The sequence below is a fragment of the Neovison vison genome, chromosome 2, assembly GCF_020171115.1.
Source record: "Neovison vison isolate M4711 chromosome 2, ASM_NN_V1, whole genome shotgun sequence".
In the NCBI taxonomy this organism is placed as follows: Eukaryota; Metazoa; Chordata; class Mammalia; order Carnivora; family Mustelidae; genus Neogale; species Neogale vison.
This window is the reverse complement of record NC_058092.1, coordinates 42,809,332-42,930,946: the sequence shown is the minus strand read 5'-3', so window position 1 is coordinate 42,930,946 and position 121,615 is coordinate 42,809,332. Positions and strand designations below refer to the sequence as shown.

The 121,615-nt window shown below is 39.6% G+C and overlaps 1 protein-coding gene and 1 non-coding gene across 2 annotated transcripts; one reads left to right on the top strand and one right to left on the bottom strand.

Annotated features, from left to right (window-relative positions):
* Positions 1 to 7,485: 7,485 nt before the first annotated feature.
* Positions 7,486 to 117,346, bottom strand: SCP2 (sterol carrier protein 2). The gene is made up of 16 exons (XM_044238257.1): positions 117,188 to 117,346; positions 109,032 to 109,089; positions 108,329 to 108,400; positions 107,539 to 107,670; positions 104,784 to 104,848; positions 79,501 to 79,627; positions 65,868 to 65,931; positions 59,014 to 59,100; positions 57,446 to 57,596; positions 55,681 to 55,828; positions 51,959 to 52,066; positions 36,090 to 36,243; positions 27,088 to 27,190; positions 17,875 to 18,004; positions 11,642 to 11,721; positions 7,486 to 8,479 (listed from the first exon to the last, which is right to left on the bottom strand). The coding sequence occupies exons 1-16, from the start codon at positions 117,254 to 117,256 to the stop codon at positions 8,384 to 8,386; spliced, it is 1,644 nt and encodes a 547-aa protein (XP_044094192.1). The 5' UTR covers positions 117,257 to 117,346; the 3' UTR covers positions 7,486 to 8,383.
* LOC122901600 lies at positions 73,710 to 73,841 on the top strand. Its single transcript, XR_006383594.1, has one exon. It is a non-coding gene; the product is annotated as a small nucleolar RNA SNORA63 (small nucleolar RNA).
* Positions 117,347 to 121,615: the final 4,269 nt, after the last annotated feature.

The window sequence follows — 121,615 nt, the reverse complement described above, 5'->3', positions numbered from 1 at the left end:
AGCAAAAGGGACTTTGCAGATATAATTAAGGTTGTGGACTTTAAAATGGGAGAGATTATCAGATTATCCGGGGAGCCTAACCTAATCACATAGCTCTTGAAAACACAGAATATTCTCTGACTGGAGGTAAAAGAGAGGAGGCAGAAGGGGAGATCAGAGAGATGTAAAATATGAGGACTCGACTAGCGTTAATGATGAGGGAAAGGCAGGCAGTCTCTACAAGTTGAGAACCCCGGGCTGCCAGAAAGCATATGGGGACTTCACTCCTACAGCAGCAAGTCACAGAATTCTGCCAATGTCCTGTGGGAGCAGGCAAGCAGATTCTCCCCTCGAGCTTCCAGATAAGAGCTCAGGGCAACCAATGCCTTGATTTCAGCCCCATGAGACCTGGAGCAGAGAAACCAGCCAACCCTCAGCCCCCTCCCCCAGACTTCCGAGCTGCCCAATGGTCAGAAAAGTCGAGGTAAGCCACTACACTTACGGTAATCTGTTACAGCAGCAAGAGAAAACCAATACAAACATCAATAACTAAAACCAGTACATGGTACAACAGCATTTTCCCATACATCATTTCACTTAATCTTCAACAAGCATAATTGTATTATTGCCGCCCCATTTTAGGAAACTGATGCTCAGGGAGGATAAGTAACTTGCTCAGGTGACCAGCTAATGAGTGCTTGCGTCAGAATTCACGCTCAGGTTCCAGCGTTAGGGAACACGGTCACCTACACTGCAGCTGTTATTCTGTGGTTCTACTGTTTTCAGCTAAGTAAAAACAGACCTCAGAAAAGACAAAGACACAAACAGACTCGGGATCCTTTCCCACAATGAAAACTGAAAAGCTTTCAATACTCATTTCTCTGTTTCTGTCAAAGATATCTAGTAAGTCATGGAGCAAGTCAAGTTAAAAGTATAATCAAGGGTGCCTGGGTGGCTCAATGGGTTAAGCCTCTGCCTTCAGTCCAGGTCATGATCTCAGGGTCCTGGGATCGAGCCCCACATCAGGCTCTCTGCTTGGTGGGGAGCCTGCTTCCCCCTCTCTCTCTGCCTGCCTCTCTGCCTACTTTGATCTCTCTCTCTCTGTATCAAATAAATAAATAAAATTTTTAAAAAATACTAAGTCTTTCTGACACAGAGAAGAAAGAAGATTTTGATAAATGGCAAAAGGAGAAATCCTCGAGTGGCTGTCAGTGAAGTGTTTTCTGCCATTCAGATGCTCCACTAGCCACTGCTAAAGCCCATCTGCCACAGGTGCCCTGTGTTGCCAGCCTGGTTCAGGAGCATCTCTGTGTTGGAGCTCAGTTCACTCTTGACCAGTTTTTATTGTCGGGAAGTTCAACCGATTTTTAGTCTGAAATTCCCCTTTTATAGTTCTTCCCATTAGTTCTAGTAACTAAGCAAAATAACCCCTCCCTTTCATTGGTCTTTCCATTTCTCAAACATCTGTGAACTGTTATCACACCCTGTCCTTGGGCATCACTTTGCCAAGCTGAAGGCTCTTGTCTGTTTGCCTTGTCAGTCTTTCCCTTATACTGTTGTAGCTTCACATCTGAACTTTTCCATGTATTTCTGTTCAAACAAAGGGTCTAATCTTGAACAGTGTACTGCACACTCAGAAGGTGCTGTATTCTTAAAAGGTGAATTACATAATATTTTACGAAGAAAAAGGAAACGTACTGGTGTTTGGTAGTTGGTTAGAAAACTGTAGCACTTACACTTCTCAGCCTGCAATTTAAAAGAACAGTGGACTACAATGAATTTTCCCCAGTTTAAGGCCGCAAATTCGGTAAATAAAAGGTCTAATGCTTACTACATGCTGTTGAAAACAGCGCTGTGAATATTTACAAAGTATTTAAATAACTATTAATAGAATAGGTTAAATGGACATCACTCTTTGCAATAAATTTTGGATATGATACATTAAAAGAAATATTTCTTCAAGAAGTCTGGCTAAAATTCCATGCCAGATTAAACTTCCTGCCAAACAGAATCAGACGCCACATTTCTTAAGGGCCAGAAATCTGGCTCCATATTCTTTGTTCTAACCAAGAACTAAAGAGCTGTTTGTTTGCAACAGTCTCCAGATAGATATTAATACTGGACGTTTCCAGTAGATTTTGTAACTCTCTATTGAGAAAAACTCTTAACGTTTGGCCAGATGCAGCTGTGGTTCCTGATAGCACATAATTCTTTCAGGGACCTTATTAGCTGTTTAGTACCATACCCCCAGCTCCTAATTCATATCAGTGTGGTCTCTAAACAAACCCAGTCCCACAGAGTAATTTGCCCAGTAATTTACAATCTGACTGATGACTGTTTTTTTCTGGTCAATAACATCCGGCAAAGTCTTTGTGTTCAGAAAGCAGCTATGCCATGGGCAGCTAGAACTGTAATCTTGGCTGAAATGCAAATCCGTAAGTCAAGCTCAACAATTCTATATCCATTCACTAAGTTACAGAGACTATTACATTTTCATGAAAATGTAAGGATGTGGACAGTCCATAAAAATATGCAAACTGTCCCCAATCCTGAAGCTAGCATATTATCTGAACTCAAAAGATTGTCACAAAATGTCCCAATGAATAAATTCCTTCCTGTTAAAAAAAATTTCTCAAATAACACTAGGAACCATCTACTGAGTACCTACTGTGTGGCTTGACATTTTAAAGCTATAATTGCTAATCCTCACAGCCAGCAAGGGAGAATTATTATTCCATTCTTACAAAGGGAGAAGGAAGCTCAGAGTCCTCACTTATTATTAGTTCAATGTCCCACAACTGTTTAAGTGCCGGAGCTAGGACCAAAACTCACATCTGATGGGTCCCAAGTTTCCTATACCAGGCTGCACTAAAGTGTTATTTTCTGAAACTGCTAGAGTTTCAGAAGATTAAGCTATTAATTATAGGATTTAATTTCATATTTCTTTTCATTAGGGTGACACGTATGGGGGAAAAAAGAACGGGTTTATATTTGTATGTGATTGAAACTTTCAAAGGGATTTTCCATTTAAAAAGAACTTTAATGGGATGCCTGGGTGGCTCAGTCTGTTAAGCATCTGCCTCCAGCTCAGGTCATGATTTCAGGGTCCTAGAAATGAGTCCCACATTGGGCTCCTTCCTAGTAGGGGAGCCCGCTTCTCCCTCTGCCTCTGCCCCTCCCCCCTGCTCATTCTCTCTCTTGCTCTGTGTGTGTGTCTTAAATGAATACAATCTTTAATTTTCTTAAAAGATTTTATTTATTTATTTGACAGAGATAGAGATCACAAGTAGGCAGAGAGGCAGGCAGAGGGAGAGGAGGAAGCAGGTTCCCGATGAGCAGAGAGCCCGATGTGGGGCTCGATCCCAGGACCCGGAGATCATGACCTGAGCCGATGGCAGAGGCTTAACCCACTGAGCCACCCAGGTGCCCCGAATAAAATCTTTTAATAAATAAATAAATAAATAAAAAGAACTTTGATGATCACTGTCTAAAACTCTAGAAACTTGACTGATGCTCACTCTGGTGGACACTGTATTAAACCAAGACACAGAGATGAATAACATAGTTTCTACCTTCAAGGAGTTCACAGTCTAATGAGACAATTAAAAAAGAATTAACAGTGTCCCCCTTTTGCAAGAAACTAAAGACTGGTGAGGTCTAAGTGCCTTGCTCTGACTTAGCTTTCCAGAGGCAGACGGACCTGATCCGGTTCTTCTGATCACACCTCAGTGACTCTTCCACACCCTGCCCTCCACATTCACTTCCTAGTCATACTCTCCATTATTGTTTCTCTATAAATTCAACAAGGACTGCAGAAATTGGAGAGTCCGAATTCACTGTACAAGCACAGCAACAAGGCTGATGATTTCAATGCTCACAGAACCCACTGGGCCACTTTCTTTTTAAAACCGTAATAAACCCACAAACTGACTTTTATTATTTGGGCTGCTTCAATCTTAAATGGAAAGACTGCTCTGAGAAGCTGTGAGTATTTCAAAGAAAGAGCAGGCTAAGTCAGGCTAAAAGGAGAACTCTTCATGTCCTCTTTCATCATTAGGACAACTGAAGGTCATTGTAATAGAGAATGCATTTCTGTGACAGGATTCCTATACTCAGAAATGCCCTCTGTGAATTGTTTTTAAATTGTTTTTAAATTGTTAACTTCTTTCATTCATTTACTTAATGACAGCAAGCCAAGACTTTGTGCTGGGGGGATCAAAATGGACACATGAGACACAGTCTCTGTTCAGGGGAAACAGAAACAAATTACTACAAAGGAATGATTAACTCCACTTATGGCAAACAGGGATAGCTTCCTGAAAGCTAAGTCAGGAAAAGGATGAAAAGGAATTTGCCAAGTGGATTGGGGTGGGAGTAGGGAGAGAATGGTGAGGGTAAGCACAGAGAACAGCAAGATGTTGTTGTTGCAAAATGCATGATATGCAAAATGACCTAATTTAGGACTGAAAGTATTAGCTAATGTGCCTGCTCTGTGTTAATCATTTGGACACTGAGCGTATCACTACCAAATGGAACTCTTCTGTTCTTATTATTCATAGCTCGTTATGAAACCAACTGCAATCTATGATTTATCTCTACTACTCCACTGAAATTGATTTTTTAAGTGATCACCAGTGACTTCCTTGTTGCCAAATTTAATCCAGTACACACTTTCAGACATCATCCTACTTGACCTTATAGAGCAAAGGACACAGATGACAACTCCCACCTTTCGACTATATATACGCTTTTCTTGAGAAATGTCTCTCAACCTCTCTAGTCCTTCCTCATCCCCATTGCCAGATCCTCCTCCTCTACCTGCTCTCTCAAGCGTAAGTTCCTCAAGGCTTACTCCACTCCACTTTGCCTCCCCAGATGACAGGAGCTATCCCTATAGTTTTAAATACCACCCAGATGCCCATGACCTCCAAATGTGTATCTCTAAACTGACCTCACCTCTGAGCTTCAGTCTTTTTTTTTTTTTTTTAAGTTTTTAAAAGATTTTTTATTTACCTATTTGACAGACAGAGATCACAAGCAGGCAGAGAGACAGGCGGTGGCGGGGGGGGGGGTGGTGAGTGGGGAAGCAGGCTCCCTGCTGAGCAGAGAGCGTGATGCGGGGCTCAATCCCAGGACACCACGACCTGAGACAAAGGCAGAGGCTTTAACCCACTGAGCCACACTGGCGCCCCTGAGCTCCAGTCTCGTAAATCCAACTGTCTCTCTGCTATCTCCTCGTGCCAATCTCTCAGGCATCTCCAAGTTAACAAGTTCAAAAGTAGACCTTATTATTTCTCTCCCTAAAATCCACTTGTCATACCAGTCATGACACGTGGAAGTCGTTCTCACCCCTACTTCCAGTAATCAAATTCTGTCAGCTCTCCCTCTGCCGACTTTTCCACGTCCATATCTCTGCCACCAACACCCTAGTCCAGGACACCATCTTGTTGCACCTGGACAACCACTGTCCAGCCCCCTTCCCCGAGTAAAGGGGTACATTCCCCACACAGCCGCCACAGTGACAGTTTAAGTCATTTCACCTCCCTGCTTACAGCTGCTTCTGTAATGGTCATAGTTCTTTCACAAATATTTTAACTCTATCCTCTCCTTCTGATAAGATTCTGAAGTTGGGTGAGGCACGTGACTTTCTTTGGATGGTGAAATGGGAGCAAAGGTGGTATGTATCATTTTGGGGTGGAAACTCTAAGAGCCAGAGAGAGGGTACGTCACCTTTTTCTCTTCCTCTGCCTTGACGATCACAATGCTCCAGGTAATAGCTGCTCCGTGAGCCTGGGTCCTAGACTTAGGATATTGTGGCAAAGTGGATATGCAGCACGAGTGAGACATGAACGGATATAAAGCTGCATCTTCGGCAGATCCCAAGTGCCTTACCACAATGAACGAATTCCAATACAGCTGGTTCCTCCATGCCTGCCTAGGCAACCTCATCTTGGACTGCCCTTCCAGCTCACTAGATTCCACTCACATTGGCCCCCTTCCCACCCTCTCACACTGTTCTTTGCATGGTTCACGCCTCAACCTTCACACCTCACTTCTCAAAGGGGTCTCCCTTGATCACTTTCCCAAAGAAGACCCCTCACTGTGATTCTGCATCCCAGCACCCTGACCATTTCCTTCATGGTACATCGGTCTGTAGGAATTACCCACCTCTTTGGTGTGAACCGTCTCTCCCGCTAGGCTATAAGCACCATGAGAGGAAGAGCTCATCACCACCTCCAGTGCCTAACACTGACCCTTAAACATATTACCCTGTATCAGGTAGGCGCTCAAGAACTACCTGTTAAGTAAGTGAACAAAGGAAAAAAGATTCAAAAAGTGGGACCTAAGAAAACAACATAGATGTATCACTTATCCCAAAGGTGAGAGGTGGCAGTTGTGGAACAGTAAGGAAACTCACATTTACTGAGTGACTATGTCGTACGTAACACTAATAGGTGCTTTACTTATGCTCTCTCTCGAGATTCTCAATAATCCTAGGTGGTCAATATTAATATCTTCTGTTTATAGATCAGGACTGAGACTCAACCTGCTCAAGCAGCAAAACCAGTAGCAGCAGCACGTTTTAGCCCAGACCTGTTAACCTTTCCTTCAAACCTGGATGCTCCCTTCCCTAGAAATTAAACTGCTACTAACTAGATTTCATCATTAAGTTTCTAGTATATGTATAAACTGCACATACACAAATACATTTCTACCCCAAGAACCAGTTTTTTTCTGTTTATCTTTTTTTTTTTTTTTAAGATTTTATTTATTTATTTGACAGAGATCACAAGTAGGCAGAGAGGCAGGCAGAGAGAGAGAAAGAGGAGGAAGCGGGCTCCCTGGTGAGCAGAAAGGCTGACTCGGGGGCTCCATCCCAAAACCCTGGGATCATAATCTGAGCAAAGGCAGAGGCTTTAACCCACTGAGCCACCCAGGCACCCCTGTTTATCTTTTTTTTTTTTTTTTTTTTTTAGATTTGTCCTAAAGCCTATTTCACATGTCTCTTGTTATCTGGGACAAGTATAACAGGATGATAAAATAAAACCAAACTAAAGCTAAATCAGATATTCTTTTGGAACTTTTTTCTCAAATCTTTTTCTTCTCAGAGTAAAGAAACAACTACAGTTGAGAAGGAGATCTGAATTCTATTCTGAGTTCATTTTATAGAATTTGAGATTGGGACACCTGGGTGGCTCAGTCGTTAAGTGTCTGCCTTCAGCTCAGGTCATGATTCCAGGGTCCTGGGATTGAGCCCTGAATCGAGCTCCCTGCTCAGGAGGAAGCTTGCTTCTCCCTCTCCTACTCCCCCTGCTTGTGTTCCCTCTCTTGCTGTCTCTCGGTCAAAACAAAACAAAACAACTTAGTGATTCTATCAGAGTAACCAGTAGATACCAGTAGATATACCTAGATAACACGGACTGTAAATCCCCCAATGTTTCTTTTACTCTCTATCAGTGAGAAGACCCTGAACAAAAAGGACATACACAATAAACACAAAGGAGATCAGGAAGAGCTATTTTAATTTTCTATTAAACATTCTTCCAAAAGCATTATTTTACCCCGTATCTTACTAAGTTATAAGAAATAACATTAGCATTAGAAAAAGCAGGAAGATAAATTAAATGTGGGTAATTAATTAAACTAAATTTATATGAAATAGGAAAATGAGAACAAAGGACTGAGCACTTTGGATAGTTTAAAAGCTGTGCATCTCAAAGCGAGCTTTATTTGTTCAATTATTTTTAACAACAGCCTTTTATGACCAATACACTGATTTTTTTTTTCAAGGAGGAAAGTCATTTGAAAAATGTTTTTATTTTAAAAATAGGCCTGCATTCAGTTGTAGATTTTTTCCCCCAAACTCTGATCAGATTTATTTTGATTTGGGAAAAAATACCATTCGGTGGCATGAAATGCAAAATTTCAGTCTTTTTTAAAATATCTCAGAACAGAGTTTTAAAAACTATTAATGGAAAATAGATTAAGTGCACAACACTAATTACTGGCTAGCTCCTGGCATTCAGTTTCTTCCCTAGTTCTCCAGAGGAAAACTTAAGTTGAATCTTCAGTAGAATGATCTTTAAATATACTTTATAAGCAAAATGAGAGCTTTTGTTTACATAGTTTTTAGATTTTACTGTTCCTAATTTTATTCCGAAACTCAATGTTACCCCAAACCATAATTACCGTATTAACTTTGTAATGCACAGTTGTATGCAATTCAGCTAGCAGTAGTACATCATCAGGCTCTGTCCACCCAGAGCTTCGGAAAACAGGACTGGTCACACCCATTTAAAAACAAACCTCACACTATTTGCCAATGTGCAGTTTCCGTCTAAGTTCTGACAATGAAGTATATAGACAGGTATCTATATTTCTCATCTTAATTTGCAAAAGTTCTTCACAGCTTAGCTTTGCCCGGCTGAAGCTGAAGATTTTGTAACTTCATAGCCAGACCCATGTTGCCATTGATTTTCAATTTGCCTTGAAAGAAGGCCTGTAAGAAGAAAGAAAATTTATTACTTGGTGTTTGTTTTGTGATTGCTGATATTTCTAGACAATCCAGCCCTGAGATCATTTGACTTATCCAGGTTTTTTAAACTTTCTTCAAAATATGAAACTTGGCTTTCTGGGATAGATTTAAAACTAGATTCCTCAAAAGGAAGGCTTTGTAAAAAGCATGCTTTACAAAAAGCAGTCAAAAACCACATCTTTCCCACATGTCTTCTCTTAGAAATTAAGGCTACCTTTATCTGCCTTTGTCACCGATGGTACATTCTCCAAATAGGAAATGAAGTGGGTTCATACTAGATGGTTTGTTTAAAAATACTACATGTGTGGGGTGCCTGAGTGGCTCAGTGGGTTAAAGCCTCTGCCTCTGGCTTGGGTCATGATCTCAGGGTCCTGGGATCGAGCCCCGCATTGGGCTCTCTGCTAGGCAGGAAGCTTGCTTCCCGTCCTCTCTCTGTCTGTCTCTCTGCCTACTTGTGATCCCTCTTTGTCAAATAAATAAATAAAATCTTTAAAAAAATAAAAATAAAAATAAAAATACTACATGTGGATCAAGAATATGAACTAAGGGGTACCTAGCTAGCTCAGTCAGTGTAGCATGTGATTCTCTATCTCTGGGTTGTGAACTCGAGCCCCACAGTGGATACAGAGATTACTTAAAAATATAATTTTAACAACAACAAAAATATGAACTGAAATTTTCAGTAATCTGCTGGGAAAAAAAAGCACATGAATAACACACTTAAGATACTCTTGGGATTCAGCACAATGTGGACGAAATGTCACCAATTTTGTTTCCTTTTTTGGTCTACATGATAAAGGACTGATCCTACAGAGGGAGGACAGGCAGCCTGCTCAGACTGAGGGGCTGGTATCAATCTTTGGCTTAAGAAGAAGAATCAAACCAATCCGAAGTGCAGAGCCACAATTTGTTCCATTTAACAAATGCCTAGGATTAAATCACTTGATGCTTGCTAAATTTATCATGTAACGAAATCCTGGGAAAACTTCAGAGAAATAATAGCAAATTTGGGAACAGAGGATGATTTCCCTGCTATGACCTCAGTCTTTTAACTCAACTGTTAAAATAAGGAAAAGCTAAATGAAAAAAGTTTCTAGTAGTCTTGGCTTTTTAAGCACATATATTAAGAAGTTAGGAGCTCTTCTGCCTTATCCACGCAAACACACGGAACTCTGCTTTTTCTACACCTTCTGGTAAGGGTGACTAATTCCTCTTTTTTTTTTCCCCTCCTCTGTCTGGACAAACTAAATATTTCCTTTCTATATGGCACAGAGCCTTCTGTCTGATGACTTAAAGGTCAGGTGTCTCAGAACACAATATATTTAACATATGTCCTTAAAAAAATATGGACCAGCAGTACCTAAAAGAGAAACTCACCATCTTTCCTTTTTTTTTTAAAATTAAAAGAGAAAATGACTTTTTATTTACTAATTATTATAGAGAAAACACAAGTCTTCTCCCTTTAGGGCATGCAAACATAAGGATCATTTTAATCTGGCCCCTAGGTGTTCTTCGTGTGTGCTTACACTGGAGAGACACTGTTTTGTTTCAACTGTAGCCAAACACTGAAAATATAATTTCCAATGCATTTAATGGTTTCCAGTCAAATCATCTAAGCAGAAGGGAAGACCATTAGCATAGTAACAGAAGTATCTGCCGATTTTTATCTTTAATTCCTTTGGGTGCTAACAGGTGTTCAAGAAAAATAAGCTGATTCTTTGCTCCCCCCAAATGGGTGGTAAATAGATAAACTGAGAACGAGGGCAGCTGATGTGTGAAGTCTGATCACCCTGCCAAGGAAGTGCATGGAGTGCACAGTGGAACGAGGAGCAGTGGGTGGGAAGGAGGAATACAGCCAGCTCCTATACTGGTGGCCTCTGTTTTGTCCAGAATTTTGGAGCAGGCTCCGTGGGTGGAGATGTCCATGCCAGTGGTGTCAAGTAAGTTGAAACATCACAGATGCAAGTCTCTCACTTGTCAAAGCATCAACTGAAATAGGCTCAGTTGCTTAGAGAAAATATTTTAAAAAGGAATACTAGTGTGTGTCAGATTTAGTTATTTTATCCAGTCTTTTGGATTACCAGGCGGCTGTAAGAATGAGACCTAAAACAGATCAGGCTGAGGCAACAGAAAAGTCAGTTCACAATGCAAAGCAGCATCTCAATTTCTTTCTGTTTTTTCCTCTGGCTAAAGAAAGCTAAATGTATCAAGTCTGTTCAACACTGGGTGACTAACGAGTAGAAGACCCTCGATGACTGGGGACCAGGAAAACCCATACATCAGTACACTTCAAATACAACTTAATCCCAACTGATTAGTGAAAATCTAAAAATGTCAGGCACTATGCTAAGTTCTGTAGACATGAGGACAAAAAAAAGATGTGGTTTGTTCCTTTGAGACACTCATGATCTAATGTTAAGGAAATACGCGCATCGTGACTAATCTAATGTGACAAGTGCTAAGCTTGCTTCCAGTAGATGGCCCAGAAGAGGGACTGGCCACAGTTCTTCTCAACTGGTAAGGTGGTCTTTGGGGATAACATCTGAGCTAATTTTGAAAGAAAAGGAGTTTGTCAGGGAAGGCCATTCAGACAAAAAGAGCACAGGCAAAGACAGGAAATGTAAAAGGTCACACGTTTGTTCGCATCACTCTCCCCCCGGACTGCTCCTGCTCTCCATCTGTGCACTGCTAACTTCTGGTCATTCTTATGAACTCAGTGTTAAGTGTCACTTCCTCTGTGAGGCTTTCTCTGATGGTTCAGGGAGACACAGTGCCCCCCCCACCCCCCGCCACCACCACCCACAAGCTAGGCACGGCATCCGGGACTGGATATTCAGATACACTCACTCTTTTACAGAATTGCCTCATACCACATCGTGAATGCCCTGTACAGGAGAACTCTTTCTTATTCATCTGGGTACTTCCGGCACACAAGACAGTGCCTGGCACACAGCCTGTGCCACAAATGTTTGTCATTTGTTAAGCGTCATTTGAACGTGTCATTTGAACGTTTTAGGGAACACTGAGTTTTGTGGGTTTGACCACTTTCCACTTTATGGTATGAAGCTGAGGCAGGACATGGACTAAAAGACCCACCGACTAGGAAAGAATCTCCATCGTACTTACCGTCTGAGGATTCATTTTACCAGTCATCAAAGCCAGTAAGTCGGAGTCAGCCATTGTGATTGTGCAGTCAGCCTTCTTATCTAAAACAGAGATATGTAGGACAAGAAAGGAGAAAAGGGGAGTATTCAGTTTCATGTACACACTTCAGTCAAAAGCCACCAACTGCAACAGCTTGCCTCCAGCACCGGAGCAGTGTGGGGAAGAGGGTACTCAAGTACTCTTCAATGGCAGACTGGTAAAATGTGACATAAATTACAAGCATCCTCAATATTTAACAAGAGGGAATCGATTAAGTTAATTACTGGGGGCACCTGGGTGGCACAGTCGGTTAAGTGTCCGACTCTTGGTTTCAGCTCAGGTTGTGATCTCAGGGTCGTGAGATTAAGCCCTGTGTTGGGCTCCCTACTCAGCATGGAGTCTGCTCAAGATTCTCTCTCCCTCTGCCCCTCCCGCTTGTGCTCTGTCTCTAAAATAAATAAATCAATCTTTGAAAGAAATCAGTCATCATATTCACATAATGGGATGCAATGCAATCATTAGATGATGTGGAGCTACATTTACTGACCTGAAAAGAGGTTCATATTATACTGTATCATGCATGATACTGTTATACAAGCCAGTTATAAAACAAACTGTGAGCATGGTCCCACTTTTGCTTAAAAACAGATATTCAAATATATATATGTATATATATATATATATATATGAAAAAACATCTATAAACATAGACACCACTGTATTAATAGTAATTATGGTGGCGCCCAGACTCTAAGGTGACCCCTGTGATGCCTGCCTCCTGTGTTCATGCCTTTGGATGTGCCCTTGAATATGGGAAGGACCTGTGACTTGTGTCCAGCCAAGAGAATCTGGCAAAGGAGATGGGATGTCATGCTTGTGGTTCTGTTATGCTATGTAAGAAGACTCTGTCTTGCTAGCAGACTCACTCTCTCTCCTGCTGGCCTTGAATAAGCCTCACCAAAAGTGACCCAGCTGGCACCCTAATCTTGGACTTAGGTTCCAGAACTGTGAGAAATAAGTTTCTGTTGTTTATAAGCTATTCAGTCTGTGGTATTTAGTTACAGAAGCCCAAATGGACTAAGATAGCAGTAAGTTATTAAAGCACAGCATGCCCATATTATTAAATAGTTAAAACAAGACTGAAAGGTAAAAGTTTTTTTGTTTTTTTGAAGATTTTATTTATTTATTTGACAGAGATCACAAGTAGGCTGAGAGGCAGGCAGAGAGAGGGGGAAGCAGGCTCCCTGTTGAGGAGAGAGCCGGATGCAGGGCTCAATCCTAGGACCCTGAGAACATGATCTGAGCTGAATGCAGAGGCCCAACCCACTGAACCACCCAGGCGCTGCAAAAGGTAAAAGTTTTTATTGTATGTCTTCGAACTTAAGGCTAGACCCTAAAAAGACTGAGATTCAATGGCTATTCCATCTTTGCTTCTAACAAAATTTTCTTATTACTAGGGAAAAAATGTGTGAAGCTTTGAAAATGAAGGGATTTATAGTCCAAAAAATTTAGTTCCCATGTAGATATATATCATTAAAGAGCAGGGTAGAAAAAAAGCTAGCAAACAGAGTGCTGGGCTTGATTTATAGTTGGACTTGATTGTAGTATTTCAAGAAAGGACTCTCAGTCACTGAAAAGTGAGTTTAGGGGCACCTGGGTGGCTCAGTCAGTTAAATGTCTGATTCTCCACTTCGACTCAGTTCATGATCTCAGGGTTGGGAAATCGAGCCTCACGGAGAGCTCCGTGCTGGTCATGGAGCCTGCTTAGGATTGTCTCTCTCTCCCTCTCCCTCTGCCTTCCCCTCATTCCCCCTCTCTTTAAAAAAAAAAAAAAAGTTGTTTAGGAAAGTCTGCTACTTCTGTAATTATCAGTGCTTATTGCTCACTTGTCTTCCATGGACTCATTGGATCTTTGTAACAACTTCTGAGGATGAGAGAGCTCAAAGAACTAGCTTGCAATCACACAGCTGAAGAAGAGGTCGAGCTAGATCTGAAAGCAGATTCTTGCTGCTAAAGCGCATTACTCCCAAGCACTATGGCTTCTGATTTGTTACAGGAAGGATACAAAGACTGAACAGCTCAGTTTGTTGTTGTTAAGAAGGCTCCATGCCCCAAGTGGGGCTTGAACTCACAGCCCTGAGATCAAGACCTGAGGTGAAATCAAGAGGGGGATGTTTAAACAAATGAGCCACCACGTGCCCCAATAGCTCAGTTTTAACTGGGCCTTCACCAGTTCAATAGTATTTGATGAATCTAGATGCTTTCTCTGTTCCCTAAGCCCTTCTGCAGAGTTTCAAGACAAGTCTCACGTGTCAAGCAATATTAATGTTTAATATATGTAATGGGGAGAAATCAATGAGTTACTAAGCACTTACTATGCTAAGGTGCTTTACGTATCTCATTTAATGCCCACGACAGCTCCATGGATAGAAATTATTCTCACCATTTTCTAGATGAGACAAGTGGACTCAGAAAAGGTATATACCTAATAAGTGGCAGGGCTGTGGTCTGAGCCCAGTTTGGGTGTCTCCAAAGGCTATGCTCCTTCTACTGTATCTTGGGGATACAAGATGCTGAGGCCTTCTATATCATGTTGCCCATAAAGGGGCAGGGTTGAGAACTCAAGTCGATGCAGGGCAGAATAAAGAAATGAAAGCTAATGTGTCATGTTAAGATTAATCAAAGTTGGCTTCCTAGAGATATGCTGTATGAGTTGTTTTAAAGGAGAGGTGGGAGGGGCAGAATTCATAGACAAAGACACCTAGGCAGGAGGAAAAGAGTATGAAAAATGCATATTAAATCTAAAAATCTTTAATCATCATTACCAAACTCTTAGAATATAAGCAAATGAAATACTTTTAAGGAAATCTTACTTTGTCAGCAGTAAGTAAACCTCTCAACACTGTGCACATGCCAAAAGAACTAGCAATTCTCTTTAAGATGCTAGTTCAAACTAGGACAGGTTATTAATGCTTTAACATAGCTGATCTCTAACAAATGGGCATTTGTTGGCTGATGTAAACGGAGCTGGCTATTTCCAGGGTGGCTTTTACTGGGTAAGTCCATATTTCAACGCCACTCCCAGCTGCCAACAAGTGTCAGTTTCAGCAGAAATTACCTTGCTCCAGGGTAAAATCCCTTCAGGTCTGGGATAGGGCACCTACTATGGGAAGAGCTCTCGGCTAGAATACATATACAGGGAGTAAGGTTTTTTGAAATTATTTAATAGCTTTCCATAAGCTTATTATCTTTCATAACAAACAGTAATAAAAAATAGGAGAAAATTTTTTTAAATATCACCTTATCATCTGCCTGGGAGTATCAGAATATAATCCTAAAATAACTATTTTCTAAAAGTTCTTTTTATTTTTAAAAGCTTAAATCTAGATTAAGCTTCAGTTTTTCTTGCTACACCACATTAGAGTGGCAACTCATAAAGTGAAAATTTATAGTTATTGTTCTGCCTACTCATTTTGAGGGGAAAAAAGCAACTATATGTACTTCAGGAACTTTCCACCACATTACCATCCTGCCCACACAAGATGCCCTTACTACTGCCTCTTCCTTCCTGAATCTCTAGTTGATTCCGTACTCAGCGCCACTCAACATTTTCTCGTGTCTCCAAGCTCTAAACTCTATTCCAAGAGTTCTGCCAACCTCCCTTCTACCTCAAAATGCCCCTGAATATTTATCTACCCTCTCAGAGAAAGAAGTATCATCCCTCCTTGCTACTTGCTAAAGCTAACCCTCCTTCCCCCTGTGCTCCTGACATCATCCACTCCTCCAGGACCTCCCTCAATAATGTATCAGTAACAAAACTCTCTCATCTTTAAGAGACTTCCTTCTCCTACATAGCTACTAGGTCCCATCAACTTTACCCCGAATACCCTGGTAACTACAATGTAACAGCATCTTTTTACTACTGCCAACATTCAGGTTATCCTTTCTGCTCACTCAGATGGTGGCAACATCCATCCTCCTAACTGCTCCCTCTGCATCTAATTTCTCCCTTTCCAATTCATCAGTTCTAATGCACCAACTTCATCCTCTAAAACACAGTCCTGACTTTCACTTTGCCACTTACAAAGCTTTAATTGGATTGATTATATATCAAATCACTTTCAAAGTTCATAGCATGATATTTTAAGCTTTCCAAAAAGGTGGTCCCAATACATCTTATTTTTTAACTGCCCCAGGCATGCAATCCAACAAGAAAAATGAACATAAAATACAACATACAAATGTAACCTGCTGAATACTTACTAAGCATCATTCATTCATTTTAGTTATTTATTTCACTGAAGGCCTACCATGTATCAGGTGCTACTGTGGGCAAGGGGAATGCAGCAGTGAACCTAACAGGCAAAAAGCTCTGTCTTCATGCAGTTTACAATTCAAGTGGAAGAGAATGACAAAAAGGAAACAAGTAAAATATTATAGAGTAGATCAGATGGCAGGAAGCGCTATAAAGAAAAATAAGGCAGCAAGGGATAATAGGGAATAGTTACCAGGGCTGTGATTTAAAAGCATTAAGGCTGGGGCGCCTGGGTGGCTCAGTCAGTTTAGCATCTCGCCTTTGGCTCAGGCCATGATCCCAGAATCCTGGGATCAAGCCCCACACAGGGCTCCTTGCTCAGCGAGGAGCCTGCTTCTCCCTATCCCTCTGCCTGCTGCCCCTCCACTTGTGCTCTATCAAATAATTAAGTAAAATATTTTTTAAATAAACAAATAAAATAAAAGCATTAAGGTTAAGGAAGGGCTCACTGAGAAGGTGACAGCTGGGCGAAGATCCAAAGGAAATAAGAGAACAAGCCATGAGAACATTAAGGGAAGACAATTCCAGGCAAAGCAAATATAGTAGAAAGCCCCTAAACTGGGAACACCCCATGTTTCAGCTATGGCAAAGAGGCCAGGGTGACTGGAGCAAAGTAAGGGAGAGTAGTAAAACAGAAAAGTGGGGCCAGATCACATAATGCCAATATAAGAACTCTGGCTTTTACTGAGTGAGCTAAAAGCTTTTGGATGGCTTTGAGCAGAGGAGAGTCACAGTCTGACTTAAGTTTCTAGATAGACAGATAGACAGACAGTAACTCCAGCTGGTGCATGGAGAAGAACCTGTAGGGGGCAAGGTCAGAAACAGGGAGACCAGGCAAAAAAATGATGGAGGCTTAGACCAAGGTGGTAGTAGTAGAGGAAAACAGAATTTGCTGATGGATTAGACTGTGAAAAGAGGAGTTGATGAGGACTTCAAGGTTTTTGTACCAAGGAACTAGTAGGACGCAGAACCGATTTATGGAGATGGGGAAGATGATGGGAGGAATATATAATTAAAGGGGAGTAGGAGCAAATCAGGAATTCAGTTTTATACATATTAGCTTCAGGATACCTATCAAGTATCCAAGTAAACTTGTCAATTAAGCAGTTGTTTATACATCTGGAGTTAAGTGGCTGAGTCCATGCTGAAGATACCCAGGAGTCAGCAGTGTAGGGATGGCTTTAAATCGCTAGAGGGATTTAGAGGGGATTCCCAGGGAGTGAATGGAGATGGAACTGAGCCTTGGAGCATGCAACATTAAGAAATTTGGATGAGGAGTAAACAGGAAGGGAGGCCAGGAAGAAACGTCCAGTGGGTAAGAGGAAAGACTAAAAGCCTAATATGAAGGCTGAGAATGAGCCACTGAATTTAGCATCATGGTGGTCACTGGGGATGTTGACAAGACAGTTTTGGAACAGGGATGCAGATCAAAGCTGCCTGGAGAGAGTTCAAGAAAGGCTGGGATGAGAGGAAGTGGAGAATGAGAACAGACAGGACATCTGGGGCCCTGTAACCATGTCCTGGAAGCATGTGCTTTACAGGATCCTTCAGAGAAAATTCTCTTAATCTTGGCATCAACCCTATGAAATAGATACCATTTATTATTCCCATCTACAGTTCAGAAAACTGAGGCTCAGAGAAGTTAAATAATTTGTTCAAAGCCAGAATCGGTGAATGGTAAGGCCAGGACCCCAACCCAAGTTTGTCTAATTCTAAACATTAAAATTGGCAACTCTATCACGGAGCTTCCCAATCTTTGGGAGGAGACAGCTGTGACACTAGTTTCTTTAACAAGGTCCTATACCTCTGAAGCCAGCCCTTTTGGGAAACACCAAAACAGACCCCCATTTCCCCCTGTGTATATCAGGGCTTCTATAAATGAAGGTGTCCCTGCACTGACCTGAGTTAGGAAGCACTGAGCCTTTGCCATTCTTCACATCCACCACCCAGGTGGCTTCTTTACCCTCAGGGCCATCCTTCACCTTGAAGGCAAAAATACCACCGATTTTCTTCACAAACTGTTCCCCTTCCTGGAAAGGAAAAACAGAACAAAACAAAAAACATTGGAATTATATTATGTTTGTTTCTCTGGCTTTTTCTCTAAATTGAATGTGTGAGCAGCAGGGCCAGCAGCAGTCCCTAAGTTCCCTCACAATCTTTTACCCAGAAAAATCTGAACGGCAAGAGGTGACAACTCCCTCGTCTGCCAAATCTTTTGTTTAAATTCAGCTTTCCGGATACAACTGGTGGAAGAAAAGGGAGAATGCGGGTTGCACAGCAGTAGGTTCTGTAAGTAGTTTCCCTTATCTCAGTAATTTCTTAAAGATTCACGTGACTGGCCTGTCTAAATGTGGGAACCCCCCATTCTTTCTTTTTTAAAGCAGGTAAATTCTTTTACATGTGTTTCTGGTTTCCCACAATCAAAACAAAGATAAGGAGTTCTGAGAGCAGTCTTTTATTCTGAGGGGGGTGAGGGAGCTGACAATGTTTTTTCTGGATTAGTATAAAGAATTATACAACTAATACACCAACCACCAATTGCTTTTGAATCTTAAGGGAATGAAACTGAAAAGATAACTTCAGATCCATACCTCTGTAGGCTGGTTTCCTTTCTCCCTCCCTCTTCCCTTCATTCCTACTTTTTCTTTCATCGCTCCTTACAGAAATACTTATTGATCACAACAATGATTGGCACCAGACACTGTTCTAGGTACTGAGAATACAGAAGTAGGAATTAGAAGGGTAAATGATCAATATGATCACTACAATCATTACGACAACACTGGGATAACCAGAAACACAGGGGACTAACTAACGATGACAAGCTCACATATGTTTCCTTTTTTTTTTTTTTTTAAAGATTTTATTTATTTTTTGACAGAGAGAGATCACAAGTAGGCAGAGAGGCAGGCAGAGAGAGAGAGAGAGAGAGAGAAGCAGACTCCCTGCTGAGCAGAGATTTTTTTTTTTCCCCAGGATCCTGAGATAACAACCAGAGCCAAAGGCAGCAGCTGAACCCACTGAGCCACCCAGGCACCCCTCACATTACGTTTCTTAAAAAATAAATTGAAAATGGTAATTCTACTGCAATTTCTTTCTTTTTTTTTTTTTTTAAGATTTTATTTATTTCTTTGACAGACAGAGATCACAAGTAGGCAGAGAGGCAGGCAGAGAGGGAGGGGGAAGCAGGATCCCTGCCGGGCAGAGAGCCCAATGCGGGATTTGATCCCAGGACTCTGGGATCATGACCTGAGCCGAAGGCAGAGGCTTTAACCCACTGAGACACCCAGGCACCCTGCAATTACTTTTCTTTAAAGAAACACATTTTTGGGGTGCCTGGGTGGCTCAGTCAGTTAAGCAGCCAATTCTTGATTTCAGCTCCGGTCATGATCTCAGGATTGTGAGATGGAGCCCCATGTTGGGCTCCGTGCTGGGCATGGAGCCTGCTTAAGATTCTCCCTCCCTCTCCCTCTGCAATAAATAAATAAATCTTTTTTTTTTTTTTTAAAGATTTTATTTATTTATTTGACAGAGAGAAATCACAAGTAGATGGAGAGGCAGGCAGAGAGAGAGAGGGAAGCAGGCTCCCTGCCGAGCAGAGAGCCCGATGCGGGACTCGATCCCAGGACCCTGAGATCATGACCTGAGCCGAAGGCAGCGGCTTAACCCACTGAGCCACCCAGGTGCCCCTAAATAAATAAATCTTAAAAGAAAACACACACACATTTTCTGTGGAAAAAATAGGATATGTTAATAAGCAACAAGAAAATACAAATCATTCATGATTTTACTACTCAGAGAAAATAATATATTGATATAAATCCCCTCCATCTTTTTTCTCTGCATGTTTTCATAAATGGGATATTTATTACATACATGTTTTATAATCCACTTCTATGTTTCATATCACTATCCTAATTTCTGTGTCATTAAATATTCTTCTACATAATTTTAAATAACATACAGTCTTCATTTGTGTAAATGAACTATATTCATCTAACCAATACTCTTGCTTGATATTTATTTATTTTTTTATTTTTTAAGATTTTATTTACTTATTTGACAGAGAGATCCCAAATAGGCAGAGAGGCAGGCAGACAGAGAGGGAAGCAGGCTCTCCGCTGAGCAGAGAACCCGATGCGGGACTCGATCGCAGGACCCTGAGACCATGACCTGAGCCGAAGGCAGAGGCTTAACCCACTGAGCCACCCAGGCACCCCTCTTGCTTCATATTTCGATTCTTACTTCTGGGACTTGTAACAATGCTAAGAATAATATTCTTACATCTAAATATTTTTACATAGCCTCATTAATTGAAGCTTAAATTCCTAGAATTAAACACTACTAATTAATAACACTGCATCTGAAATCAACACTGGTTTGAATTCCTGCTCTGCCATTTCCTTCATAACCCAGAGCAAGTTACTAACCCTCTCTGAACCTCAGTTTTCTTCTTATCTGTGAAACTGAGAAGACAATAGCTATTGTCATAGAATTGTATGGTATTTAAAGACCCAAAAAGCACAGCGTAACTTCTCAATGTTAACATTTTGTTGTTGCTGTTTTTATTTTACTGTATGATCTGTGTGCTATTCCTATGCCAATGTTATAGCTTTATAATGTACTTTATACTTTGGTAAAATAAATCCCCATTATAATTCCTTTCTTCCAAATATTTTTAGACTTGTTTTGGACATTTTTTCATACACATACATTATAATAATTTAGTTAGTTCTTCTCCCCACCAAAATGCTGTTGGATTTACATGGGGTTACATAAAATCTGTTAGATCAGTTTGGGGGAGAACGTATTTACAATATTAAGTCCTCCCATCCATGAGTATGGTTTATCTTCAAGTTTTTTTTGATGTCCGTTGGCAATATTTTGTCAATTTTTTCCCATACAGGCTTTTGTACATTTCTTACCAAGTTTATTCTTAGGTGTTTATATTTTATATGGCTCTTAATATTTTTATTCCATTTCATGAGTGGGTTATTGCAAATATATAAAAAACATATTAATCTTAGAATGTTTATTTTAGAACGGACTACCTTTTATAATTTTTTTTTTTTAAAGATTTTATTTATTTATTTGACAGAGAGAAATCACAAGTAGATGGAGAGGCAGGCAGAGAGAGAGAGAGAGAGGGAAGCAGGCTCCCTGCTGAGCAGAGAGCCCGATGCGGGGCTCGATCCCAGGACCCCAAGATCATGACCTGAGCCGAAGGCAGCGGCTTAACCCACTGAGCCACCCAGGTGCCCCCCTTTTATAATTTCTAATGGTTTTTATTCCCACCTTCTTTATTTCAGCCTTACATTCCTGCAATTAGACACAAGACTTTTGCTTTTAGTATAATATCCATTTATTTTTTTAACTTATTTTATTTAAATTCAATTACTTAACATATCATTAGTTAATAATTAGTTTAGTTAACATATCAATTTCAGATGCAGAGTTCCATTATTCATCCATTAGATATAATACCCAGTGCTTATTATATCACATGCCCTCCCTAATGCCCATCACCCAGTCACGCCACCCACGCCCATCACTCCACCCACCTCCCCTCAAGCAACCCTCAGTTTGTTTCTGAGAGTTAAGAGCTTCCTATGGTTTGTCTAATATTCATTCTTTTTTAAAAAGATTTAACTGTTTGATATGTTTAGGCACTATGTTATAAGTGCCTATGTTATAAGTACCTGAAATACTCAAATAATTTTTATCCTTGAGAAACTTGCATAGACTGATTATCAGATACCAACCTCTGTTTCTATGTGAGGACAGAGCCTGGCCTAAGTTCGTTCTTTCTTTTTGTTGTGTTTTGTATTTTAGTATATTCAAAGTTGTGCAACGACCACCACTATCTAATTTTAGAATGTTCTTATCACCCCTAAAAGAAACTCACAGCCACTGGTAGTCGTCCCCCTTCTCCTCTCCTGCTAGCCTCTGGCAACCACCAATCTACTTTCTATCTCTGTGGATCTGCTTATTCTGGACATATCATATAAGTGGAATCACACAATACAAGGTCTTTTGTGATTTTACTTAGCATCTTTCAATTAACCAAACGTTTTTAAGGTTCACCCAATCCACGCTGAAATATGTATTAGTAATTCATTCCTTTTTCATGACCAAATAACACTCCATTCTGTGGATGTGGCATATTTCATTTAGTCATTCATCAGTTGCTGGTTGCTTTCCTTTTTAGCTATTATGAATAATACTCCTTGGACATTTGTGTACAAGTTTTTTACATGAACACAGGCTCCAATTTTTCTTAGGTATATATTTAGAAGTGAAATTTTCTGGGTCATAAGGTAATGTTTAACTTTATGAGAAACTACCAAACTATTTTCTCAAGTAGCTGCACCATGTTACAGTCCTACCAGCAATGAATGAAGGTTCCAATTTTTCTACACCCCACAGACTTTTGTCTTTGTATTTAATTTTCTATTTAATATTTTTAAATTTATTTAATTCTTTTTTAGTAACCTCTCCACCCAGTATGGGGCTCAAACTAATGACCCTGAGATCAACAGTCACATGCTCTTCTGACTGAACCAGCCAGGCACCCAGGCTTTTGTCTTTTTAATGTTAGTCACCCTAATGGATGTGTCAATCTTTTTCATATACTAGATAACATACCTGAATCTACTCAGAAACAAGAAGCTATTCTAAAGCTATTCTAAAAATATTTACTCTAGGCTTACTTATCTCAACAATCACGGGGGCATTTCTTACATGTGTCTGTCCTGGAATTAACTCTCAATATTTTCCAGTTAAACCTAGAAAGCGAAACTTCTTGTGAGACTTTTTTTTTTTTTAAGATTTTATTTATTCATTACTCAGAGAGGGAGAGAGAATGCACAAAATGGGGGAGAGGCAGGCAGAGGGAGAGCAGGCTCCCTCCTGAGCAAGAAGCCTGATGTGGGACTCAATCCCAGGACCCTGGGATCATAACCCGAGCTGAAGTCAGACACTTAAGGACTGAGCTACCCTCTTGTCAGATTTTTTTTTTTTTTTAAAGATTTTATTTATTTATTTGACAGAGCGAGATCACAAGCAGGCAGAGAGGCAGGCAGAGAGAGAGGAGGAAGCAGGCTCCCTGCCAAGCAGAGAGCCCGATGCGGGCCTCGATCCCAGGACCCTGAGATCATGACCTGAGCCGAAGGCAGCGGCTTAACCCACTGAGCCACCCAGGCGCCCATCTCTTGTCAGATTTTTAAAGAGAAATTCTCTTATTTTGGCTTCCCTTAAAATATCTCACTCAAATTATTTTAAGTTAGCTTTAGGAGAAATTATTAATGACAATAATAATCTTTTTAGGGCCATAAAATTTTCAAATCCTTTTATATACATTATTTCTTTAATCTCCATAAAACCTTGTAAGTAGTTGGACAGGTACTAATATTAGCTCACTGGGCAGAAAAAACAGAGGCTCCTAAAGGTTAAGAACCCCTTGGGCTATTCTTTATCCTGCTTCCAAGTAACCCATCTAATATAACCCATCTAACACTAACATAAGCCATCTAACACTTCCAGGTGTGAATTTCTTAAATGTGGTTCCCAAGAGCCTACAGGAGGGAGGATTTTACATATCATTCAGGAGTCTTCATAATCTGAGGGGTATGTATCTGTTCCTATCCTCCCACTTTTTTCATCCTCCTCAGGCTTTATGTTCCAACAATACCAATCATCTTGAATTCCATAAACATATGTGTCTCCACGCCCTCACTTATGCCCTGTCCCAGCTCACTCACCTCCTCCTATTCACATTCCCACCCCAACTGCATCAAGTCCTCACTCACTTGCTAATTCTCCTGGGAAGGCTTTTCTACCTGTACTGGACAATATTCATAGCCCTTTGCACATGCATCCATGTTTCTTATTAAAACAGTATTTTTATTTCCTGGGGATATCTCTCCCTGTCTATCTTCCCACTGAACTCTGTTCCCTGAAGGGCAGTGACACACAGTTAGTAAATAGTACAACCAGAACTCAGTCCCAGTTTGGTTTAACTTCAAATTCAGTGCTCATGTTGTCTGACCATACCACACTGCAACATAGATTACATCAATACTTCCAACTTAAGCCCATGAAAACAGTGTATTTTCATAAATGAATTTTAAGTTCAAGTGTTCTCCACATTCCTTGAGATCTTTTATTCCTCAAGTTTCTTTGAAGATAATCTAGAAGAGTAGGTTAATAATCCCGGTGTGGTGGGCCATCCAAAAGCCAGGTTCCTTTGAGGCCAGCAGCTCATGAATGACTATTTCTAGGTGTATCCATGCCATCTGCATGCATAATGCCTCAGAGACAGACACCAACAAGTCAGAGCAGGAGAACTCCAGCAAACATTTAGAAATTCTACTTGGCATACTTATGGAGAAATTCCTCCCACCTCCTTAAAACCGATGTAGATTAATTTTACATTTGCTGTTACTTTTAAGATCTGATCCTCTTATAATATTTTTCATCGAAGAAGTGAGACATGGTAAGGAAATGGACAGGGAGAGAGTTAAAAGAGGAAAGAAAATACACATTTGTTCCGAAACTAAAGATCATTAATACTAAGAAAGTTCTAAGTGCCTCCTTGAGTGAAAAAAAAAGTATTTCTTTCTGAGTAGGCAAAAGGTCAAGGAGTAGGTTCTGTCTTAAACTTAACTGGAACAAAAAGTTAAGACAGAATTCAAAGAAGGGCAATGAGTATTGCTAACAGACAAAAGTGGAAATAAAATCTCTGGCCAGTTTTCCTTTGCTAATGTAGAAAATGCATGAATTGACAAAAGATTTCAAGACTTTCACTTTCTAGTCTTCACAGACATTTAGGAACCTTACAGTCGTGGGAAGGAAACAAGCGGACAAGGTCCCCACAAGTGAGGTTACAGAGGGAGGAGAAAATTAAAACAGGAGCTGGAGGAATGAATTGCAAACCTAAAAGGAGACTGTGAAATAAAAACAGCACTGCTTTGTTAATCTGAATAATGAAGTATTCAATGATTGACATATAGCTTACCAGATACGCTCTAATTTTTCTAATTTTTTTTATTTGATTTTTTTTGGACAGAATAAAGTTGGGAAAAAAAAAAAAACGGGACAACTTGGCAGAAGCAATTATCCTATGGGTTGCTCTGCAGGCAAATATTGGTGGCGAGAAAAAAAATCAAGCTGAGCCCTGATAGAGTCCAACTTCAGTTCAGTGGACATATATAATGTAAGTAATTAAACAATAACAAGAGCGGCATCTGACTGGCTCAGTCAAGAGACCATGTGACTCTTCATCTCAGGGACAACTGTTTAAGCCCCATGTTGGGGGTAGAGATTATTTAAAACAAAAACCCAATAATGAGAGGTTTTTCTCCTTTTAGACTGGCAAAGATTTTTACTTTTTAAATTTTTTTAATAGATTTTTATTTATTTGATGGAGAGAGAGAGCACAAGCAGGGGGAGCAGCAGAGGGAAAAGCAGGCTCTCTGCTGAGCAGGGAGTCCGAAGCAGGGCTTGATCTCAGGACCCTGGGATCATGACCAGAGCCTAACACAGATACTTAACCAACTGAGCCACCCTGGCGCCCCAGACATTGGCAAAGATTTTTTTTTAATTTTTTTAAAAATATTTTATTTATTTATTTGACAGAAATCACAAGTAGGCAGAGAGGCAGGCAGAGAGAGTGAGAGGGAAGCAGGCTCCCTGCTGAGCAGAGAGCCCGATGCGGGACTCGATCCCAGGACCCTGAGATCATGACCTGAGCCGAAGGCAGCGGCTTAACCCACTGAGCCACCCAGGTGCCCCTTGGCAAAGATTTTTAAAAAACCAGCCAATACACAGCACCAGAGAAGGTATAAGGAAAAAACAATCACTCCTATGAATTGTTATTAAGTCTGTAAACTAGTACCCTCTTTTGGTGGAAGCATGGCAATACATACCAAAATACAAAAACATGTATCCAACAACTCAATAATTTCCCTTTATTTATGCTATGATGATCATGGCACTAAGTACTTAAAGATGAGTAAAAAAGAACATTTACTATACCACTATTCTACTTGCAAAATTTAAATACAAGCAATGTTCATTGTAGGAGGCTAGTTAAATAGGTGACACATAAATTCAAAGTGTAGTAGGTGGTCATTAAAAGCGATGGTAAAGGGACGCCTGGGTGGCTCAGTCAGTTAAGCTGCTGCCTTCGGCTCAGGTCATGATCCCAGGGTCTTGGGATCAAGTCCCACATCTGGCTCCTTGCTTGCAGGGAGCCTGCTTCTCTCTCCACCTCTGCCTGCCACTCTGCCTGCTTGAGTGTGCTCACTCGCTTTCTCTTTCTCTGACAAATAAATAAATAAAATCTTTTAAATAAAATAAAATAAAAGTGATGGTAAGGATTTATATTTATGTGGATGGAACACTGTCAAGAGAAAAAAGCAGGTTCTAAAACCCCCATGGTATAAGCCCCCATGTAGGTATATCCCCACAAGATGGTGACAGGACAGGTCTGTAGCTCCTGGACCAGTGCCTGCCTGCCCAGAACCAGCAAACCTGTTCCTCTCTACCACAGGAAGGTCACTGATCATGAAAATCCTAGAAATACAGGGTTCTTTGTGAAGACACATCAGTTGCACTGTTTTCCACTCACAATGCAACCAATCACCTTAGATGTTAATAAATTCTTTATGCAACAATGAAGGAGTTAGGTCATATGCACAATGTATGCCTTTCACACTGTAGCACAGATGAAATACACAGCTCGACTGTTCTGAATTCTTTTACTTCAGCCCACTTTGGTCAGCTTAATAGATGTATAATTGGAATTGTGGGACTGTAGCTGTTACACAAACAAGGGAAAAGGACTAGTCTTTCCTCGAGTCAGATTGTCACAGCATTTTACCAAAGTTCTTTTCAGAACTCAAGTGTGGAGATTAGTACATCCCTGAAATGCACTCTTATCAGAATTGCAGAGAAACTATAAAAGACACTCAGAAATCTAAAATAAACTCAATACTTGACAATATCATATAAATTTTTAATTTGTATCATTTCATGACAACACCAGAAATCTATATCCACTTTCTCTAGCCTCAAGGTCCTCTTGGCAGTATTTTGTGTAAATCCCACTTACCTCTTCAAGCTTCTTCTCAATCTCCTTAAAGACAAAATTTGCCTTAAATCCATCAACCGCAGAGCTGGTTGGAACAGCCTCAATTTGATGAGTTCTAAAAGAACTGGGGGAAAGAATCAATTTCAGTACATGGAGTCATACAGATACTAGGTTTTGCAACATTTAAGAGTAGTAATTTCCAAAACACTCTAAGAACAGAGGTGTTGTGTTTCTTACCCAGAGAAAATCATAATTAACTCCACAAAACAATTCAGCTTTTCTTCCCATTTTCTTCAACAAACACTGAATGCTTACTAGGTGCATGGCATTGTCCTTAAAAATACAGCAAACCAAGGACACCTGGGTGGCTCAGTGGGTTAAGCTCCTGCCTTCAGCTCAGGTCATGATCTCAGGGTCCTAAGATCGAGGCCCGCATTGAGCCCCACATCGGGCTCTCTGTTCAGCAGGGGGCCTGCTTCCCCCCCTCTCTCTGCCTACTTGTGATCTCTCTTTGTCAAATAAATACATAAAATCTTTAAAAAAATATATTACCCTCATGAAGCCTATAAACTAGTTGGGGAGAGAGACAATGAACAAGCAAAATAAATAAATAAATAAAGGATATAGGGGCACCTGGGTGGCTCAGTTGGTCAAGTGTCTGACTCTTGGTTTCAACTCAGGTCATGATCTCATGGGTTTTGAGATCCAGCCCCTGTCAGGCTCCCAGCTCAGCGGGGAGTATACTTGAAGATTCTCTCCCTCTGCCCTTCCCCCTACTCCTATAGGCACGCTTACTCTCTCTCTCTCAAATAAATAAATCTTTAAAAAAATAAAGAAAGAATACAGTTACTATGAAAAAATAATGGGGCACCTAGATGCCTCAGTCAACTAAGCGCTCAGCTCTTGATTTTGGCTCAGGTTATGATCTCATGGGTTATGAGATCCAGCCCCCGCATCAGGCTCCACACTCAGAGCACAGCCTGCTTGCTCCCCCTCCCTCTGCTCCCTTCCAGTCAGCACACACCCTCCCCCCCATTCTCTTTCTCTCCTTCTAAAACACCGTGAAGAAAATAAGGTAGGTTAAGAGGATACAAAGAGAGTATACGTGTATGTTGGGTATTCTATTTATTTTATTTAAATTAACATACAGTGTATTATTAATTTCAGAGGCAGAGGTCAGTGATTGATCAGTTGTATGCATCATTACATCAGGTGCCCTCCTTAATGCCTATCATCCAGTTACCCCATCCTTCCACCCACTCTCCTCCAGCAACCCTCATCCTACAGGTAAGAGTCTCCTACGGTTTGTCTCCCTCTGATTTCGTCTTAGTTTATTTTTCCCTCCCTTTCCCTATGGTGTTTGATTTTAGATAGCCTGGTCAGATAGGCTTCTCTGAGGAGCTGATATTTAAATTAGGTCTTCAATCCCATAAATGAGCTAGCCATGTAAAAATTTAGGTGGGGAAGCCAGTCCTAAACTTCTAATATAAAAAACTTGAGGAAAAAACTAGCTTCGCAGTTAAAGGAACTATAAGAAAGGCCAGTATGACTGGTGCAGAGCAGAGACGTAGAAGGATCTAAGGTCACAGAAACATGCAGAACAAAATAATAAGGAGCTTTAGAGATTATGGTTAGGAATCTGCGTTTTAAATATAATGAGAAGAACCGTACAGTATAAGATACAGAATAGCAATTATATGTTTTAAAAAAACAAATCTGGCTGCCAGCTAGAAAACTGAAAGGCTGCAAAAGAGGGTAGCAGGGAGACTGGGGAATGGCTATGGCAGCAGCCCAGGCAAGAGATAACATGATTAGAACAGTTACAAGAAGAGGCTGGACTCAAGATTTACATTTTACCTGTGACACAGAGAGGAATTTAGCAAACATCTGCCTATTGGTTGTCTGATAGTTAGGGAACAACTATAGATAAATAACCTGATATAACAAAAGTGATAAGGGAACAGAAGGCTGGCTGCTGAACCTTCCCCTATCCTCACCCCTACCCTTTACCCCTCACTCCTGGGTGGGAGAGATGTGACATTCTTTAAAACCTTGCTAGAGGGAAAAACCTTGACAATGGCAAGGCCTCAGGGCCTCTGGTATCGTGTAGGTCCTCTTTAGTACATGAAAGTTCTTTTGAAACCTCCCTTTTTCCTTACCTCCTCCAAGCCCTTAGTATAACCTGCCATCCCTCACAACCCCATAGTATATAACCTGCCACCTCTCACAACCTCGGGGAACGGGGAACAACAGCTCTTTCCGCCACGGGTCCTGTCCCCGGGCTTTAATAAACCACCACTTTGCACCAAAGATGTCTCAAGAAATCCTTCTTGGTCATTGACTCCAGACTCCACCCCACTGAACCTTTCACCCATTATTCTAAAACTTCATCAGAAGGAATATAGTCTTTATAGCTACAAAGGCCTGCGTTTGAATCCCAAGCTGCCTCCACTCACTAGCTATGTGATTCTGAATAAAGTACTTCAGCTCTATGCACCTCTGGTGGGGAGGGAGGGAAAAAGGTAGAGAGGGCCAGTGACTTGGCATAATTAATTATACAGAATCCTGGGACAGGGGAGACACCTAGCAGAGCCCCTGGCCCATGGTAAAAAGCGACAGCATGACTGGTATGGGCTCCAAAGCCTCATGTGTTAGATACAGATAGAAACTTGAGGGGTCTGAGGAGGAGGAGGAGGGTGTTAGGTAATTTCTCTGACAAACCACAGGCAGGCTGGTGGTGGCTGGGACCCAGATGGGGACAACACAGGAAGGATATATTTGAAGGAGTCAAGAGTACAGCGGTTTCTCGGCAAGTCTTTCTGTCTCTATCCTTTCTCCTTCCTTCTGTCTCTTTTTCTTATCTCCCCATCTGCCCCATCCATTTCTCCTTTCTCCTTCCTTCTATCATTTCATAAATATCTAATGAGTGCCTGCTACATCCCAAGCATTGTTCAAGGCAGCGGGTATGTAAGAGTAAACACGTCAGACTTAAGCCCTGTTCTGAGTTGATATTCTAGTGAAGGAGAAAAAGAAATAAATAGACAAAATAACTCCAAGTATTAGGAAGCAAACAAAAAGAGGAACCGACTTCAGGGAAAGCAGTCAAGGAATGAAATCTCAGAGCAACTGAATTTAAGCTAAGACCTTATTTAAACAAGGAAAAGAGCTGGCTATTCAGAGGAAACTGCAAAGATCCTGAGAGAGAAAGGAGCTTAATATGTTAAAAGAAAGTAAAGCAAAACCAGTCATTAGAACACAGTAAGTTGGGGGGAGAGTGATAGGAAATGAAATTGGAGAACTGGGCAGGGGCCAGATCATACAGGCTAAAGTAGGGAACTTGGGAAGCTACTGAAACAATTAAGGAAGTGAAATACAGTTGACTCTTGAACAACACAGTTCTGAACTGCATGGATCCACTTAGATGTGGATTTTTCCCATAAATATAGTACAGTACTGTAGGTATATTTTCTCTTCCTTATGATGTTCTTAGTATCACCTTCTTTTCTCTAACTCACCCTAAGAATACAGTATATAACACATATAACATACAATATGTGTTAACCGACTTTTCATGTTATCGGTAGGGCTTCCAACCAACAGCAGGCTCTTAGCAGTTAAATTTGTAGGGAGTCATCTGCTTCAGGGAATTTTCAATTGCAAAATAGCTCAGCGCCCTTAACTCCCACAGTGTTCAAGGGTCAACTGTAGTTTGTTTTGTGGTTCTTAAAACAAGAATGAACTGGCGAGAGGGGATGGGGAGATGTGAGAACAGAGGTGGGAATAATAGTTAGGAGGCTGCTGAAATAGTCCAGATAAGAAGTGAGGGTGGTCTGGACTATAGTGGAGGTAGTCCACTAGTGGAAATGGAGAAAGGAAAGTAGACTCAAGTATATATATTTATATATATATATATATTTTTTTTTTTTTAAAGATTTTATTTATTTATTTGACAGACAGAGATTACAAGTAGCAGAGAGGCAGGCAGAGAGAGAGGGGAAAGCAGGCTCCCTGCAGAGCAGAGAGCCCGATGTGGGGCTCAATCCCAGGACCCTGGGATCATGACCTGAGCTAAAGGCAGAGGCTTTAACCCACTGAGCCACCCAGGCGCCCCATCAAGTATATATATATTTTTAAAGATTTTATTTATTTATTTGACAGAGATCACAAGTAGGCAGAGAGAGAGAGGAGGGGAAGCAGAATGCAGGGCTTGATCCCAGGACCCTGAGATCATGACCTGAACTGAAGGCAGAGGCTTAACCCACTTAACCCAGGTGCCCCTCAAGTATATTTTACAGATAGAATCCATAGCCTTTGTTACTGAGAAATGAGGGGGAGCTAAAGGTGAAGGGAAAGGACAAGGATGATTCCGGTGTTCCTGAATAACTGAGGGAATGGCAGTACCATGCAATGACAAAAGGAAGAATGTAGTGGGAATAGAGGGGATCAAAGTTCCACTTTAGGTACATGGTGTATAAGATGTTTGTGAGACAAGAAGGCAGTTGAATATGAGTCTGGAGCTCAGAGAAGAGGCTGGGGCTGGACTTAAAGGGGGGTAACCATGTATATGATTAAAGTATTTAAACCCGTGGGAACTGATAAGTTTGCCTTGAGGAAATTACAGAGAAAGAAGAGAGCCCAGGACAACACCCTATGGAAGGAGGAAGCAGCAGCCAATGGATTAAAGTATTTAAACTCAAGGGAACTGATAAGTTTGCCTTGAGGAAATTACAGAGAAAGAAGAGAGCCCAGGACAACACCCTATGGAAGGAGGAAGCAGAAGCCAATGGTACAAAAGGAAAAACCAGAAGAGCACGTCGTTGCGGAAGCTGAGAAGGGAGAAAAAATCTGGGAGAGAGGAATAAACTGTATCAGTTGCTGTCAACCGTCAAAGACCCTCCTGGATTTGGCAGCAGGGAGAGTACAGGTGACTTTGACAAAAACAATTTGAAGAAGTGAGGGAAGGTAAAAGTCAAATTATATTGAAAGAGTGAAGACAAGAGAGAAATAGCGACATTTTGAGTTGCCAAAAAGTTGTAGCAGAAAAAAAAATACTGTTCAAAACTGATCTAAATTAAAGTTTACCTCTAAATTAAATGCAATTGGTCACAGCTCTTAAATACGACATCTCCTCATTTTCTCATTTCCTACTACAGCTCTGAACATTTCTTAACCACACTGTTGCAACTGCCTCCTACGGATTCCTGGCCTCTGGTTTCTCCACCATTCAGTGCAAAGTTAATGCCAGACTGATCTGCTTAAAGGGCAATATAACCACATGATTTTTTGATAGAATTCCTTCTGTGGGCTCCGTTCCAAACTCCCCAGTAGAAGATTTGAAGGTTTCAAAACCATAATCCAATCTAGTTACAACTCTATCTCCTGTCACCAACACACTACTGACTCTGCCCGTCTACCAAGGCACACACAAAATAATGTACTCCGTACCCACCCACAGAGTACAAACACCCACCCAACCCTGTACCTCAAATCTCTGTGCCTGAAGTACCCTTCCTCTACCTTTCTGCTGGGCAATCCAAGTCACCTGGTTTAAATTTACCTTCTTTGTAATAACTTTTCCTCTGGGTTTCTTCCTCCCCCCGGGGTTTCAACAGCATTTTGAAGAAACTATGTCTGCTTTCCCCACATACACAGAGGACCATTCTTGAGGGCCTAAGCATGTAGCAGTTGCTCCATCAAAGTTAGTTAATTAAGAAGCTACGTAAATCAGATCATATGCAAAGGTTACTGGCAATATAATGACTTATAAGAAATATTATTTGGTCATTCAGATGAATAAAATGTATTTCTCAGATTTATTTGGTCTTCATTCACAGTTCCTAAAAATGCTCCAAAGCCATAAAGGTGAAATGAGTGTCTTGTTATTACTGAAGGTGACTTATGGACCCCACCACACATCACTACCTCCAGGGAGGGGAGAGGAGCTGGAGACTGACGAACCAGCGGCCAATGGCTTGGTCAATCATAATTATGTACTGAAGCCACAAAAACTAAAAACCCCCAAGAGGACAGATTTTCAGAGAGCTTCCGCACTTAGGAAACCAGAACCCTCCCTCATACCACCAGGCCGGGCCCCAACCTCTCTTGTTTGGGACCTCACCCTATGTATCTCTTCATCTTATTATTGATTTGTACCCTTTATCATGTCCTTTAATAAACTGGCAAAATGTAAGTGTTTTTCTGAGTTCTGTGAGGCACTAGGAGGAGTCACTGGAATCTCCAACCTGTAGCCAGTTGGTCAGAAGCACTGGTAATAGTCTTGAGGTTTGTCACTCATGTGAAGTGGTGGGTGGGGGCCAGTCTTGCGGGACTGAACCCTCAACCTGTGGAACCCGATGCTATCTCTGGGTAGAAGGCGTCAGAACTGGGCTGAATTCAGACCCACAGGTGTCTGAGAATTCCTTGGTGTTTGGGGACAGTTAGTGGGAACTCCCATTCCCCATGATAGAACTGGATCTGGGAACCCTAAAAGAGTACCTTAAATTGACCTTGTGTAAAACAAAACCACAACCTTACTTTAAAATATTTGCACCATTAGATTCAGAATCATCTTCCCAACTTTGACCTTAGTAGTGAGTTATGTTGTATCATTAAGACTCTAAATAACACCTTCAGTATTTTCTTATTAGTCATTTGTACAGGTATCCCTGGCTTTTCAAAAGTTCATGTTACACCACTTTGCTTCTACAAAAGACCTACATTAGTATCTGTTTTTGCTAAACAAAAGAAATCCAAAGAGGATTTTGGTTTTTACCAAAAAAAAAAAAAAGTAAAAGAGGTAATAGGGCTCAATGTTAGTTTTGCAGGAGCCATTTTAGATGCAGTGTGTAGATGGAAAGTGGCACCTCCCCCAAGTTCTCTCCCCAAGAACTACACTCAGTAGGGAGTCACAGCTTTGAACTGTGCCTGTGAGCATCTGTGCTTTATCTCAATTTATTTTGTCCATCCGTTAGCAAAATGTGCTTGAAGTATCAGAAAAGCATAAGAGAGGTTATTCCAGGGGTCTGGGAAACACTCAAGAATTTTTCCATTAAGTTAATGGTAACTGCTTCTTTGCTTTACACCATTTGGGCTTAAGAAAAATTTCATAGGAATGTTCTACTTTTGGATAGCAGGGGAAACCTGTGTATCATCTGGATTTTTTTCATACTTCTGCCTTCCCACAAATATTACTGAAGCTATTTTGAACCAACTGAATCTCCTAATTATTTAGTCTCCTGAAATTAAAAACGATGAGAATTCCATGTTTAAAATAGATGTATTGCCCCCAATTCATAAACTTCTAATCTGGGCAAACTGGATACTATACTAATATGCTGACTCCAGTCGCTCTTTATAGTTTCTGTTTTACTGAGGGTTTTCAACGTCAAATATGAACTGGATGAAATTCTAGAAGACAGTAGAGACTGATGATCACCTTTAGGAGGAAACTTGAAAATTCAACATTTTAGCACCTTTTTATTTGATTCAGTTCAAGGAACATTCACTATGTCAGAGATTTTTGCAGGGGTGGAATGAAGTCACAATAGCCTTAGGCCTCAACGATTTCATATAAGGGGAATAAAAATGTGGATATACTACAACTAAGCCAGGACTGGGTATGGGTCCAGGAGGTACAAAGTGTTGTGGATATTCAGAGGGAGATGGTACCAGAGATGGGCCTTCAATGATAGAACTTTCACAACAGAAATGATATTCCAGGCAGAGAAAGAAAAGTGAAAGGGCAGAAAGAAAAGACTCAAGAGCTTGTAAAACATAGAAATATAATGGATTCTGAAAAGAAGTGTGTCAACATATCCTTTGTGGAACCAAAAGTGTGAAAAAATAAATAAATAAATACCAAGAATTTCAGAAGGAAAAAGGAAGCCAATTAGTGTTGACAGCTACATCAAGGTTAAAGAGAACAAGAACAGAAAACAAAGACAGGAACATTTCATAATCAGATCACTGTTAGCCTTACCTGACCTCTGTGGTGAGGTCAAAAACTAGACCCTAAGATAAATATTTTAGCATGGACCAAAAAAACAGTGGCCCAGTATAAAAGAATCATCATAAAAGAAGATAAGGCAAGAAGAAAAGTAAAATTTTGTCATATGTAAGACCTGACCATATTTGCTAACAGAAGGAAAGGAGTCAACAGAAAAGCAAAATTTAAAAGATTCAAAAGGGAGAGGGTATACTTAATATTTGGAACAAAGTTACAGAACTCGGTTGGAAACAAAAGCAATCCAGGCCTTGGAAAGGAAGAGGGACATTTTGCCTATGGGAAGGATGAATGAGCACTTCTGAGACAAGAGCAAGGAAGTTCAGGGATCCTGAACAAGGCTTGAGCAGAAAGTGCTTGGAAATTTGAGGAGCACAGGCATTTGGTAAGGACAGGAAGAAAATCCCCCAAGAGACAAAAGGGATTCTAGCAGCAGTGAGGGCTTAGGGCCATTCAGAAACATAAACGTGCTGAGAGCCAATTAGCATATTTAATAACTTTCTCCAAACAACCTCAGAAACTTGGGAGGCTATGCAGGGAGACAGCAGTTTTGAGAAAGGAAACCAAAAAGTGAACTTGCCTAACTTAAAATCACTCTGTCTGGCAGGTCTAAGAGAAGTAGTTTTAGGTCAGCAGCACTTTGTTTTGACTCTGCTCTCTCCTTTTTTTTTACGCCCCTTAAGTACACCTCTCAACCAGCACGGAGCCCAGCGCTGGGCTTGAACTTAACACCCTGAAATCAAGACCTAAGCCGAGATCAAGATCAAGAGCTCCTCGCTCAAACCACTGAGACACCCAGGCGCTCCGATAGTACCTCGTTTTTGAACAAAATTTTCCTAAGGCTGGTTAAGTTTAAAAGCTAATTGTCGGTTTAAAGGCTTTAAAGCCAGGCTAACAAAGCAAAGTAATGAGATATTTCCGGAGTACTAAAACAATAAAATCTGGACTATATACTTGTACAACGTCATCAGCTGTGAAAGGTCAGAATTCATCAACAGACAAAACCCAGAATGCCACTCACCTGGCAGCTTCAGGAAAACCCATCCTGTAAATCGTCACAACCACAGCTCCTCCGATGCCTAAATTATGCTGCAGAGCAACCTTTGCACCGGGAACTTGCCTTTTTCCGGCTTCCCCTCTCAGCTGCCAGCAGAGTTCGGCGCACTGAGCCAGACCTAACAAATCGAACACAGAGCACTCAGATTCCGCTGCTAACGAAAGCTGCCCCAACTGGCTTTCTCAAGCCAGACAAGAGCTTACACTGAATCACTGAATCGTGACTTTAATTCAGCCAAAAGAATGTTTGCATTAAAAAAAAAAAAAAGAATGTTTGCATAAATAATAACTTCTCTTAAAAGCCATGAGGGTTTTAAAAAAAAAAAAAAAGCCATGAGGGTTTCTGCAGCCAGTTGTCTTTCTCCCCCGTCCCAACTCTATATTTAGACAATATACAGGCTTAAGAAATTCCCTGCACTCTTTAAAAATCCAACCTGTCATTTTCTTGGTGATGTTAAAAAAAAAGAACACTGAAGAACAGTTCTCTGGCTCAGGCAAAATGGCATAAAATACATTTTTAATGTATCAAAAGAAAATCTAGGATTTGGGAGTTCACTTTCCATAAAAAGTTTAGCTAGCATGGGTAATTTTCCTATGATTTTCCCCAAATGGATCTCAACATGAATGGACTTTCATAAGAACAGCATATGTCCCCCTGGATAATAAAATCAAAGGTTTTTAGAGCTGGAAAGAATTTAATGATGTCAGACTGAGAAAGTGTAAGATTAATTAAATATTAAGTAATAATAATAAAGTAGGCTAGAGTTGTCTCCTGATTTACACTTGTCTTTCTACCAGACCAGCTATTCCAGGATACCTGCGTTAAGAATCTTTTAACAGGATAGACTGGTTTCACCATCGTGAAGTCAGAGCTATGCAAGTCTACCTACAGTATCTGTTCTTCCACCTACATGCCCAATCACAGTTTATGATTCCTGAGTACCTGTAACAATTTCCTACTTATGAACCTGTTAAAAAGAAAAAACACAGGTCCAAAATAGGTCATTTAGACCGAATTTCCAAATCAAGGCTTAGATCCTCACCTAATTGTAGTTTCAACCTCCCCCAGAAATGCAGTCTTAACTGGTCAGGAATTTTTTGGTCAATGCCAAAGACCAATGAGTCTACCACCTGTGCCATCTGCATCCCCCGAAGATAAGGTAGCCGGCAGGATAACACCCCTTGCTTTTCCACCTAAAGGAAATCAGCTTTGCCTGGAACAATTTTTTTCTTTTGTTAACAACTTTTTATTTATTTATTCACTTACTTACTTACTTATTCTTTAAGATTTCATTTATTTATTTGACAGAGATCACAGGTAGGCAGAAAGGCAGGCAGAGAGAGAGGAGAAGCAGGCTCCCTGCTGAGCAGAGAGCCCAATGCGGGACTCGATCCCAAGACCCTGAGATCATGACCTGAGCCGAAGTCAGAGGTTTAACCCACTGAGCCACCCGGAAGCCCCTCTAACAACTTTTTTTTTAAGATTTTATTTATTTATTTCATAGAGAGAGAGAGCACAAGCAGGGGGGCAGGGGGAGAGGAGAGGAGGAAGGAGAAGTAGGCTCCTGCAGAGCAGGGGAAGCCTGATATGGGACTCCATCCCAGGACTCTGGAATCATGACCTGAATTGAAGGCAGTGGCTTAACCCACTGAGCTACCCAGGTGCCCCACCTTCCATTTTGTACAATCCTACAGAGCCTCCCTCCACTTGCTAAATGGGATGCTGCCCAGTTCATGAATCATTTATTAAAGCCAATTAGGTCTTTAAAATAACAAAAGTTGAACTTTTGTTATTTAACAAACCCCAACCTCAAGAAATTTAACTGCCACTTCTTATTTCCAAGCAGTATGTATATATTTACAGAATATGTATCTTAAGCACTGTTTTAAAAATAGGTAATTCCACAACCTATAATTATTTTTTGAATTGTGAACATTCTGAATATTAATGAAGAAGATCAAAGTGAAACTTTGGGGCAGTTAACTTTATTAGAAATCTGCTATATAAAAAGCTCAACCACTTAATGAATATATAAGAGGCAAAAAGTATTCACACCGCTCTTACATACACATGGGCAAGACACTACAGCAATTTTCTTAACAAAACAATAAATAGACATAGTTCAGAATTTTTGAGAAAATACTCAACCTCACCTTGATTAAATAGAAAAAAAATGCCATTTTAAACCAAACTGGTAATGGTGCTTTTTTATTTCTTTTCATTTTGATTTGTTTTGGGTAAGGATGTTTAAAAACAGGACTAATCAATGCTGGGAAGAGTACAAAGACAGTCACCTCCATACAGTACTGGTGAAAGTTCAAATCAGTGCAAGCTTTTTGGAAAGCAGTGTACAAAATTAAGAACCTTGAAAATGCCTGAAAACCACTCTATAGAAAAAAGCATAGGCAAAGTTTTACACAAAAAGCTATCTTCATCACATTGTAACAGTGAAAAACTAGATAATCCAGAAGTGAAATAACTAGAGAATGGTTATATCAATTGTGAATTATTCATATAACAAAGCACTATGTTTCTATTTAAAACATTTATAAAATGTTTAACAATATAGGAAAACTATGACTATGATATATAATCTTAGTAAAACATGCAAGGAACCAATATTGATCTACCCATCCACCCAACAAATAATTTATGGCCTATTATGTTCCAGACACTCTTCAAGGCTCAGAAGATCCATCAATAAACAAGGGAGGCATACTGTTTTCCCTCATGAAGCTGACAGTCTTGCAATATAAAGAAGCAAGCATTTACAGTGCAGTCTGCTGGGGGTGGGTAGCCTTATGATAATGCTACCATGGAGTGGAGGTGGGGATAAGGAGGCAGGCAGAAAGAGGAAGAGAGCAGGAGAAAAAGAAGGTCTTGTCATTTATTTGCTTTTGATAAAAGATGAGTGTCAGTAAGAAAGCATACTGATTATTTAGCTTTCTGGTTGTCTACTTTCAGAATAAACTGGCATTTCTTTCTTGCATTTCTAGAATCTGGATCTGTGAAAGGTGGCAGTCAAAAGTTGGACTCAGAAATCTACCTGCCAAGAAGGCGCAGCAGTTATGACAGCTTTAGCCTAGGATTTCACTACATACAGTCTGGCTGCTACTAAAAATAAACCATTCAAATATGTACCAAGGACTCCACTAAATACTAATATATAAAGAATTGACAGTGTAATGTAAAGTGCTGATAAAGATGAGTACTAAGTGCATTGGAAAACCTCAGAATGGAAAAACTACAGGGAAAAACATCTTAAGATATTACCTGAACCTGCTTCCTTGAACCCATCACTCTTCCTTATACCGTTAAGACAGTCAAGTACAAAGAAGTTGTAATTCTTTTACATTAGACCTCTAAAGGCCTTAGCATAAACAGCATTAAAAAAGCGTGGGTTTTCTATCAAATCCTGAATTTTTTTTTAATTTTTTTTATGATTTTATCTATTTATTTGACAGAGATAGAGAGATCACAAGTACAGAGAGAGACAGGCAGAGAGAGAGGGGAAGCGGGCTCTCTGCTTGATGTGGGACTCGATCCCAGGACCCTGAGACCATGACCTGAGCCGAAGACAGAGGCTTAACCCACTGAGCCACCCAGGCGCCCCAAATCCTGAATTTTTGAGAAAGAAAAGGTCTGCTGAACTTTGAGAGCAAAAAGCTTTAATGGACTCAACATGCACTAAAGGATGCCTATTTATTTTAAGAACAGTTTTCACCTCTAAAGTTATCAATCTGCAATGCTATCAAATACAAAACATATTTCAAAGCCAAAAGTAATATAAAGACATTTTTAGACATACAATGCTGAAAGATTTCATTACCATACTGCAAAACTCACACTGTAGAAATGTTAAAAAAGGAAGTCTGATACACAGAAGGAAAATGACAACAGATGGAAAAAAGTCTACACAAAGGAATGAAAAGCACTGGAAGTAGTAACTACACAGGTAAATGGTAAGGGGTCTTTTAAAAATTATTTATTTATTTGTCAGAGAGCGAGAGAGAGCACAAGTGGAGGGAACAGCAGGCAGAGGGAGAAGCAGGCTCCCCGCTAAGCAGGGAGTCCAATGCGGGGCTCCATCCCAGGATCCTGGGTTCATGACCTGAACCAAAGGCAGAGGATTAACCAACTGAGCCACCCAGGTGCCCTGGACATTAACAATTTAAAAATCTAAGTTTTAATGCGATTTTTCTAATTGAAAAATCTAAAAGGGAGGCGCCTGGGTGATACAGTCAGTTAAGCATCTGACTCTTGGTTTCAGCTCAGGTCATGATCTCAGGGTTGTGAGATCAAGCCCTGCAGGGGATCCACACTGAGTGCAGAACCTGTTTGAGATTCCCTCTTCCTCTCTCTCTGCCCCCACACAACTTTCCCGGTTCTCTCTCTCTCTCTCTCTCTCAAATAAATAATTTTTTAAAAGATTTTATTTATTTATTTATCAGAGAGAGAGAGAGAGTGCACACAAACAGGCAGAGGAGGACAGAGAGGCAGGCTTCCCTGCCGCAGGGAGCCTGATTCGGGACTCGATACCAGGACCCCGGGATCATTACCTGAGCCGAAGGCATCGGCTTAACCGATTGAGTCACCCAGGCGTCCCTCAAATAAATAAATTTTTTAAAAAAGAGAGAAAAATAAAAGGAATTCATGATTTTAAACTAACAATAAAATATTCACTTCAAATGCTTAAATCTATCTTTCTTTCTATTACAGTTACTGTTATGGCAACTAGAAGCTTTTTTTTCATCCAGATCTGGAAAGTTAAAATTGAAAACCATATCATGAAGCTTTAATTTTAAAGCTAATTTTCCAATACTGAGTTCCCACCAAAGCAGCAATATAAACTAACATCATTTGTAGAAGAGAACCTTACACTGTCCCCACTCCATCATAAGTTAGTATGTTTTGGAAGCACTTGACCATTTCTGATTTTCTAGAATCCTACTGTAATTTGTTATCCAAGTAACCAGGGCAAAATATTTAAACTACTCAGGACTGTCACTCTGATATATTTTCCAGGAGTCTGAATTCTTTCTTGGACTACAGCTAAAGGCCATGTGTCAGATTTACTTGAAGTATATCCAAATCCTTAGTATGTAGCAAGTAAACATTTACACTTCAAGAATTCCTCATTCCTATTCAGGCTACTAATCAAATCAGCAAGATCTGTAAGTTTTTCCCTGAAAATGCTACCCCACCACTAGACATTATCCCTAATGACTGATGATAACAGGAAAATATTATCAACAGTGTAGACTAAAATATTCGAAAGGGTGCTGGGTGGCTCAGTTTCTTGAGCATCAAACTCATGATCTCAGCTCAGATCTTGATCTCAGGGTTGTGAGTTCAAGCCCCACATTGGGGTTCATGCTGGACATGTAGCCTACTTAAAAAACAAAAACAAAAATAAATAATAAGTAAAATATTGGAAAGGGTTTTCAAAAGATACTGCAGAAGGTGTGACACTCTTTGAAGTATTTAAAAATTGAGTAAATTCTATCTTCCCAGGGTGTTTTAAAACAGGTTAGCTTTTTAGTGCCAGGGAAAGTAGATGACCTGCCAAGACCGACATAATTATTTACATTTGATAAAAGAATCTAGGGTTGACAAAATTATTAAAAAAGAAGGATTCTGGGTGCCTGGGTGGCTCAGTTAGTTAACTGTCTGCCTTCAGCCCAGATCACAATCTCAGGGTCCTGGGTTCAAGCCCTGCATTAGGTTTCCTGCTCAATGGGGAGTCTGATTCTCCCTCTCTTTCTGCCACTCTCTCTGCTCATGTTCAAGCTCACTCTCTCTCTCTCTCTCAAATATATAAAATCTAAAAACAAAAACAAAAACAAAGCTAAACTTACTAAGTTGACTAATAAAATACTACATTGTTTTTCAAAAAGTACTCTTACACTCTGTTGTTGGGAATATGCATTGTATTATCTTTTTTGAAAAAAATCTGACGCCTACCAATTTTTAAAGATATACTATCCTTTGACATAGTGAGCCCATTGTTTTGAACTCATTCTGAGTATACACACAGAGGTATGCAAAGACACAAGGAGGCTTAGTGCAGCATTGTTTGTAATAGCAAAATTGACACCACATATATGTCAACTAGGTATGGTTAGGTAAATTTCTTATAATGAGAATACTGTGCAGGCATTAAAAAAGAATAAACAATATCTCTAAGTGATAACATAAAAAGATTTTTAAGATGTAAGTAAGGAAATCTGTCTACAAAGTGGTAAATATACATATATGACACATGCAACACATACACATAGAAAGGTTGTATATAGCTAAGATATGGAAGCAACACATGTGTCCATCCACAAATGGAGAAAGAAGATGTGGTACATGTATATACAATAGAATATTACTTAGCCATAAAACAAGATGAGATATTGCCACTTGCAACAATACCTAAACAGTATTACACTAAGTGAAATAAGTCAGACGAGAAAGGCAAATACCATATGTATTCCTTATATAAGTGGAACATAGGTTCCACTTATGTAAGGAATCTAAAAAACAAAACAAATGAACACAAAAAGCAGAAACAGACCCATACACAGAGAGAACAAACTGATGGTGCCAAAGGGAGGGTGTGGGGAGATGGGCTAAATAGGTGAAGAAGAATGGATTCCAGTTACGGAATGAACAAGTCATTGGGATAAAAGACACAGCATGGGAAATGCAGTCAATGATACCATAACAGCAATATATGGTGATAGCTGGAAGCTACACCTGTGGTACGCATAGCAGAATGCATAGACTCATCCAATCACTACTGGTACATCTGAAACTAATGTAACATTATGTGTTAACTATACTTCTTAACAAAAAAAAAAAAAAAAGAAAGAAAGAAAGATTGTATAAACACATATATAAATATACATTTGTTAAAGCATAACAATTTGGGGGAAAATACCCCAAAAATACTAAAAGAGGTTGACTCTGAGGAATAGAACTAAGGGTAAGAAGGAAGAGAATAACCTGTTAAATGTTAAAATTTGTCATTCTACTGTAATATTAAAAACCATTAGGTTCATAGCATCCTTATTCATAATGACCTCAAACAAGAAGTAACTCAAATGTCCATCAACAGGAGAATGGACAAACAAAGTGGTATATGGGATCCTATTTAGCAATAACAAAGGACAAACTACTGATACAAGAAAAATTTGGATCAGTCTTAGCCTGACTGAGGGAGAAGGATTTGGAGAATGGGGAAGATGTTTAAGGGAAGACAACGTTCCTCTGTTTTGTAGCATCTGTCAGTACTTCATTTCTATTATGGCCTAAGAATACTCCATTGTATGAATATACCACATATTATTTATCCATTCATCAGCTCATGATAGACATCTTGGTTGTTTTCACCTTTCTGGCTATTATAAATAAGCTTCCATAAACAACTGTATTTTGTTAGAACTGTGTATTTTATTATATGAAAATTACACCTCAATTTTAAGAAAGGATATGGATATGAAAAATCATATTGTTACTACAAAGCATGATTTCTGAATGTTTCAGTGAATGGCAGAACACAAATACCTCAGAATGGCAAACAAGTTAATTATATTACAAATATGTTCTTTCAGAGGAGAAAAAAGTTACTTGTCAATAAAAATAACCTGAAATGCCACATTCATCTCTTCAAGAAGTTTTTTTTTTTCCAATTTATTTATTTTCAGAAAAACAATATTCATTATTTTTTCACCACACCCAGTGCTCCATGCAAGCTGTGCCCTCTATAATACCCACCACCTGGTACCCCAACCTCCCACCCCCCCGTTTTTTTTTTTTTAAGATTTTATTTATTTAGGGGCGCCTGGGTGGCTCAGTGGGTTAAGCCGCTGCCTTCAGCTCAGGTCATGATCTCAGGGTCCTGGGATCGAGTCCCACATCGGGCTCTCTGCTCAGCAGGGAGCCTGCTTCCCTCTCTCTCTCTCTCTGCCTGCCTCTCCATCTACTTGTGATCTCTCTCTGTCAAATAAATAAATAAAATCTTAAAAAAAAAAAAAGATTTTATTTATTTATTTGACAGAGAGAGATCACAAGTAGGCAGAGAGGCAGGCAGAGAGAAGTGGAAGCAGGCTCCCCAACAAGCAGAGAGCTCGATGCGGGGCTTGATCCCAGGACTCTGGGATCATGACCTGAGCCGAAGGCAGAGGCTTTAACCCACTGAGCTACCCAGGTGCCCCTTGATGAAGTTTTTTACATGAGATTGAGGAAGCTGTCTGAAAGAGCTTAAATCACTGTCTCTAATGTAAACTGCAACTCTTTTTTTTTTATATTTTCCTACACTTTTATTCCAGTATAGCTATATTATAGTTATATTAGAGGTGTACAATACAGTGATTCAACAATTCTACACATTACTCAGTGCTCATCAAGGTAAGTTTACTATTGGGGAACCTGAGTAATACAATTGGCTAAGTGTCCAACTCTTGGTTTTGACTTAGGTGGTGATCTCAGGGTTGTGAGATCAAGGCCCATGTTAGGCTTTGTGGTCATAATGGAGTCTGCTTAAGATACTCTCTCCCTCTCTCCCTCTGCCCCTCCCCACTTCCTGAGCTCTCTCTTTCCCACAAATAAATAAATAAAACTTTTTTTTTAAAAAAAAGATAAGTTTACTCTTAATCCCCTTCACCAGTTTTACCCATATCCCCACACCCACCTACCCTCTGGTAACCATCTGTTTGTTCTTGGGCTGTTCCCATAATCTTGCTATTGTATATAGAACTGCAATATACATAGGGGTGCATTTATCTTTTCAAATTAGTGTTTGAGTCTCTTGTAGGAAGCATATAGATGGGTCTTGTTTTTTTATCCATTCCATCACTCTGTCCTTTGATTGGAGTGTTTAGTCCACTTACTCTTAAAGTAATTATTGATAGGTATATACTTTTTGCCATTTTGATACTTGTTTAATGTTTGTTTTTGTAGTTCTTCTCTGTTCCTTTCTTCTCTTGCTCTTTTCTCTTACGACTTGTTGGCTTTCCTTAGGGATTCCTTTCTCCTTATTTTTGCGTATCTATTACTGATTTTTTATTTGCAGTTACCAATAGGTTTATATATAACATCTTATCATACAGTAGTCTATATTAAGTTCATGGTTACTTAAGCTTGAACCTATTATTTACTCTTCTCTCCACCCCCACACTTTGGGTATAGGGTGTTATACTTTACTCTCTTTTATTCTGAAACTCTCTTGACTGATTTTTATAAATATACTTTTTACTGCTTTTCTGCTTCTTACTTTTCTTATCCCTACTTATGGCCTTTCCTTTCCACTCAATGAGTCATCTTTAACATTTCTTGTGGGGCTAGTTTAGTGGTCAAGAATTCTTTAACTTTTGTTTGTCTGGAAAATTCTTTATCTCTCCTTCTATTCTGAATGATAGCCTTGCTGGATAGACTATTCACGACTGCATGTTTTTTTCTTTCAGCAGTGTGAATATATAATGCCACTCCTTTCTGGATTGCAGTTTCTACTGAAAAAACACTTGACAGCCTTAGGGGGTTTCCCTTATATGTAACTGTTTTCTTTTCTTTTAATGATTTTAAAATTCTCTCTGTATCACTACTTTTTGGATTTTAATTACTACGTGTCTTGGGTGTGTTCATACTTGCATTGATTTTGCTGGGGGCTCTTGGTGTTTCCTGGATCTATATTTCTGGTTTCCTTCCCCCTACTTGGGAAGTTTTTAGCTATTATTTCTTCAAATATATTTTCTATCCCTTCTCTCTGCCTCTCGGATATCTATAATGCATATGTTATTATACTTGATAGGAGTCGCTGAGTTCCCTATTTTCATTTACTATTATGAATTTTTCTCTCTCCTGTTCACCTTGATTGCCTTCCATTATTCTGTCCTCCAGGTTGTTGATCCATTTTTCTGCTCCCTCTAGTCTACTATTTATTTCATCTAGTGTATTTTTAATTTCAGTTTTTGGGTTCTTTATCTCTGTTCTTTTTTATTTATTTATTTTTTAAAAATCTCTGTTGAGGGTCTCACTGAAGTCATCCTCTCTTTTCTCAAGTCCAGTGAGTATTTTTATGACCATTACTTTTGAATCTCTATCAGACATATTACTTTTCTCTGTTTTGTTTAGCTCCCTTGTTGTGAGTTTGTCTTGTTCTTTCATTTGGGACATATTTCTCTGTCTCCTTACTCTGTTTAACTCTATGTCTGTTTCTATGTGTTAGGAAAGACAGCTATATCTCCTCCAGGTTGAAGGAGACAGATCTGTGGAGACTAGGTCTACTGTTAGCAAGCTAGGTGGAGAGTGTAAGTACTGTCCTGGTTCCCACAGGGGTCTATATGTCTAGGGTTGGGGGGGTGGTGCAGGGAGTGGGATTGGGAAATGGCACCTGCCAACTCTTTTGTTCTTAGAGAAGTCTCCCAAAGAATCCTGACCCTCTAGCACATACTCTGAGATTAGCAAACAAATCTCCTTCCAATATACCCCAGGTGTTCTTCAAACATGCTGTATCTCCACAGGGCTGTTTGTTGTGCTATATCTTTAAGGGCTGGGACTCAGTTTCCTATAACCCGCCCAGTTCTTCCAGAGCTGAGCCTGCTGATTTTTAAATCAGTTAAGCCCACTGAATTGTATGGTAGGAGGATGATTAATTTCTTTTATATTAAGATGTTTTATTTTAATTCCAGTATAATTGACACACAGTGTTATATTAGTTTCAGGTGTACAATACAGTGATTCAACAATTCTATACATTAGCCAGCACTCACCATGTTTCATTTTGCAAAAACTTGCCAACTTTTGGTGTTGTCACCACTTTGGATTTTGGAGATTCTAATACGTATGCAGAAGCATCCTGTGGTTTTAATTTGCAATTCCCTAATGACATATGATATTAAAGATCTTTCCATATGCATATTTGCCATTGTATTTCATCTTTGGGGAGTTTTCTGGGTCGTTTGTCCAATTTTTAATCACATTGTTCATTTTCTTATTGTTTAGTTTTAAGAGTTCTTTGTGTATTTTAAGATAATAGTCCTTCAGCAGATATGTCTTCTGTAGATAACAGTCCTTTAGCAGATATGTCTTCTGCAAATATTTTCTCTCAGCCTGTCTTCCCATTCTCTTAAAATTTTGTCTTTTTTAAACCCTCTATTTATTTTGCCATTATTTCCTTCTTGTGTGTTACATGGGTATTTTCATTCTTTGTCATTTTAGTATATATTTTTTCACTCTATATCTTTACTCTATATTTTAAAGTTATTTTTTAGTAGTTGTTCTAGGGATTACAATTAACAATTTACCACAACCTAGTTTGGATTAATACCAACTTAATTTCAATGGTATACAAAAAAAAGATTAGCTTTGTTCCCTTTACCCTCCTTTGTGTTGGTGTTGTTTCTGTCATACAAATTATATCTTTATGCACTGTATGCCTATTGACTCAGATTATTGCTTCATGCAGTTGGATAGGAAGGGAGAAACATGACAAAGAAAAGTACATTTATATTGTTCTTTAAGTTTATGAATATAATTACATTTATTAATGCTCTTTATTTCTTCATATGTCCTTTATTCTACTGTCTAGAGCTCTTTCATCTCAGTTTGAATCACTCTCTTTACAAAACATTTCATATAGGTAAATTCTCTCAATTTTTATTTGGGAATGTTTCCATTTATCATTCATTTTTAAAGGGTGTTTCCCTGAACACAGAATTCTTGCTTAGCACTTTTTTTCACCACACTGCCCAATGGTTTCTGAAAAGAAATTTAAGCTTTACTGAGGAATGCTTCTACAGGATGAATTTTCTCTGTTGTTGTTTGCAGTATTCTTCCTTTTGCTTCCAACAGTTTGGTTATGATGTGTCTAAGTATAAATCCCTTTGAGATATTCCTATTTGAAGTTTGTTGAACTTCTTGGACATGTATATAAATGTTTTTTTTCCTCAAGTTGGGGGATTTATCAGTCATTATTTCTTCCAATTTCCTCTCTGTCCTTTCTTTACTCTCTTCTGGGGCCATTATTATGTGTATGTTGTTAGAGTTGTTGGGGTCCCACAGGTCTCTGAGACTGTTCATTTTTCTTCTTCTCTCTCTCTCTCTCTTATTTTATTTTTTCGGTTCCTCAGCCTGGATAATTTCAATTGACTTACCTTAAAGTTCACTGGTATTTTCTTCTACCTGCTCAGATTTGCTGTTGAGCCCTCTAGTGAACTTTTCATTCCAGTTACTATAATTCTCAATGCCAGAATTTAGTTGGTTCTATCATTTCTACCTAGTAATTGATATTCTCTATTTGATGACATATTGTGATATTTTCCTTTAGTTCTTTATATATAGTTCCCTTTAATTCTTTGAACATACGTAAGTAGATGATTGTCTTTGTCTAGTAAATCCAATGTTTGAGCTACCTCAGTTTCTAACTGCTTTCCCCACCGCATATGGGCTAGACTTTTTTCTTTGCATGTCTCACAGTTTTTTGTTGAAAACTGGGTATCTTAAATAATATGGCAACTCTAGAAATCAGATTCTTCCCTTTTCCCAGAGTTTGTTATTGTTGTTGACCTACTGACTTTATCAAACTGATTCTGTAATTGACCACTAAATTTTCCTCTTGGTTAACTTAGTGGTTAGCTAATGGCTGGGCAGAGATTTTCTTAAATGTTTGGAACCAGAAAGTCTCTCGGTCTTTGCTGAGGCTCTGCTAGGCAGTTCACGACTTCACCTTAGCCTCTACTTTCTGCTTGCACAAAGCCCCCAGGCTAGCCAAAGATAAAGGTTAGGACCTTCTCAGGTCTTTTCTGAACATGCAGGCAGCTTTGAACATACACACAGCCTTACGTATATACTTGGTGTTCCAGATTCCCAGGGATATGTCAGATCTTTTCGAAGACCCCTACAGACGTCTCATTCCTCAGCTTTTTTTTTCAAAATTTTTGGTTGGGTTGTTTGCCCCAATTGTTATCAGCAGCTCAGGCAGGTATATTGTTAAGTCAGTTGTTACTAATTGTTCTCAACAAATGACTCTGAAGAAAATGCTGTTTGCACTGGTGCAAGTTCTCTGTCAGGTTACATAATGATGAGCCTTTTAAGAATGGTTCAGCAATGGCCACCGTCACCAAACTATGGAAAGAACCAAAATGCCCTTCAACGGATGAATGGATAAGGAAGATGTGGTCCATATACACTATGGAGTATTATGCCTCCATCAGAAAGGATGAATACCCAACTTTTGTAGCAACATGGATGGGACTGGAAGAGATTATGCTGAGTGAAATAAGTCAAGCAGAGAGAGTCAATTATCATATGGTTTCACTTATTTGTGGAGCATAACAAATAGCATGGAGGACAAGGGGCGTTATAGAGGAGAAGGGAATTTGGTTAAATTGGAAGGGGAGGTGAACCATGAGAGACTATGGACTCTGAAAAACAATCCGAGGGGTTTGAAGTGGCGGGGTGGGTGGGAGGTTGGGGTACCAGGTGGTGGGTATTATAGAGGGCACGGCTTGCATGGAGCACTGGGTGTGGTGAAAAAATAATGAATACTGTTTTTCTGAAAATAAATAAATTAAAAAAAAAAAAAAGAATGGTTCACCAGGGAACTGTCAGGCATAACAAATAATGACAATTCTCTGAGAATGGGGCTTTGAAAGAGCTCCAATTTTATTTTGACTCTTCCAGTGCTGGCTAGGCTGCTGGGTTTTGTTTGTTTGTTTTTTAAGGTCTCTTAAGATTTTATTTATTTCTTTATATTTTTATTGTATTTATTTATTTATTATTTGACAGAGTGAAAGAGAGAGCACAAGTAGGGGGAGCAACAGGCAGAGGGAGGAGGAGAAGCAGGCTCCCCACTGAGCAGGGAGCCAAATGCAGGGCTCAATCCCAGGATCCTTGGATCAAGACCTGAGCCAAAGGCAACCACTTAATTCACTGAGCCACTCAGGTGCCCCTAGGCTGCTGGTTTTCACCATGATTGCAGGAGGCTCTTGTTTTCAAGTCTACCATGGGTGGGGGGGACTGGCATTAGAGAAAATCAACATGCCATAAAGCTTAGTATTCTTATGGAGATTCACCTGAGTGTTTTTTAAAATGTTCCCCCAGGGCACCTGAATGGCTCAGTGGGTTAAAGCCTCCGCCTTTCAGGTCATGATCCCAGGGTCCTGGGATGGAGACCCTCGTCAGGCTCTCTTCTCAGTGGGGAGTCTGCTTCCCTTCCTCTCTCTCTGCCTGCTTCTCTGCCTACTTGTGATCTCTGTCTGTCAAATGAATAAATAAAACCTTTAAAAAAAAAATGTTCCCCCATTAAAGCCTCTGCCTTTGGCTCAGGTCATGATCCCAGGGTCCTGGGATAGAGCCCTGCATTGGGTTCTCTGTTCAGCGGGGAGCCTGCTTTCCCCTCTCTCTTTTCCTGCCCCTCTGCCTACTTGTGATTTCTGTCTGTCAAATAAATAAATAAAATCTTTTTAAAAAAAATGTTCCCCCAGATTGTTGTAGTCTTTGGTTAATTTCCAAAATTCTGTAAAAACTTGATCTTGACAATTTTTACAAGTGTTCTTGAAACTTTTATAAAGGAGACTATTTGCCAGATGTTGTTATTCCATCACTCCTGATGATAGCACTCTCACTCTCCTCATTTTCAGATTACTTTGAAATATATTAAATTGTTTAGAGAAATAATAACAATAGTATACTGTAAGGTTTACAATATATTCAGAAGTGTATGGATATATGCTGTTGTAAAAACCCCTTACATCACATGTGAAATAGCATAACATTAATTGAGGGTAGACTGTGGTTAATTTAAAGATGCATATTGTAAAAAAAAATTTAAAAGATGCATATTGTAGATCCTAGAGTAACCACTAAAAAACAAGAAAAAGAAATAATTCAACAGAAGAGAGAAAATAAAATACTATAAAATACCCAGATAATAAAAAGATAGTATGAAAAAAGAGAAAAGGCCCAAAGAACAAACAAGACAAAATCAATAACAAGGTAGCACATTATACTACAACAATCTATGCATGCATATCTATCTACCTGTCTCTTTTTTGGGGGGGGGAGGAGTCTACCTATCTCTTACTCTTTATCTGTTTTCCCTACCAGATTATAAACTTACTAAATTTCATCATAAACAGAAACAAACCAAAGTTAATTGCTGTGATGAATACACTGTTAATTCTAACATCTCTATTCTGGAATTTGCAATAATTTATAAAAATTTTCATTAATATCTAAGACAATATGAAAAAATATAAAACTCACCTATCTTCATAACAATAAATCCCAGATTTTAGTGCTAAGTTATTTTATAAACTTCTTTGTATAATTTCATCTTACAATTAAGGAAAATAAGAGTCAAAGTAATTAATTGACTAATTAATCAAGAATCACATGGCCAGTTAGCAGTAGAGCCACAGTAAAATTCTTATTTCATAACTTTTAGTCCAGCTCTCTCAAGAGAAAAAAAATTTCCATGTAACACCAACAGCATATACAACTATATAAATAATGTGCTCATTTCAAATTATTCTTATCCAGCAGATCTAGCAAGATCTCTATTTGGAAACATTTTAAGTTAAATTGTATACCTATTTGAAAATAATAAAACTTAAAATATATATATACTGTTGAATTTAGAGTTTCAACTAATCCAAATTCTCATCAATTATTACTGAAGTACACTACACTCAAAGGAAAATTAAAAATAATGTGACTAAACAATCACTTACAGCACTGACTACCAGGTTCAGAGAATACAGCCTTTCACAAATCAATGACTAAACCATTCATACTTATGTAAAAAAGGATAACAAAAAAATTAAGAAATCTGTGTATAGTATTACCTGTAGCTCCCAGTGGATGTCCCTTTGAAATCAATCCGCCACTAGGATTTATGACCCACTTTCCTCCGTAAGTATTATCTCCTCTATCAACCAGTTTTCCACCTTGTCCTAGAGAAGGAAAAATAATATTCATGAAGGTTAAAAGTAACACTGGACCAGGGGCACCTGGGTGGCTCAGTTAAGCATCTGACTCTTGTTCTTAGCTCAGATCTTAATCTCAGGGTTGTGAATTCAAGGCCCACACTGGGCTCTACACTGGGCGTGGAGCCTACTTAAAACACACACACACACACACACACACACACATTAGACCAAATGGTATGTTTTGGTTTTTTTCATTTCAAAATAGCAAACATTTCTTAACAGCTCCAACATTAAATTGATATAAGCACTTCTAAAAGTTACATAATAGGGGCACCTGAGTGGTTCAGTGGGTTAAGCAGCCAAATCTTAATTTCAGCTCACATCATGATCCCAAGGTTATGAGATGGAGCCAGCAATAGGCTCCACACTGGGTATGGAGGCTGCTTAAGAGTCTCCCTCTCCCTCTCCTCCAGCCCTCTCCCTTTGCTCATGCTCTCTCTCTAAAAAAGAAAAAAGTTACATAATAAATATTGAGTAATAAAGGTTTATATTTTCAGAAAATTTCATGTGTGGGGCGCCTGGATGGCTCAGTGGGTTAAGCCTCTGCTTTCGGCTCAGGTCATGATTCCAGGGTCCTGGGATTGAGTCTCGCTTTGGACTTTCTGCTCAGTTGGGAGCCTGCTTACTCCTCTCTCTCTGCCTGCTGCTCTGCCTACTTGTGATCTATCTCTGTCAAATAAATAAATAAAATCTTTAAAAAAAAAAAAACAGAAAATTTCATGTGTGAAAGAGAACTCTTATTACTTCCTAAGAACTCTCTGTCTTCCAAAATTGCTACAACTATAACAGATTCAGATACCTAAAGAATGAAACTAAATACAATACTATAACTAAAATAATCATATCAGCTTTAAAAATCCATAATATTGCCCAATATATTAATTTCCTTTTTCTTTAAGATTTTATTTATTTCCTTGAGAGATAGAGAGAAACAGAGAGAAAGAGCACAAGGGGCAGAGGGGCAGAGGGAGAAGCAGACTCAGATACCCCACTGAGCAGGGAGCCCTACAGACGTGCAGGGGAGCAGGGGGAGGTTTCAATCCTAGGACCCTGGGATCATGACCTGAGCCAAAGGCAGATGCTTAATGGACTGAGCCACCTAGGTGCCCCCATTTCCACTTTCTTTTTTTAAGATTTTATTTATTTATTTCACAGACAGAGATCACAAGTCAGACAGAGATCACAAGTAGGCAGAGAGGCAGGTGGGGGAGGGGTGGAGGGGGTGTGGGGGTGGAGGGGAAGCAGGCCCCCCCACCAAGCAGAGAGTTCGACAAGAGGCTCCATCCCAGGGTGCTGGGACCATGACCTGAGAGGAAGGCAGAGGCTTTAATCCACTGAGCCACCCAGGCGCCCCCTACCATTTCAATTTGCAATTGCACGTTATATGCTATATAAACATTCCTAGTAAACTAAACGGAGGGGAGAGTGTAGGGAGTGGGGGAAGGGCAGGGGTCATGAAATGAAGGGAAGTGGCTGAAAATACTGTTCAGCCATAAATGTAAGCTTAAAAGAAAATGAAAATTATACACTGGGTGATTTCAACATTCCTATCAATTCTCTGGTGATTCTTCCAGGTGGTTAAGAAGTAAATTAAAATGCATGCATTGCATAAAATATTCTTCTATCCATATAGTGAAATGGAACCTCCAAAGAAAGATGATAAAGGTGGTTGTGGTGCTGTTAGAGGTGGCTAGTAACTTTTAAGTACACACTCAGTGTCAGGCCTTATTCTAATTATTTTCCATATATTTACATAATTTAATCGTCAACCCTGAGAAGTAGGTATTATCTTTCCCATTTTATAGATAAGTAACGAGTCCAAGGCAACAGCAGGGGATTGATCTAGGATTAATTACCAGGCAGCCTGCCTCCACAGCTTATGTTCTTAATGAAATATTTTACTGCCTTTAAAAACAAGAGGTTCTCCATTGATAAACTAAAACACACTAATCACAGAATTTTTTGTGAATGATACTTCTTTTTATTTTGTGGGTTTTTTTTTTTAAAGATTTTATTTATTTGACAGAGAGAGAGAGCAAGAGCAGGAACACGAGTGGTGGGAGTGGGAGAGGGCGAAGCAGGCTTCCTGCCAAGCAGGGAGCCAGATGTGGGACTTGATCCCAGGACCCTGGGATCATGACCTGAGCTGAAGGCAGACACTTAACCACTGAGCCATCCAGGTGCCCTAAAGATTTTATTTTTAAGTAGCCTCTCTACACCCTATGTAGGGCTCAAACTCACAAATCCACGATCAAGAGTCACATGCTCCTCTGACTGAGCCACCCAGGTGTCCCTATCACTTCTAATTTTACTTTAAATCTAGGTTGTAGGTTAAAAACTATGGTGGGATGCCTGGTGGCTCAATGAGTTAAAGCCTCTGCCTTCGGCTCAGATTATGATCCCAGGATCCTGGGATCAAGCCCCGAATTGGGATCTCTGCTCAGCAGGGAGCCTGCTTCCTCCTCTCTCCTGCCTGCCTCTCTGCCTACTTGTGATCTCTGTCTGTCAAATAAATAAAATAAATAAATAAATGATGAAAAATAAAATATTCCAATAATCCAAAAGAAAGCAGGAGAGGGAGAATAGAAGAACAGGTTCAAGAAGAGAAGACAACAAATAACAGATAATAGTCAACCCAAGTCATAGTTTATCAATAATTACATTAAATGTTAATGATCTAAATAACACTGTCAAATAAATATAAAGCAAATTACATATGCACTTTGAAATTTTTCGAACATATCTTTTGTTTAATGTATTATTTTATTTAACACTATATCCAAACCATTTTCAACATGTAAACAGTGAAAAAACTATAAAATACCTTACATTCTATTTTTCATATTAAGTATTCAAAACCCAGTATGTATTTCATATAGCACATCTCAATTTGGACTAGCCTCCTTTGAAGGATTCAGTGATCACATATAGTTAATAGCTAATATATTAGCACAGGTTCAAAGACTCCAGTTAAAAGGCAGAAATTAACAAAGGATAGAAAACAATACACTACTCCTTACAAAAGACACACCTTATGCAGGTAGATAAATAACATATACAGGTTAAGAGCAAAGGAACAGAAAAGAATATATCATGCAAACAGTAAGCATAAGAAGATTGGAGTGGCTATTTTATTTATTTATTTATTTGCGAGAGAGTGTTTTAATGATATTAATGAAAAATAACAACCATTTTGGAAATGAAAAGAAAAAAATCCTCCAGATCTCAACAACCAGTTTTTCCATTTTCCTTTCTACAAGTCTTTATTCAAACACAATATGAAATATTTGGAAGTACCTATGTAATTTTTATTCCCCCCTTTTTTTTACTTAGCAAGTACTCCTCCTGACTTACATAATACAATTTATTTGTATAATCTGTGATCTCAGTGTCAGTATTGTCCAAGACTACATGTTCTAGAAAGTCTAGTATCAAGATAGCTTACATTTCACTTTGCACAGTACAGCAGAGCCAACATGGAGGTAAAGATGATTAGTGAATTCCTCTTTTTAGTGGCAAAAATGAAATTTCCTCAGCGAAATTTACTAAATTAATCTGCATCTCACCAAAAATATTACCTTCTGGACAGAGTCCCAGTGCTTCGTAAGTAAGGAGTTCATTGACAGAAAAGCAATCATGAAGTTCTATAACATCAATATCACTTGGTCTCAGGCCAGATTTCTCATAGCACTTTCTGGCAGCTTCTTTACTCATATCAAAGCCAACCTAAAACCAAAACCACATATAAATAAATTAAGGGCATCAAAACTGGGACTTTTATATAAGATTTATAAAAGATTAATATGGATAACCTTTACAGCTAAAAATTGAGTGCAAGTATTGAGATCTCAATTCATTCTATATCACATAGAAAGTCCAAATAAAAGAATATTCAGGATGGAGAATGTACATATAAAATTCTGTACTACAAAGAACAGAATTTTATTTTTTTTTTAATTTTTAAAAGATTTTATTTATCCATTTGACAGACAGAGATCACAAGTAGGCAGAGAGGCAGGCAGAGAGAGAGAGAGGGGAGGAAGCAGGCTCCCTGCTGAGCAGAGAGCCCCATGCGGGGCTGGATGCCAGGACCCTAGGATCATGACCTGAGCTGAAAGCAGAGGCTTTAACCCACTGTGCCACTCAGGCACCCAAGAACAGAATTTTAAATAATATATATTAAAAGGACTTACAATTCCTCAGGCCATTTCTTGTGCATTTATAAAAACTCCTTCAACCCACAATATGTTGTTGTGGTAAATAGGTGGGAAGAGATTGATCAAGAGATCATTATGACTCAAATACACTAAAAACTATGAGGAATTTCTATCTGGAAATAAACCAATCTTCACTTAAAAACCCTTGCTCTTAACACCCCTTTGATCTCAGATAATAACAAGTTAACTTTTCTCCAAGGAAAAAAAATGTGATGTAAACACTATAACCAGAAAATCTGAGACACACAGCCACATCCCAGCTTTGTCATTTTAGGCAAGTTAGACATTTTCAAATTCAAAGTATTATTGTAGTATCATTTGTAAACTCTAATTACCTTATGATTGTTATATATGTGTGCATATATGCACCTTTGCATTTCTTTAATATATATGTGTGTATCTTCAAATAGTCAACTAACTCTAGGTCTGAATTCTCAATTTTTTAACTTCTTCCATATACACTCAATCTTTTATCAGGATTTTTAAAGTGTTAAGCATCAAGAAAGATCTCTGAAAATATCCTTGTTTTTCCCTTAATTGTGTAAGAAAGGAGCTCTGGGTATATCCAGTCAATTCAGACAGAAAAAGCCCACCAAAATAGCATTGTTTTAGTAAGTTAAAAATGCATTCATGGCTCTATTACAAGAAGCATATGTTCTCATTTTTTTTCCCCCTTAACAGATTCTTTTTTAGAATTATTTTTATTTTTATTTTTTTTTAAGATTTTATTTATTTATTTGTCATAGAGAGAGAAGCGAGAGCGAGCACAGGCAGACAGAGTGGCAGGCAGAGGCAGAGGGAGAAGCAGGCTCCCTGCCAAGCAAGGAGCCCGACGCGGGACTCGATCCCAGGACGGTGGGATCATGACCTGAGCCGAAGGCAGCCGCTTAACCAACTGAGCCACCCAGGCGTCCCATCCCCTTAACAGATTCTTAAGGGTGGGTTATAATATTAAATTTTCTGGATTGATTTTTTTTTCAAGTAAATAACTTCTAGAATGAATGACAACATGAGGTCACCTTGAAATTTTCAAACAGAAATTTCTCAACTGATAAATAAAACATAATCTCAGACATACCCTATATGTTGGCTAATTGAACTTCATTTTTAAAAATCTCATACATACCATTTTAATAATGCTGTTCTCTTTAAATGAGCTTGGCAAATCAGTTACCATCTCTTGTGCCAAAATTTCCACAGCTTTGGATTCCAGGCCATGCTTCCGTACAAACCGTTCACTAGCCAAAATTGCCGCTGCAGCACCATCGGAAGTGGGACTAAGAGAAGGTAAAAACAATTATTTACACCCAGTCCACCTCTATCCTAGGATTACAGACTAGTTGTTCTTTCTATGTGGAAAGAAAAATTGAGGATGCTTGTTAGTCATTGCACTCTCTTCACTGTAAAATCCACAGTTAAAAATTACACATGCTTCCCACTTGAGGACTGAACCTCTATCAAGAACTTAAATGCACAGGAAGAGGGTGCCAAAGCTCAGCTCACTGCTTGATCTCCACGAGTCTCTCCCCTAAACTTCTTTTGCAAAGAATCCTGGATTAGCCTCTGCAGAGGCATAAGGCATCTTATAGTGACTTCTGAGGAGTCCACAATGTTCTTCCTATCCCAGTATAATAAAAATTCTACTCTAGGCCTAACTAGTCCAGCTTTGCTATCTCCCAAATAACCAGTCATGGAATACTTTTGAAAACTGGGAAAGGATGGAATAAAGAGACCACAAAGTCCAAAACAGAAAGTGGTTTAGTTAAGACTTTGGCGATCTCCTCAAAGAGGACATCTCCTCTTTTCCTTATAACAAGCTGTGAAGGAAAGTGGCAAACTCAAAAAGCCTTCTCTGAGTTCAGCTGGACTTTATAAATGGACAGACCTTTTTACTGCAACTGATAAAAGCTGGCCCCATTTGTTCACCTGCATCCTAGCCAGTATCTTCTAGGTGATAACTGGGCACAGGCAGGAGCTCTGAAGTACTAATTTCATTTTTGGGGAGACAGATATTAACAAGCAATTTTCAAGATGTAACCGTTACCATTATTAGAGCTATTTTTTTCTTGTTTTTCTTGTTTTTCATTTTTATTTCACATTTCCTCTTAGTTACTGTAATTGAGTAACGTTTCCTAAGGTAGAAGCATGGAGCAGAGAAAACAAAATGCTTAAGAGAAAAACTCTGGACTCCACTGGCCTAAGCCACATTTACATGAATAAAATATAAGTTTTTAAAAGTAGGTAGAACTCATGAAAGAAGGAAATAAAATACAGAATTTTCCAAGAGAAAAGACAGTCTCTAGATATGAATAGGAAATATGGGTCCTCCCTCCAGAATGAGGACATTAGCAGGAGTGCTACAGAAGCAGACATAAATACAGATTTACCCAGACACAAAGCCTAAGGTTTACCTAAGGTGGTGGGAGGGAGCAATTATTTTTTCCTATTAAATATTAAAATGTGGGGACGCAGAGGTGGCTCAGTCAGTTCAGCATCCGACTCTTGGTTTTGGCTCAGGTCATGACCTCATGGGTCTGGGATCTAGCCCCACATCGTTGGGCTCTGCACTCAGCATGGAGCCTGCTTGAAGATTCTCTTTGCTCCTCCCTTCTCACTCCCACTCTTTCTCTCTCTCCCAAATAAAGAAATAAATCTTTTTAAAGAATAAATAAATATTAAATGAGGTTTTCTTACCAACATTGTAAGACAGTCAAATAATCAAAAACTTCTCGAGATGTCATCACTTCATCCAAACTGTATTCCTGCTGGAACTGGGAATTCCTAAATACAAAATAAGTAGTTACAGAATACCCGAGGTAGCAATTACAATTTTGTTGAAAAAATATTCTGATGCAGAAGTCAGAGAATAATATGTAAATTTAACAACCAAAAGACAGTCTTTTATGAACAGTTTCAACCTTAATATAAATTGTTTGTCCGAACTGAAGCTTTTAATTAAGGCAAGAAATGATCATTAATGTCTTTGTTATGCTAATAGGGTGACTCATAGTGGGCCCTTGTTAAGGGGGAGTGCAGGAAGAGGGGCGGCAGGGGGCTGGTCATCAGAAACATCAACCATGTGAATACAGAGTTAGGACTTTTGAGCCACTTTGACCCCTGAAAAGAAGGGAGGGGCTGGAGATGGAGTTCAGTTATGTGGCCAATGATTTAATCAAGTATGCCTGCCTAATAAAGCCCCAGTAAAATCTATGGACACTGAAGCTTGCTGGAGCTACCTGATTGGTGAGTACCTTCATTTATCCAGAGGGTGATGTGTCCTGACTCCATGGGAAGAGGGTGCCAAAGCTCAGCTTTAGGAACTCTCACAGATTTTACCCTATGTGCCTCCTTATTTGCTGTTTCTGAGCTGTGTCCTTCATAATAGTACTGTAATCATAAGTACAACACTCTCCTGAATTCTGGGAATAAGTCTAGTGAATTATCAAACACAAATGATCGTGGAAACCCCTGAATTTATAGTCAGTTGTTCGGAACTGCAGGTGGCCTAGAGACCCTACTTGCGGTTAGCTTCTTAAGTGAGGGCAGTCTTGTGGAGGACTAAATCCTTAATTCAGGGGATCTGCATCAACTCAAGTGATTAGCGACAGAATTGAATTGCAGTACACCTAGCAGGTATGTCAGATCAGTTGGGGGTCAAAATAAAATACTATTTTTTCCCCCTGAAGAATTATTTAATACTAGCTCCTTAGAAGCAAAACAAGGGTGCCTGGGTGGCTCAGTTGTTAAGCAACTGCCTTCAGCTCAGGTCATGATCTCAGAGTCCTGGGATCGAGCCTCATGTCAGGCTCTCTGCTGAGCAGGGATCTGCCTCTCCCTCTGCTCCTCTATCCTATTCATGTTGTCTCTCTCACTCTCAAATAAATAAATAAAATATTTTTTAAAATAAAAAAATAAAAATAAAATCAGGTGGTTTCAGAAACTGCTCTGACAGAAATAGCAGAAACATTAGACACCACAAAGGAGATTCTAAAAGCAAACTTCAACTGGTATAGAAATTAATAAGCAATTCAAATGTTTAGAAATAAAGCCCATGTAACTTAGAGCTGTATACTAGTATGTGTACCTCTGCTTCTAAAGTTAATGTTGACCACCACCAACTTCCAAAAAAATACCTAATTTATGCCAGATTCTGTGCTAGGCAAGTAGGACAAGGGTATGTCCCATGGGTCCTTACCCTCAAAGAATTCAGTCTGAATCTGTGGCAAACAAATACAATATGATAAATACCATTACAGAAATGTTATACAGGGGAGCACCTGGGTGGCTCAGTCAGTTAAACATGTGACTTTTGGATTTGGCTCAGGTCATGATCTCAGGGTCATGAGATTCTCTCCCTCTCCCCCAGGCTCACACATGTGAGCCTGTGTGCCCCCCCCCAATATATGAATAAATAAAATATTTTTAGAAAAAATGTTACACAGTGTGGCATGGGAGCACACAGGATTGGCAAGAGACCCAGGTACCAAAGGGAGCTTCCTCTCTGGGGTTAGCAAATAAGAGAAAGTAGGAGATAGAGAATTCCTGGCAAAAAGATCAGTACACCAAAGCCTCTTGAGTTAAAGTAGTTCACTGAAGCCAGGCCATGAAGTTTGGGAGGAAATGTGGACTCAAGGTGAAGAAGAAAGAATGAGAGAAATAAACAAAGATCAGATCATAAAAGGCCAGTATATGGTATTTACATTTTATACTAAAAACAGGGGTGCCTGGGTGGCTCAGTCATTAAGCATCTGCCTTTGGCTCAGTCATGATCCCAGGGTCCTAGGATTGAGCCCCACATCAGGCTCCCTACTCAGTGGGAAGCTGGCTTCTCCCTCTCCTGCTCCCCCTGCTTGTGTCTCTCTCTGCCAAATAAATAAATAAAATCTTTAAAATATATATATATGTATATATATGTGTGTGTATATATATACTAAAAACAATGAAGAACTACCAAAGGATATTCAGCTGGGGTAAGACAATCAGACTTTCAATTATTTTTTTCAAAGATTTTATTTATCTATTTGAGAGAAAAAGTGTATGACAGAGAGTGCAAGTGGAGGAGAGGGCTGAGGGAGAGGGAGAAGCAGACTCCTCACTAAGCAGAGAACCCGATGTGGGGCTCAATCCCAGGACCCTGGGATCACGACCTGAGCCAAAGGCAAATGCTTAATTGACTGAGCCACCAGGCACCACCACAGTTGTATTTAAACAAGAAGCCTAGGATATGGAAAAGAGATGGTAAAGGGATTACCAAAAGCAACTAAACCAAGAGATTATGATAACAATTAAGGCAGGAAATGATAAGGGCCTAAAGTAGGGAACTGGAAGTGAAATATGGAGAGAAGAAATGATTTCAAGAGACAGTCACTAGGTTTCTGTTCATCCTCTACTCATCTGCAACTCATATGGGACACTGAGGAAGAAGGCAGAGTTAAGAATGACTTCTAACTGGGGTGCCTGGGTGTCTCAGTCAGTTAAGCATCCAACTCTAAATCTCAGCTCAAGTCCTGATCTCTGGGGTTGTGAGTTCAAGCCCCACATTGGCTCTACTCCCAGTGCTGGGCTCCACATCTGCACTGGGCTCCACATCCCGCACTGGGCTCCACATGAGGTATGGAGCCTACGTTTAAAAAAAAAATAGAAGAAGAATGACTTCTAGTTTTCTATAAATCGGTATATATTGATGTCATTCATGGAGAATACTGAAGGAAAAATAGGGTTGAGGGGAAATGATAAATTCTATATGGACATGTTGACTCTGAGGCACTTGTGGAACATTTAAGTAGAGACAACCAGGAGAAAGTTATAACTTTCATACATAAAATTATATACAGGTCTGATGACTCAAGAGGCATGAGCTATCCCTCATTCTATACTACTTATCACAATTCTCACTGCCTTTAAATATCCTTATAATTTGTGAGAAAATATTTAAGAATAGTTTTGTAATTCAACCTTCTTAGAAATATGTAACAGGGTATCTATAATGACTGGTCAGCAAGCACAGGATTCTCTTTCTTTCTTAACCAAGCAAAACCTAGTGCAAGAAGTTGGCATCTGAAATTTCTGAGCAAAACCTATAAGGCTATTCTTCAGTGTTTTAAAGAGTTTTATATGATGAAACTGACATCCAGAAATAACATCTGCCTAGTCAACATAATTGAGTACTTATACTATGCAATAGAAGATTCATGGGGCAAGGAACTTAACTGCCTTGTTCACTGCTATATCACTAGTAGCTAAAGAAATGTCTTGGGGCGCCTGGGTGGCTCAGTGGGTTAAGCCGCTGCCTTCGGCTCAGGTCATGATCTCAGGGTCCTGGGATCGAGCCCCGCATCGGGCTCTCTGCTCAGCAGGGAGCCTGCTTCCCTTCCTCTCTCTCTCTGCCTGCCTCTCCATCTACTTGTGATTTCTCTCTGTCAAATAAATAAATAAAATCTTTTTTAAAAAAATTAAAAAAAAAAAAAAGAAATGTCTTGCACATAGTAGGCTACTGAATACCTAGCTGTTGAGTGAATGAAATTCCTTTAGAAGAACGCCATAATGAGTGAATAAATGATGCCTATTTAGGCACAGTGATAAGTAAGAGAAAGACTAAGAAGATTTGACTCTCAAGGAAAGTTAAGAACTACTCCTTGGGGGCACCGGGGTGGCTCAGTCTGTTAAGCATCTGCCTTTGGCTAGGTTCATGATCCCGGAATCCTGGGATTGAGTCCTACATTAGGTTCCCTGCCGGTGGAAAGTCTGCTTCTCCCTCTGACCCTTCCCCCATCATGCTTTCTCTCTCTCACTTTCTTCTCAAATAAATAAATAAAATCCTACTACAAAACAAAACTACTCCTTGGCGCCTCAAAGCCAAGAGACTGCAATGCTGTCAATTCCTCAATATGTTGGTATAGCTCCTTACTATTCAGGAAATCACAAATATTTTTAATGGTTTTCCAAGTTCTAAGGACAAAGAATTCAGTTTTAGACCATTTTTATGGACTTAAGACTACTCATCCAAACTTTACTATTCAGTAACAGCAAAGTTTTATTGAACATATACTATGTTCCAATACCATCATCAAAGAAGAAAGACTTATAAAGAACTAGGTACGATAGTGTGATGTGTTATAATGTAAGTATAGAGACAGGGCAACAAAACTCATGAGGAAAAAAAATGTGCCCAGGAAGCTTTAAGAAGGCGTTAAGAGGGGGCCCCTGGGTGGTACAGCCAGTTGAGTATCCAACTCTTGATTTCAGTTCAGGTTATGATCTCAGAGTCGTAGGATCAAGCCCTGCATTGGGCTCTGAGCTCAGCAAGAAGTCTGCTCAAGTTTCTCCCTCTCCCTCCACCCCTCCCTGTACTTGTTTTCCCTCTCTCTCTCTCTCTCTCTCTCTCTCTCAAATAAGTAAATAAATCTTAAAAAAAATAAAATAAAAAGATGTTAAGAGAAGCAATGACATTTGGGTTGGGGATTGATGGGTAAGTAGATATTCACCAAATAAAAGAAAGGCAAAAAGATATTCCAAGGAGAAATAGCAGCTTAACTAAAAACACAAAAGTAAGTGCTATATACTATACTTGGGAAAAAACATGTAATCTGGTGAGGCTAGAGATTGGGAATAGCCAGAAAGTGGCAGGAAAAAAACTGGCAAAGTAGGGGCAATTCGGTGGCTAAGTGGGTTGAGCCTCTGCCTTCATCTCAGGTCGTGGTCTCAAGGTCCTGGGATCGAGTCCCACATCAGGCTCTCTGCTCAGTGGGGGGCCTGCTTCTCCCTCCCCTTCTGTCTGCCTCTCTGCCTACTTGTGATCTCTCTCTCTCTCTCTGTCAAATAAATGAATAATTTTTTCTAAAAAAATAGGGTGCCTGGGTGGCTCAGTGGGTTAAACCCCCTGCCTTCAGCTCAGGTCATAATCCCAGGGTTGTGGGATGGAGCCTTTCATTTCTGTTCAGCAGGGAGCCTGCTTTCTCCTCTCTCTCTGCCTGCCTCTCTGCCTACTTGTGATCTCTGTCTGTCAAATAAATAAAGAAAAAGTCTTAAAAAAAATTAGGAGAATCAGGACACCTAACAGTAGCATGAAACATCAGAGATATGTGGTAATAATCCACTTGTGGTATAAAATATTTCTTGTCATAGTTTTATGTTTGGATATATGACAAAATTTGTTTAGTAGTTCAGAAACAATTTACTGAGCACCTATCATGTTCCAAGCTCTGTGCTGAGCATTAAGAACAGGAAGAGATGGCTCTGGCCCTCACCAAGTTTATGATCTAGTAGGAGAAAATATAATCATTATTTTACCAATACTTAGAATGATCCTGTGCAAGTTGCTTCATTTCTATAAATCTCGTTTTCCTATCTATAAAACGAGAATAAAAATATCTACCTTATAGTGTCCTTGAGAGGATTAAATCAAAATGTATACAAAAATACCTAGCACAGGGGCGCCCAGGTGGCTCAGTGGGTTAAAGCCTCTGCCTTCAGCTTGGGTCATGATCTCAGGGTCCTGGGATAGAGCCCTGCATCAGGCTCTCTGCTCAGCAGGGAGCCTGCTTCCTCCTCTCTCTCTGCCTGCCTCTCTGCCTACTTGTGATCTCTGTCTGTCAAATAAATAACTAAAATCTTAAAAAAAAAAAAAACCCAGCACAGTGACACAGTTGGGATTTAGTAAAGCTAGCTATTACTCTTTTACTGCCTAGTGGTATTCTTTTATAGAGGTTATAGCTAAGTGGCACTAATTCAATTGCCAGTGAACCAATTTTATTCAGCAACCATTAAATACAGGCTATAAGCCTGGCATTGCACTAAGCACGAGGGATTCAAAGACAAATGATCTGTAATACACAGGATGTAATTCTACTTCAGATCATTTAGGATATAAATAACCATATTATTCAATCAGAGTAAGTGTTAATGATACTGACATAACTAAAACATTACTAAAGTAATAAAAATAATTTAATAGAAAGTAATTAAAATGGCTACTAATATGCATTTTATGAACATTTTAAGAAAAGTTTTAAGGAATGGTTTAAAATGATCACTGGTGGGCACCTGAGTGGCTCAGTGGGTTAAGCTGCTGCCTTCGGCTCAGGTCATGATCTCAGGGTCCTGGAATCGAGTCCCACATCAGGCTCTCTGCTCAGCAGGGAGCCTGCTTCCCTCTCTCTCTCTCTCTCTGACTGCCTCTCTCTCTGTCTACTTGTGATCTCTCTCTGTCAAATAAATAAATAAAATCTTTTAAAAAAATGATCACTGGTTATATTCAACTAAAATTATTTAATAAATTTCATTACTGCAGTTGTAATGTATGACCAATTATATCTTTAACACCAACCATTCACATTCTTTTGTAAACTTAAAGGCGCTCTAAACATAAACAGACCCAAAACTAAAACTGTAGTCAAGAGTTTACTTGGGTACAAGCCTTTTATATGAAAAACAATACATATTCTAGTTAATACCTTTGAGGTCTTACATTTGCTTTTTAAGTATAAAGTTACACATTACATAGCGGGATATCCCAGATTTTCATTATTTCATATTTCCTAAGTACTTACGGGTTGTTAACTGAATGTTTATGATTTTTCCATCCAATTTTTGCGAACTGTTCAACTGTTGTTCCTGTTGAGAAAACAAACATCTATTAGCGGGTCAATGCCTTCCTATCACTTATTAACAAACATGGCAATGGTACTCAGTGCCCCGCCAAATATTTCTACCTTTTCCCTGGTATAAATGATCAATTTCAATGACCTTTTCCCTGGTATAAATGAACAACTTCAACACTGATCCCTCATAAAAATTCCTGTAATTAAACTTTAGTATTATTGAATCCACTAATAAGCATATGATATGAAAACAGTTCCAACTGGCCAAGTCTACCTAGTATAACTAGAGTCCAATTTTAAAAACCAGAAAATATAGCCTGAGATTAACAGTGGATGTAAGGCAGGAAAGCACTGCCAGAAATCTTTCAAGGAATGTACCAAAGCTACCCAATACCCATAGATTAAATAAATTTTACAACTCACAGCCTCTAGGACCTGATCCTTCTCCTTCCTTATGATAAAGCAAAAGGGTCTTCAGAAAAGTTACAGCTTAACAAGAAATATTTATGTTTTTAAATTCCCTAACAGAGGGCTTAAAGATTGGTATCAGAAAAACAAAAGCAGGGCGCCTGGGTGGATCAGTGGGTTAAGCCTCTGCCTTCAGCTCAGGTCATGATCTCGCGGTCCTGGGATCGAGTCCCGCATCAGGCTCTCTGCTCAGTGGAGAGCCTGTTTCCCCCTTTCTCTCTGCCTGCCTCTCTGCCTACTTGTGATTTCTCTCTGTGTGTCAAATAAATAAATAAAATCTTTAAAAAAAAAAGCATACATTAAGAAAGTAAAATATGAAAAAATGTTTACTACTTTTTTAAAAAGATATTTTATTTATTCATTTGAGAGAGAAAGAGAGCACGAGCGAGAGAGCAAGAGTGCGAGCAAGGGAGAGGGTCTGAGGGAGAAGGAAAAGCAGACCTACCCAGGGTTCATCCCAAGACCTCAGGAGCATGACCTGAGCTGAAGGCAGATGCTTACCATGAGCCAACCAAGTGCTCCCCCAACACATTTTTTTTTTCTACTTTTAAAAAGTTAAAGCAGCATATGATAGATTTTGAATCCCACTTCAGGGCCAGAAAGGCCAAGGAAGGAGAAAGTCCACTGTAGAAGCTGATATAGTGATGTTAATGTATGGCACAGGAAAATGAAGAGTCCCCATTTCTGCTTCATCTCTATCTTCTCTGGCAGGAGGATGATATTCAGAGCAGAAATAACATACATACAACTCAGCAAATCTTGAAGAAAGTAGAGTCCATACTAGTGATCTCATACCCATAAGAGTGATGATCAGGAGGACGCCAATATGGATTCGGTAAGAATAAGCCATAGCAGATTTATGTCTTGTTTTGATTGGTTTGACTAGTAGATCAGATGAAACACAGTATCTGTATATCAGTAAGACAATTAAAGTTTTTAGGACATCTTTTGGGACAAGGTAAGGAAATACTACGGTGTGGGTTTTGGTTTTTCTTTTGTTTGGGGAGAGCAAACTTTGATGTCACTAAAAAAATGAGGGGGGACACCCAGGTGGCTCAGTTGATTAAGCTTCTGGCTTCAGTTCAGGTCATGCTCAGGTCATGATCCCAGGGTCATGACCCTGCTCAGCAGGGAGCCTGGTTTCCCTTTGCTTGCTGCCCCCCCGTTTGTGCTCGCGCTCTCTCTGACAAATAAATAAATAAAATCTTTAAAAAATAATAAAAATTAAATAAAAATTTTAAAATGAGGGTCCTTTTGTCTAATAAGTTTAGATAATACTGGGTTAAACAAAGTTAAACATATTTCTTTATAGCAAGACATTCAGAGCCTTTACTATTATTACATGTATATTATTACTGTCTAAAAAGGGACTGACGGAAGACACCTGGGTGGCTCAGTTTGTTAAGCATCTGTCCTCGGCTCAGGTCATGATCCCAGAGTCCTGGGATCAAGTCCCACATCAGCCTCCTTGCTCAGCGGAGAGCCTGCTTCTCCCTTTCCCTCTGCCTGCTGCTCCCCATGCTTATGTGTTCTCTCTCTCTCTCTCTGACAAACAAATAAAATCCTTTAAAAAATAAATAAAAATAAAAATAGAAAGTGGTTAAAAGATGATGCATCTCCCAACTTATCTGACCCATGTCACAGAGAATGTTATAAGGTTAACATCCCACAGAACACACTTGTGAAACCACCAGCATTGACTAATGTGCTGTAACCTGGAGAAAAGTCTCTAGTACTCTCCAGTAAACTGGAGAAAAGTCTCTAGTGCTAACCTCTAGCCTCAGCCATGCTCTGGCTAGTATATCTACCAAAAATTGGATCAGAAAATTAAAGGTATGCTCATCAAACCTGAACCTGGGAAGGACTGCTAGAATGTTGAATCCAAATAGATTTCAACAAGGTTTATTAATGGGTTGGAGAGGAATGTAATTAGTTAAAGGACCCAATTCTATTTCTAGAACCCAAAACAACCTGGGAAAAGGAAGAGCAACTATGAGAAAGGCTCTTGAGGTTCTATTTGACTACAAGCTCAATATGATTTAACAGTGTGTTGCAACTACCAGAAAAGCTTACATGTGAACACAGTATCCTCAATGAGACCGGTTATAATGGCTCATGAAACAAGTAAAATGAGAAACAGTTAAAGAGAAGAGAAGTTAAGCACAACATCTCGCTGGCTCAAAAATTTGAAGAGCTATAAAGTGAAAGAGGCTCACGTCTTACGAGCCTCAGGAGACAGATACAGGAGCATGGATGGAAACTACAGGGAGAGAGATCTGATTTCAACAATTGGAATCACCCAAAAATGGAATGAGTGGCCTCTGTTGGTGGCAAGTTTCTTGTCACAAGAAGTACAAATGCTCTGTTGTCACATATTAGAAGATTTACAAGTAATTCATGCATGGATTGGTAGGAAGAGGGGCAACTGAACTGTACAAAAGCACTTGGCATAGTGTCTGATATAAGAGATATTCAATAAGTGTTGATGTCTTTTCTTTTTTTCCTTACCCTGGAATCTAATTAATCTATATCCAATTAATCTATAACCCTTTAAAAAATATTCTGCCAGTGACTTACCATATCTTTATTAAACCTATGTACTAATGATGGGCTTGGTGACCACTGATCCTGAACTGCTAATTCAGATGTTTGGCTATTCAAAGGATACTCCTAGTATAAAAATAGTTCAACCTTCTTGAATCAAATTTTGAAGCCACAAAATACTGCTGATTTAACAGCAGAATGTGAGCTACTACAAACATTTGTATCCATTCATGTTTAGTATACATTCACAAAGAACAATTTCAAATGACAATTTCAGAGCCCATAATATTTTACAGTTTATTAAAAATCTACTGGAGGGGCACCTGGGTGGCTCAGTGGGTTATGCCACTGCCTTCGGCTCAGGTCATGATCTCGCGTCCGGGGATCGAGTCCCGCATCGGGTCTCTCTGCTCAGCAGGGAGCCTGCTTCCTCCTCTCTCTCTCTCTGCCTGCCTCTCTGCCTACTTGTGATCTCTCTCTGTCAAATAAATAAATAAAATCTTAAAAAAAATAAAAATCTACTGGATGAAGAATAACATTTCAACTAAAGTACTGTACATTTATAACTCAAAGTTTGGGCTAGAAAATTATCCAAGTATTCTGAACAATATAAAACTTGAGGAAAGATATAAGCTTATAAACACACCAGGCACAGGATTTCCAGGTAGCTGAGGACAATGAAGGCTGCCTAAATCTCTTCTCTCTCCATATCCTCCAAAAACAACATAGAATGACAAGAACTGCACAAAACCATACCCTCCACAAAACTAGACAAGAGATTACTCATGCTCACTCTTTCTCTGGCTCTCAAAAATAAATAAAATTTTTAAAAATAAAATTAAATAAATAAATAAAACCACCACTGGGAAGAGAAAGACTCCCCCACGAATGTGAAAAGAGTGAACAATATTACTACAGATCAAAGCATGACTGCAGGGAAGGGTCTGAAAAGTACAGAGATTCAAGGTGGTAATCTTTGAAAAGCATAGCTATGGAAGAAAAAAAGGGCGGGGGCGTGCAAAAAGAAAGGGAAAGGTATCCCTTGGCAGCTGGATAGTGAAAGAGGAAAGAGGCAAAGGGGGAAACCTTTAGGGTCCTGCAAGACAAAAAAGAAAGAGAGAGAAATCAGAGGACACACAACCCATTTTTCAAAAAAATCCACTACAGATAGAAGACATTACTACCCTGACATAAGAGGGAGCCACAGAACCAGGAATCACCCCATATCACAATGCAATAAAACTAAAAAGCATTTTTTTAAAGATTGTATTTATTTATTTGACAGAGGGAAAAAGACAGCAAGAGAGGGAACACAAGCAGGAGCAGGGGGAGAGGGAGAAGCAGGCTCCCCACTGATAGGGGAGTTGGATGCGGGGCTTGATCCCAACACCCTAGGATCATGACCTGAGCCAAAGGCAGACACTTAACAACTGAGCCACCCAGGCACCTCAAAACTAAAAATTATTAATAAATTTTAAAAATTAAGAGGTGCGTGGGTGGCTCAGTCAGTTAAGCGTCTGACTTGATTTTGGCTGAGGTCATGATCTCAGTGTTGTGACACTGAGCCTCACATTGGGCTCCAAGCTGGCCATGGAATCTGCTTAAGATTCTCTCTCCCCATCTTCCTCTGCCCCTCCCCACTGCTACCGCTGGCCCATATGCACACGCATGCTCTCTCTAAATAAATAAATAAAGTAAAATAAAATAAGATAAAAGCACATCTAGAAATTTAAAAAATATTTCCATGAAACAACTCCTAGGTAAAAAATAAATTATTAAAGAAATGCAAATGGAAATTATAAAATTCACTGTAAACAATTCATATCACAATCAATGTGATAGGTTTAAAGCAGCAATCAGGAAAACACACAGCACTAAACACAAGAAAGAAAGAGTGATAAAATGTAATATTATTTGGCAATGAAGAGAAATAATGTCCTTGTACATGCTATGCATGAATGAACTGGGAAGACATTATACTAAGTGAAAGAATCCAGTCACAAAGGCCACATATTATGATTCCATTTAAAGAAAATGTCCAGAATATGCAAATCCATAATAACAGAAGGCAGACTAGTGGCTGCCAAGTGCCTGAGAGGAGTAGATAATGGAGAAGACCACTAATGGGTATGAGGCTTCCTTTTGGGGTGATGAAAATGTTCTGAGATTAGGTAGCGGTAATGGATGCACAACTCTGAATATAGTAAAAATCACTGAGTTGTACACTTCAAAAGAGTGACTTTAATGGGATGTGAATTATATCTCAATGAAGTTGTCATTAAAAAGAAAGAAAATGTATTAGATTTCCAACTCAAAAACTAGAAAAACAACAACTGAAGTAAACTAAAAGAAAGTACAAGGAAGATATAAGCAGAAATTAATTTGGTAAAGAATAAAAAGAGTAGACATAATCAAGATCTTGTTATTTTAAAAATTTACAAATAGGCAAACTACTACTAATTTAATTTTTAAAAGGAGAAAGCATGAATACACAAAAAATAAAAAGTAACAAGAGAAGGGCACCTGGGTGGCTCAGATGATTGAGCCTTGGCTGGTTTGGTTTCAACTGGTTGACTTTGGTTGACTTGGTTTCAGCTCAGGTCCTGATCTCAGAGTCTTGGGATAGAGCTCTGAGACATGCTCACCACTCAGTGGGGAGTCTGCTTGAGATTCTCTCCCTCCTCCTCTCCCTCTACCCTTCCCCTGCTCATGCTTGCACACACTCTCTCTCAAATAAATAAATCAATCTTAAAAAAAAATAGCAAGAGGAAAATACCATTGAAATAGAAACAAGTTTTAAAATTGTAAAAGACTACTTTTCTGACTTCTGTATAAAGATTTGGAAATCTAAATGAAATGGATAATTTCCTAGAGATATACAGACTGCCCCAAATGACCTCACTAAAGATAAGATATTTAAACATAAAGAAATATATAGGGGTGCCTGGATGGCACAGTCATTAAGTGGCTGCCTTCGACTCAGGTCATGATTCCAGGGTCCTGGGATTGAGGCCTGCATCAGGCTCCCTGCTCAGTGGGGAGCCTGCTTCTCCCTCTCCCACTCTTCCTGCTTGTGTTCCCTCTCTCGCTGTGTCTTCCTCTGTCAAATAAACAAAATCTTTAAAAATAAATAAAAATAAAAAATAAAAGCAATACTAAAAGCAACTAAAAATTGGGTCTGCTTTAAACAGAAACATAAATAGATAGATACAAATTACCAAGCAACTACCAAAAAGAAAAAGAGAGAAAAATAGGCCAAGATGGTTTCACAGGGAATTCTACCAAACCTACAAAGTATTGTAGTCCCAATACTCCACAAACTGTATCAGAGCATTAAAAGTAAAGAAAGTCTTCCTATTTCTTTTTATAAGGGAAGTATAAAATTAATACAACTTGGTATTAAAACAAGGGAAAAAGATAAAGACAAAGGAAAAAAGAAAATTGTACATCAATATCACTTACAAATATTGATTTAAAGTACTACATAAAATAAAATAGTGACAGAATCTAACCCCCCCACACACAAAAATCAATACATCATGACCAAGTGTCATTCATTTCAGATATGCAAAGTTGGTTCAATATCAGCAATCCATTAATAAAATATTCTAATAATATATCTAAATGAGGGACATAATGCAATTAATTCAACAGGTGCTGGAAAAAGCCTTTAACAAAATATAATTTCCCATTCCTAAAAAATAAGAAAACAACTAAAAAAAACAACTGATGAATATTTTCTGAACACAACAAAATTATATATGTATATATACACACACACATATATTTATGAGCCTGAAGCCAGCAGCCAGAATCTTATTTAATGGGGTAAGACAATATAGGTATGGAAATTCATCCATTCATTCAACAAATATTTATTTACATATGCTAGGGACTATAGAAGAGAAAGGAAAAAACAAACAAACCAACTTTCTTCTGTCTAGATTACATGCCAAGCACTGTACTAAGCTGGGTATATTGAAAGTAAACAAAATAGACAGGGATCCTGCTTTCATGGAGTTTACAGAACAATGAGGAAGACAAAAATTAAACAAATAAAAACACACAACATATATATGAATGTAAATATTGCCAGATGCTATATGAAAGAAAGCAATACGGGGCTATCTATGAGCAAGAATAACAGGAAGACATACTTCAATTTGAATGCTCTAGGATGGTCTTTCTTTGAAAATTAATTAATTACAGAACACCTGTTTTGTGCCAAGCACTGATCTTAGTACAGTCACTGAATAGGGAATAAAACAAAACTCAGTGGCCTTATAGAACTTAGATTCTGGCTAGAAGAGATGGTCAATAGAGAAAAAATACATATGCCAAATTTTTGTAAGTGTTCTATAAAATAGTAAAGCAGGAGACAGAGGATAGGGAGTTCTGGGAAAGAGGGTGATGAAAGAAGCGGATGACAATGTTGAAGCAAAGACCTGATGGAGTAAGCACTGATGGGATCTTAGGGTAGAGAATTCCAGAATTGGAAACAGCAAGGCTGCCTGAAGTAGGAATGTGCTTACTGTTCTCAAAAACAGAAAGGATAATGTGGCTAGAGTACAATGGTGAAAGAACAAAATGGTAAGAGATGAGGTCAGAAAGCTACAGAGGGTGGGAGACCAGAGAGTGTAGAAGTTTGTAGCTGTAAATTTCAATCTGTTTGTAGCTAAATTTGTAGCTAAGTTTCAATCTGAGTGTGATGAGAACACATGGAGAGTTTTGAGCAAAGGAGTGAAATGATCTGGATTATATTTTAAACACACCGTTCTGAAGGAGGATTTAGATTATAATACAGCTATTAAGTACTGCGTTGTCCTTCCCACTGCTCAAAATAAAGTTGTTTCTTAACTACACCTGTCTGTTATACTCCTATAGCAGCCAGGGATGATTGGTCACATACATGTCAATAAAATTAAATATTGAGGGGCGGTTGGATGGCTCAGTGGGTTAAAGCCTCTGCCTTCGGCTCAGGTTGTGATCCCAGAGTCCTGGGATCAAGCCCCGCACAGGCTCTCTGCTAAGCGGGAAGCCTGCTTCCTCCTCTCTCTCTCTGCCTACTTGTGATTTCTGTCTGTCAAATAAATAAATAAAATCTTAAAAAATTAAATATTGATTTGACTGGTGATTTTTGAATTAAAAAACAAAACAAACAAAACACTGCTCTGGCTATAAAGTACAGATTTGCCTGCAGAGATACACAAGCAAAAGCAGAAAAACCAATTAGGACTTCTACAAGCCAGGTAAGAAATGATAGTGGCATGCACTGTAGTATAAGTGCATGAAAGGGTGAGAAACGGATACTGAAAAATGAGTGAAAAGGTTTGCCAATACAGTGAATGTCAAGTTCAAGTAGAATCAAAAACAGCTTCAAGGTTTTTGGCCAAAGGTCCTAGAAAGATGGAATTACCATTTACTGAATGGGGAAAACTTCAGGAAGAATAGGGGGAAAAGGGGGAGTTCAGGGAAAGAATTAGGGCATCAGTTTTAGACATACTAAATTTGAGATACCAATTAGACATCCAAGTAGAGATACTTTTGTAAAGTGTTGGAGATATGAGACAAGTTGCTGTTGTTTTTTTTAAGACCTAAAAGATGGGGGTGCCTGGGTGGCTCAGTCAATTAAGCATCTGACTCTTGATCTCAGCTCAGTTCTTGATCTTGGTGTTGTGAATTCAAGCCCCATCTTGGGCTCCATGCTGGGCATGGAACCTACCTTAAAAAAAAAAAAGGAGGGGGGCATCTGGGTAGCTCAGTGCGTTAAGCCTCTGCCTTTGACTCAGGTCATGATCTCAGGGTCCTGAGCTCTCTGCTCTCTGCTCAGTGGGGAGCCTGCTTCCCTTTCTCTCTCTGCTTGCCTCTCAGCCTACTTATGATGGGTCTCTGTCAAATAAATAAACAAAATCTTTGGGGGGAAAAATAAGGATGAGGACAGATGACCGTGAAAGAATGGAGTAAAGAGCATTGTAGCCAAAGGGAAGGGAATATGAGACTCTAAGGCAGAAAAATGTTTGGCTTACTGAAGAGACAGAAAAAAGGCCAGTGTGCTTAAACCCAAGAGACTATACAACCAGGATGAAAACAATAAGAAATTATTTTTTTAAATACAGAGTCTCCTTATTCTACAATAACAAATGATACATATTTTGGTACCTAAATGGTACAGACTATATCCCTCACAAAACTCGTATGTTGAAGCCCTAACCCTCAATGTAATGGTATTTGGAAATGGGACTCCTTGGAGGTAATTAGAGTAGATGAGGTCATGAGGGTGAGGCCTTCATGATGGGTTAGTGCCCTTCTCTTTTTAAAAAGGATTAGAGAGGGGCACCTGGGTGGCTCAGTGGGTTAAGCCTCTGCCTTCAGCTCAGTTCATGATCTCAAGGTCCTGGGATTGAGCCCCACGTCGGGTTCACTGCTCAGCAAGGAGCCTGCTTCCCCAATTCTCTCTCTGCCTGCCTCTCTGCCTACTTGTGGTCTCTCTCTGTCAAATAAATAAATAAAATCTTTAAAAAAATAAAAAATAAAAAGGAGAAGAGAAAGATGTTTCCTTCTCTCACTCTGTCTCTCATTCTCTCTCTCTGCACCCACACACAAAAAGAGGTCATTTAAGTATACATGAGAGGGCAGCGAACCAATAAAGCTATCTTGCACCTTGATCTTGGACTTCTCAGCCTCTAGAATTGTGAGAAATGAATTTTTGTTATTTGAGCTACCCAGTCTGTGGTATTTTGCTAGAGCAGCCTGAGCAAACTAATATACTGGAATTGGGGTTACACTAAACAAAAATGTAAAATATGTGAATGGCTTTGGAACAGAAGATGGTTATAAGGAAACTGCTAGTGATAGCCTAAAGTGCCTTAAATAAACTATTAATAGAAGCCTCCAGATCCTTTGAGGATGCTAGTGGTGAAGGTTTGCAAAATGATAAAACCTTACTGAGGACGGGAGGAAAGGAGAGCCTTGCCACAATGGGAGCAGAAATTATAATAACTATTATCTGCAGTTATGTGAAAATTAGATAAGGAAAATATTGAAGGTGCCACATGGTTTCTTCTTGCATTTATAGAAAATAATCTATATTGCTATATTGAGGAAAGGGCTATTAAATAAAAAGAACTCAAGACTTGATGGTCTTGAAAATTCAAGTTTCTCAAAATGGGAAAAGATGCTAAAATTAAGAAGTATCATTTGAGCAAAGATCAAATCCAGGGCACTGCCAGGAAAAAAATGATCCAAAGATGAGGCCCAGGGTATGACAAATCTTTTGTTAAAGATCTCAGATCAGAAGTGATGCCTCAGGGGCGCCTGGGTGGCTCAGTGGGTTAAAACGTCTCTGCCTTCAGCTCAGGTCATGATCCCAGGGTCCTGGGATGGAGCCCCATGTCGGGCTCTCTGCTCAGCAGGGAGCCTGCTTCCTCTGTCTCTCTCTGCCTGCCTCTCTGCCTACTTGTGATCTCTGTCTGTCAAATAAATAAATAAAATCTTTAAAAAAAAAAAAAGTGATGCCTCAGAATATAGTTTGAATAGAAAAAAGCCCTCTAAAGAGGAAAAGCCTCTGCCTCACAAATCCTCTATCAAAGAACTACAAGGAAGCTTAAGAATGTTGTCCCTCAGCCATCTCAGAAAGGACCCAAGGAAGAGAGCTTATCTCAAAGGCATTTGCAGGTATAGCTTTTTGTTTATGGAGTGACCCAAGGAGATTCACATGAGACCCACAAAATTCTTAAGATAAAAATAATCTACATAGAGGATTCTTGGGTATTAACATTCTATTTTTTACCTGGTAGGTGGTTTTGGTGACAGTGAGGAGCTGAGAATTCAGTAAGCTGTATATTTATGTTTTGTGCACTTCTCTGTATTGAGTTTTAATGCTCAGCAATGAGAAAATTTTTAAAAAACTTTGTATTTCTTTGACAGACAGAGATCCAAAGGAGGCAGAAAGGCAGGCAGAGAGAGAGGAAAGGAAGCGGGCTCCCTGCTGAGCAGACCCTGGGGTCATGACCTGAGCCAAAGGCAGAGGCTTAACCCACTGAGCCGCCCAGGCACCCAACAATGAAAAAAAAAAAATTTTTTTTTAAGATATTTTTTATTTATTTGACAGAGAGAGAGAGAGAGAGATCACAAGTAGGCAGAGAGAGAGGAGGAAACGGGCTCCCTGCTGAACAGAGAGCCCGATGCAGGGCTCAATCCCAGGACCCTGGGATCATGACCTGAGCCAAAGGCAGAGGCTTTAACCCACTGAGCCACCCAGGTGCCCTGATGATTCATGTTTCTGCTTTGATTATCTAAATGGATAGAAGTGCCAATTACTGAGATGAGAAAAACTAGAAAATGAACAAGTTTAAAATTACGGGAGAACACAATGAAGAGTCTGCGTCTGAACATATTAAATTTGGGACACCTGAGTAGCTCTGTCAGTTAAGTGCCTTTGACTCAGGTCATGATCCCAGGGTCCTGGGATCGAGCCCTGGCACCAGGCTCCTTGTTCAGTGGTGAGCCTGCTCCTCCCTCTGCCTGCTGCACCCCCTGCTTGTGCTCTGTCTCTCGCTCTCTCTGACAAAAAAAAAAAAAAAAGAACTTTAAAAAAAATGAAAAACAAAAATGAACATGTTAAATCTGAGATGCCTATTAAAGCAGAGATCCAAGATGCCAACTAGGTATGTGAGTACAGAGGCCATCACTGGTCCCCCTCTCCCTGCAAGTATATTACTTTGGGTATTTTTTCCTCACAGGACTAATAACTACCTGAAATTATCTTCATTTTTTTCATGTGTTATTGTCTGACTCAAACTAGAAATTTAAGCAAAAATTTCACATCTCATCTGCTTGTGAATGAATCTGCTTGACAGCTTGTGAATGTATGCACTAATCCACTTAATTATTTTTCCCTCTTAAATGTCCTTTTAGGTCTATCTTTGTAGTTTCCTACCACAAAAGAAATGAAATATATTTCCCTATCCCTTGATTCCAAGTTTGCCATTAACTTGCTTTGGTCAACAGCCTAAGTTTCAAAAGGCTTTACATGTTGCAGATAACCCCCTTGTCCTTCTGCTGTCACCATGAAAAGAACATGCCTGGGCCAGCCTTCTGGTCCCAGGAAGAGGAGAGACGTATGACCCTACCATACAAGAGTAGAACAGAGTTTCCAACCAATCAATAGTCATATGATTAACCCAAACAATCTCTGAGCTCAGCTTAGATGAGCTGATTCCCAATCTACTAATTTGTAAACTCTAATAATAAATCATTATTTTTTAAAATCACTGAGTTTTGGCATGCTTTATTACAAAGCAATAACAAACTGATATACTGCTATAGTCCAATGCCTAGAAGTGCCTAGAATATAATGAGAGCTCAAAAAATATTTTAATTGAAAAGGAAATGGACAGGAATATCCAAAGAGGTAAGAAAAACCAGGAGAATGAGATGTCATGAAAGCCAAGAGAAGAGTAAGTTTTAAAGAAGGAAGTGGTCAAAGGGATTAACGGTGCCCTCGTTTGTTAAATTAGAATTGAAATATACGCAACATGGTGCTCAGTGGTAGCCTTGAGAATGGAGGGAAGCCAGATTGGAATGCACTGAGTTTTAAAATGTAGGAAATAGCTATAGGAAAGAAAATTCTCACGGCCAAAAACTAGCAATGCTCCTCCCACCATTCTTCCTTGAAGATTTTTTTTCCTTTCTAATTATTTGGTCTATCAAACAACCTGGGATATTTTTCCTAGAGAGAACAGGAATATTGACGTTTGAGTATGATCATTTCCTTTCTTATCTAATAGTACACAGCAAGGCACTGATTCAGGGTCATACAATTAAAAAAAAAAAATCCTATCTGCACCATCCCATGCTTTAACTAACTTCTAAGGCAAGCCAATCATTGATCATCAGTCAAAAAATTAGGATGCAAATCAAAATGCAAATCAACTATGAAATTTAAATCTAAGAAAACATTGTGAAATGACAGATGATGGATTCTTGGTGAATTCAAGTACTAAGAATTAAATTTGGCTATATAAACATTACCAACAGCATGCTTTAAGTGTCATCATATTCAGAACTGATGAACCTCAATTTATAGTTCATGATTAAAGGGGACAAGATTGGGTGCCTGGGTGGCTCAGTGGGTTAAGCCGCTGCCTTCAGCTCAGGTCATGATCTCAGGGGCCTGGGATCGAGTCCCGCATCGGGCTCTCTGCTCAGCAGGGAGCCTGCTTCCTCCTCTCTCTCTCTCTCTCTCTGTCTGCCTCTCTGCCCACTTGTGATCTCTCTTTGTCAAATAAATAAATAGAATCTTTAAAAAAAAAGGGGGGGACAAGATTTATGTTATTTTTCCTATTTCAATTTCCTGGTGTGGAACACTCTACGTATTTCCCATATGCTGTCCTATATATAAATATTTTCTCTGAAACTAAATCCTAGGTGGACTATTTCTCCAACTTAATTCAAAAACCGTTTTATATCTTATATATCCTGACATTGTCCACAGATCCTGAATAAATTCCTGTTGTTTCTCATCACATGCATACAACTACCAATAGGCCTTAAATTTTTTTTAACATACCATATTTTTCCATGTGCTCTTTTCCAGCAAACGCAAACATCTGAGGAACAACTGGTTTGGCAGACAATCCATATTTATTGATCAGGACCTCAAGATGTTTATCAACTGGGTTGGTCCTATGTGAAGACTGAGAGAGAGGGGAAGAAATTAGTAAGTATGTGATATGATAATTGTCTCTTTTGACTATTACAGTATTACTAAAACATATACATATTCTAAGTACACAGTAAAGCAAAAATAAGCAATGTGAATAAAATCAGTCAGGAAATGCTTTGCAGGGAAACATGGAAAGGAAAAACAATCAAGTGAGGAATTAATTTTTCATAAAATATCTAAAGAATCCAGTGGGGAGTGGGGAGATGCCTGGATAGCTCAGTCAGTTACGTGCCTAACTCTTGGTTTCAGCTCAGGTCATGATCTCGTCTCGTGGGATTGAGCCCCTCATTGGGCTCTGCACTCAACGTGGAGTCTGTTTTGGATTCTCTCTCCCTCTCCCTCTTGCTCTCTCTCTCTCTGTCTCAAATAAATAAATAAAATCCTTAACAAATAATAAGAAAATAAAAATAAATAAAGACTCCAGTAGGTACCCATAACTACTCAAGATGCTGGGGATATAATGTGAATAAAATAGGTAAAGCCTCTGCTCATCTGGCATTTACATCTGTGGCAGGGAGGGGCAAAGATAGAAGATAAAAATAAATTAAAATGTAAGTAGGGGTGCCTGGGTGGCTCAGTCAGTTGAGCATCTTACTCTTGCTTTGAGCTCAAACATGATCTCAGGGTTGTGGGATCAAGCTCTGCCTCAGTTCTGTGCTCAGTGCTGAGTCTGCTTGTCCCTCTCCTTCTGCTCCTCCCCCACTCACTTGCTCTCTCACTTTCAAATACATAAATATTTTTTAAAAATGTAAATAATATTATTTTCCTACCCCCCAAACCTCCCACATTGCATCTCCGCAAGATGGGATCAGGAGGGAGGCAAAACACAAGAGACTCTTACTATCACAAAACAAACTGAGAGTAAAAAAAAAAAAAAAAGAACTGAGGGTGACTGGGGGAATGGGGGTAGGGAGAGGGTGGTGGGGTTATGGACATTGGGAAGGGTATGTGATATGGTGAGTGCTGTGAAGTGTGTAAACCTGGCGATTCACAGACCTGTACCCCTGGGGCTAATAAGACATTATATGTTAATATAAATAAATAAATAAATAATCTTTAAAAATGTAAATAATAATGTTATAAAGAAGAATAAATCTAAGTAAGGGAATAAAGACTGGGGATAGGAAGTGTTACTTTAAACACAACTGTCAGGGAAGTTCTCACTGACCAACGGTATTTGAGCAGGAATGTGAAGCAGTAAGGAGTAAGTCATTTGGGTAATCTTGGGAGAGAAGAATTCTAGGCAAAGGGAACAGCAACAAAAAGGATCCTAAGGCAGGAGCATGCTTGGGTGTTTGAGAAAAGAAGTGAATTAGGATTAGAATAAAGCAATACTCAGAAAGTATAATCACCTTTGTTTCTATGGTGCTAGAGTGCAAGAACATATTTCCTAATACTAATATTCCACAAAGGGAAAGCTAACAGTTTCTTCTCAGTTTACCTACTAGATTATGAACTCCCTGAAGTCATGAATTCTTTTTTATATTTGTACCTTTGTACAAATACCCAATGCCTAGCATATGGACTGAAACATAGAAAACATTCTATGGGGCACCTGGGTGGCTCAGTGGGTTAAAGCCTCTGCCTTCAGCTCAGGTCATGATCCCAGGGTCCTGGAATGGAGCCCTGCATCGGGCTCTCTGCTCCGCAGGGAGCCTGCTTCCCCCTCTCTCTCTGCCTGCCTCTCTGCCTACTTGTGATCCCTCTCTCTCTATCAAATAAATAAAATCTTTAAAAAAGAGGGGAAAAAAAATAAGAAAACATTCAATAAATAACTGTTGAATGAATAAATGATGATTATTTTGTGATCCACAAGGCCTTCCAGAGGGTATACTGTTCAGCCATTCTCTTTGAAGAAGAGAAAATAGTCTTTTTATTTATTTATTTATTTATTTTTTGTAGGCTCCATGCCCAGCATGGAGCTCAATGCGAGACTTGAACTCATGACCATGAGATCAAGACCTGAACTGAGATCAAGAATCAGATGCTCAGGGGCACCTGGGTGGCTCAGTGGGTTAAAGCCTCTGCCTTCGGCTCAGGTCATGATCCCAGAGTCCTCGGATAGAGCCCCACATCGGACTCTCTGCTCAGCAGGGAGCCTGCTTCCTCCTCCCTCTCTCTGCCTACCTCTCTGCCTACTTGTGATCTCTGTTTGTCAAATAAATAAATAACATCTTAAAAAAAAAAAAGAATCAGATGTTCAGGGTACCTGGGTGGCTCAGTGGGTTAAGCCTCTGCCTTTGGCTTGGGTCATGATCTCAGTGTCCTAAGATCCTGCTCTCTGCTCAGCAGGGAGCCTACCTCCCCCTTTCTCTCTGCCTCCCTCTCTGCCTACTTGTAATTTCTCTGTCTGTCAAATAAATAAGTAAAATCTTAAAAAAAAAAATCATATGCTCAACCAACTGAGCTACTCAGGCACCGCAAGAAAAAATAATCTTAAAGGAAGAAAATAAGTTTCAGATATGATAAAGAGCTTGAGAATCCAAAGTATACTTTAATATAAATAGGTCTTGTGTAATCTCTGAACACAGAAATCTAAAAAATAAGTACCTATAATTATGTGTTTGGATGGCTACAGATGGAAATTTTTTTCTGCCAAAGGAAATTTTGAAAAACAAAGAGAAAATGTTCATTGTTGGGCGCCTGGGTGGCTCAGTGGGTTAAGCCGCTGCCTTCAGCTCAGGTCATGATCTCAGGGTCCTGGGATCGAGTCCCACATTGGGCTCTCTGCTCAGTGGAGAGCCTGCTTCCCCTCTTTCTCTGCCTTCCTCTCTGCCTACTTGCGATTTCTCTCTCTCTGTGTCAAATAAAGAAATAAAAAAAATCTTTAAAAAAAATGTTCATTGTTAAGTTAAAAAAAGGATGCTAATTAAAACAATGTGGACTACAACATGATGGAGATTTATCCTTCTACATTAACCAACTAAAAACCTGGACAAAATATACAAAGCAATCGTTTTCAGACAATGTACAAGTAGAAAGCATTGTATAGTGACCTTTGAGTTAAGGAAAATAAGTAAGATGAGCATTATGATTGTCCCCAGATTGCTTCCTGTAAAGAGTAGGGAAGAGTAACACAGAGTCCAGCAGTCTTCCTAAGTTGAAGAAACAGAGTTCAGAGAAACCAAGGCATCTAGAATTCACAGAAAAAAGAAAGATAGAGTGGGGGCAAGCATATGCACATGCTCTGAACATGCAAATAGTGTTGAGTCTTCAGTGAGTCTGATCAATACATGAAAATGAGGAAACTACTGAGATAAGGAAAAAAAAAATCACTGAACAGGAGCAAACAGAACAATTCCCAATGCTCACACAGGGCCAGAAATAGTTTTTATTCTCAACAACCATAAAAGAAAGATCTCCTAACATATGGGGTATCAATAGAATCCTAAGGTTATTGCCCGAAAGGCCAGGTCAGATTAGCCTACAAATAAGGCTGTTCTGATTCTACCTAACAGAGCTTAAAGGCAAATCTCAAAAAGGATCAAACCGTTTCTAAAAGAAACTTGCCCAGAACACATCCCCACATAGTTAAAAGAATATAAAAATTTAACACCCAACAAAGTAAAATGTACAATGTCTAGCATCCAATCACAGATCATAAGGTATGCAATGAAATAGAAAAATACAACCTGCAAAGAGTAGACTACCAATCAATAGAAAGACTTAGAAATGACACACAGTAGATTTAACAGATACCACTAAGAGGGTTCATAAATATACTCCAATTGTTTAAGAAGGCAGAAACATAAGCATGACAATGAAAAATATGGAAGAAATAAAAGAAGACCCACACAGAACCTTTAGAGATTTAAAAAAATACAGTATCTGAAATGGAAAGTACAATGAATGCAATTAACAGCAGACTAGACAAGATAGCAGATTAGTGAACTTAGGTACATATCAAAAAATACATGAAGAGAAAAAAAAACTCTAGAAAAAAATTAAGAAAGCATCAGTGAGTCATAGAACAATCAAATTTAGTAAGTGTATCACTGGAGTTCCAGAAAAAGAGAAAATGGGGAGAAAGAGAAGTGAGAAGAAAGATATTTAAGATATAATGACTGGGGACACTGGATGGCTCAGTCAGTTAAGCATCCAACTACTGATTTTACCTCAGGTCATGATCTCAGGGTTGTGATATCGAGCCCCGCATTAGCTCCATGCTCAGCACTGAGTCTATTCCTCTCCCTCTCCATCTCCTCCCACTCATGCTTTCTCTCTCTCTCTCTAATAAATAAAAAAATAAAATCAAAGACATAAAGGCTGAAATTTTTCCAAATCTGATGAAAACTATAACTCAAAAATCCAAGAACCTCAAGAAACACCGAGCACAAAAAAAACATGATAAAACTTCACCAAAGTACATAATAAAATTGGTTAAAATTCAGTGATAAAGATAAAATCTTAAAAGCAACCAGAGAAAAAGGCACGTTAAGAATATAGGAACAGAGGCAAGATAGCAGAGGTGTAGGGAACCTCGTTGCTGCCACCGGTCCCCTGAATTGAGCTGGATATCTACCAAAGCTACGAAATCAGCGTGAGATGTAAGAATATCCATCTGGATCGCTACACTCAGAAAAACACCACCAGGGTGAGTGGTGGCTTCCAATGCTCCAGATTTTCCTCAGGTTCATCTTGCCTGAGTCGTGGTTGATATTTCGGACTCTGTATATTCCCTCAACCATCCCTCAAGAGAATGACTAGGAGGAGGAATTCCCAAAAAAGGAAAGAACCAGAGACAATGGCCTCTGCCACAGACTTAATGGATATGGATCTAAGGAAAATGTCTGAAAAAGACTTCACAGTAACATTTATAAAGTTGCTATTTAGGTTTGAGAAAAGCATTAGTGACAGTATAGAATCTCTAAGGGCAGAATGTAGAGCTACTGTTGCCGAAATTAAAAATTCTGTGAAGGAGATGCCATCTAAGCTGGATACTCTGAATGCCAGGGTAAATGAGAAAGAAGAGCGAATTAGTGATCTAGAAGATAAGCTGATAGAAAGGAAGGAAGTCAAGAATGATAAAGATAAACAACTACAAGCTCATGAGATCAGAAGTAGAGACATCAATGACACCATGAAACATTCCAAAGTCAGAATTATTGGGGTCCCTAAAGGGGTGGAGAGAGAGAGAGGACAAGGATATATACTTGAGCAAACCATAGCTGAGAATTTACCTAATCTGGGGAAGAAAAGAAGGATCCATGTCCTAGAGGCAGAGAGGACCCTTCCCAAGATCAATAAAAAAAGACCAATGCTCCAGTATATAATAGTAAAACTTGCTTATCTTAGAGCCAAGGCAGCTATCCTGAGAGAAGCTAGGGGGAAGAGATGTCTTACCTACGGAGGGAGGAACATCAGAATAACATTAGACCTGTCCACAGAGACCTGGCAAGCCAGAAGGGGTTGGCAAGACATAATCAGGGTACTAAATGAGATGAACATGCAACCAGGAATACTTTATCGAGCAAGGCTGTCATCCAGAATGGATGGAGAGACAAAGAGCTTCCAGGACAGGCAGAAAGTGAAAGGATATGTGACCACCAAGCCAGTGCCCGGCACGTGGTGGGGAAGGGCTGTTGTTCTATAGAAGAAAAAAGACCCCAAGAGTAATACAGACCAGAAAGTAACAGAGATAATCTATAGAAACACGAACTTCACAGGCAATAGATGGCACTAAATTCTTATCTTTCAATAGTTACTCTCAACATGAACAGCCTGAAAAATGAAATGGCACAGGGTTTCAGATTGGATAAAAAGACAGGGCCCACCCATACGCTGCCTACAAGAGACTCATTCAGAACCTAAAGACACCTCCAGATTGAAAGTAGGGAATGGAGAACGATTTATCATGCAGATGGACATTGAAAGAAAGCTGGGGTAGCAATTCTTATATCAGACAAACTGAATTTTTCAACCAAAGACTTTAGTAAGAGATGTAAAGGAACACTATTATCATACTTAAAAGGTCTATCCCACAGGAAAATCTAAAAATTGTTTAAGTATCTATGCCCCCAACATGACAGCAGCCAACTACATAAGCCAACTGTTAACCAAAGTAAAGAATCATATTGATAATAATACATTAATAGTAGAAGACCTCTCAGCATTAGACAGGTCATCTAAGCAGAAGATTAACAAAGAAACAAGAGCTTTGAATGACACTTTGTACCAGATGGACTTTGTAGATACATACAGAACATTCCACCCTAAAACAACATAATACTCATTCTTCTTGAATATACATGGAACTTCCTCCAAAATAGATAACATATTTGGCCACAAATCAGGTTTCAACCGATACCAAAAGATTGAGATTATTCCCTGCATGTTGTCAGACCACAATGCCTTGAAACTGGAACCCAATCACAAGGAAAAAATTGGAAGGAATTCAAACATGTGCAAGTTAAAGAACATCTTACTAAAGAATGACTGGGTCAACCAAGAAATTAAGGGAGAAGTTAGACAAGTCATGGAAACTAATGAGAATGAAATCACATCGGTCCAGAATCTATGGGATACTGCAAAGGCTGTCCTTTCAACAATGTGGAAGGATACAAATAAAAACCACAATGAGATATCACCTTACACCAGTTAAAATGGCAAAAATTAACAAGACAACAAACAACAAGTGTTGACGAGGATGTGTAGAAAGGGAAGCTCTCTTACACTGTTGGTGGGAATGCAAGTTGGTACAGCCGCTCCGGAAAACAAGATGGAGGTTCCTTAAGACATTAAAAAGAGAGCTACCCTATCACCCAGCAATTGCACTACTAGGTATTTACCCCAAAGAAAGTGAGAAGAAGGGGCACATGCACTCCAGTGTTCATAGCAGCAATATCCACAATAGGAGCTGACAGGCCCTTCAACAAATGAATGGATAAAAAAAGATGTGATTCATATATATAATGGAATATTACCCAGCCATCAGAAAGAATGAATACCTACCATTTGCATCGACATAGATGGAACTGGAGGGTATTATGCTAAGTCAAATAAGTCAAGCAGAGAAACAATTATATGGTTTCACTCATATGTGGACTATAAGGAATAGTGCAGAGAATCATAGGGGAAGGGATGGAAAACTGAAGGGGGAGAAATTGGAGAGGGAGATGAACCATGAGAGACTATGGACTCTGGGAAATAAATTGAAGGTTTTAGAGGGGACGGGGGCATGAGGAGATGGGGTTACTTGGTAATGGGCACTAAGGAGGGCATGTTTTGTGATGAACACTGGGTGTTATACCCAACTAGTGAATCATTGAACACTACATCAAAAACTAATGACGTACTATACAGTGGCTAAATGAACATAATAAAAAAAAGTGAAAAAAAAAAAAAAAAGAATATAGGAACAACTGAGGCACCTGAATGGCTCAGTGGGTTAAGCCTCTGCCTTTGGCTCAGGTCTTGATCTCAGGGTCCTGGGATGGAGTCCCGCATCGGGTTCTCTGCTTAGAGGGGAGCCTGCTACCCCTGCCTCTCTGCCTACTTGTGATCTCTCTCTCTCTCTGTCAAATAAATAAATAAAATAAAAATGTGTTCTTTAAAAAAAAAAGAATATAGGAAAAATGAAAGCCAAAGATAGTGAACCAATATCCTTAAAGCACTATATTGTTTTTAAAAAACTGATGCTAGACGTGCCTGGGTAGCTCAGTCGTTAAGCGTCTGCCTTTGGCTCAGGTCATGATCCCAGGGTCCTGGGATCGAGTCCTACATTGGGCTCCCTTCTCAGCAGGAAGCCTGCTTCTCCCTCTCCCAACACCCCTGCTTGTCATCCCTCTATTGCTGTCTCTCTCTCTGTCAAGTAAATAAATAAAATCTTAAAAAAAAAGATAAAAATCTGATGCTAAACTAGAATTCTGCACCCAGCAAATATATCTTCCAAAAAACAAGGTAAATAAAGACTTATTAAAACAGGGGCACCTAAGTGGCATTGGTTAAGTCTCTGCCTTCGGCTCAGGTCATGATCTCAGAGTCCTGGAATCGAGCCCCACATCAGGCTCCCTGCAGGGAGCCTGCTTCCCCCTCTAACTCTGTGTGCTGTTCCGCCTACTTGTGATCTCTCTTTGTCCAATAAATAAAATCTTTTAAAAATTTCTTGGGGCGCCTGGGTGGCTCAGTGGGTTAAGCCGCTGCCTTCAGCTCAGGTCATGATCTCAGGGGCCTGGGATCGAGTCCCACATCCAGCTCTCTGCTCCGCAGGGAGCCTGCTTCCTCCTCTCTCTCTCTGCCTGCCTCTCTGCCTACTTGTAATCTCCCTCTGTCAAATAAATAAATAAAATCTTTAAAAAAAAATTTTTTTTCTTAAAAAAAAAACATACAAAAGCTGAAGAGAATTTATCACCAGCAGATCAGCACTATATAAAATGTTAAGGAAAAGTCTTCAGGCAAATGGAAAATAATCCTAGAAGGAAATGTGAATCAATATAAAAGAATAAAGAGCTCAAAATAAAGAACAAAGAATAAAGAAAAATGTCAAATATGTGGATAAATACAAATTATCTTTAAAATAACTTCTAAATAATCTTTAAAAACTAAAATTATCTCTTTTTTTAAGATTTTATTTATTTATTTGACAGAGAGAGACACAGTGAGAGAGTGAACACAAGTAGGGGGAGTGGGAGAGGATGAAGCAGGCTCCCCGCAGAGCAGGGAGCACAATGCAGACCTTGATCTCAGGACCCCAGGATCCTGACCTGAGGCAAAGGCAGACACTTAACAACTGAGCCTCCCAGGTGACCTCAAAATAAAATTATCTTTTTTCAAAATTGATTATTTAAATAAATTCAGAGGATTCCTCTCAGGTCTTCTCTCTCTTCAGGAGCTTTATACTATCCCTCAATAAACTTTGCTTTGCTGCCCACAAAAAATAAAAAAATAAATAATAATAATAAATTCAATAACTGTTGTAGGGTTTATTATATATAGAGATAAATAAATAGATAGTTGTAAAATGTGCTTCTGTGCTTTTGTTTGAGGCAAACAAAAAAAAGACTTTGTAAGATTCTTATACTACTGTAGTGTACAGTCACAATACTACTCAAAGGTTGTCTGTGAGTAAGTTGAGAATACTTACTATGGGGGCACCTAAATGGATCAGTGGGGTAAGGCCTCTGCCTTCGGCTCAGGTTGTGATCCCAGGGTCCTGGGATCGAGCCCTGCATTAGGCTCTCTGTTCAGCAGGGAGCCTGCTCCCCTCTTCTCTCTCTGACTACTTGTGATCTGTCAAATAAATAAATAAAATCTTAAAAAAAAAAGAATACATACTATGCTCCACAGTACCAAAATAAAAGCCATTCACCACAACCAATGGGGATTTATTCCTGGGTTACAAGGATGGTTCAATATCCACAAATCAATCAACATGATATATCACATCAGTAAGAGAAGGGCTAAGAATGATATGAACATTTCAATAGATGCAGAGAAAACATCTGACAAGGTACAGCAATCATTCATGACAAAAGCCTTCAACAAAGTAGGGTAAGAGGGAACATACCTCAACTTAATAAAGCCATATATGAAAAACCCACAGATAACATCATCCTCACTGGGGAAAAACTGAAAACCTTTCCCCTAAGGTCAAGAACAAGACACTGATGTCCACACTCACTACTTCTACTCAACATAGTACTGTAAAGTGCTAGTCACAGCAATGAGATAACAAAAAGAAATAAAAGGAATACATATCAATAAGGCAAAAGTAAAACTTTCACTATTTGCAGATGAGATGACACTATATATTAAAAACGCAAAAGACTCCATTGAAAAACTGCTAGAACTGATAAATGAACTCAGTAAAGTCACAGGATACATTATCAACATACAGAAATCTATCGCATTTGTTTATACCAATAAAGAAGCAACAGAAAGAGAAACTGAGAAAACAATCCCACTTACAATTGCACCAAAAATAATAAGATACCTAGGAATAAACCTAATGAAAGAGGTGAAAGACCTGTACTCTAAAAAGCATAAAACACTGATGAAAGAAAGTTAAGATGACACAAAGAAATGGAAAGACGTGGGGCACTAGGATGACTCAGTTGGTTAAGCACCCAAACCTTGATTTCAGCTCATGATCATGAGATCAAGCCCTGCATCAGGCTCCACACTCAGAGCTGAGTCTGCTTGTCCTTCTCCCTCTGCTCCTCCTCTCCCTCTCTCTCAAATAAAATCGTAAAAAGAAAGAAAGAAAGAAAGAGAGAAAGAAAGAAAGAAAGAAAGAAAGAAAGGGAGGAAGAAATGGGAAGATATTCCATGCTCATGGGTCGGAAGAACAAATATTATTAAAATGTCTATACTAGGGGCGCCTGGGTGGCTCAGTGGGTTAAAGCCTCTCCCTTCGGCTCAGGTCATGATCCCAGGGTCCTGGGATCGAGCTCCGCATCGGACTCTCTGCTCAGTGGGGAGCCTTCTTCCTCCTCTCTCTCTGCCTGCTTCTCTGCCTACTTGGGATCTCTGTCTGTCAAATAAATAAATAAAAATCTTTTTTTAAAAAATGTCTATACTACCCAAAGTAATCTACACATCTAATGCAATCCTTTTCAAAATACCAATAGCATTTTTCATAGAGCTAGAAAAAAACAATCCTAAAATTTGTATGGAACCATAAAAGACCCTGAGTAGCCAAGCAATCTTGAAAAATAAAAGCAAAACTGGGGAGTGCCTGAGTGGCTCAGTGGGTTGAAGCCTCTGCCTTCGGCTCAGGTCGTGATCCCAGGGTCCTGGGATCGAGCCCTGCATCGGGCTCTCTGCTCAGCAGGGAGCCTGCTTCCTCCTCTCTCTCTCTCTCTCTGCCTGCCTTTCTGCCTACTTGTGATCTCTGTCTGGCAAATAAATAAATAAAATCTTTAAAAAAAAAAAAAAAAGCAAAACTGGATGCACCACAATTCTGGACTTAAGGTTATATTACAAAGCTGTAGCTATCAAAACAGTATGATACTGCCACAAAAATAGACACAGAGATCAACAGAGTAGAATAGAAAATCCAGAAATAAACCCACAATTATATAGTCAATTAATCTTTGACAAATCAGGAAAGAATAGCCAATGGGAAAAAGACAGTCTCTTCAAAAAATAGTGTTGGGAAAACTGGTCAGCAACATGCAAAAGAATGGAACTATACCACTTTCTTACACCACACACAAAAATAAATTCAAAGTAGATTAAAGGCCTAAATGTGTGACCTCAAACCATAAGAATACTAGGAAAGAGCCTTCTCTGACATCAGTTGTAGCAACGTTTTTTCTAGAAAGGTCCCCTGAGACATGGGAAACAAAAGCACAAGAAAAGAATCAACAAAACTAAAAAGAAACCCATGGAATGGAAGATATTTGCAAATATCATCTTGGATAAAAGATAAATATCAAAACATATAAAGAATTTATAAAACTCAACACCCAAAAAACAAATAATCCAATTAAAAAATGGGCAAAAGTCAAAGAGATGTTTCTCCAAGGAAGACATACAGATGGTCAACAGACAGATGAAAAGACAATCATCACTTATCATCAGGGAAATGCAAATCAAAACTACAATGAAATAGCACCTCATACGTGTCAGAATGGCTAAAATCAAAAACACAAGAAACAGGGGAGCCTGGGTGGCTTAGTGGGTTAAAACCTCTGCCTTCAGGTCAGGCATAGCCTTGACCCCAGGGTCCTGGGATCGAGCCCTGCATCAGGCTCTTTGCTCAGAGAGGGGGAGCCGGTTTCCCCCTCTCTCTCTGCCTGCCTCTCTGTCTACTTGTGATCTCTGTCTGTAAAATAAATAAATAAAATCATACACACACACACACACACAAGAAACAACAGGTGTTGGTGAGGATGTGGAAAAAGGGAATCCTCCACTGTTGGTGGGAATGCAAACTGGTACAGTCACTATGGAAAACAGTAGAGAGGTTCCTCAAAACATTAAAAATAAAACCTACCTTATAATCCAACGTTACTGTGAATTTACCCCAAGAATACAAAAACACTAATCCAAAGGGATACATATACCCCTATGTTTATAGCAGCACTGTTTACAATAGCCAAGATATGGAAAGAGCCCAAGTATCCATCAACTGATGAATGAATAAAGAAAATTTGATACACACACACACACACACACACACACACCGGAATATCATTTGGCGATAAAAAAGGATGAAATCTTGCCATCTGCAATGACATGGATGGAGATAGAAAGCATAATCCTAAGTGAAATAAGTTAGAGAAAGACAAATGCCATAGGATTTTACTCATGTGGAATTTAAGAAACAAAACAAAGGAGTAAAGGGAAAAAGAGAGAGAGACAGAGACAAATCAAGGAACAGATTCTTTTTTTTTCTTTTTTTTTTAAGATTTTATTTATTTATTTGATAGGCAGAGATCTCTAGTAGACAGAGAGAGAGAGGAGGAAGCAGGCTCCCTGCTGAGCAGAGAGCCCAATGCGGGGCTAGATCCCAGGACCCTGAGATCATGACCTGAGCCGAAGGCAGAGGCTTTAAACCACTGAGCCACCCAAATGCCCCCAAGGAACAGATTCTTAACTGTAGAGAACAAACTGATGGTTACCAGAAGGGAAGTGGGTGGGGGGAATTTGTGAAACAGGTGATAAGGCTTAAGGAGTCATGATAAACATCACATGATTAAAACAAAAAAAAAATCGGGGCACCACTGAGCCACCCAGGCACCCCAAAAAAGATATATATTATAAATCCTGAAAGCAAGACAAAACACCAGAGATAGAGTTAATGGGCTTATAAAATAACTGAAGTGAAATTACAAAAAAAAAAAAAAGAAAACCTGAACAGAAGACAAAGAGAAAAAGGAACAAAGAAGATATTGAACAAAAAGAAAATAAGTAGCAATGGGGCACCTGGGTGGCTCAGTTGGTTAAGCATCTGCCTTCAGCTCAGGTCAGATCCTGGGGTCCTGGGATTGAGCCCCACATCAGGGTCCCTGCTTGGTGGGGTGTCTGTTTGTCCTTCTCCCTCTGTCCCTCCCCCTACTTGCTCTGTCTTTGTCTCTCGGATAAATAAATAAAATCTTAAAAAAAAAAAAAAAGAAAGCAAATAAGTAGCAAGATAGTAGATTTAAAACAGTGCTATCCTAGTAAATGCTTAATAACAGGGTCACAAGGGTGGAAGAGACCTAACTGACATATTTACCAACTGATATATTTTGTTGTGTAAATACTCCCACCACAGCTAATTTAAATCACTGAAAGCAAGGATGAGAAGAGATATGCACAATAAAATCTTGCAAGCTGGTATGAACCAGTAGGTAACAGTTTCAGCTACAACTAATTTAAAACTTATATATCAATAACTATATTATATGAAAATACATAAAAAGCCTAGTTAAAAGGCAGAGACTGATATATTGCTAAAAAGCAAGATTCAACTATATGTTACCTACAAAGATTTAATTGAAAAATCTCAGTGAAATATCACCTAATACCTGTTAGAATGGCTATAATCAAAAAGACAAGACATAACAAGTGTAGGGGAGGTTGTGGAGGAAAGGGAACCTTTGTGCTTGATTGGTGCTCATGTAAATCTCAGCCACTATGAAAAATGGTATGGAAGTTCCTCAAAAATTAAAAAAAAAATACTACCATATGATTCAGCAATCCTACTTCTGTGTATTTATCTAGAGAAAAGAAAAACACTAACTCTAAAAAATACATGCATCCCCATGTCATTTACTGCAGCATTATTTACAACAGCCAAGATACAGGAATAACCTAAATGCCCACCAATGGATGAATGGACAAAGAAAATGCAGGGTAGGGGCACCAGGGTGGTATAGTCAGTTAAGTGTCTGACTCTTGGTGTCCATTCAGGTCATGACCTCGGGGTCCTGATCTTGGAGATCATGAGATCAAGTCCCACAGTGGGCTCCGTGTTTAGCAGAGAGTCTGCTTAAGATTCACTCCCCTTGGAGGGCCTGGGTAGCTCAGTCGTTAAGCTTCTGCCTTTGGTTCAGGTCATGATCCCAAGGTCCTAGAATCCAGCCCCATATCTGGCTCCCTTCTTGGTGGGAAGCTTGCTTCTCCCTCTCCCACTCCGCCTGCTTGAGTTCCCACTCTCACTGTGTCTCTTTCTGTCAAATAAATAAAAATCTCAAAAAAAACCCCAACCCTGTAACTTTAAAAAAAAAAATTCTCTTCCCTTTCCCTTTGCCCCTTCTCCTGTTCTCTCTCTCTCTCAAATAAATTTTTAAAAATAAATAAATAAAATAAAATAAAATACAGGGGGGTGTATATATTATATATATATTGGGATATTATTTGGCCATGAAAAAGAGTGAAATCTTGGGACACCTGGCTGGCTCAGTTAGTAGAGCATGCAACTTGTGATCTCAGGGTTGTGAATTCAAGCCCCATATTGGATGTAGAGATAACTTAGAAAAAAATAGGAAGAGGAATCAAATTTTGTCATTTATGATAACAAGGATGGAACCTGAGACATGGTAAGTGCAATAAATTAGAGAATGACGATACCATATGATATCACTTACACATGGAATCTAAAAAAATAAATAAGGGGCGCCTGAGTGGCTCAGTGTGTTAAGCATCTTACTCTTAATTTCAGCTTGGGTCATGATCTCAGGATCATGAGACTGGGCTCTGTGTTGGGCTCCACACTCAGAAGGGAGTCTGCTTGAGATTCTCTGCCTCTCCCTCTGCCTCTCCCCACCATTTGCACATGAATGCATGCTTTCTCTCTCTCAAATAACTATTTTTTAATTAATTAGTTAACTAATTAATTAAGCTCATAGATACAGAGAACAGATTGGTAACTGTCAGAAGCAGGGGGCAAAAGGTCGGCCAAATAGATGAAGAGAGTCAAAAGATACAATTTCCAGTTATAATATAAAAAGTCATAGGCGATGCCTGGCTGGTTTAGTCAGTACAGCACACAACTCTTGATCTCAGGGTTGTGAGTTTGGGTCCCACATTTGGTATAGAGGTTACTTAAAAATAAAATCTTTTAAAAAGTCATGGAGATATAATGTACAACATGGTGACTATAGTCAATAATACTGCATTGTATATTCTAAAACTACTAAAACTGTAAATCTTAAAAGTTCTTAAAAATTCTCATCATAAGAAAATAAGTCTAGGGTGCCTAGATGGCTCAGTCAGTGAAGCATCTGCCTTCAGCTCGGGTCATGATCCCAGGATCCTGGGATCAAGCCCTGCATCCACAGGGAGACTGCTTCTCCCTCTCCCTCTGCCTGCTGCTCTGCTTACTTGCACTCTCTATCTCTCTGTCAAATAAATAAATAAATAAATAAATAAATGAAATCTTGGAAGGAAAGTAGGAAGGAAGAAAGAAAGAAAATAAGTCTACCTGCCTCATCATCTTGTGGAAAACTGACAGGACTAGAGCCATTTTAAAACAGAGTTAGAACAGCCACTGTAGAGAAACTGCCTTTGTTTGAACTGGCTAAAACCTTCTGGACAAAACAGTAATTATGTTAAGCAATTACTTGAGAAGTGAACAGGAGAACAGACACCCTGATTACAAGACTGATGGTTATGTTCTTTTGGTGGGGGTGGGGGTTGCGGGGGGGTTGGGTGGGCAGCCAACAGTTAATGTATAACCAGGAGTAGTTTGGCTTGTAAACATAAATAAAAAACCTTTTTCCCCCTTCTATTCAACTCAGGTAATTGCCCCCTTCTTCTTCCTCTAAAAACCTGTTGCTTTCACCCTACAAGTGAGAATCCTATTTGGGTATTTAATTGAATCTGTCCTCCCCATACTGCAAGTCTTTAATTCCAAAAAAATGCTCATTTTCCTCTAAAAAAAAAAATCTATATGTGGTGACAAACCTTACCCAAACTTATTGTGATGGTCATCTCACAATATATGCAAACACTGAATCATTATATTGTATACCTGAAACTAATATAATTGTGTATGCCATTTATACTGCAATTTTTTTATTTTTTATTTATTTATTTTTAAAAGATTTTTATTTATTTATTTGACAGATGGAGATCACAAGTAGGCAGAGAAGCAGGCGGGGGGTGGGGGGAAGCAGGCTCCCCACTGAGCAGAGAGCCTGATGCAGGGCCTGATCCCAGGACCCTGGGATCATTACCTGAGCCAAAGGCAGAGGCTTTAACCCACTGAGACACCCAGGCACCCCTATACTACAATTAAAAAAAAAAAACTAATTCAAGCATAAAGACAGAAATAAGCAAAAGGATGGTAAAAGACATACTATTCTAATTCTGTTTAAGGAAAGCTGAAATGCCTATGTTAATATCAGACAAAACATATCTAAGATCAACGAACACTACAAGGGATAGAAGAGGTTATCCCACAATGATGAAAGGTTCAATTTATCAAGTACCTAACAATCCTAAATGCTACTATGCCTAATACCAGAGCTTTAAAATACATGAAACAAAAACTGATAGAACTGAAAGAAATAGACAAGCTGTCAGATTTAGCAGATCTCAATACCACCCCCCAATAACTGACAGAACAAGTAGACAGAAATATCATTAAGGATATAGAAGACTTGATCAATATTAACAATCAACGTGATTTACCATTTATAGAATACTACCCAATAACATCAGAGTACATATTCACCTCAAGCACAGAGACTATTTATCAAAACAGACCATATCCTGAGACAAAAAGTAAGTCTCAGTAAACTAAAAAGTATTCACGTCAGGGATGCCTGGGTGGCTCAGTGGGTTAAAGCCTCTGCCTTTGGCTTGGGTCATGATCCCAGGGTCCTGGGATGGAGCCCCGCATCGGGCTCTCTGCTCAGCAGGGAGCCTGCTTCCCCCCACCTCTCTGCCTGCCTCTCTGCCTACTTGTGATCTCTGTCTGTCAAATAAATACATAAAATCTTAAAAAAAAAGAAAAGTATTCACATCATACAAAGTATATTCTCTGACCACAGAGATTTAAAATGGAAACAAATAACAGAAAGATACCTGAAAATGCCCAAATATTTAAAATTAATATTTAAAAATTAAGCAACACGCTTCTAACACATGGATAAGAGAAATATCACAATGGAAATTTTTTTCACCTGTTTTTTAGATTCCAGTTAATTAACATACAGTATGATACTAGTTTCAGGTGCAGAATTTAGTGATTTGTCACTACATACAACACCCAGTGCTCATCACAAGTGCCCTCCTTAATATCCATCACCCATTAAACCTATCCTCCCCCAACTCCCCTCTGGTAACCATCAGTTTGTTCTCTATATTTAAGAGACTGTTTTCTGGTTTACCTCTCTTTTCTTTTTTATTTTTATTTTTTGGAATTTTTTTTTAAGATTTCATTTCTTTATTGGAGAGAGAGAGAGAGAGCACAAGCAATGGAGAGGGACAGAGGGAGAAGGAAAAGCAGGCTCCCCGCTAAGGAGGGAGCCCAACACAGGGCTCATTCACAGGAGCCCAGGTTTATGACCTGAGCCAAAGGCAGACGTTTAACCTACTGAGCCACCAAGGCATCCCTTTTTTTGGAAATTTAAATAATTTGAACTAAATGAAAATAAAAGCCTGACATAAGAAAATTTGTGGTATGCTGCTTAAGAGTGTTAAGTGTTTTTCTTTTTTAAGATTTATTTTATGTATTTGAGAGAGAGAGAGAGAAAATGGTATGGGGAGGGGCAGAGAGAGAGGGAGAGACAATCTTAAGCAGACTCCACAGTGAGTGCGGAACCCTGATGCTGTGCTCAAACCCATGACCCTGAGATTACGTCTTGAGCTGAGAACGAGTTGGGAGCTTAACTGACTGCGCCACCTGCTCAATCAGTGTTTTAAAAGAATCTACAGCATCAAATACCTACATTTGAAAAAAGGACAGATTTAAAAGCAATGCAACTTAATAGACTATAAAAATAAAGAGCAAATTAAACCCAATGTAAGAAAAGGGAAATATTAAGGATCACAGCTGATCTAACTAAAAAATTAACAGAATGAAATAAAACGAATATAAATTAGCAGAATGAAATAGAAGAGAAAAATAAGGAAAATCAATAAAAATAAAAGCTGGTTACTCTGACAAGATCAATAAAATTGGTAAACACCTTTTATTTTACTGATCATGGGAAAAAGAAGACAAAGATTAACAACATCAAAGGAAGAGCAAGGACATGTCCAAAGATTCTACTCTAGAGGTATACTATGGGAATAATATGATCAACTTTTTGTCAATGAATTCAACAATTTTTTTTTAAGATTTTATTTATTTATTTGACAGAGAGAGATCACAAGTAGGCAGAGAGAGAGAGGAGGAAGCAGGCTCCCCGCCAAGCAGAGAGCCCGATACGGGACTCAATCCCAGGACCCTGAGATCATGACCCAAGCCAAAGGCAGAGGCTCAACCCACTGAGCCACCCAGGCGCCCAATAAATTCAACAATTTAAATGAAATGGACAAATTCCTTAAAGGGTGTTATCAAAGCTCACCCAAAGTAATAATAATAATAATAACCTAAATAGTAATATATTTACTGAAGAAACTGACCTATTGAACTTTAAAGGTTAAAAACCTTCCCATAGGGGTGCCTGGGTGGCTCAGTGGTTTAAAGCCTCGCCTTCAGCTCGGGTCATGATCCCAGGTTCCTGGGTTCGAGCCCCGCATCGGGCTCTCTGCTCAGCAGGGAGCCTGCTTCCTCCTCTGTTTCTCTCTCTACTTGTGATCTCTATCTGTCGAATAAATAAATAAAATCTTTTTTAAAAAGATAAAAAATAAAAAACTTTCCCGGGGCGCCTGGGTGGCTCAGTGGGTTAAGCCGCTGCCTTCGGCTCAGGTCATAATCTCAGGGTCCTGGGATCCAGTCCCACATCGGGCTCTCTGCTCAGCAGGGAGCCTGCTTCCTCCTCTCTCTCTCTCTGCCTGCCTCTCTGCCTACTTGTGATCTCTCTCTGTCAAATAAATAAATAAAATCTTTAAAAAATAAAAAATAAAAACCTTCCCATAAAGAAAATGCCAGACCTAGACGTGGTTTTTAATAATTTTCAAATAAAAGTTATCAAGGTATTTATCATTCATTACCTAAGAAAAATACCTATTTTTCATGTGTCATAAATGTTAGGTACTCCCATTATGGACTCATCTAATAATCTTATTTTGTACTCTTCTCCAGCTGCCACCCGCCAATCCCATTTTTCAAACTATCCCCTGAACATATTAACTACTTTTTTTAGTAGTTTCCGTGCCTGACGTGGAACATGAATTCACAATCCTGAGATCAAGAGTCCCATGCTCTATTGACTAAGCCAGTGAGGTGTCCCTGAACATATTATATTGTGTTCATTCCAACATCTACAACTTGGCTCATGATGTTTTCTCCCATACCCAGGAAGAGCTCACCTTTCCCTATCTTTAATTATCTTTGTTTTAATATAATAATCATCCTTTTTTATATAATAATTTCATATAATTATTTCTCTTATTGTCTTTAAGATTCAACCTAACATTTCCCTCTTTCCGAAAAAGTTCTCTAAGGGAAAAAGGGAAATAGCTCTTGTTGATTTGAATGCCTATAATGTACCAGACACTCTCACGATTAGTAAGAGATACTATCACATGCATTTAATTTAATTTGACATAGAGGTCCTTAATGTTTGAACAGAGAGAACTGAATCAGATTGATCTCATAAGTTAAATAATAGTATAATCTTAGATGAACAGGCTAAAAGTTATCTTCATCTCATTTTCTAACAATGATCCTAGTTTTAGGGGCACCTGGCTGGCTCAGTCAGAAGAGCATGTAACTCTTTTTTTTTTTTTTTTTAAAGATTTTATTTACTTATTTGACAGACAGAGATCATAAGTAGGCAGAGAGGCACGCAGAGAAAAAGAGGAGGAAGCAGGCTTCCCACTGAGCAGAGAGCCCGATGCCGGGCTCGATCCCAGGACCCTGAGATCATGACCTGAGCCGAAGGCAGAGGCTTAACCCACTGAGCCACCCAGGCGCCCTGAGCATGTGACTCTTGATCTCAGGGTCATGAGTTTGAGCCCCACTTGTGTATCATGATTACTTTAATGAATAAAACTTAAAAAAAAAAAAAAAACAGGGGTGCCTGGGTAGTGCAGTCAGCTGAGCAACAACTCTTGGTTTCAACTCAGGTCATGGGATCAAGCCCCTCATGGGGCTTCTGTCTCAGTGTAGAATCTGATTGAGATTTTCTTTCCCCTCTCCCTTTGCCCCTGCTCCCCTCTAAAATAAACAAATAAATCTTTTTTTAAAACACACATACACACAATGATTCTACTTTTATACTGTAGTGCCTTCTATAGAAAAATCCGTATTTACCAGAGATCAATTCCTACGTACTCAAATTTTAAACAGTCATCAAGTATATAACTTAAGAAGAAATTTCCCTTGAAAAAAATACATATATATTAGAAATTGCCTACTTTCCCCTAAACAAAACTAAAAAGTAGGAACTATTATTAAATGATTATTACTAAAATGAAGATTACCTTTAAAATGAAGAAAATAGGATTAAACTAAAATAGAAATCTTTAAAATCATGTTGATAATCAACTCAAAAGCCCTCAATCTCTAAATTGTCAAAAATTGCTTTAAAAGTCACTTACACTTGCTTTAAAACTGCTTTGAAACATTTTAAAAACTGGGGCACCTGGCTGGCTAAGTCGGTGGGGCATGTGACTCTTGATCTTGGGGTCTTGAGTTCAAGCCCCATGTTAGGCCTACAGCTTACTTAAAAAAAATAATAATCTTTTAAAATTGTTTTTTACAAACAGAATATAAGACTATTCTAAAGGTGGCATAAGCCCAAAACTCAATACCCATAAATACACATAAAAAATATCTATAATCTTCTTTTCTAGTAATATTCTTCATATAAAGACAATACGAGGGGCACCTGGGTGGCCAAGTTGGTTGAGCCAACTCTTGGTTTCAGATCAGGTCATGATCTCAGGGTTGTGAGATCAGCCTCACATTGGGCTCCATGCTCAGCATGGAGTCTGCTTGGGATTCTCTCTCCCTCTGCCCCTCCTGCTCATGCTCTCTCTCTCTCTCTCAAATAAATCTTAAAAAAAAAAAAAAAAAAAAGACAACACTAATACTCACCCCACTATTCCCTTTGCTTTTGTTTTATTTTGTTTTGTTTTGTTTTGCAGTTTCACTGTGGGGTTTCTTTTTTTATTTATCCTAATTTGGATTGACTGGGATTTTTCAATCTGTAGATTAGTGTCCTTTGCCAGTTCAAGAAAATTAGTAGTCGTTTACTCTTCAAATAATGCCTATGCCCTATAAAACAGCCAGAAAACAATTAACAAAATGTCAGTAAGTCCCTATCAATAATTACTTTAAATGTAAACAAACCAGGGCGCCTGGGTGGCTCAGTGGGTTAAGCCGCTGCCTTCGGCTCAGGTCATGATCTCAGGGTCCTGGGATCGAGGCCCGCATCGGGCTCTCTGCTCAGCAGGGAGCCTGCTTCCTCCTCTCTCTCTGCCTGCCTCTCTGCCTGCTTGTGATCTCTCTCTGTCAAATAAATAAATAAAATCTTTAAAAAAAAAAATAAAATAAAAAAATAAATGTAAACAAACCAAATTCTCCAATCAAGAGACAGAGTGGCTGAATGGATTAAAAAAAATATATCCACTAATATGCTGCCTATAAAGACTCACTTTCAGATGTAAGACACACAGCTTAAAAGTAAAGTAATGGAAAAAGACATTCTATGCAAATGAAAATTAAAAGAAAGCTGAAGTTGCTATAGTTACATCAGATAAAACAGATTTTAAGACAAAGACTATAATAAGAGACAAAGGTCATTATATAGGATAAACTAAAACCTACTTTGTTTGTTACACATAAGATTCAAATATTCACTCTAAAGAAAAACACTTCATTATTCTGGCTTTCCTCTATAGTCACATGTTGATATATATACTAAACCATAATTAGGGGCGCCTGGGTGGCTCAGTGGGTTAAGCCGCTGCCTTCGGCTCAGGTCATGATCTCAGGGTCCTGGGATCGAGTCCCACATCGGGCTCTCTGCTCTGCAGGGAGCCTGCTTCCTCCTCTCCCTCTCTCTGCCTGCCTGTCTGCCTGCTTGTGATCTCTGTCTGTCAAATAAATAAATAAAATCTTAAAAAAAAAAAAATAAAATAAACCATAATTATGTTTGTTCTTATTATTTTAAGTCAGGGTTTTTTTTTTTTAAAGATTTTTTTTATTTATTTGACAGAGAGAGATCACAAGTAGGCAGAGAGGCACGCAGAGAGAGAGAGAGGAGGAAGCAGGCTCCCCGCTAAGCAGAGAGCCCGATGTGGGACTCGATCCCAGGACCCTGAGATCATGACCTGAGCCGAAGGCAGTGGCTTAACCCACTGAGCCACCCAGGCGCCCTTAAGTCAGGTTTAAAACCTCAAAATCAGTCATCTAATGATAAAGGGGTCAATCCAACAAGATGACATAACATTTATAATTACTCACAGGAACACCTAAATGTATAAACCAAATGCCAACAGACCTACTGGGAGAAAGAAGCAGCAACGCAATAATTAATACTCTACTTTCATCAATAGATAGATTATTCAGACAGAAAATCAATAAGGAAACATTGAACCAGACAGATGGACTTAACCGATATATACAAAACATACCATACAAAAGCAATAGAATATACATTCTTCTGTGGCACACATGGAACATTCTGAATAAATGATGTGGGAGTCCACAAAACATGTCTTAATAAATTTAAGACTGAAATCATTAAGCATCTTTTCCAACCACAATGGTATAAAACTAGAAATCACCTACAAGAAGAAAGCTAGAAAATTCACAAATATGTGGAAATTAAACAACATGCTACTGAACAATCAATAGGTCAAAGAAATAAAAATACAAAAAATCTTAAAATGAATGAAAATGGAAATACAACATACCAAAATTTACAGGAGCAGCAAAAGCACTTCTAAGAGAGAAGTTCATAGTGATAAACTCCTACACTGAGAAACAAGATCTCAATAAAAACCACACAAAAACAATCAAACAAAAACATTTAACCTTACACCTCAAGGAACAAGAAAAGACACACAAACTAGGCCCAAAGTTACTAGTGAGAAGAAAATAACAAAGATCAGAGTGGAAATAAATGAGAGAGTAAAAAGCAAACAGAAAAGATCGGTGAAACTCAAGGCTAGTTTTTAAAAATAAACAAAATGCCCATGCCTTATTTTCTCTCTCACTACTTCTTATCAGTTAATTCAATTAAACATAATTATATCTTATCACACTATTCTCCATTTATCTTAACTTTCTGCCAATTTTTCATCTTTTTTCTAAAACATAAGACTACTGTTTAGAGTGTATTCTAAATAATTATTTCTAATCTAGTCCAGTTTCACTAATTCTCCTTTTAGTTATATAGAGTCTATCAAACCTATCTTCTGATTTCTTGATTTTATTTTATTTTTCTTTTCTATAAACTCTATTTTTTTCATGCCTATAATGTTCCTTTTCACAGTTTCCTATACCCTTGGGATATTTCCAAGCATGTCTTTTATTTCTTCAAACATGGTTAAGTATGCCTCAATCTGTGTTCAATAAATCCAGTTTCTGAGGTCTTCAGAGATCACTTTTTTTTTTAAAGATTTTATTTATTTATTTGACAGAGATCACAAGTACGCAGAGAAAGAAGAGGAAGAAGGCTCCCTGCTGAGCAGAGTGTGTGTGATCCCAGGACCCTGGGATCATGACCTGTGCCGAAAGCAAAGGCTTTAACCCACTGAGCTACCCAGGCACCCCTTCAGAGATCATTATTTACTGTGCCTTCTTTCTCCTGGCTCTCAGTTACGGTGTCCTGTTTCTTTAATACCTGGTTAACTTTGCCTGCTTAGAAAATTACTTGAAGAGTTCTCAAAGTCTCCAAAAGAAAACGCTTACCTCCAAAAGCAAATTCACACTTCTGTCTGTTTAGTGCCTAGGTAACTACCATTCTGGAAGCAACTTAGACTCAATTCAAGGTTTGAGGTTTCTTTGACTGCCATGTAATGAGAATTTTGGTAGCAATTTCAATGATGAATAGCTTATGATTTATTAATTATCAATGAAAGGTTTTTCTGGGGGATTTCTTTCCTTCTCTTTTTTCTTCTTTGTTCTGCTCAGTGCCAAGTCAAGTCTCCTTGTGATCTCATGAAAGAGGGGGGAAAAGGGACACAGAGGAGGATCACAGTTTTTCTTTAGGTTCACCCTTACCCAAAGGGTTTATCCCCACAGAGCCCCCATTTTATTGTGGGGAGTGGTTACTAAATTTCTGATCATGGGAGGACCTGAATTTTGAGTACTTTCCTCTTCATTCTAGGGGCAATCAAAATTGAATCTCACAGCTTTCTGATGAAAGGCATTCAAGGCAAAAGCAGCTTCAAATACTAATCTTAATTCTCCGGCATTCACCTGCAATTCCTCTTCTCTCTCTCTTTTTTTTTTTTTTTTTTTTTTAGATTTTTTATTTATTTGACAGAGAGAGATCACAAGCAGGCAGAGAGAGAGAGAGAGAGAAGGAAGCAGGCTCCCGGGTGAGCAGAGAGCCCAATGCGGGGCTCGATCCCAGGACCCTGGGATCATGACCTGAGCCGAAGGCAGCGGCTTAACCCACTGAGCCACCCAGGCGCCCCTCCTCTTCTCTCTTTAACACTTTAGTGCCTTTAGGATTTTTGCTTATACTCTATACAAATATTTTAGCTGTCATCAGTAGGAGAACTGGTTCAAATAACCTGGCTTCCCACTACCAGAATTAAAAGTCCCATACTTTAGTAATCCTCTTGAATTTGTTAAATGGAATTAATTTAATGACTCTCAAATTAAATAGGGAGGTCACCTCAAATTTAATTATTTGACCTCTCTGAATATTAGTTTCATCACTGACAACGCAAAGAAACTAAACCAAATCATCTCTGTGATTCTTTACTGTTCTAACATACCAGAATTTATGCATACATATGCAATGTCACTTTTCAGATTGTGAATTATATCAGCTCATTTAATAATTATGCCAAGTTATGCTTTGTGTTGCTTATTAACAGGCTCTATTCAAAGTAGTCAAATGGGCAAAGTTTTCTCACAGTATTATAAAAACTCCAGAATAATAGTATATAAGACTCACACTTGTTACAATGGATCCCTTCTCCATCTTCTCAAACCCAAGAGCCAAGACACAATCTGCCATACCTTGAAAGAAGATATAATTATGAAAAATTAAATTTTCAGACACCTAACAAAATAGCATTAAATACTTTAAGTAATATATATAAAATGGAAAAAGATGCTATAATGCTACAAAATGTTTAATAAGTGAAAAATTAGGGGAAATTCTTACATGACTCTATTTCTTTAAAGATTTTATTTATTCACTTGAGAGAAGGAGAGAGAGAGAGAGAGAGCACAAGCCATGTGGAGGGGCAGCAGGAGAGGGAGAAGCAGACACGCCACCTAGCAGGGAGCCTGGCGTGGGCTTAATCCCAGAGTCCTGAGTGGAAGGCACATGCCTAACTGACTGAGCCACCCAGTCAGTTATCTACATGATCCTACATTATCTACATGATCCTAGATAAGAAGAAAAATTAGGAAAGTATTGAATTCTTCTTTTGATTCCCAATATGCTAATAAAACTTTTTAGTAATATGGAAATATGGTTCAGTGAAAAACAAATATAAACAGCTAATTTTGAATTCTAAAAAACTAAATAAATTTTTTTAAAAAGGATCCTAAACAAAAGCTTAACAGAATTTTTTTAAAAATCTTAATAGAATTATTTCTGGAGGGAGGAGATGCCTAAAAAATGATGTTAAATGATGTTAACAAATGATGTCAACTGAACATCAAAACAGGAATTACTAATTTTTTTCTTTAAGAAAGGAAAAGAAAGGGGTGCCTGAGTAGCTCAATCAGTAAAGAACCTGACTCTTGATCTCAGCTCAGGTCTTGATCTCAGGGCTGTGAGTTCAAGCCCCACCTTCTTCTCCATGTTGGGCATGGAGCCCACTGAAAGAAAGAGGGGAAGGGAGAAGAGATGAGGGCAGGGAAGAAGAAGGGAGGAGAAGGAAAAGAAAGAAAAATAACAAAGTGAGAAGGGCAGAAGACACCAGCATTATCAAACAACAGGACATTATAAAGTTCCAACAATTAAAACACTGAGCAGTCCGGCAGTGAGCCTGCTTCCCCCTCTCTCTGCCTGCCTCTCTAGCTACTTGTGATCTCTCTCTCTCTCTCTCTGTCAAATAAATAAATAAAATCTTAAAAAAAAAAAAAAAACACTGAGCAGTAGAGTAATGATCAACAATCAATCAGGAGAACAGAATACAGGGCCTTAAAAAAAAACCCTGGAATATTTGGAAATACAGAATATGCTACCTACTCAAGAGAACTGAAAAACATACGGCCACAGAAAATCTACATAAATATTTATGGTAGCATTATTCATAATAGCCAAAAAAGTAGAAATAATCCAATGCCCATTGATAATTCTTTAAACAAAATATGATCTATCCATACAACTGAATATTATTTGACCATAAAAAAGAAAGAAATGGTGATACATGCTACAACATGAACAGTGAAAATATTATGTTAAGTGAGAGGAGCCATAAAAGGCCATATATAATATGATTCTATTCACTTAATGTTTAGAATAGGTAAATCCTGGGACAGAAGGTTAGTAGTTACCAGGGGCTTAGGAGAGGGGAAAATGGGGAGTGACCCATTTAATAGGTTTAAGGTTTCTTTATGTGGTGATAAAAATGTTCTAAAACTAGATAGTGGAAGGGCGCCTGGGTGGCTCATTAGGTTTAGCATCTGCCTTCAGCTCAGGTCATGATCCCAGGGTCCTGGGATTGAGCCCCACATCAGGCTCCCTGCTCAGTAGGGAGTCTGCTTCTAACTCCTCCTCTGCTGCTCCACCTGCTTGTGCTCCCTCATTCTCTCTGTCAAATAAATGACAAAATCTTTAAAAAGTAATAATAAAAAGGGACACCTGGGTGGCTCAGTCAGTTAAACCGCTGCCTTCGTCTTAGGTCATGATCCCAGGGTCCTGGGATCGAGTCCCACATTGGGCTCCTTGCTCGGGAGGGAGCCTGCCTCTCTCTCTGCCTCTGCCTGCCACTCTGCCTGCTTGTGCACACTCTCTCTCTCTCTCTCACACAAATAAATAAATAAAATTTTTTAAAAAAATAACAATAAAATAAAATTAGATAGTAGTGACAGTTCATAAAATCTGCAAATCTACTAAAAAAGACTGAATCATATAGTTTCAAAAGGTGAATATTGGGGCGCCTGGGTGGCTCAGTGGGTTAAAGCCTCTGCCTTCGGCTCGGGTCATGATCCCAGGGTCCTGGGATCAAGCCCCACATCGGGCTCTCTGCTCAGCGGGGAGCCTGCTTCCCTCTCTCTCTCTTTCTCTGCCTGCCTCTCTGCCTACTTGTGATCTCTGTCTTTCAAATGAATAAATAAAATCTTTTTTAAAAAAAGGTGAATGTTATGGTGCATAAATGAGATCTCAATAAAGTTATTTTTTAAAAAGATATACAGTACAGGGGCGCCTGGGTGGCTCAATGGGTTAAGCCTCTGCCTTCGGCTCGGGTCATGATCTCAGTCCTGGGGTGGAGCCCTGCATCAGGCTCTGCTCAGCAGAGAGCCTGCTTCCTCCTCTCTCTCTCTCTCTCTCTCCCTCTGTGTCTGCTCTTTGCCTACTTGTGATCTCAATCTCTCTGTCAAGTAAACAAATAAAATCTTAAAAAAAATTTTTTTTAAAAAGATATACAGTACAAAGCAAACCCTCTGATGGTCATGTGGAGAACTGATAAATGAGAGGGGCAATAACCCCGTATGTGTTTCAGTCCACTCGAGAAATAAGCGATCCTCACCACCCTGAATCAGCTGTCGGGCCATAAACAAAGCAGTAGAACCAGTTGCACAGTTATTGTTGACATTTATTATAGGAATTCCAGTCAGTCCCAAACTGTGATAGATAGACCTCTGCCCGCAGGTAGAGTCACCTGTATAGAAAAAGAAACAAAACTGTAAAATCTGCAACATGGGAATTTATGAAACTGTTATGCAACATGACCCCCCAGTACAGGGTTATTTTCCTTCAGTATTGTGCCCTTGTGCATTTAATACAGGCACAGCAATAAACCACTGACATCTTATTCAGAAACAGTTTTTGCATTAAGCATTATTTATACTCCATATAGGAAAAAATCCTCAAAACATGTATATGTGTACTTTCTTTACCTGTCACAGATGTAGGAAAGTAGAGAAATAACCAAGTAGTAGCAAACAATTCAATCTGGCTAGGACTACATGATAAAGGAAGCCATGTTTCATTTCTACTTCAGATATAAATCTTTAAAACTACATCAATGGATTAAAAGGCTATGATTTTTTTCTTCATAGAAAGGCTCTATAGGGGCACCTGGGTGGCTCAGTGGGTTAAAGCCTCTGCCTTCGGCTCGGGTCATGATCCCAGGGTCCTGGGATCGAGGCCCACATTGGGCTCTCTGCTCAGCGGGGAGCCTGCTTCCCTCTCTCTCTCTTTCTCTGCCTGCCTCTCTGCCTACTTGTGATCTCTGTCTATCAAATAAATAAATAAAATATTTTTTTAAAAATAATATATATATATATATAAAATAAAATATATAGTTTATTACATACCATAAACGTAGCCAATACATGCCTGTTCCACTAATGAATAAGGGATCTGAGCATCAGCTAAAGCCTTCTGGGCTATAAAAACAAAAGAGTTTTATCAGACAGTGCATTGAGTATTTGCTTTAGGTAGGTCAAATTAAGTTTAGAGTTTTCCCAGAGTAGATTGACCTTTAAATAGTCTGTGTCCAAATCATAGGACAAATCCTTCATCAAGTCATCTTAGATCTCTCCATTCAGAAGTAACCTTTTCTCCCTCTAAGCTACTACTTTTCACATCTCCTTTTTGATACTTAACATTTTCTGTCCTAACTGTGTTTCTAACTATAAATATATTAAATCCCGAAGTCTTAAAGCTCCTTAACCTCAAGATCCTTACTCATCTCTGTGGCTCCACAGCACATCTAAAAGATAAAATTGGAAAGAATATCATTATTGTGGGGGAGAGGGGGAGACTCTCACAGAGCCCTTTGGTGTCCCAGCAAACAGCTGGACAGTACATAAAATTATAGGCCACTGTTTGCCCTGGCTGCTTAGCTAAGAATGCCCAAGCTCTTTTTTCTTTGTCCTTTCTAATGAGTCACTAGGCAATTGTCTGCATAGGTTCTTCTCCCTTGACCCAGGCTTCTTTTTATGGTTGCAAGGCTCCACAATCAAGACAGATGATACAGTAACTCCAATGTCCAAAGATCTAAATTTCCTCTATTACCTGCTTCTTTTGCCAAGTCAGGGTAGTCTCTTGAATTCTCAAGTCCAGGCTTCAAGAACTAGAAATATAGAAGGAGATAAATAAATAGAAGCAAATATAGTTAGATTTTTCTCACAACAGAGGACTGCAAAAATTAATTTACCAATTAATTTAAAAAAAAAACATACTGAGCACCTATATACAGGCCTTGCCCTTGGGGAGCTTCTAGTCCAGTGGAAAACGGGCAATTATACTATAGTGCCCTTAAGTACTGAATAATATGGGGGAGAAAACTACCTAGCCTCAGAAGGAGGACTAGAAAGGCTTCCCAGATGAACTAACATTCAAATTAATCTTTAAGAATGAGTAGGAGTGGGGTGCCTGGGTGGCTCAGTGGGTTGAGCCTCTCTCTGCCTTCGGCTCAGGTCATGATCCCAGGGTCCTTCGATGGAGCCCCACATCGGGCTCTCTGCTCAGCAGGGAGCCTGCTTCCCCTCCTCTCTCTCTCTGCCTGCCTCTCTGCCTACTTGTGATCTCTCTCTCTTCAAATAACTAAATATCCTCAGGAGCCGAGGTGGCTCAGTTGTTAAGCAGCTGCTTTCAGCTCAGGTCATGATCCTGGAGTCCTGGCATCAAGTCCTGTGTTGGGCTCCCTGCTCAGCGGGGAGTCTGCTTCTCCCTCTGACCCTCACCCCATTGCGCACTCTCTCCCTCTTAAATAAGTAAACAAAATCTTAAAACAACAACAACAACAACAACAACTAAACATTCTCTTAACATATGATCCAGCCACTGTGCTCCTTGGGATTTATGCAAATGAGTTGAAAACTTATGCCCAGACAAAAACCTACACAGGGATATTTATAATAATTTTTTTAAAGATTTTATTTATTTATTTATTTGACAGAGAGACAGCAAGAGAGGGAACACAAGCAGGAAGGGTGGGAGAGGGAGAAGCAGGCCTCCTGCTGAGCAGGGAGCCCAATGCAGGACTTGATCCCAGGACCCCGGGATCACGATCTGAGCTGAAGGCAGATGCCCAATGACTGAGCCACCCAGGCACCCTTAGTAATTTTTAAATAACTGCCAAAACTTGTAAGTAACCAAAATGTCTTTAATAGGTGAATAAATAAACTGTGGTAATACAAACAATGGAATATTACTCAGCACCAAAAAGATATGAGCTGTTAAGCCATGAAAAGACATAGAGGAATTTTAAATTCATGTTACTAAGTGAAGAAGCTAATCTGAAAAGCCTATAGATTACTGTATGATTCCAACTATATGACATTCTGGAAAAGGCAAAACTATGGAGACAGTAAAAAGATCAGTGGTTGTCAAGGGTTGAGGGAAGGGAGGGACGAACAGGCAGAGCACAGAGGATTTTTAGGGTAGTGAAACTATTCCATATGATACTACAGTGGATACATGGCATTATGCATTTGTCCAAACCTAAAATATACAACACCAAGAGGGAACCCTAATGTGAACTATGGACTTTGAGTGATAATGATATGTCAGTGTAGTTTCACTGATTTTAACAAATGCCCCATTATGGTCCAGATTACTGAGTGAGTGAGGCTGGGCATGCATGGAGGCAGGGAGCACATGGGAACTCTTATTTTCTGTTCAATTTTGCTATAAACCTAAAGCTGCTTTGAAAAATAAAGACCTACTTTTTAAGGGAAACAGAGACTGGGGGGTGCCTGGATGGCTTGGTGAGCTGAGCATCTGCCTTCCACTCAGGTCATGATCCCAAGGTCCTGGGATTGAGCCCCCAATCAGGCTCCCAGCTCAAGGAGGAGTCTGTTTCTCCCTCTGCCCCTCCCCCACCACTCATGCACTCTTTCCTGCTCTCTCTCAAATAAATAAAATCTTTTAAAAGAGAGAGAAATTGGGATGAAAAGACCTGCATCTTTTTTTTCTTTTTGCTTATTTTTTTTCTTCTTTCTTTTTTTATTAACATATAATGTATTAGGGGCGCCTGGGTGGCTCAATGGGTTGAGGCCTCTGCCTTCGGCTCGGGTCATGGTCCTAGGGTCCTGGGATCGAGCCCCGCATCGGGTTCTCTGCTTGGTGGGAGGCCTGCTTCCTCCTCTCTCTCTGCCTATCTCCTCTGCCTACTTGTAATCTCCATCTGTAAAATAAATAAATAAAATCTTTAAAAAAAACCATATAATGTATTATTTATTTCAGGAGTACAGGTTTGTGATTCATCAGTCTTTTTTTTTTTTTAAGATTTTATTTATTTATTTGTCAGAGAGAGAGAGCACAAGCAGGCAGGGTGGCAGGCAGAGGCAGAGTGAGAGAGAGAGAAGCAGGGTCCCCGCTGAGCAAGGAGCCCAATGTGGGACTTGATCCCAGGACCCTGGGATCATGACCTAAGCCAAAGGCAGTGGCTTAACTGGCTGAGTCACCCAGGCATCCTGTGATTCATCAGTCCTACACAAGTCACAGCACTCACTATAGCACGTACCCTCCCCAATGTCCCTAACCCAGCCACCCTATAGCTCTCTGCCACCCCCGCCCCAGCAACCTTCAGTTTGTTTCCTGAGTTTAAGAGTGTCTTAACGTTTGTCTCCCTCTCTGGCTTCATCTTGTTTCATTTTTCCCTCCCTTCTCCTAAGATCATGTTTTGTTTCTCAGATTTCTCACATCAGTGAGCTCATATGATAACTGTCTTTCTCTGATTGACTTATTTCACTTAGCATAATACCCTCTAGTTTCATCCATCATTAATAATTGCAAATGGCAAGATTTCAGGTTTTTTGATGGCTTTATAATGTTCCATTGTGTATATACATACACTTCTTTATCCATTCATTCTGTTGATGGATATCCTGGCTCTTTCCATAGTTTAGCTATTGTGGACACTGCTGCTATAAGCATTGGGGTGCACGTGCCCCTTCAGATCACTACATTTGTATCTTTAGGGTAAATACCCAGTAGTACAATTGCTGGGTCATAGGGTAGCTCTATTTTCAACTTTTTGAGGAACCTCCAATGCTGTTTTCCAGAGTGGCTGCACCAGCTTGCATTCCCACCAACATTTTAGATCATTCTAGATGTAATGTGGAGAATGAAGGAAGGAAAAGGCTGCAGGCAGCGAGGCCAAATGATTCTGGAACAGTCCAAGTGAGAGTTGACTAAGATAGTAGCAGAAAGGATAGAAAAAGCAGACAGACTTAAAAACATAAAGGAAGGGGAGCCTGGGTGGCTCAGTCAGTTGGGTATCTGCCTTCAGCTTAGGTCATGATCCCAGGCTCCTGGGATCACATCTGGCGCCCTGCTCAGTGGAGAGCCTGCTTCTCCCTCTGCCCACTGCTAGTTTTCTCTTTCTCACTATCTCAAATAAATAAATAAAATCTTCTTTAAAAAAAAGAAAGAGAGAGAGAGAAAGAAAGAAAGAAAAAATGAAATGAAAAAAGAAAAGAAGCAAAACGTAAAGGAAGTAAAATCCAAGCTGGGTGACTGATTAGATAAAGTACACTTGTTGGAATGGTCAGTGGAGGTGCTAACAAAAAATGGCTTTCAAAAGATTTTGACTGTAAACCACCGTAAGATATATTATCACAAAACCCAGTAGACACACACATACATACATAATTGTAATTTCCCTTTAAAACATTCGGTCACCTCTGTATAAATCGAAATTTAGTTGAAGTCACACCTAGGTGGCTCAGTGGGTTAAGCCTCTGCCTTTGGCTCAGGTCCTGGGATTGAGCCATGCATTGGGCTCCCCTGAGCAGGGAGCCTGCTTCCCCCACTCTCTCTGCCTGCCACTCTGCCTACCTGTGATCTCTATCCATCAAACAAATAAATAAAATCTTTAAAAAAATAATTGAGTTGAGTTTACACTGCACTTTTCCCTTCCCCAATAATACTGATTAAAATCTGTCCTAATGCTTTATCCAGTGTATGCCTTTCCTTATCTTTGATATCACCACTCACACGAAAAAAACTTAACTTTGCCCCTACTGCAGAAACTCCTCCAAGCACTATGTCTCAATCGCAATCTTCACTCCATCCCCACAGTAGTTACTATCTTTACTCCTACTGTAACCACTTTCTGTAATATTTCATAATTTTATCATCCAAGTGTGTATCTATAGACATTAAAGTTTAGTCTTGCCCGTTTATCAAAATTTTATGGTTTGGGATGCCTGGGTGGCTCAGTTGGTTAGGCGGCTGCCTTTGGCTCAGGTCATGATCCCAGGGCCCTGGGATCAGAGCCCCACATCAGTCTCCTTGCTCAGCTGGGAGCCTGTTTCTCTCTCTCCCTCTGCCTGCTGCTCCCCCTGCTTATGCTCTCTCTCTTTCTCTCTGTCAAATAAAAAAAAAAATCTTTAAAAAAATTGTATGGGTCTTTTAATTCTTTGTTAACCTACAGGTCCTCCTCCACTACTTTCTTTTCCTCTCAATGTATCTGTTTAAGAACCTAGAACATTTGACCTAGAGTTTCCCCAAGTAAGTGTTGCTTTAGCAAACTTGTTTCCATTTTGTGTGTATGTGTGTGTGTGCGGTTGTCATGTAAAATGTATTTCTTCTGTGGGTCATGAAATTATCACACATAAAATTATTAGAAAAATTAAGTGCTTAATTATTTGGCCCTAACTACAAGGGAACCAGGATAACTTAGAGCAATTTGAAGAAATAGAAATAAGAAAATATAGGACTTGGACTGCGCTATAGACTGAATGTCTGAGTCCTCCTAAAATTCATATATTGATATCTAATCCCCAATATGACTGAATGATTGAGGTGGGCCTTTGGGTGGTCATAATGATGGAGACTTTACAAATGGTATTAATATGCTTATAAAAGAGATGCCAGAGAGTTCCCTCACCCCTTCTGCCATATGAGGACACAGCAAGAACACAGCTATCTATGAACCAGAAAGCAAGATCTCAAAAGACAATGAATCTGGCTCAGTGGGTTGAACCTCTGCTTTCGGCTCGGGTCATGATCTCAGGGTCCTGGGATGGAGGCCCACGTTGGGCTCTCTGCTCAGCAGGGAGCCTGCTTCCCACTCTCTCTGCCTGCCTCTCTGCCTACTTGTGATCTCTCTCTCTGTGTCAGATAAATACATAAAATCTTAAAAAAAAAAAAAAGCAATGAATCTTCCAGTGCCTTAATCTCTTGATCTCAGACTTCCCAGCCTCCAGAATTGTGAGAAATAAATATTTGCTTTTTAAGTTACCCCACTCTGTTTTTATTGCTGTTATTTTGCAACCGAAACAGATCAAGTCAGATCAGTTCTTGAAATAGGTAGAACATAAAACTATGAACAAAGGGCAAATCAGAAGGTAGGCAGCATAAGCAAAGGGACTTGGCCTGCTGTCAGCCTGATGGTAGTGATGATTTAGTTGTATTAAAACCTGTTGACATCCACCAAAGAAATATTAACTCACTTCCTTAAATCTTAACTTACTTCATTAAAGGAACTTCAAGTTGTATCAGGAACTCAGCTATTCAAATTAAGAACCATAACACAGGAATCTGACCATTACAGATTTACCAACAGAGCTTAAAGTATTATCTAGTAAGTTTTTCCCTCCTCATCAAATCCTGCCCCAAGTTCCAAAATATCTAACCTAGAAGAAACTGGCCCAATAAGTACATTAATAAAGCTGTTCTTCACAGTCCCAATCTCTTCCCTCAATACTGTAACTCATACCGCCTCCACCTCCTAACTTAGAAAAAGAAACAAATTACTTCCCAAAGGGTTATAAAGTTCTATGCTTTCCTACACAGCCAATATAATCACATATTCAACAGCCAATGGAGGATCTGATTGCATTAAGGTCATACTTAAAAAGCTTTTACTGTCCACCTCTATTAGAAGTGCCCCCTCCTGGGGCACCTAGGTGGCTCAATGGGTTAAAGCCTCTGCTTTCGTCTCAGGTCATGATCTCAGGGTCCTGGGATTGAGCCCCACATCGAGCCCCACATTGGGCTCTCTGCTCAGCAGGGAGCCTGCTTCCTCCTCTCTCTCTCTCTCTGCCTGCCTCTCTGCCTACTCATAATCTCTATCTGTCAAATAAATAAATAAAGTCTTTAAAAAAAAAAAAGTCCTCCCTCCCATGAAACAATAGGGTGAACTCCAAGTACCTGCTCTATTATGATTAACTGACTTTTCTAATCAAATGTTTTGATCAAATTATGTACTCTCACTCCATTTGGTAAGATAATAAAAATTTTAAGGCTGTTGTCTCGGGAAGAGAACTTCCCCCTGGAAACTCTTTTTCCTAAAGTATATCCATTTAGTACCTTCCAACTAACCTTCATTAGGATCTTATTTTCAGGCACCAGGCATTTTCAAGGTGTTACAGATACAGCAATGAATTGGACATGGTACTCACCCTGGGAGGCGCTTACATTCTAAGGAAGAATATGAACATATAAACAGAGAACTTCAGTATAACATAAGTATGGGTTTCCCCTGCTGTCAAAAATACTGTGTTCTGGGCACATGAGTGGCTCAGATGGTTAAGCGACTGCCTTCAGCTCAGGTCATGATCTTGGAGTCAGGGATCGAGTCCAGCTTCGAGCTCCCAGCTCCATGGGGAGGCTGCTTCTCCCTTTGACCTTCTCAGCTCTCATGCTCTCTCTCACTAAATAAATAAAATCTTTTAAAAAAATATTGCATCCCTATGAAAACTTTCATAAACTGAAAGGGCATAAGGTGAAGAAGAAATTGCCATTAACTTATATGGAAATTTTTTGAGTGTTCTTGGACCCAAACCATAACCCCTTCGGCTTTTCTGATACCTTAGGCCACATCTTGATAACGAATGCACAAAATAAATCAAGATAAAGCACAGATGCTCACAAGCACAGTTCAAAGCTATGGCAGTTTAATGATGAGACGCTGAGTATATTTTCAGGGAAGGAGCTGGGCAGTCACACTCTGACTGCTGATTGCTGCTTGGGGTGCTCACCGCCTCTGTTAATAGCAACTCCCTGCAGAACAAATGCTGGATGTTATTTTCACTTTTTGCCTTTTTTCTTTTTTTTAAGATTTTATTTATTTATTGGACAGAGAGAGATCACAAGTAGGCAGACAGGCAGGCAGAGAGAGATGGGGGAGGAAGCAGATTCCCTCACCCACTCAGCAGAGAGCCCAATGTGGGGCTCGATCCCAGGACCCTGAGATCATGACCTGAGCCAAAGGCAGAGGCCTGAGCCACCCAGGCACCCCACTTTTTGACTTTTTCTAAAAGCAAAAATCCTCTTTGAATTTCAGTTAACAAAAATAGATAGTAACATAAGTCTTTTGTCAAAGTGAAGTGGTATAACTTGAACTTTCCAAAAGTGGGGGATATCTGGAATGAAGCAAAGGTAAGTAGTGGGCTCTGCGGGAAAATCAAGAGGATCAAGAGACTTCTTGGAGATGAACTGGTCTTTTAAAAACAAAAAGAAAAAAAAACTGCAAAGAAGTCAAGTACAAGTAGTGAGAACAAGAGGAGAGGCATAAAACTGTGGGGTGAAAATGACAGCAGTTCGGCATTACCAGAACGTAGGAGTGCTGAGGGTGACAAGAAATGAGAGCGGAGGACCCTGGCTTCCTAAGAACCACGCAGAGTACCACATGAGGAACAGAAAGGAGGTCAGAGGATCCAGAAAACAAGCCACTCGTGCTGAGACACTTAACATCACTAATGTTTCTCCTCCTCATCCTCGCTTCTAACTGTAAAGGGATCCTACAGGAGAGTATTCCTGGGTGTGCAGAGCGAGGACAGTCCCCAACTGCTTTCCTTTCCGTGGCAAGAAGGATGTTGCCTCATCAAAGGTCCAAATACCTTGGGATTCCACTCAAAATCAAAGGAAGTGTGGACTCTGTTGGGGCGTCCGTCACCAACTCTGACCCAAGGAGAAAAGAGAAGGAGGAACGGGAAAGAAATGACCGCAGGAATAACCCCTCGACGAGACCACACTTCAAAGACAACCCTAAATGACAACCCCCTCCGAGTCGCCAACGTCGAAGAAGCCGTGGCTGAGCAGTGGGATGCCCGGGACCCCCTCCCCGTAGAAGGACAAACCACTGGACGGCGCCTGGCCTTGACCTGGGCCCCCGTTTCCCGTCACCTCGAGGCTCCCCTACATCTCGGCCTCTCCCGGACAGAGCCGAACAGGGAGCCGGCCTGCGGGCTCCGCGGCTCCGCGGCTCCGTTTACCTTGGTCATCCCAACCCCCACCACGAACACCATGCGCTGGGGCAAATTCTTTGAGGCGACCGGAAGCATAACGCTGGTCGTGCAGGGCGGCCCCGGGTGCAGAAAGTCCTGAAGCAGCTGACCGAAGCGCGCACAGTCTGAAACAGCGGCGGCGCCGGCGGTCTCTCAGAGCCAGGGGCGGGGCAGGAGGCGAGGAGGGGGCGTGGCAGGAGGCGGGGAGGGGCGGGGCACGCAAAGAGAGGAGGATGGAGGAGAGACTGAGACAGAATGCGAGAGAAAAAGGAACGGCGCTTGCGCGTGCGCAGAGACACCGGCAGGGCGCGTTCTTTGGGGGCGGTTAGGGGGCGGGTGTTGAGTTCTTGTTTGTCCGCGAAGTTCTGGTTCCTGGCTCACGAGCGAGTCGGAGAGGAAGTCCACATCAAACATCGGAAAAAAAGTTTTATAACCTAGTACAGCCATTCAGGTTTAAGTCCTCTATGATGAGAGGGAGTGTGGTCTGCTCTAGGGCCTAATGAGAGCAGGGGTTGGCCGGAAACTAGATGCACAAAACTGTACCCTGAGAAAAATTCGTGGAGTGTTGTAATTGTTCTGTATCCTGTTAGTGTTGGCAAGAGTCAGCCCTAGAGCTGTACACCAAAAGCGTGGGGAGTATTTTACTCTATGTCTAAAACAACCAAAATTGACTTAATAACCATGTGGCCGCCTTTTTTAATCCCTGAAACTCACTCTTGTTTCGCTCCAGCAAATTATGCACAGAAACTGAGATATGTCTTTGCCAATAGCTTGTGTAGCACAGGTTCCCTGTAGGGATTCTAATTTATAGATAATACTTCACAAGCCTGTAGCATACAGGTTAATGCCTCTCTCTCTCTCTCTTTTTTTTTTAAGATTTTATTTATTTATTTGACAGAGAGAGATCACAAACAGGCAGACAGGCAGGCAGAGAGAGGGAGAGGAGAAAGCAGGCTCCCTGCAGAGCAGAGAGCCCGATGTGGGACTCAATCCTAGGACCCCGAGATCATGACCCAAGCCGAAGGCAGCGGCTTAACCCACTGAGCCACCGAGGCGCCCCAGGTTAATGTCTCTTAATAAGCTAATAAATAACATACTCCAGGGGTGCCGAGGAGGCTCCCAGGGTTAGGGGTCTGCCTGGTTAGGCCTCTGCCTTCTGCTTGAGTCCTGATCCCAGGATCCTGGGACTGAGGCCCCGCATGGGGCTCTCAACTCTGTGGGGAGCCTGCTTCTCCTGCGCTCTCTGACAGCCTCTCTCCCTGCTTGTGCTTTCCTCCTCCCCTCAAATAAATAATCTTAAAAAAAAAAAAAAAAAGAAATAACATACTCCAAACCAAAGATTAATTACATTATAGCTCCAGGCAAAAAGGAGATGAAATAAAGTCCAAGTTTAGTTGTGATGTGCTGTCTACCAGTTGGTCCTCTGTGAATCAGTCCTTCCAACTAAGCTGGGAATTAGCTGCCAGTTTAGGTTCCTTGCTGCTGAGGCACACAGCTACGTGGCACTGTGTTGACCACTGCCTAGAAAGACTAGCCTTACCAAGGCAGGGAAAGATGTCTTTCTCTTCCTCAGACGGTTGTGCCTTTAACACCGCTGAGGCCCAAGAGAGTAGTTGGCCACCACGGGAACAAGTGTATCAAGATCAAGATCTTAGATATCTGTTCAGATCAGCAAAGAGTAACCTTGCCCAGACTGAACATTCTAGTAAGTCCTCATAAATTCTTGGTATTTAAAGTTTAAATGTCCATTATGTCATAGTTGCTTCTCCGTATGTTCCTATCTATAAGCACTCAGTAGCACAACACTTTTGTTACTCTCAATCTCATATGGCCTCCCAAATTCACTCTTAAATCAAACCAAGTGCATTTAAGTCATAAACAAGTGGATTTGAAATCTTAACAAACCAATACACAGCTTCCATATGTTGTTTTGTGAGGATGAAATGATACCAATACATGAATACTGTTTTTCTGAAAATAAATAAATTGGAAAAAAATAAAAAATAAAAAAATAAAACCTTTAGCATTTAGTAGAAGGAATATATATATATATATATATATATATATACATGTAAGATGATTTTTATTTGCTGATTTTGGATTTACAAATTTGCCTACTCACAAAAATTTGCTTATAACCCCAAAATCAATACTTAAAGAGCTGTTGTGGTGGAAAAAAAAAAGAAAAGAAAAGAAAGAAAGAGAAAAAGAAAAAGAAAAATTGAGTTGCCCCAGGCATCTGTTCCCAGCTGAGGTGGAACAATACCAAGCCCCATCTGCCTTCTTGTTTGAACTCCCATGCTGCAAATGAGTGTCTGTCTCGTGATCTATTTAGTGCCACGTTTTTCATGTTTTTGTGCTTGTTTGTGCTTTTGCTGTTCAAAATGGCACAAAGCATAGTGCCTGAAGTGCTATCTAGAGTTCCTAAGTGCAAGAAGGGCATGATAGGGGCCAATACTCTGATCTCTGCTGGCATCCCCTGTGGCAGGCACCCCCCAGGAAGAAGGGAAGCTTGGGAGGGGAGACCAGGTTGTCTGTCACCCAGGTCCTCCAGCTGCATTGCCTTGCAGAAGACGGTCACTTGCATCAAGCTCACCTGCACTCCCACTCTCATCCGAGTTGGATCCAAAATTGCATCAGACCGGTTACTTTATCAGTGTTAATCTTCCGCAGAGGCTAGGACTGGAGGGGTAATAGCAGTGACAGAAGTTAAGTAAGCTCACAAAGGCTCTACGGTATTTGATGGGGCCCAGAATGGTGTGTCTCAATGATCCAAAGGCATTTAAGACTAGTTTCAGATTAGCAGAAACTTTGATACTGCAGCCAAATTTATTGATGCAGGTGCTGCAACAGTGGAGCGTCTGTTTCTGGTGCTGGTATTCTTTGGCAGCCTAGTCATCGGTTATGCCAGAAAACTTTGACTGAAGTAGCAGCTGTTGTCACATGCTATCCTGGAATTTGCCTTGTCTGAAGCTATGGGTCTCTTTTGTTTGATGGTTGCTTTCTTGATTTTGTTTGCCATGTAACAAATTATTGCTTGAAATGTTGGCATTCATATTAATTACAGATGTAATTCTGTATATCTTACTGTGACGCTGAAAACTGTAGTATTGGTGTCATGGAAATAGATGTTATTTTGAAAGTCATTTCATTAAAGATGAAACTTTAATTTTTGCTGTGATTTGTACTTACCTAAATTTAGATCGTCGCAAAGAAGAATATGCATTCAGACAGATGCTGTATAAGTCAGAGGAAATTACAGTTGTTGCCCCATGAAGAAAAAGAGCCAGGTTTTTTTTAATATTTATTTATTTGACACAGAGAGAGAGATCACAAGTATGTGGGGGTGGGGGGGCAGCTCCCTGCCGAGTGGAGAGGCCCATGTGGGGCTTGAAAAGAGCCAGTTTTTATGAGAATTCTTTTATACAATATTCTGCACCTTGTAATTTATAGTCTTTGGGTTATTCATATAGAAGAGAAATGAGTGTTTTCAGCTTCTATGAAATATGATTAATTAAACCAAGATAGTTAATTGCTAAAAAGAAAAAAAAGGAGGTATGATATGCCTTACAAAGAAAACAGGTGTTGGATAAACTTAGTTCAGACATGAGTTACAGTGCTATTGGCCTTGAGTTCAATGTTAATGAATCAACAATATATATTAAATAATGTGCCTTTAAAGAGAAACATAAAACAAGAAATGTTATGTATTGATAGGTTGACAAAACCAGAGGCTTGCAGAAGTCTAACCCTATATTTTTCCTATGTGCAATGGCTCAGTATTCACTAATTTAATGTTCACAGCAACTTTTAGAACATAACTACTACAGAAAGAGAAAGCTGTGTGTGTGTGTGTGTGTGTGTGTGTGTGTGTGTGTGTGTGTGTATAAAAAGGTGCCTTCCTGCCCTACGGGTCTTTGATAAGAGCCTCTTACAAATCTCTGTGGCATAAAGCATCAGAACAGCTGGAAGTTCACTCCCTCTAGGAAACCTCCTATAATTGTTCCTATGACCGTTCATTCAGCAGAAACTCCTTGGCTGAGGAGCCATTGGGCAGGAGGGGAAACCAGGGTAGCTATAAGGAAAGATCAAAGGAAGAACTTATGGCAAGTGAAGGTGTTCTGAAGCTGAACATGCTGCCTCTGCGGGGGCTGAGTCCCCTGTCTCTGGGGGAAGGGACGTGTTCAAACTGATGCTGGCCGGTGTCAGGGATACTGCAGGAGACAGCCTTATACCAGGAGGGAAATTGAACCAAATGGACCTCGAGTTCACAGGCTATATTCACTATTTCAAAAAGCGTTATAGAAGTTATGTGGATTATATCCACCATACCACCTCCAATAAAAATTGCCATACGTTCAAAACGTCCACATCCGGACCCCATATCCTACTGAATCAGAGCCTCTGGGAGAAGAG

What these genes read in the sequence shown, in the direction of transcription:
- SCP2 (XM_044238257.1), bottom strand. Translation starts at nt 117,256, where the DNA reads ATGCTTCCGGTCGCCTCAAAGAATTTGCCCCAGCGCATGGTGTTCGTG. An exon ending in CCGACAGCTGATTCAGGGTG is followed by an intron (nt 104,849 to 107,538) that starts GTGAGGATCGCT and finishes TCTTCTTTCAAG; the next exon opens with GTATGGCAGATTGTGTCTTG. An exon ending in ACATCCACTGGGAGCTACAG is followed by an intron (nt 36,244 to 51,958) that starts GTAATACTATAC and finishes TCGATTTGTTAG; the next exon opens with GTCTGGCTCAGTGCGCCGAA.